At 35.6% G+C, this 134,386-nt stretch overlaps 2 protein-coding genes, 1 long non-coding RNA gene and 1 other non-coding gene across 22 annotated transcripts; 2 read left to right on the forward strand and 2 right to left on the reverse strand.

Annotated features, from left to right (window-relative positions):
* Positions 1 to 7,149: 7,149 nt before the first annotated feature.
* Positions 7,150 to 73,969, forward strand: LOC138329525 (vinculin-like). 18 transcript variants are annotated; one of them, XM_069276568.1, is made up of 27 exons: positions 7,151 to 7,516; positions 32,477 to 32,584; positions 33,468 to 33,639; positions 33,903 to 34,048; positions 34,434 to 34,596; positions 35,029 to 35,268; positions 35,684 to 35,832; positions 36,190 to 36,382; positions 36,878 to 37,023; positions 37,567 to 37,659; positions 37,882 to 37,951; positions 38,074 to 38,225; positions 38,971 to 39,148; positions 39,875 to 40,072; positions 43,680 to 43,771; positions 44,128 to 44,230; positions 45,808 to 45,972; positions 47,889 to 47,936; positions 48,471 to 48,491; positions 49,595 to 49,699; positions 55,290 to 55,414; positions 56,103 to 56,218; positions 56,620 to 56,743; positions 57,322 to 57,412; positions 58,203 to 58,241; positions 64,879 to 65,002; positions 70,243 to 73,969. In XM_069276568.1, exons 1-27 carry the CDS (start codon positions 7,460 to 7,462, stop codon positions 70,286 to 70,288), a joined length of 3,264 nt encoding a protein of 1,087 aa, XP_069132669.1. In that variant the 5' UTR covers positions 7,151 to 7,459; the 3' UTR covers positions 70,289 to 73,969. The 18 variants fall into 18 exon arrangements, with proteins under 18 accessions (XP_069132687.1, XP_069132669.1, XP_069132670.1 ...); XM_069276569.1 differs by lacking the exon at positions 48,471 to 48,491; XM_069276570.1 differs by lacking the exon at positions 58,203 to 58,241 and having other exon boundaries at positions 7,152 to 7,516.
* A 13,023-nt stretch (positions 73,970 to 86,992) lies between these two features.
* LOC138329526 (forkhead box protein N4-like) lies at positions 86,993 to 100,242 on the forward strand. 2 transcript variants are annotated; one of them, XM_069276588.1, is made up of 7 exons: positions 86,993 to 87,145; positions 88,249 to 89,040; positions 89,548 to 89,590; positions 90,409 to 90,601; positions 94,180 to 94,409; positions 94,910 to 95,039; positions 95,560 to 100,242. In XM_069276588.1, the coding sequence occupies exons 2-7, from the start codon at positions 88,271 to 88,273 to the stop codon at positions 95,685 to 95,687; spliced, it is 1,494 nt and encodes a 497-aa protein (XP_069132689.1). In that variant the 5' UTR covers positions 86,993 to 87,145; positions 88,249 to 88,270; the 3' UTR covers positions 95,688 to 100,242. The 2 variants fall into 2 exon arrangements, with proteins under 2 accessions (XP_069132689.1, XP_069132690.1); XM_069276589.1 differs by having other exon boundaries at positions 94,910 to 95,086; positions 95,560 to 95,697.
* An 11,852-nt stretch (positions 100,243 to 112,094) lies between these two features.
* On the reverse strand, positions 112,095 to 114,490 carry LOC138329527 (uncharacterized). Its single transcript, XR_011209462.1, has 2 exons — positions 114,285 to 114,490; positions 112,095 to 112,402 (listed from the first exon to the last, which is right to left on the reverse strand). It is a non-coding gene; the product is annotated as an uncharacterized lncRNA (long non-coding RNA).
* Positions 114,491 to 116,050: 1,560 nt separating this feature from the next.
* Trnar-ucu (transfer RNA arginine (anticodon UCU)) lies at positions 116,051 to 116,123 on the reverse strand. The gene has a single exon. It is a non-coding gene; the product is annotated as a tRNA-Arg (tRNA).
* Between the last annotated feature and the right edge of the window lie 18,263 nt (positions 116,124 to 134,386).

Consider the following 134,386-nt stretch of genomic DNA (forward strand, 5'->3'; position numbering starts at 1 on the left):
TAATGATGATGATGTGGATTAATTAGGACCTCTTTATGATGATGTGGATTAATAAGGACCTCTTTATGATGATGTGGATTAATTAGGACCTCTTTATGATGATGTGGATTAATAAGGACCTCTTTATGATGATGTGGATTAATAAGGACCTCTTTATGATGATGTGGATTAATTAGGACCTCTTTATGATGATGTGGATTAATTAGGACCTCTTTATGATGATGTGGATTAATTAGGACCTCTTTATGATGATGTGGATTAATTAGGACCTCTTTATGATGATGTGGATTAATTAGGACCGCTGTTTGTCTCGCAAACTGTCTTGAAAAGAGTACAGTGTAACTTGTCAAAACCAGATGTCATTGAAACAGCATGTTAGGAATTTATTGCCAATTTTTCAGATTATACATGTTTTACTTAAAGTGAATAGTCGGGCAAAGAAAACCAGTCTAAATGCGTTCATTGGCCTTCCAAAAGTTCTCACATATTAATACGACTGTCAAGTTCTGCTTAGTTTCCCAGTTCTGACCATTAAAGTAAAGAAAAGTTGAAAGCATTGAAAGCGAGGCTGTGTGGAAATGTAACCACGGACATAGTGTGCCGGGAGGACGTTTTAGAATTCCCATACTTTAAATTAATTTCTTCGTACGCAGACAGCTTTTGATGAGAGATTTTTATTTTTCCATTTCATAAGAAATTATACTGGATACATTCACACCATTTTTACCGACTTTAGCCATCCTTGCCCGACTGTTCACTTTAATATCAATTAATTATGAAAAGGAAAAATCCATACAATTATACTGGAATAGATAGGAATCAGGATAATAGACAGGAGCCAATACTGTATATCAAAAAAAGATTTTTGTTAATGCTGTCATTTAGAGGACAGTTGGGATCCAAATGATTAGATAATATATTATTTCCTATTAATTTCATTACCATCTTTTTGTTTCTCCACACATTTAAGGAATTACTCAGGAAAGACATAGAACCTGTAATTAATGTATTTCAGAATATAACATTCTTCAAAATTATTGACAATACAGTAGATATATGGTAGCCTACATGTATTTCCTCAAAATTATGTGTATGCAAATTTAACTTTAAAAAAAAACTTTTACAATGCTGTGATAAGAATTCTATTTCTTAATGAGTTTCTTTTTATATTACGTGGTACATGTGATTTTATATTGTATGTGTTATATGTTAGCATAGTTATGAGTTATTATGTATTAAATTTGAGTTATTAAAGGTAAATTAATCACAAAAGAGAAGAAGCCAAATTACAGTTAGGCCATTAATCTCTTGATCTACCAAACAAGAAATACTTTAAGTATGCACGACTAAAGTAACCAGAATTTACATGTTACATACAGAGTTATCTGCCCTTGTTATCGATTGTGACATCTTGGTTTTTTTAATGTAAAGTCAACAAGAAAACAACATTATTTCCTCACATAAACTTATGATGTAATAATTGACGCCATCCCGAAAGAGTAGATAACTCTGTAATACAGAAAGACACCATATCTTTTATCAGATATCTCAATATAAAAAAAGCAATTAGTTTGAGTAAGTATAGATGCCCGTCATATATAGAAATTAATTGGAGCCTTTAGTTCTATGACAAGCATTTATTTGATAAGCAATATATTAATTGTACTTGTAGCAGTACATAACAACAAATGTGTAATTTCAAACATTGTTTTATTGTATGTAAGGTTGTATAAAAGTGATTTCATACAAGGCATCATAAATTATTATAAGCAGAATATAAACAAATTTTACAATGACAATTTCGGAAGTTCCTGAAGTAGAAAGATTTTTTTCAACCTTGTTTTAAAATAAAAGGGTATACATGAAAACAACACATGGCATATTTATTCCAATTATATTCATTTATATATTAACAACTTTTATATTATGTTACATTTTAATATATTGATATTAAAGTTGTTTTGTCTGTTACCTTTTGTATTTTTGGCATATTTTTTTTACATATTTTTCTCTGCCTCTCTAAGTTTTAAACTTTCGATATTTACGGACTTTTGTAAAGTTCGTATTCACAAAGTTAATAAACAATTAAATTAAAAGATTGATTTTTAACGTGTACACATTTAAAATAGCTCGGAAGTGTCCAAACTGTTCCGTTCTATTCCTATCTGTACGGATATTGCTGATATTGACCATGTGATATGGCTCAGAGGTTCTGATCTTAATACGGGTATCGCCGATGTCGTCTTGATGCAACTTGGTTTTCCGGTGTGGTATAAGTACTGCTATGTCAAAAGTATATTGGTGCTTTCATGGATCTGAACCATCATATATAAGCATCCATATTCACAAAATGTATGTTTCATGAGAGTTTGTGATGTTGAAAATTACAAGAAATACAACTTTTATGTTCAGTTCTACATTATGAATTCTTCACCAATACATTTAAGTTTAATATTTCGTTTTATTTATTTTGTGATATACATGTATCATATTCTGTTACATAACATGTTCATTTTGCAATAAATAATGATTGATAGAATATGACATTTGCGTTATTTTGTGGGAATGGACCAGCACAATACAGTACATGACTGGCTAAAAATACTAATAAATACCATCTTATTTCTTAAAGATTGGGAGCAATGATATTATAACACATTAAATTTATACTAAAAATGTGTCAATGCTCTGCTTCCCACCTCGTATGCCCATCATTTAATGTCTTAAATTCTATTTGGACTAAACAGGGAAGTTATAGGTCAAGGTTACCAAAAGCATGTGTAATCAACACTACCCTAGATGATGCACTGTAAAGCTAGTGAACTGGCGGTAAAATTAAATTTGTTTAGAAAAATAATCAGTTTTAAAACAGTTGATGCAAAAATCGCTATAATGTCTTTACTGTTAAGATATCTACTTTTACAGTATACCGAAAAGATGAAAATAATGTCGTCCATAAATGCTCTGGTCGGTCATTGCCTGCTGACATGTAAAGACCTTTGCTCATATCAGTTTTTAGCTCGCCTATTTGAAGAAGAATAGGGGGAGCTAATGTTGTCACCACGGCGTCGGCGTCGGCGGCGTTGGCGTCCCATTTCACTTTAAAGTTTTTGAGCAAGTTTCTGTTTCGTCAATTGTTTAAGCTTAAGTCATCATAAATGTTTATGATATTTTATTTTCCTAATGTGTATGGATGCTGAACGTGATAATACAACCAATTTGGGGCCCTTTGGGTTTTTTTTAAGTCTGTTAATTTGTCATATTTCCATGTTAAAGTTTTTGAGCAAGTTTCTATTTCGTCAATTTTTTAAGCATAAGTCATCATAAATGTTTATGAATTTTTTTTCCTAATGTGTATGGATGCTGAACGTGATAATACAACCAATTTGGTGCCCTTTAGGGGTTTTTTAAGTCTGTTAATTTGTCATATTTCCATGTTTAAATAGTAAATACTTGAACATCAACTTCTTCTGAATAGGCGAGCTTTGCTGTTCTCCAACAGCTCTTGTTAATGATCTAGTGCATTGCGGCTGCAAAAAGTATGACAGACATCGTACACCCGGTGACAATCCCGACCTCCAATCCGAGTATTTGCCAATTGCAAGTTGTTGCATAGTTCACCATTATGAAGCAAATCTGGAAACTGTCGATATAGTCTTTCAAAAGAATTCTTAACTTTAACGGCACATAACTTACGTGGTATGGGTTCATACGCGTAGGTCTAGCCAGGACATTTCAACATCACCTTTGTTCTCACTTGCTTCCTCGATGATCTAGTTAAGTACGCTGGTGTGCTCTAGACATCCAGATACTCCATGAATGCCTCCTTTCTGGGCAAAAATGCCTGTGTATTTTTTGTCAGGCATTGCGTGGTCAGTTGCCTTGCCAAGATGACCAGCATGACCTTTCATGAGGTTTTCTTGTTTTGGTATGAAGCATCCCTCTGCTCTATCCCAGCTATCTACCAAACGCCCTCCCATTCAAACCTTTCGAAGCAGTCACAACCATCTCAGCAGTCTGGGACAGTTCTTGTACACCCGATAAGTTACTCCATTGGGTACTGGGGCATACCCTGCTCTCGTCTTTCTGATAACTTCCCGGAACTCCGAAAGCTTTGGCCTGCTCTTATCAAATGCCTTTGATGGCTCTTCTACCTCTTTTTATCTTCGTATTCTGTGCCAGGTCTTCTCCCCTCCTCGGATCACAGTGAGTCTACCTAAGGTATTCTTCATACTGCTTCCTTTGACCAGTACAATGGCCCAGATACCATGTTTAGCTTTTTAACAAATTGAAGGAAAAAATGCTACAAAGTTTGCCCTTCTCAGGACTACGTCTTTTTTACGATTATACCTGTTGTTTTCTGCTCCATGAAACATTGCATCAGCTCGAGTATAGGCTGTTTCTTGATGTCTGCTGCATCTCTGAATTGTTTCTTCAGCGTACTTAACTCCCTTCTGATATTACCATTCTCCTTCTGTCTTCCATTTTTATTGCTCCAACTCTTTGAGAAAAATATCGACACTCTCGTTGAGCTGCTGTCATGCTGCTTTGTTTAAACCCCTAGGCTATTTCATTCTCTTCCTCCGTACCTCTCCCTGTCCTGTCTGATCCATCGCCAGCTCCCTTTGAAATTTACCTCGCCGCTTTGAACATCTTCTGATGCTTGGAGGCTGTGGGTACGTGGTTGCCTCCCAGAACCCGCTCCTCCGTCTCACCATATTCATCTATATGTGTTGAAACTGGTTGATAATTGGAGTGCACCCCACCTCTGTGTGATGAATCTTCATTCCTTTCTCGTTCTTGCAAGTTTTCCTCATATACATTTGTTCCCCTTCTTTCGTTGTTCTGTCTGATGTCAATATTCTGTTCCGATGTCGTTTCCAAATCTGACCGATCGGTCACTCGTTCTACCCTACTATCATGCGACCCCAGGTGTCTCAATTATATTTTTTTACGTTAGAAACAATGAAAGTGAGCTGAATAATTAAAAAAGTTATCATCTAGTTGCAGATCCACCCTGTTCATATGGCTATGCCATCGAAACAAACGCAATCATTCTATCCAAAGTCACACAATATTTTTTCTGAAACAAAACTTCTAGTGTGATACGAATATTTTCTCTATATTGAATTATTTTTAACTATTTGTACAATCTATTTCCTTTTGTCATTACTTTTTTCGGAAATAATGCGTGGCATTGTAAAGAAAATAAATTTGATACTTAGTATACATATAATATAGAATTTATATTCACAATCTTTAAGATCTCAATAGTCTAAGGGAGAGAAAGGAGAATGAATTAAATGTGTGAACAGTTGAATGAAATAAAAATCATATATCTAATTGATATCATAATAATACCACCACGGAGAAGATCTATGTTGGCCTAGCCTGTTATTTCAACCGTTTAAATACATGTATTTGTATACACGTAAAATACAATTTGTTGAAATGAAAAATGGAAAGAAAATATCGGATATACGTCTTGTAGAACACGGAAATAGATATTGAAGACACATAGAGAATTATCAATCAATCAATAAAAAACAATCACACATTTTTTTTTTACACTTGTTGCAACATATGCCCAACCGAACCGGCTTATGATACACTAAAATCCATACTATGACTATCAACCCTATACATGTACTTTGCAAATACGTATTTAATTCTTCAAAATAAAACAGTTTTAAATTGGACTGTTAAAAGTTCAGATGTTTGCACTAGTACATCACATCAACCTTAATATTATAAAATCTGCGTTCCTTTCTTCTATTAAACATTTTATACACAGTTGGTGATAATAAACCTTATTTGATCGGTAATTATAATTTTTCTTCTGTATTCAATCAATATAAAAACCTTCGAAAAGATTGACCATACTTGTATGTATCTTAAATGTCGGAAGAAAACTCGCAGTCAATTAAAAATGTTTTCATCTTCTTAATCATTTATCAGATACCGGAAGTATGCGAGGCATCCTGTGATATCTCCGTTTCCCACACATCTACCGTGATTTACGTTTACATTTAAGATTTCTTAGAATTCTGTTACTAGCCCTTCCTGGTTTTAATCGTCTTAACTCGCATAGGAGTTTAAATCTATCTAAATCTCTGCTGGATTGTATCTGTATACACATGAGGACCTAGCTGATATATTTTTTTGCCGAAATAATAAATAAAATATAATTAATTCCATTTAGACTTCAATAGATCAATTAGAAAATATATAGTATTCATTATAATTTAAGTACCTGTACAACTTATCTGTTACAAAGTAAGTTTACCTATATGACTTATACATTACACAGTAAGTAGTATATGCGTCCATGAATCCAAGGATTTAATTAAAGTCTCAGTTAAAAGTCCCTGATGAATCAAATTTTAAACATTATTTCCGAAGTTTTTGGCAGGGCAACGATGTCCTTAATTTGACCAAGGGCGTAGATGAGACTTATATACCTTTGGAAGCTAGGATGGAATATGTCAAAGTTTTTAAAAATTATTATAATTTTACAAAAATAGGCCTAAATGTATATTATTTGTTTGGTCTTGCATGATCCCAAATATATGGGAGTTATTGCCCTTAGTTCAGTTTTGAAATCATGTACACGTATAAGTCTAAAAGAAAATCTCTTTGTCTAAATGTTTGTTAAAAAACCAAAGAACTGTTTACAAAGATTATCGAGGTAATTTAATATTGCGTCATTACAAAGCCTTGATCGTTACTTATCAAAACGACTGCTTCAAAATATGACTTCAGATAAAAGTTGCAATATAAGATTATGGAGTTATGATATGCTTTTATAAACTATCTATGAGCAGAAACTTATAACCAACGATAAAATCAACATTAAACGTGTTTTAAAATTTAGAAAAATTGTATGTAAATTCTTGTCTCTCCAAAATCACTTTTTAATTGTAAATCAATATTTTATCTCTTTCTGTTTTTAAAATGGGCGTACTTTGATGTAAATTGGTGATGTAACGGTTGTATGGGGTACAACATCGGGGGCGGAGATAAAGTTGATTCAATGATTCATCTCAGAGCGGGGCACCAACCACGATGCTTTTCGCGGCAATGACCTCGCGCAGCTAGAGGGCAAGGTCGTATCGTTTTCCATATATGGCAAACTTGTTAGCTGCCGGTCTCGGATTACTGCGATCTATATTATTCGAAAATGCCACTGTTTTAATGAAAGCTTAATAGCTCTTGAAGAATATAAAACAACTTGAAGTTTTTCACTTAAGAAATCACAGAAATTATCTTTACACGACCTTTTATACTTTCGTGAAATTATACTGAATACGAAAGTGCGGCTTGAAAATGTTGACTCCAGCTTCGAATCTTTGACAGGACGGGCTGCTGTCGACTTGGATAGGAAGTTTGTGAAAACTTGATTAATCTAAACAACTGATTGTTATATTTGTGTTATGATATCCAATTAGATACACACAAGATGCCAGTGTTTCATACAAAAATCATCGAAAGTATTCTGGAACCTGTAGCACAGCAGGTAAGTGTCTCGGTTTTGCCGGTCGTCGTATTCAACATGGAGTTGTCGAACTTGTTTATGTTATTGCAGACAGTCTGAGAGTCTGGTTTTCATGTCTACACATCATGATGCTGATTAAAAGACGTATCGTTAATTGGCACAAACTTTTATGTTGTTAAAGACCAATAAATTTGGTGTGTGGTTTGAATCCTTCATCGCTGTAGAAATCGATCGGCAAGAGTAAAAATAACTTTGACACAGTAACAACGATTCCATGTTCAAGTGGCATCTGATCATGATGAAACCAAAGGTTTGGTTTTTACCTTCGCATTGCCTAAGATTAAGATAGGTTTAAGCCATTTGAAGATTGAATTAGATAATACCAATTAAAAATAATATGGAATAATGGCCTACGGAGACTGAGATTGGTAGAAAAAGGAAATGTGAAAAACAACTTAAACAAAAATCAAAAATCTAGTTTGAAAAGCTTATTGAATAATATGGAAAAAATACTTGAATGTTTCTAAGACCAAACATGTAAACTTGCATTATATGTTATCTTTTTGACTGATTATCATGATGGTTTTATCACATTTAATTTTATCATATACAACATTTACAATTATGTCTTAATTCTCAGTCCATCACTCAAGTTATAAGTTTTGAAAGCTTAGTGGGTCAGTTCAACCCTGTGGTTTGTATCTTGCCATATAGTAGGGACGAATCAATGACAAATATTGGTAACTTGATCAGTGTATACTGGATTGAAATATAATGCCAAAAGATTGAGATCACACAATAAGCTCACTATTTATTATGATTTAGATGAACTTTCAAACTTCGGAAGACATCAAATGCTGATGACATCACATTGTCTTTCTTTTGTGTTTTATAAGTGTAAGCAATACTTCATTTAGTTGATCAGGTAATGTGTTGGTTATGGTTACCAGAAAGCTCGGTGGTATAGCCTTTTAGTTTTTGAGGCCCCCCTCCGATCCAGCATTTTAGTCCTGGCCTGCATGGCTGCAACATTTCTTTAATTCTCTTATTATACAAAATTTGCAAACTTGCTGAATAACCATTGTTTCAAGATTGTAAATGGGAGCTAGCTATATTGATTTACAGTAGGGAGATACCTAATCTTAAAAGGCAATTATATTATATCATATGGATTTATATCTAAAGATGATCTGATCTATTGCCAATCATGATGATCTTTTGAGAATCCATTATAGGTTAGAAGGTCCTGGGTTCAAATCCTGGTTTGACCTCTCAGGCGGGGCATTCAATAGACCATTGAGTGTATGTTTTGACTTCCAAAAGTCATATTTGACTCTTAAGTTTGAAGCATGTGTCTATTTGTCATAAAATAGTGATTTGACTCCTAATCTGCTAAAAGTCCAGGGTCAACTAGATATATATAGATGTCCTGCTCATGAAGGCACTGCATTTTTCACTTTAGTGTTTAACTCTGCAGTCATTATTTCTTTTATATAAACATTAAAAAAATGAAATTCTCTTTTAAAATAGCTTTCTCAATTCTATTTTAGATACTTTTATTTTAGATTATATGAAGCATATATCATATTTAAAATTAAATTAACCAGTCACTTAAAAGCTGATTGTATATCAAATAGCACTTTCTTCAAACTTAATATAATGTCAACATGAATGTTTCACTAATTCTAACTGTGTATAAATCTATGTTTATTGACCAAAGATTAGTTTTATTGTTTGGTTGTATATACCAAGTACATTATGTTAATCATATAATCATATATACACAAATATACCTATAACCAGAATTAAAGTCACTGCTGAGCCGTAGGAAGGGCACAAAGACGATTAGGGCTTAATATCTTAAGACTTTACTTTTCATAATTATCCCTGCGTATACTAGGTAAATACTTCTCATAATGGTTACTGACTTAAGTCAAATGTTTAATTGAGTGTTCAATGTTATGTTTTGGAGATTTCATAGCAGAAACATATATTACATTTTAAAAAACCCCTGTCAAGTTTAGATTTAAAGCTTTGATATTGTTTTTCAAACTGAAAAATATCATAAACTTTTCAATAATGAATTATTTATTTTAGCTATTTATTTCCTAGGCTCATACATAGATTTTTGAACACTAAACATCTAATACTTCAGTGGCAAGTTTTAATCTAATTATTTCTGATGGCTTGCTTTTTTTGAGTCCTTAAATATGCACAAATGGAAGATGTTTGATTAACCTCATAAAAAGATACCAGGGTAGATATTTATATTGACTATTGAGTTTATTTTGAAATTATTTCATTTTTGTTAACTAATTAGATGTAAATAATCAGTGTCAAAAGAGGAAGCTGTCATCAAAGAAGCTGGTATGTCACTGCCTGACAAGTTCCATACTTAGCTTTCTTATCTTTTGCTTCAGGAAACCTTGAAGGAACACATTTAGTAATCATGTTGTCTAATTTGCTGTTTGTTATCAGGATTCTTGAATCAGTGCTGAGTTATATATAAAGAGAATGTACTTAATATAGCACAAGGTACAGTTGTGTAAAATTAATCTCAATTTGCTACATGAGGGGGTGTTGAGGAGGGGGTGGTGTGGACGGATCCATCAGGGCACCAAGGAGATGCCTATCTAAATAGCTTTATAGAGTACACTAGTGTTTTAGGCCAGTAACCCAATCATTCATGTAATGACCAAGGGGATATACATATCTGGGCTTAGGTGATAAAACAATTTAAAAAAAAACCCACCTAATCAGACGTATTTTATGACGGGAATTTATCCTATTAATGTTTTGGCACAGTAGTACTAAAATCTATTTTTAGCTTAATCCTTAAATTGAAGGTGCACTACTCTAAAACTTTTTGTAACAACTTATCATAATTAATGTATATTTGAGACAGTGTATTTACATTTTGTTACTAATTGGTGCAGAATAAGTACAATAAAAGTTATGTTAGAGTGTGTGTAGTCTAGATAGTTAAAGGCTTTGTTTGTATTGTACAGTCAAACCTCGATGTATCGAAGTTCAAGGGACCGTCAGAAAAACTTCGAAACATCGAGACTTCGAATTATTCGTGGTTGAAATTAGACCGATGGTTTTTTTTACCATGACCAACTGTGGTAGTTGTGTACATGTCGTCTCCGTTCCTTAAACTTTATACACATTGCATTTACCATAAGCAAAAGAAAATAAAAAACGAAGTATGCAATAAATCATATGTATTGCTATCGTTAGCAATACATACGTATATTATAAACAAGACTTACGTGTACTAGGCCTAACCCTAGAACGAATAATCATACCCTGCCTCCACTCCGTTCCCGACGACGACCATCTGTCAGAAATCTTCCGTCCGTCGTTCAGAGCTACGTCATCGCAGCTAGGCCTAACCCATGTACAAGTGTTCGTTTGGTACCTATTTAAGCGATGGTTAATATTACGGAATGAATATAAAAACGAAAACACGTTGTAAAAACGAAACTAAAAAGGAGGAACCGAAAGCGTTACAACACCTACAAAATACTTCGATTTAGAATGATCGATATGCTCCAGTATTTATGCCAAAGTTGTGCAATGTAACAGTTTTGAGTATGAGTTTATTGATAATGTGGCTCGCTATTTACCGTTCCGTAAATTCTACAAACCGCTACCAATGGCGGCGGCGAACATCAAAAACGACTAACTGGATCTTAGCCGTACTAATGATTTAATAACGCAGCTTGTAAAAACAAAGCACCGGGTATCGGCCTGATTAGTGATATTAATTATCTTGATGATATCAAGCAAGCAACACAAGCTGTCATAATCCCTATTGTCCGGCGATGGGCCGTCGCGAGACAGCTAACGTACATGTAGCTGTGACAGCATGCCGCGGGGTATCGGCGAACACCTGATCTGTACAGGTAAAATTTTATTCGAATCATCGAGTGTCAGTTACCTATGATTCTATAACAAATGGTCCATGAAAAAAGTTTGATACATCGAGAACTTCGATTCATAAAACTTCGATTCATACATGGGTTAGTTAGTAATGTTATATAGTGAAGAAATTCGGGACCAGACAAAAAGTTCGATACAGCGAGAAATTCGATTCATCGAAGTTCGAATCATCGAGGTTTGACTGTAGTTTAAATCTTAATATGACAGACTTTAAATAAATAAATTGAAGATGTTACTTACGTTACAGCTATTGCACAAAATGAATTGCTTTATTTATTCACATGTTAGAGAAATTATACATTGAGATCAGTAAACAGCAATTCATAATTACCAAGAAGCTCAGGCTGGGAATCAGATATACCAGTTCCAATTTTTGCTGCTTTCTCAAGACATTCTTTAGCAAGGCTGTGTATAATGTTCTATTTTCTCAAATAAACTTGGTTGAGTGATACCAACAAGTGTAAAATGTTCACGGTTCATGACAAACTCCCCATCCTCTTTGATCTAAGAAGACATGCTTGCTTAGCTGGGTGATGTGGCTGGAACAAATGCCAGATATTGTCCTATATAGCTACTTCTTTATAGATGTAGAGAGTTTATTTGAAGGGTATTATACACAGTGTATTATTTTGAAATATTTAGAGAAATGGTATTACCTCTGAATATTTTGATAATTGTGAGACATGTTAATTATTTTAAAATTGAAGTATATATATACCCAAAAAGAATAATTGCTGCATGATTGTGTTCAGAGATTAGATACATGTATGTGTTCACATAGCCTAGAATTACTTCCCAAAGTTTGTCTTTGACAGTTTATTGCTTCAGATAAGGCAAGAGTTTAACTTTCAGTCATGATTTTGAAAGGAAACATATCTGCTGCAGAGTTACAGGTGTGAAGGCTTATAATTAGTGGTGGTAAAGTAGTCAAGGTGTCTGAAATTTGTCCTCTGGACCTTTATCTCAGGGTGAAAGGTTTGAGGATGTATATATAAGGGTAGATGCCCAGTACAGGTCATATTAGTGTTTTCTCTGGGAACTCAGGTTTTACTACATCACCTGGTATATCCTGAAATTGACCATTACATTTTATATAATTAATACTTGTTGGATTTGAAACTGAAGTTTAAAAAATATTTTTTTTACATTTTGTACCTAGTAAACAAAGGTATGATATTCTAATATTGTATTTGACCTGAACACAATAGCATGTGCAATATTGATTTGGAAATATACATTTCCACTTTACTCAACTGTATAACAACACTTACTACACTGTTAATCTTGCTTTGTGTCTCAAGAACAATGTATTCATATATTAAGTAGGAATTTCAGTGTCGGTAACAGGTCTGTTATGCCCCCACCCATCCACCCCTCGCCCCCCCCCCACTCCCCAATAAGGGGAGATAATCTTATAATAAAATTTTATCAGGGGCTGTTGTTCTGTCAGTATCACACCTTTGATGGGGACTGCAGTTTCTCAGCTCTGGATTTTATCATCCCTGATGCACTAAAGCACAATAGGATGATAAATTGTATAGAGCTGTGCAGGTCAACTCTTTTCTCACCATTGGGATGGATGATACGGTGTGATATTGGCAGCAAGAAAGACTAAGATACCAGTTCTAGAGTCTTACTTTTCTCACACATTTTCAGTCCATGCTGTGCTATATGGGCCAGATCAGATCGTATTGCAGGTTAATTCCCCATAAAATAGCACCTTTGTAGTTGTAAGATATCAAGTCTTTATGTAGGAGCCAGCCTGGTAGGGATGTGCTGTTGTACATAGTACCCAGGATTAGCCTGAAGGAAGGGCTAGTACTTCTCTACTGTCACCTGTGTATGGTCATTACCTACAGTGAAAAACTCATTAAAGGTGCGTTAAACACAGGATAGGTATACATCTACAGTTACTATTTATCAGAAATGGGTACTAGATATTGTAGGGTACTTGACTTAGTTATTATGTGGATTGGTAAACATATTCCAAATGTCAAACATTCATCAAGAAAATATTTTTTTATTTGTATTTAATTGTGTTTATGCAAATATGTTCATGTCAAGAAGACACACAAAAAATTGGACAGTTACAGACCGCCTTGGAAAACAAAATAGATATTAGAAAGTGACAGAATGTGCAAACTCATCACCAGGTGCAAGATAGTTCAGTGAGGAGGCCTTCATTTTATTTTATCCTGAAGCTTTTCATTCTATAGCTAGTACACACGCACCATAACCATGTACACAGGGCATTCATCACACTGCAGCATTTGTATACTCTCCACCAGTAAGCAAAATATGTGACATATTTTACATTCAAAAGAATGTGCAATATGTTAACTTTCAACACAGGTGTATTTTAACCAGAGAAAGCACTTGTGGCCTGATACTCTATACCTTGTCATGGGGGCCAATTCTCACCTGGTCTAAACGAGAAAAGGTTTCCAGGTGAATGTCTCACCTGAAAATTGATATCTGTGAATATAAATCATTCAGGCTGCATTCTTTACAGTAAGTTGAGAAAGTGAATGAAATGGTGAAGGTATAGCTTTCAGATACATGTAAGAAGTTAATCTGTCAATGGTTCTAAATTATTTTTTCAACACACATCTCGCACCATAAAATTTCTATTAATTTGACAGATGGGAGTGTATCTGTATCTATTAACAGGATTAATTACTTAGATGTTAATTTAGAAAACCTGGTCACCGCGATCCTTTGATTGATGTCAATTAGGAAAAATGAGATGGGTTATGATTTAATTAGACAATGGAATGAGTGATTAATATCACTTAGTATATGGATGTTATTTGTTGGCATACAACACATACTAAAGAGTACAAATCACTACTGTTGATTGTTATATTTATTCATTATCTACAAAAATAAGGTGTAATTAATGCATATACCAGTCCCTAATTACTGTGAGAAATATTCAAATGAAGCAAACAATTTTTGCCATTCCTGTGTTATCAAGAAGAAAGGACCTTGAATCGGATCATGCGTAATAATATGTAGAAAATGGAGCATTTTGGGAGCTCATGTATGAACCTACATAGCTATGATGTGCTGCATAAACTTTATGACCCTCCATGGCATTCTATAATACAGAATATTATTTGTAGAATGTTTTTGTAGTCATAGACCTGTCTGGGTTAATGGTTGCCTATAAGTATATGTACAATGCTCAATGAATTTAACCATTTTCATCATACTACACATCTTTGACTGACTTTGCTGAACATCAGTAAAGTTTTAAAAAAGGATTCCTTTTTACTTATTTTGGACTTTAATTTACTTGTTTGTTGACATATTGTTAATAGGGCATAAGGGTACAATGTTGTAATTTGACATTCTGTTGTTTTGTGGGTTCAGGCTTATAAACTGTAACTTTTAATTAAGATAATTATTCATTGGTATATATAATATTTTTTATGTATTCATGCATTCTAAGAATAGGTTTATTAAAAATCAGTACCAAATGTCTTGATTAAGTAATATTTTATTTGTTCAGGGGACAGTATGACATTAGTTCCCTCAGTATATAGGTATAATATATTATGTATTCAGTGTTCAGGTCTGACGTTAAATTAGTACCTTCATCAGTGTACAGGTATAATATTTTATGTATTCAGTGTACTGTTTAAGTATGACATTTATTACCTTCAGTGTACAGGTATGATGTTAGTACCTTCAGTGTACAGGTATAATATTTTATGTATTCAGTGTTCAGGTATGACGTTATTACCTTCAGTGTACAGGTATGATATTAGTATTTTCAGTGTACAGGTATAATATTTTATGTATTCAGTGTTCAGGTATGACATTATTACCTTCAGTGTACAGTATGACGTTAGTACCTTCAGTGTACAGTATGACGTTAGTACCTTCAGTGTACAGGTATAATATTTGGTGTATTCGGTATACAGAAATGACGTTATTACCTGCAGTGTACAGGTATGACGTTATTACCTGCAGTGTACAGGTATGACGTTATTACCTGCAGTGTACAGGTATGACGTAATTACCTGCAGTGTACAGGTATGACGTTATTACCCTAGGTAATGATGATGAGCCACCTGTAATGGGGAGATTTCTTTCTCTTGAGTTATTGTTACAGACAGTTGAGCCTTAGATAAGACAAATTAGCCTGTCAGAGATAGAGTAACCCTGATATAAACCACAGCCAGCCTCCTACAGACCGGGAGCCAGATAGAGGCTTAAAAATACAAGGTGTAAAGTAGGTATAGAAATCCTGTCTGAATAGTGTGATTTAAAGTACTAAAGAATATCTGACTGTTACACTGTGATCTATTTGAGTTATGATGTTACTGTAACTATATGACAGCCTTTAGTTTTTGTAATGACTTTGTGCACTGATTTTGAGATACCAAAACGATGTGGGTAAAATACAATTTACCATAGGTTAGTCTCACCTGTCGGTGATTGTGGTGATATCATATATAATTTCTGCAGTGATTTTTGTGATGTCACAATCACCGAAAGGTGGAACTTATACATGTATATGGTAAATGGTACTTTACCCACATTATTTTGGTATCTTGAAATCCCTGTACCTGTATTTGAAACATTTTGTGAGGTTTTATCTTGTTTGAATGATTTGTGTTCTAAGGTTGCTTGAATTTCATCTCTTTATCTCACCTGAGTCTCGTTAATTAACAGGTATTTGTAATTCTAATCAATTCATAAGGTGCATATTTTGTACAAATTATCTTCTTTTTTGGATCATATTAAGTTTCTGTCTAGCTATAATTTCAACTTAAAGTTTGATCCAAGATAAATAACAAGAATTGTATAATTTTAGTTCAAGGAAATATTTCATGACAATTTCCAAAAAACATTTGCAAACAAACTGACTGCACGTGGCACACACCCTTCCTTGATATCAGACAGTGATTCACTGATAATGTTTAATCTAAGTTATTTATTACCTCATCCAAATGTAGTTTTGTCCTGCATGAGTATATACACCCACAACTATTACCTCCTTCCCTTAACTCTTCTTACTGACCTCCTCATGGCCAGTGGGTGTAGGGGGGTCCCTGTTCAGATCCCTCATCCACAACTATTAACCCCCTCCCTCACATCTTTTTTCTGACCTCCTCATGGCTGGTGTTTGTTTTTTTTTTTGGGGGGGGGAGGGGTTGGTTTATTTACACATCCCCCACCCACTACAATAAACACCCCCTCCCCCACATATGCATCCTGCTCATGCATATGGCTGGTGTTTGTTGGGAGGGGAGGATCCCCCTACACAGTACACACTTGTTGGCCTTACTATATATCTATCGATGGCATGGTATATGTGGAGAATAAAAACTTATTAGATCATGAATGAGGAAAAAGGTTTCCTTCAGCTTATGTAGTACACAGAATGGATTGTTAACTGAAGTTCTTGTGTACAGCTGTGTGCAGCAGATAGCAATTTATCCTTACTACAGCATCTTGTGATACCGTAAATAACTAAATAAGTTCTAGTAGATAGCAATTTATCCTTAGCATCTTGTACCAATACCATACACATTCTCTATACAATACTGTATATTAATGCAATAAGTCCCTTAAATCAGATACTGCTTTAACTATAGATCGTTTTTATTGTAAACTTGTCTTAAAAGAGTTTGTCCCCGTCTTCTTGATGTGTATGGGTAATATATATACATATAAAAAACTGTGGAAACAATGTTAAGTAGTTTAGTAATTTAAGTGTATGTTGATTTATCACTTGTGCTGGTGGCTACTGTTTTGTTGTGTTCAGGAAATCAACAATTTTACAGCACATTATTATCTGCTTCCTGTCACAAAAACAAAACATCTGATGGCAACAAAACTGACCATATAGTTGTGTACACAGATACACTTTAACATGGACTCAAGGACAAGGGGGGGGTTAGTTTATTTATATAACATGGATGAGTTGTGTACATGTGCTGTATGGTGTTGTTGCCAAACCCTTTTTGCATTACAGCCTACAATTCCTTGTTGCTGAGTCAGGGCCGTGATTAAACCCTGAACCATTATTGGTATATATAATGGTGTTGATTCTACCTAACACTTGTCAGAATGTGTAGGTATGTTATTGGTACAAATGTATAGGTATCAGGGTATTATCATAAAACCATATCAATACTATCATTATATCATTATAAACTGGCCGTTCTAAATAATAGATTATCTCCTCCTAGTTTGAACTTTGGATATCAAGAAGCAGACATATTGCCAAAACAAAAATTATCAAGCTAAATTTAGTGATTATTCTGTAGACTGATGACCAGTCTAGGCTAATAGTACCATCAATATATCGTTTTGAACTTAAAGTGAAGGATATACATGTACTGTACTTATGTTGTAGTTAAGGTAATCATGTGATCGTGAGAAAATGAGATGTTCTATCAATGAATATACAAATCATTAGTAATTTGTGGGGAGTGACTCTGCTATCTAATACTTTACATTCCTTAGATTTAATTAGTTACATATAGGTGATAGGCAGTTGTACAGTCTGAGATTGTAGAACTCCAGTCTTAGAGATAATCATTGTATATATGGGGAGTGCATGGTTTATCAGGGCCCAGTAGGGAAGTATTAGGGTCCATTAGGATAGTACTGAGGGGGGTGGGGAGGGGAGGGTTTATTGTTAGGGCCTGGTAGGTTAGTGCTGGGGGAGGGATTAGGGCATGGTTTAGAAGGGCCTTGTAGGTTAGTGCTGGGGGAGGGATTAGGGCATGGTTTAGAAGGGCCTAGTAGGAGTAGGGTAGTGCTGAAGGATGGGGGTATGGTTTATTATGGCCCAGTAGGGAAGTGTGGACCTTTTCTATTTATTGCTATATAGGTCCCTGTGAGGGAAGGTACCTAGAGTCTGAGAGGGGAGCACCTGTTCTGGTGTTCACTATTAGGTATATTATCTGTGTTATGTTGATAATGGACATTCCTTGTAATACACTGGGGGTACTTCAGGTTAGACTGTAATGTACTGTATAACTACAGATTAAATGTGATCAAAGTAACAGAGAAGTGGTTGTTGTTGGTATATTGACTGTATGTACCACTAGTCCATGTTAAATTTATTTTAGCAAAAACAAAAAAACACCTTATTGGTGGCAATATATGTAAAAAAAAATTGTAAGACATACTTTTGCCAAATAGATGTACATGTGTGGGATACTATCTGATGATAACATTTCTGTAGCAGGATATCACAGTTTATGTATCCGTGAAGTCAACTTCCTATAAAACATAGAAGTAAAAACAAAATGAGAAAGTTTTCCTGTTACAAAGTTTGGAATTTCTTAGAATACGATCAAAATTGTGTGGGCATCAGTGTTAGTCAGGTGGACTTTATCATAGGAGGAAGCTTTGATATTGATCAGGATGTCACTAACTCTGAAGTAATAGTAATTGAAATACAATTTGTCTCCTTACATCTGTATAATAAGGAAGTTATTATTAAATAAAATATAGTCCAGCCAGTTTAGGAAATTATTGAATGTTTAGCATTACTTATGATTGATAAAAGTAAAACAACATTGGAATTGTGACACACAGCACACAGGATCAGAAACAAATGTTTAAACATAGAATGGTTTGGAATTTAAATTGATTTTCAGTTGCTTTTTAAGGGTCAAAGATAATATTTTTTATAAAATAATGGATATATACTTATATAGTTTTACTCTGTTAGGGGCCTAAGATAATATTTTCCCATAGAATTAGGGGGTATTGTTGTAAGGTATAGTTTTACTCTGTCTGGCCGGTAACATTACATGTATACTTGTTGGTTTGGTTTGTTTTACCGTCCTGTTAACAGTCAGGATCATTTAAGGGCAGGCCAGGTCTGTAAGGGGAGAAAAAAAGGAGCACTTGGGGGGGGGGGGGGGGGGAACCCCACTTACTAGCGGCCAGTACCTGTCAACTGCTCCTGGTGGGATTCAAACTCACGACCTAGAGGTGGAGGGCTTGTGGTATTATGTGGGGACATCTTAACCACTTGGCCACTGCGACCCCCATATGTATGTATGCAGGGCATTTATGTCTTACAGACATTTCTAGTTCTGTTGTAACATCTTATTCCTGACCTCCAAATCTACCTTGATATTTACAGGAAGTCCATTCAATGTCAATTCACAATACAAAAGTTCCCCTCTCACTCACCCCCACCTCATTTTATTTACAAAGATGATTCATAGAAACTGTTAAAAAGTTAATATCAGGAAGTTGATTCAATTCCAAATACAAAAGTCTCTTTAACCTCCCGTTTCCTATATCCCCTGCCTAACTCTGTTTATAATGGTGACAGAAATGGAGTTTGCTTTTGTATAGATTTTCATCCTAGTGATAGTTAATTCAGTTATTCATGTAGAAATCACTGCCTTTTCTTCATCTTATTCTAAACTAATTTTAAATGGCCAACATATCACATTTATATAAGTTTTTACAGAGATTTCTGAGGTGACATATGTTGTAGTTTCTGATATACTGTAGAGATCATACCAGAAGCTGATCTACTTTACAGCATTGTTTACATTGACCTGCAGCTGGGGGTCATATACTGACTGAACCAGTCAGATCAGGCCAGCTATTATCATTAGTAAATAGTAGAAGGAGGCTACTTTGTCTGGGCTGATTTGCTCTCCTCCCCCCCCCCTCACTTCTCTCTCCCCAATCTTAGACCCCTCACTCCACCTTTCTCACCAGGATCTATATAGACTAAACCACATAGGGGGTAGACCTAATGCTGACCAGTTGCTTCAATCCTGTGGGTAAACCTAACATAAATAATGCATAAACTCATCCCTGGGTTCTGTGAAATTATAAAGAATTGTACATGTTATGTGATCGGAAATACGATTGAAAAGATATCCATTAGACAGAGCCATAGACTGGACACCAAACCTGAAGTTTCTAGTCGGAATTATGTCTCAACTGAAGTTATTCTCCCCTTGTTTGAAATTCAAAAATATTCTTCATATTGGTGTTCAGTTTACCCTTGAATTCAATAAAGAAAAAGATGTGAGATACATTTCTGGCAAATTCTGTTCATACCCTATTTTCCCTATGAAGAGCGCCCCCTCTAATAAGGGCGCCCCCACGTTTTTTGCTGGAAAAAAATCAACTAATTTCAAACAATTTTTGTGCCAGATTGTGATGGTTTGTCTTTGCAGATGCTAGTGAAATACAGTTTCACATCAATCTGATGCTTAACAGATTTCCAATCAGCTTGTATAAACACTAGATTTACTGCATGGGACAACTTAGCATAAACAGCGAGAATGCCATGTTCAAAATAAAATGTGTCACTTGAATGCCCCACACACGTGTATGGATGAAGACTAACTGGCAACAATATTTTAGCGATGTCTATACAGGTTTTATGAATACTTACTGTAAATCTTTGATAAAGGTTCCTAAATAACAGGAATATTATCATTTATAAGCATTTTATAGTGTGTTCTTGTCAGAAATTCCCATCTGTCACAAAATGAAAGTAGCGATCGAAAGCACCGTCCGCCATTTTGTGTACGAATGGTAAACAAACAGGCTAGCATGAAATGCAAAAATTCCGTGAAACAGACATCTGTAATAACCAATGTTTAATACTTCTGGTGCATACATTTCTTAATTATTATGTAATTTCAATACTTACTTGACTTCAAAACGTAAGTTGGTTATGGTAAGTTTCAGAAAAATACGAAAGTAAACGCAAGATGACTATAGTCTGTTTCAGGAAAAAACATCTAAAAATGGTCTCAAATAACAGCGCTCCCCTCAGCCATTTACCCGCACCCGGCGCCCTCATTAGGGAAAATACAGTATATACCTAAACAGAGAAACCAGCACTCTGAAATATGAGGAAAAGATCTCATGAGTGAGCTAGGAGTATATTTGTTCCTTTAATTTGTCAAATATGTCAATCAGTACACTTGTGTATTGTTATACCACCAATGTTGTCTGTCTATTTATGAGATTTTCATTATCATCAAGGTGTTATAGTAATGAGGTGCCTTGGGTCGTATTTTCCACATATAGATCTGAAGGCACCACATTTAGATGCTTCCGTGTATTTCATGTACCAGGACCCTATCCGTAAGTTATTTTCATCACCTATATTGGCAGGTTAATTTCACAAAGCTGATTCCACTCACACCTGGACACTAAAAGGCTTAAGTGTTGTGGAAACACACAGACCACCTATCAATGTACTATTGAGAAAGCCTCAATGAACCAAATGAACCAATGTGTATATACTGCTACTTTCTATATTGCCTAGCTGAAATAGATTTTCCATCCTGAAAACACATTTAGGCTCTCCTGAATCAAAGACAAGACCAGTTCATTATGAAATTTGAGGGGTGAATGATTAAAACATCTTTGTTTGGTGGTGCAACTTGTCTTTAACAGCAAAACCATTGTCCATACATTTGTGAATTGAAATACTGTACAAACCAACTGATTTCTGTGATGACTTTTACGTTTTTTAGCTCACCTGGCCCGAAGGGCCGGTGAGCTTATGTCATGGCGCGGCGTCCGTCGTCCGTCGTCCGTCGTCCGTCGTCCGTTCCGTCCGTCTGTCCGTCAACATTTCCTTTAATTCGCTACTAGTCATAGAGTTCTGCATGGATTGTAACCAAATTTTGCCACAAACAACCTTGGGGGAAGGGGAACAGAACTTGTATAAATTTTGGCTCTGACACCCCGGGGGCATGAGGGGCGGGGCCCAATAGGGGAAATATAGGTAAATCCTTTAAATCGCTACTTGTCATAGAGTTCTGAATGGAATGTAACAAAATTTGGCCACAAACATCCTTGGGGGAAGGGGAACAGAACTTTGGCTCTGACCCCTGGGGGTAGGAGGGGCGGGGCCCAATAGGGGAAATAGAGGTAAATCCTTTAAATCGCTACTAGTCATAGAGTTCTACATGGATTGTAACTAAATTTTGCCACAAACATCCTTGGGGGAAGGGGAACAGAACTTGTATAAAGTTTGGCTCTGACCCCCCGGGGGCAGGAGGGGCGGGGCCCAATAGGGGAAATAGAGGTAAATCCTTTAAATCGCTACTAGTCATAGAGTTCTACATGGATTGTAACTAAATTTTGCCACAAACATCCTTGGGGGAAGGGGAACAGAACTTGTATAAATTTTGGCTCTGACCCCCCCGGGGGCAGGAGGGGCGGGGCCCAATAGGGGAAATAGAGGTAAATCCTTTAAATCGCTACTTGTCATAGAGTTCTACATGGATTGTAACCAAATTTGGCCACAAACATCCTTGGGGGAAGGGGAACAGAACTTGTATAAATTTTGGCTCTGATCCCCTGGGGGTAGGAGAGGTGGGGCCCAATAGGGGAAATAGAGGTAAATCCTATAAATTGCTACTAGTCGTAGAGTTCTGCATGGATTGTAACCAAATTTGGCCAGAAATATCCTTGGGAGAATAAGAACTGAGTTAGTATAAATTTTGGCTCTGGTCCCCGGGGCAGGTGGGGCGGGGCCCAATAGGGGAATTATAGGTAAATTCTATAAATTGCTACTTAATTGTCCTAGAGTTTTGTATGGATTGTAACTAAATTTGGCCACAAACATCCTTCGGGGTAGGAGAACAGAACTTGTATAAATTTTGGCTCTGACCCTCAGGGGGCAGGAGGGCCGGAGCCCAATAGGGGAAATAGAGGTAAATTCTATCAATCGCTACTTCGCATAGAGTTCTGCATGGATTGTAACCAAATTTGGCCAGAAACATCCTTTGTGGAAGGGGAACAGAACTTGTATAAATTTTGGCTCTGACCCCCAGGGGGCAGGAGGGGTGGGGCCCAATAGGGGATTTAGAGGTTAATATTAAAATTCCTTCAGAAAAGAAACAATGAACCTGTATTCAGAAAATTATTTGGCATTACAAACCAGGTGAGCGATACAGGCCCTCTGGGCCTCTTGTTTGCTGCCTTTGATTTGCTCATGGCAATTTGATAATAAATAATTTTGTGATCAAGACTACCATTTACCGGTATATATCTTCAGTCTACATTTAGGGTTTACATTTGGGTTGAAAGAATATGTGGCCATGGTAAGAAGGGGAGCAAAATGCTTATTGAGAGGGGTGCTTATTGAGTTGAATAAGGTATGTCTTTGAGCTAGTTTCAGGCATTAGCTGATCACTTGTTTCTGATGTCAGTTGGACCCTGATTAATTCTCTACAATACTACAGTCTCTTAGAAGGATATTTACTACAGTACACACAGAGGGAATGTGGGGGCAGTACCTAAACACATGTCATGTCCAGTGTATTATAGACCTCATCCATCCACACATCTTCTGTTTCTATCATCTCCATGTCTCAGCAAGTGGCAATACCAGTTAGCCTGGCTGTCAAACTTGACCTGCTGCTTGTGTGGTGCTAGCTGTGTCAGATCTGGCTGATTCAGCATATCTTCAGTATCATTGTGAGAGGAAAGGTAGTCATTGTGATGTATCATTACTGAAAAAGATAGTATCCCTATGACAATATAATCTCAAATCTGTAACAGCTTCATCAGGATTGACATTTTCTAACAAGACTAAAAGTTGAGGAATTGCATTAGGCAGTTTTCCAGGAGAAAATGTGCAAATAATTATTCATATAGGTGGAGATGGAATTTTGCTCCTCCACATGACCCCTACATGAATTTGCAAATTAAGACATTATTCAATGGATTCAGAATACCTTGATGATTTACTCTTGAAATAAACAAAAAACAATAATTTTTGAAATCAGCAATTAAGTTGGTAATTAAGTTGTGGACTAACAAACATTCTTCACTGTGAGCTAAGTTCTTGTTTACATTGACAAGTGAATCTGTTTGAGAAAAGCTGCAGACACCTTGCCTAATGTAAACACGATTGTATCATTTACTACAAATGTTTACATATCAATTTTGAACCAAAATAATGAAAAAACTTACGTACATTTGTCATCTTGTGTCTACACAGTTTTGTTAAAATGTTTATATATATTGACTTCATGTCATACCTAGCGATAACTGATGTATGAACATTTCAGATAGACTTTGCCTATTAAATATACACCTGTAGTATCACTGTTTTGGTGTGAAGTTATAACCTCCTGATTTTGGAGTGATTGGTGACCTTAACTAACCATGGAAATACAAATAAATATAGTCATGTTTTCCATGTAGATATACTGATGCATATACATATACGAGTATATTTTGTACAGTACGTTCATTGTATTAGCTATATATATATCTAAAACATTTTTTTGAAACTGCATACCAGAAGTCCTTTCATAGAGTATAAAGACTATTCATTGAATAATAGATCTTGAGAGGTGTTTTATTCAGACTGAACAATTTTGAGATTATGTCGATGCCCTGTGTGGTTACTAGCTGGTCCACAATATGACACATACATTTACACACACACAGGCTTTGTAAGTGTGAATTATGATGGATTATATGTGTTGGCTACCTCATAAAACATAATGCTCTTCCTGTACTATATTATACATAAAAACAACACACAGCATTTCCTGTACCGTATTCTACCTCATAGATACATCCTCTACCTGTACCATATTCTACCTCATAAATACATCCTCTTCCTGTACCATATTCTACCTCATAAATACATCCTCTACCTGTACCGTATTCTACCTCATAAATACATCCTCTTCCTGTACCATATTCTACCTCATAAATACATCCTCTACCTGTACCATATTCTACCTCATAAATACATCCTCTACCTGTACCATATTCTACCTCATAAATACATCCTCTTCCTGTACCGTATTCTACCTCATAAATACATCCTCTTCCTGTACCATATTCTACCTCATAAATACATCCTCTACCTGTACTGTATTCTACCTCATAAATACAGCCTCTTCTACCTGTACCATATTCTACCTCATAAATACATCCTCTCTACCTGTACCATATTCTACCTCATAGATACATCCTCTACCTGTACCATATTCTACCTCATAAATACATCCTCTACCTATTCCATATTCTACCTCATAAATACATCCTCTTCCTGTACCATATTCTACCTCATAAATACATCCTCTACCTGTACGTATTCTACCTCATAAATACATCCTCTACCTGTACCGTATTCTACCTCATAATACATCCTCTACCTGTACCATATTCTACCTCATAAATACATCCTCTTCCTGTACCATATTCTACCTCATAAATACATCCTCTACCTGTACCATATTCTACCTCATAAACACATCCTCTACCTGTACTGTATTCCACCTCATAAATACATCCTCTACCTGTACCGTATTCTACCTCATAGATACATCCTCTTCCTGTACCGTATTCTACCTCATAAATACATCCTCTTCCTGTACCGTATTCTACCTCATAAATACATCCTCTACCTGTACCATATTCTACCTCATAAATACATCCTCTACCTGTACTGTATTCTACCTCATAAATACATCCTCTACCTGTACCATATTCTACCTCATAAATACATCCTCTACCTGTACTGTATTCTACCTCATAAATACATCCTCTACCTGTACTGTATTCTACCTCATAAATACATCCTCTACCTGTACCGTATTCTACCTCATAAATACATCCTCTACCTGTACTGTATTCTACCTCATAAATACATCCTCTACCTGTACCGTATTCTACCTCATAAATACATCCTCTACCTGTACTGTATTCTACCTCATATACACATCCTCTACCTGTACTGTATTCTACCTCATAAATACATCCTCTACCTGTACGATTCTACCTCATAAATACATCCTCTACCTGTACCGTATTCTACCTCATAAATACATCCTCTACCTGTACCAATTCTACCTCATAAATACATCCTCTACCTGTACGTATTCTACCTCATATACATCTCTTCTGTACGATCTCCTCTCATAAATACATCCTCCTGTACCGTATTCTATCATAAATACATCCTCTACCTGTACCTATTCTACCTCAAATACATCCTCTACCTGTACCGTATTCTACCTCATAAATACATCCTTCTGTACCGTATCTACCTCATAAACACATCCTCTACCTGTACTGTATCTACCTCATAAATACATCCTCTACCTGTACCGTATTCTACCTCATAAATACATCCTCTACCTGTACTGTATTCTCTCCTATAAATACATCCTCTACCTGTACTGTATTCTACCTCATAAATACATCCTCTACCTGTACCGTATTCTACCTCATAAATACATCCTCTACCTGTACCGTATTCTACCTCATAAATACAACTTTTACATCCTGTACTGTACACATATTCTACATCTGTAGTAGCTATTCTACCCTCTTCTGTACCATCCTCTACGTAAAAATGAAACCTTCATCAATGCTGAACCTATGTGGTATGGTAGCCGTACATTACTTTGCTTCACGTCTAGATATTCAGAACCTGTTCCTTCAAGACGTCCTCTACTTATACCATATCCTACAAAAAACTTTTGATATAGGTACATGTACTTTATATATCTTGTACAATGTTTTCCCTCATGAACTCAATGACATAGCACCCACCACTGTATTCTATAGCTAGTTGTGCTTGTACACTCTCATCCTCATTGTTTAGATAACATAGAATTGCCATGTTGCCACATCTTATCAGAGAACTTTGCCATTAACCCTGCCGTGTGTTTACAAGACCGACTATGGTACATACTTTTTAACCTCTAAAAGAATACTCCGACTGTGCAGAAACATTTGAGCACAGTAAAACTGTCTGATGTGGGGTAGATTGTAGTTTAGCTGTATGAACAAATCTAGATGACGTATCTCCGATAAAACACACATCCTGCATCCACACAAGCCACATGCTGTTCATCCAACTTCTATTCTGTCTTGAAAAATTGATAATCGATTGATAAGATTGATTTCATCGTTGATATTATGTATATTTAAACTTTAGAGAGTTCACCTACGGTATATGGTATACATGCTACATTTCTTAGATTATTTGGTTAAAACAGTTTGTAAAACAATTGTGTCAAGATTGACGAAACCTTCAGATTTACTTGTTGTGTTGCTGTTAAATGCAGTATTGCACTATTGGTCCTATGAGAATAACTGATATTAGTAATAGGACCAAAAAAAAATAAGAAAAGAAAAATAATGAAAAGAAATATGCATGTAAAGCTGTTTGTCTCTCACATTTCTGGTTTGGTAGTTTCAAACTAAGGGGTGATAATCTTATATACAATAGAAATTCTAACAAAAACTTTACTTTCTAACTAACAAAAACTTAGATTTTAGTCACAGTAGTACCTAATAATAATGCCATAATATAGAACATGATTATCAGAAAATATGATCTATTTACACAAGTTAATTCAATTATATAAAGCTCTATCAAATATTGCAACAATTCAACTACATATTAAGTATCATCAGTCATTTGCATATTTTATGTTTGTGTAGAAATATGTACATTGACTGACTAGTGTACTTCATAGTGAACCTCATTTATACACCTGTTTATGTTATGATGCGTTACTGCAGCAAATATTATTTAGAAAATATGTAGGAAATAAGATTAAGCACAACCACTCAACCATATTTTAGTGAAATTTTGTTGGCAACAAGAGCAATGAAATATGTGTTTACTGCATATTTAGTTACAATATAATGCTTATTATATGTTACTGAGATTTGTTCTGAGGATGAAGGCCATTTGTGGGGATCTGATGAAGTACATGCTATGTATATACTGCATTTGCCATAATTAGCACCCCTTTCCCTATAATTGCCCTCTCCTTATGTGGATAGGGAATTGAAGTTGTTTAAATGCCTCCATCTCATGGATTTAATAATGTTTTTTAACATATATATGATGCCTCTGACATCAACGCTACAGTATCCCATATTACATGAACTTGCGAGTCTTTTACATGTGAATCACGACATGATAAAGGTTAAAGTTTAAAACGCATATGTATGTTTACTGTAACAGATAATGTGTCGTGAGTACAGAAAGAGTTATGATATGGCTGATGTTTTCCGTCCACAACTTACATTTGGTACACTAATAAATGCATTCCCCTACCCCCCCCCCCATTCCCCTTTTGTTACAATTTCTGTTTCTAAGTGCCATGGGTGCTAATTACAGCGATTACGGTATATATAATAATAATCTGTCCAGACATCTCTAGTTATATCACAAATAAAAAATGGGATTGATCAAAGCCACTGGAATACTGGATGGTGCCTTTCATATAAAAATAACTTCAAAGAAATGTTCTGGTTTATGAAATTTGGTGTAATTTCCTAACACATAACATCATGTTTTATGTTCAGACATGATTGGCACATTTTGAAAGAGACAAAGTCTTTATTGTAAGTTACATACTAAGATTTGACAGATAGTTGTGTCTATAACAAATTCATATGTATGGTAAATTGATTAATGCTGTCATTTATAAACATGTTTCTCTGAAATAGGAGAACATGATTCTTCAGTAATACTTGAAACAAATGACGTACTGGTAACATTGATCTTGGCATATCACATTCCCCATAACTGTAACTTACTGGTTAATATGGTGTATTGAGTGTCCTGTATTTGATTCCACCCTGTGTGCTAGCTGTGTTTAGTTTTATCTATCGAGTGGCAATTCAAACTTTAAATTAAGACTTTATAAGGTTACATGAACGTCTATGTTTTCAATGTAAGTATTTCTCAAGTGCTATCTTAAAATCCACTTAACCAATATGCAGTAATCAGAATTGTATAGTATTCAAGTGACCAGGCTATACAGAACTCTTATAAATATAGAAAGTTACGGAATAAATGGAGAGTTTCAAAATTAACAAAGCACTGAACTATAGGGCATGTATTGTAATCAAGTAAACTGTCAATGATTATAACAATTTCGCTGTTTGAAATGATTTGTTTCCGTACACAGGGCTTTTGCTATGTCATACCATATATATTATTATGATAAACTTCCTCTATAGAAAGATGCTGTGTAATAAAAAAAAAATACCAAGCTTGGATATAAACAGACAATTCATACATGTGTATATACATATATATATAAGATCCAGGCATCTGTAGTAAAATGAGCAATAGTCATTCACACACATTGAAAATATAGAAATTACAGGATATAAGCTACGTATCATGTGTATTTACCAACACAAGGAAAGGGGCTGATTTCACGGCCAAAAGTGCTACCTTGAGCTGCCAGGTAATTGTGTACACCTGTTGTTAATTAAACTATTGGCCTTTCAGAAACCCCCAATTAATGTTGCCTAGTGTATTATCTGTGGGGAGGGCTACATGGTACTGTAGGGATGTTGGTTTGTTATTATTGGTCTTTTACAGGGAAAGGTAGGTCATGTGTTGGCTGTAAATTAGTAAAGACAGGTAATAGGGAAATGGTCAGAGTTTTCTGAGTGAGAGATGGGTATGGTGCTAGGACTTGAAGTAAAACGGTTGTCTTAGAAAGGGTGAAGATGAGAAAAGAGAGAGAATTGTAAGACAGTTGGAGGAGAAGTTATGAGACAAAGAAGGGCATACTGAAACAACAGCAGAAGGGATGAAGAGATATTGTGAAATAAGCTGAGATGCTGAAGAAATAGAAATATATAACAGTATGGAGACACATTGGGGTAGGGAGATGAAATATACAGAGAGGGGTTATAATGTTGGTAAGACTTGGAGAGGTCATGATTAGAGTGAGACCAGAAGGGTTGGGATTAAAAAATAAGATAGTTATGGAATGAGAGACATTGGAGTGAGATGATAAGACATATTGATATGGATCATAAGACCATACAAACAGCAGGGGGCAGTTCATTTGAGTATAGGGGAAAGGGTTTGTGAGACAGAGTGAGAGTAATAAACACAGGACTGGTAAGTGGGGAAGGAAGAAAAACAAGAGTATGGGGTGCAATAGAGGGAAAGGGGTGGAAATGTGAGAGAAGAGGATCTCCCTAGGGTGGTGGAGGGAGACGATTGAGTAAAAGGATGGGAAGCCAAACAAGAGGGATCGGGGTCTGACAGAAGGGGGTAAAGGGATAAGGAAATGTTTCCCAGACAACACAAAGGCTGATTTAGCACATAATTATCTCTTGTTTAAAACTACACAGGGAACACTTAAAGCCTTGAAAACTAAAAACAGTAGCAGAAGATAATGATATAATGACTGTTCTGTATGTCAGTATGTATTGTGTGGTTAGGAGGCTCCACATGGTAATACTTCATGTTGTAGAAAAGGGGGGGTGGGTGGTAGAACCAACCTCAGGAAATATCAAGGGTGATTGTACAATCACAACATGCAAAGGAGACATACATACACATCACGTACTTGGTTCATCTGTTAATTATTGTCAACTAAACCGGTTCACCTTTACTGAGGCTTCATCAGGACACAAAACTTAAAATTTGCTCTTATCATACATAAAATGAATTTACTGTTTTGATTGTTAATTGTGCTGTGTAGAATAATGTCACAAGTTTCGCCCTTACTGTGGGCTTCTTAGGGACAAATTACAGTGTGTGTTTAAAGTACTAAAAAAGAGGATCCCAATGTATTACGACGTCATCAACAAGAGATAGTATAGCCTGGTGTAATGGTACCTACCTACTTTACCTCATATTGTGATACAGGAGAGGCTCTCAATGCATGACACGTTAACGTTACATAATCATGTACACACTGTATGTTAAAACGAGATCTTAACCCGTTTGTTTGGTATCTACATCCGAGTTCAGCCAAAAACAAGAGATGTTAGTCCTAGTAAGGACTTGCCAAGTACACAGTAACATTATATAAATGGTTGTTATTTCTAATGGCATCCAAAAACATTCATAAATGATCACCTATTAAGTTGTTTGAAATATTCCAGTCAACTAGTGTGATTTAAATAATCATATTTAATCTGAAAGAGTCCTAGCATCTTCCGATTTCTGGAGATATGTCATGAACAATACATAATATGGCGTCTCTTCTTTTAGGGAGGAACGATCATATAATGGTAGGGGTTGAATATGACCATAGAGAGATATTCAGATTGCTCATATGTAACTGATTGGATTCAGCCATGCATACAATGAAAATATGAGACTTGATGCTTTGGTTGTTGATGGTGGCGGCCCCACTGTGAGTTGGATGCTTTGGTTGTTGATGGTGGCGGCCCCACTGTGAGTTATACCAGGCCGCTATTGATTGTTCAGTGTTATATATCAAATAGGTCCACACATCCTATCACAAACAAACCCATAGAGATTCTCAGTTTCATCAGATCTTTGTCATTGATTAACAATGTGTCTGCAAAAATGCTAACTCAGCAAAAATTTTCAATGTCAATCTCAGAATTTCACAATTTATTGGTCACAGACGCTCACCACTATCAGATGCATATTTACATGAGAGAATGTTTCAATGATTTACATTACAGTATAAATAACATTCAGTTGATTTAATCCTCAATAACATGAAACTAAAAATTCATAAATTGCTCACGTGATAAACAACATGTAACAATGTCCTAACTTTTTAATTTGTGTCTCAAAGAGAACAAAAGGGTAGGAGGAGGGCTTATGTTAGCCTTGATGTTGGCATTGGTGCCTTCGTTTGCAGTTAAGCTTTATATAAAAATGTCAATTTGTTGTGTTCCAAAAAAACAGACATTTATATTTGCATCAATAAATGATTATAAATGTCTTGGAATGGGGAAATTTTCATAATTTCGAGAGGCCTAAGTGTACTTGGGTTAAAGTTCTTGAGTAAGTGTTCAAATACTGTTGTTCTTTTTTTGAGTATTTGCAATCACTAACAGGGAGGAAACGCAGGATTTTCAAGAGGCCCCTTTGGACAAGTAATGACTGTTGGAGGCGAGCTTAGCTATTCTCAAAACAAAAAATATAAACTGGTTTTACTTGTAATGTGATCAATCCTCTGTTTGTATTAGTGTAACACACTTACCATTACAAATTGACCATCACATAAATATATATGTTATCAACATTAACAATTACGTATGTATTGTGTATTACAGGTATCCAAGCTGGTCATTCTCCATGAAGAAGCAGAAGATGGTAACGCTATGCCAGACCTGGCCATGCCAGTCCAGACAGTCAAACTGGCCGTCGATAATCTGGTCAAGGTATGGACTTTGTTGTCAATCTTTTCCTCACTCCTAACTCCTTATTAAATCTTATAACTGCACATATAAACGTTTATATATTGGTATGAAAAGCATAACTAGCATACATATTATTCATGGTTGAATCCAAAACAGTCATCAGATTTTCTAATTTTCGCATTGTTTTTTTATGATATTTGCCCTCTTAAAGTTAAATGCCACCGTATTGCACCGGCCGCTAGCTTTAGGTTAATCTTTATGATATAGTTGACTTATCCTAGAACTGGGAAGGCCATTCGTGCACTGTTGATTCTTGATCTGTAAATGTAGTATATATATATAGCCACTATACTTATAAATACCTGTTTAGGACTAAACAAGCAGACAAATTGATGATGAGCTGACTTTTAGGTCCTTTATGATGAACACTAATGTTAAGGTTCAGATCGGTTATGGTTGTAAAGGTTTAAAGATGCTCCACCGTTGACAAATGGTATTTTTTCACTATCAAAAACGGCAGCAGACGATTTAGTATTTTTCTTCAGTTACAAAAGTTACTTACTTTACACCATTACCGCCGAAAAGTTTGAGCTTCTAATTTCACTTCAAGTTAAAATAAAAAAAAAAAAATTAATTGCATCCCGAAAAAATTCCATAGCACTATATCCTATATGGAATGAAGTACTGATTGCGCTTGACCCAAAGGCAAAATAAATTATTTTATATTATTTTTTGTGTTAATTAGACTTATGCATACACAATTAAACACTAATTATTGTTCAAATGATGAATATCATTTATACTGTCGGCGATGGAGCATCTTTAATGTATATGGGACAAAATTAAACATTAGGTAAATTTTCTTATCCATTATTTGATATGAAGATATAATGTTGTTTTCTAGGTCGGGTACGACACCATCAACAGTAGTGAGGACCAGATTCTAAAACAGGACATGCCACCCGCCCTCAATAGAGTAGAGGAAGCATCCTTACTTCTCCTACAGGCCTCACAGCTCCTCCGGACAGATCCTTACTCTGCTCCCGCCCGCAAAAAACTTATAGAGGGATCTAGAGGTAATTAAGGGCTAAAAAAACTTATGGAGGGATCTAGAGATAAGAGCTATGTAAATTGATGATGATATGATTATGTGTTATTAAAAAATAATAAAACATTCTTATCCAAGATTTCCTTAATATCAATAATATCGTCAGGTCAGACAAGTGTTTATTATTAATGAGTTAAACATGTGAGTGATACCGGCCCTCGTGGGCTCTTGTTTTTAAAATGAATTCACAAAGCTTCAATATTTTACAAATATTCATGTTTTATGCACTAGGTATTTTACAAGGGACATCTGCCTTGCTGTTAGCATTTGATGAATCAGAAGTGAGAAAAATCATCCGTGTATGTAAAAATGTGTTAGAGTACTTGGCTATAGTGGAGGTTGTGGACAGAATGGAGGATCTCGTCACATATGTCAAAGTAAGTACAAAGTCAATCGTCACGTATGTCAAGGTAAATGTCAAACTCCAGAAAAAAGACACAAGATGACATTGAGTTTATTTTGTCTTGACCATGCTTTTCCATCTAATTGACAATGTTACATCTTGTAATTGTCAAAACAATCTGTTGAAAAAGAAGAAAAAAATATATCAGTACCAAAATCATAATGAAAAATTGAATTGTTAAATTGGTACTTTTGTTTACGTGTTAATAGGACTTTAACCAAACCAACTGAACTAAATCTTACTTGAAAAGATTAAACAACCAATCTGTCTGTATCCTGATCAATGAAGCATCATAACTGTATCAGATCTGTGTTTAACAACCATATTTGTGAGATAAAACATAATCTTGATGTTTTCAGAATTTAAGTCCAGTCCTCACCACGATGGCCAAACAAGTGGATGGCCGTGAGAAGGAACTGACTCACCAGGTCCACAGAGAGATGCTGTGTCATTCTCTAGATCAGGTCAAAAATCTCACCCCTGTCGTCATTAGTGGAATTAAAATTTACATCACAGCCAAAGGTAAGATAATCAATGTCATAGCACCCTTTTATCCATTCAGTTTGGACTTACTGATGTTATGAAAACCCTAAATGAACTGGTGGTCTGTACTGATGTGATTCTGTTAAATAATTGTAATTCCTCACAATACACTTGACATTGTAATACTTACATTATGCTTTATGTTGTTATTTCTTACAATACTCTTCACATTGTAATTTCTTACATTACACTTCACATTGTAACTCCTTACAACACATTTACATTGTAATTCATAACTATATACTTAACATTTTAAATCCTTACAAATACACTTCGCATTGTATTTCCTAGCAATATACTTAACTTTTTAAATCCTTACAATACACTTCACATTGTATTTCCTAGCAATATACTTAACATTTTAAATCCTTACAATACTATAAACACTATATCTTATAATTCCTTATACAGAAAACTACACAATGCCCCAGCAAGTTGCTGATGCTCAGACCAACAGAGACTACATGGTGAAGAAGATGAGGGATGAAATCCATGAAATTATCCGGGTCCTGCAGCTGACCACATACGATGAAGAAGAATGGGATGCCGATGATTTAGCTGTTATGAGGAAACTCCAGAGCGCCATTGACCAGAAAATCAAACCAGCGAATGATTGGTTGGCAGACCCGACTGCTCTCGTTGGTAGTGCCGGTAGGTGGAGATAACTCCAGTTTGTATTCCATCCTTATGAACGTGACTTGTATAATTGATTGAAAATATATATTGGTATATTCCAGATTAAAAATCATTAACTAGTCATTAAAAATAGGGTTAAAAGGAAAAACAAAACAAAGTAGTTCTGGTAGGTGGAGATGACTCCAGTATACAATCTTGTTGAATATTTAACAATTGATTCTGTTATTTTCCTGAAACAAATTCTTTGTTATTTTGTGTACATCAATATTTGTGATTAAGATATGAAATTATCATGATTGACCAGAAAGCATTTCATTATGTCACATGACCAGAAAGCATTTCATTATGTCACAAATGTTCAAAGTTTACATTAAGCAACAGTTGTTATTATGAAGAGATAGCTAAAATTTATCATCAAATTGCATACTAGGAGACAAATCACTGCATCAGATTCTGGAGGACTCCCGGCGTGTAGCAGACAGATGTACTGATCCAGAGGACAGAGATAGGATATTGAAGAACGTTGGGGACATGGAATCCATGGCTAATGCTCTCTCAGAGCTCAGGCAGCAGGGCAAGGTAAGTAGGGTTGTATACATAGACCCAGGGCTTGAACATCTTTATTAAAAGCATGTGGAAAAAGAAAGAATAATTGGAATAATGTTAGTCACATACTACTACCAAAAGCTTATACATTTAAGGTATTTCGTGTGTCTTGAGTTCAGTACCTAACTCGATTTGCCCTCTTCTACTTCTAGAAGATTGCATCTGTTCACTTAAATTGTTGCTCTTCTGCTTCTGAAAGCTCTCCATCTATATGCTGGAAGATCTTCTGAGAAGACTTCTCTTCTTAGAAGCGTGCAAATCGAGTTGATCTGTGATGTTGGATTGTTCTTTAGTGGAAGAGACTTTAGATATAAGATGTGGTGTTTACAGGGTAGCAGTCCACAAGCTATGTCTTTAGCCCGTCAGATCCAAAGTAAACTACACGAACTACAGCAGCAGACCCAGAATGCCATCGTGAAGAGTGAGAGATCTGGTATACGTCGTCCCGCACCGACTGTTGAGGGAAAGGTAGAACAGGCTAGTAGGTGGCTTGCCCATCCTGGCATGGACGACCGTGGACTCGGTAAGTGGCATGAACGACTGCAGACTTGGTAAGGATAGCAATATCTGCCAAATCTGTCAATCATTTAATACAGCACTACTCACAAGGATTTATTCCATGGCTCCCAAGGAAATCCCCAGAATTATTTTCTGAAATTTCAGAATGAAATATTCCTTTGTAAGACATTAAGAGATACTTCCCTTCTTAAAACTTAAGTATTATTGGTTATCCTGTATAGGTTAAAATACAATTTTAGAGCAATTTTCATCTCATGCTATAGCCTAGATAGTTTAAGGGTGTGTACTGGTATACTGGAGAATAATTGTAGGAGAAGAACTTTTCTTGTGGAATATTTTCAAATGAAATTTTTTTGTTGATTTAAACATTTGTTATCCAATGTTTTTGTAAGTATTAAAAACATAAGAAACAAATAAGTGATATTGATATGTCTGGATTTTGATGTATTTATGTAACATTATATATCAATTCATTTATAACATAATTTGATTGATACAGGAGAGCAAGCTACGCGTATGATAGTAGCAGAGGGGCGTCGGGTAGCAGATTCGTGCCCAGGACCTCAGCGCTCAGATTTGATGAGGCTATGTGACGAGACAGAGATACTTACTAATCAGCTATCAGATCTGATACGGAAAGGACAGGTATATCAGAATAATAAAATAGAAGTATAGAGGGGTAAGTACAATTTACCGTCGGTAAGTCCCACCTTCCAGTGTTTATGACATCATAAAAATCATGCCAAATGACGACGTCATAGTCACTGGATGGTGGGACGAATCAACGGTAAATTGTACTTAACTCATGTCGTTTAGAGATCTCGAAACCCCCATATTTTCAGGGTTCATGTACCAATGAACCCTGGTTGAGTTCTTTGGACTTTTTTGCTTCAATGATCATCAGATCTTACAAATAAAGTAATAAATCTGACATCAAGAACAGCAATCTGTCAGTAGCTTTTAATTTATTTGACAGTAATAATTGGATTGAGTCATACTTTATATTCTGTATGTAACATTGTTGAAAAGTTAAAGGGAGGCAACATTATTAAATGTTAGTTGTTTTTGATTGGGAAAAGTATTCAGATATCAATTTTAGAATGAAATGATGAATTAAAACCTCCCTTGAATCTACTAGTATGATGTGGAAATGTTGAACTTAAATCACCACTACATGTTGAATTCCAGGGAGATAGTCCTCAGGCAAAGGCACTGGCTAAAGCTCTGACTGAAAAACTCCATGCTCTCAAGTATAAAATACAGGAGGCATTGGTTAGTCAGGTAAGTCAATGACAATGTCAAACAAGGTCACTCTCCAGTAAACTAAAAAGAAATGCAGGTAAAAATTAACTATTTAACAATAACCTGGATGTTATTGCAAAAATATATTGCTACAAACTGTAAACATTTATTGAAAAATTCTATATATTTAAAAAATGAAAAAATTAAAATAGTGATAAATAAATAAAAGATGTGAAATGATTTGTTTTCTTCCTTCTGTAGGTTGCTGATGATTTTATCGACATCTCCATGCCTCTGAAGAACCTGACTGATGCTGCTCTGGCTCCCTTAGGTAGGTTGTGGTAGCTTAAATAACTAATCACTGCATTTGAACAGAAATGACTAGAATAAAATTGAGGAGAGAAAAACGGGAGAGGGTTGATTGTATAATGTCAGAACGATCTTTGTTAACAGGAACTCCAGGTCGTGATGCTAACTTTGCTGACAAGGCAAGACAGTTTGAGGACCACTCTTCCAAACTAGCTGACACTGCCAACATGGTGGCTACCAAAGGAGGATGTAGGAACAAGAAAACTGTAGAGGCCATCTTTAAATCATCAGCACAGGTAAGATATCAAAGTCATCAGCACAGGTAAGATCTTCAAATCATCAATACAGGTAAGATCTTCAAATCATCAATACAGGTAAGATCTCAATATCATCAGCACAGGTAAGATCTCAAAATCATCAGCACAGGTAAGATCTTCAAATCATCAATACAGGTAAGATCTCAATATCATCAGCACAGGTAAGATCTCAAAATAATCAGCACAGGTAAGATCTACAAATCATCAGCACAGGTAAGATCTTCAAATCATCAGCACAGGTAAGATCTTCAAATCACCAGCACAGTAAGATCTTCAAATCATCAGTACAGGTAAGATCTCAAAATCAACAGCACAGGTAAGATCTTTAAATCGTCACACACAGGTAAGATCTTCAAAATCGTCACACACAGGTAAGACCTTCAAATCATTAGCACAGGTAAGAACTTCAAATTGTCACACACAGGTGAGATAAATGATCAGTGCATGTAAGATAAACCATCAACACAGGTATAAATATAGTAGTCCATACATAATTTGTAGATACTGAATAAACTATTAATACAATGGTAATCATTAGCAATGGCTGTCAGAGAAATCTTAAAACAGCTTTTATAACTTTTTTGATAAAAAATTTCCCTTGGAATTTTTTTTAGATGAATAGGGAACATATGATGCATTCAAAAATGTTCATAATGATTTACTATCAAATATTGAATTTAGCTTATAGAGATTGAGTTTAAGACATTTTTGTTATCGATTACAGGTGAATGATCTGACTCCCCAAGTAGTTACAGCGGCGAGGATTGTACTTGCTGACCCTAACAACGCTGCTGCCCGCGATCACTTTGATCTGATGAAGAAACAATGGACAGACAACATGGAACAACTGAGAGGTCTGGTGGACGAGGCAGTAGATACACCAGCTCATCTCAAGGCTGTCGGTATGTAGTGTAATTAGGATAATACCTGATATAATGATTTGGTGTAGAATTTGACAAGTAGAACAGGATATTCATGTTATTGCTGACTGAACACTGATAAACTTCCAAATACTAGTTCTCCAAAGAGAGAATATATATAAACATTAAATAGTAAAGATATCCCTTCCACAAATTTTCAGCCTCTTGGCCATCTTCAGGTACATAGAACACTGATAGTTGATGAGATAAAACCAAGTAAGAGAGCTGTGTGGTTTGTAAACAGACACATTTATCAGATTCCAGAATTTACATGGATTTTGTAGTGTCCTGTAAAATGTAGACAGCGTTAATGCATCACTATGTTTGGGTTGACTGGAGTGATGTTTCCACAGGGGTTTCCATGCTGTTATTTGAGTTCCACTGGGCTGATCACACTCAAACTTCATATAGACCTTCCTTACGTCCATGTTCTAGCTTAGGATTGACTTTCAGGTCAAAAGTTAAGGTCACTGTTACCATAAATAGGGGGAAACTATGATGTTGTATTTGTATTTTTGTTGATCCCAGATTGATTACATATTGTACATATTTATTCATTCATTCAGATTGATATTTTTCTCATTTCACAACAAGTTGGATCATTTTGTTGAAAGATCAGCGAGTCTTCAATAGACACAATATAGATAAAACAATTGTCAAAGTTCATGTATTGATACGTTTTCTAACTTTATTAATGAACAATTTCAGAGGAGGCAATTTTACGAGACACCGACCGTGTAGAGGATGGCATTAGAACAAATGATCCAGCTAAAATGGTAATGAATGGCTCCAACATCGCCCGACGGGCCAACCGTGTTCTTCAGGTGGCTCACACCGAGGCTGAGAACAGTGAGGACCCACAATTTGTAGATCAAGTCAATCGGGCTGCAGAAAACTTAAAGTCAAGTGAGTTTAACAGGAATTAAACACATATTAAATTGATCTTGTAAATTAGTAGTTTTATACAAATTATATATTTCTATAGCATAACATCTGTAAGTTAGTTATTGAGTTAAACATTTAAATTTTCTTTCTAAAAATGTTAAATTCAAAAATATTTTCAAGAAATGAAAATAAAAATAAAAGCAAGTCTGAAATTGAATTATTGATCATCTGTTAAAAAAAAAAAGAATAAAAAATTGCTTTCAAAGAAGTAACAATAACACAGAGTAATTTGGCACATTTTATATTGTATTTCCATCGCATTTTATATTGTATTTCCTTCACATTTTATATTGTATTTCCTTCACATTTCCTTCACATTTTATATTGTATTTCCTTCACATTTTATATTGTATTTCCTTCACATTTTACATTGTTTTTCCTTCACATTTTATATTGTATTTCCCTCATATGTTATATTGTATTTCCTTCACATTTTATATTGTATTTCCTTCACATTTTATATTGTATTTCCTTCACATTTTATATTGTATTTCCTTCACATTTTATATTGTATTTCCTTCACATTTTATATTGTATTTCCTTCACATTTTATATTGTATTTCCTTCACATTTTATATTGTATTTCCTTCACATTTTATATTGTATTTCCTTCACATTTTATATTGTATTTCCTTCACATTTTATATTGTATTTCCTTCACATTTTATATTGTATTTCCTTCACATTTTATATTGTATTTCCTTCACATTTCCTTCACATTTTATATTGTATTTCCTTCACATTTCCTTCACATTTTATATTGTATTTCCTTCACATTTTTTTATTCTCACATTTTATATTTGTATTTCCTTCACATTTTATATGTATTTCCTTTTTTATTTCCTTCACATTTTATATTGTATTTCCTTCACATTTTATATTGTATTTCCTCACATTTTATATTGTATTTCCTTCACATTTTATATTGTATTTCCTTCACATTTTATATTGTATTTCCTTCACATTTTATATTGTATTTCCTTCACATTTTATATTGTATTTCCTTCACATTTTATATTGTATTTCCTTCACATTTTATATTGTATTTCCTTCACATTTTATATTGTATTTCCTTCACATTTTATATTGTATTTCCTTCACATTTTATATTGTATTTCCTTCACATTTTATATTGTATTTCCTTCACATTTTATATTGTATTTCCTTCACATTTTATATTGTATTTCCTTCACATTTTATATTGTATTTCCTTCACATTTTATATTGTATTTCCTTCACATTTTATATTGTATTTCCTTCACATTTTATATTGTATTTCCTTCACATTTTATATTGTATTTCCTTCACATTTTATATTGTATTTCCTTCACATTTTATATTGTATTTCCTTCACATTTTATATTGTATTTCCTTCACATTTTATATTGTATTTCCTTCACATTTTATATTGTATTTCCTTCACATTTTATATTGTATTTCCTTCACATTTTATATTGTATTTCCTTCACATTTTATATTGTATTTCCTTCACATTTTATATTGTATTTCCTTCACATTTTATATTGTATTTCCTTCACATTTTATATTGTATTTCCTTCACATTTTATTGTATTTCCTTCACATTTTATATTGTATTTCCTTCACATTTTATATTGTATTTCCTTCACATTTTATATTGTATTTCCTTCACATTTTATATTGTATTTCCTTCACATTTTATATTGTATTTCTTCATATTTTTATTTTATATTGTATTTCCTTCACATTTTATATTGTATTTCCTTCACATTTTATATTGTATTTCCTTCACATTTTATATTGTATTTCCTTCATATTTTATGTTGTATTTCCTTCACATTTTATATTGTATTTCCTTCACATTTTATATTGTATTTCCTTCACATTTTATATTGTATTTCCTTCACATTTTATATTGTATTTCCTTCACATTTTATATTGTATTTCCTTCACATTTTATATTGTATTTCCTTCACATTTTATATTGTATTTCCTTCACATTTTATATTGTATTTCCTTCACATTTTATATTGTATTTCCCTCATATTTTATATTGTATTTCCCTCATATTTTATGTTGTATTTCCTTCACATTTTATATTGTATTTCCTTCACATTTTATATTGTATTTCCTTCACATTTTATATTGTATTTCCTTCACATTTTATATTGTATTTCCTTCACATTTTATATTGTATTTCCCTCATATTTTATATTGTATTTCCTTCACATTTTATATTGTATTTCCTTCACATTTTATATTGTATTTCCTTCACATTTTATATTGTATTTCCTTCACATTTTATATTGTATTTCCTTCACATTTTTTCCTTCACATTTTATATTGTATTTCCTTCACATTTTATATTGTATTTCCTTCACATTTTATATTGTATTTCCTTCACATTTTATATTGTATTTCCTTCACATTTTTATACCTTCACATTTTATATGTTTATATTGTATTTCCTTTCATTCACATTTTATATTGTATTTCCTCCATTTTATTTGTATTTCCTCATATTTTATATTGTATTTCCCTCACATTTTATATTGACCTTCACATTTTATATTGTATTTCCTTCACATTTTATGTTGTATTTCCTTCACATTTTATATTGTATTTCCCTCATATTTTATATTGTATTTCCCTCATATTTTATGTTGTATTTCCTTCACATTTTATATTGTATTTCCTTCACATTTTTATACCTTCACATTTTATATTGTATTTCCCTCATATTTTATATTGTATTTCCTTCACATTTTTATTTCCTTCACATTTTATATTGTATTTCCTTCATATTTTATATTGTATTTCCTTCACATTTTATATTGTATTTCCTTCACATTTTATATTGTATTTCCCTCACATTTTATATTGTATTTCCTTCACATTTTATATTGTATTTCCTTCAATTTTATTTGTATTTCCTTCACATTTTATATTGTATTTCCTTCACATTTTATATTGTATTTCCTTCACATTTTATATTGTATTTCCTTCACATTTTATATTGTATTTCCTTCACATTTTATATTGTATTTCCTTCACATTTTATATTGTATTTCCTTCACATTTTATATTGTATTTCCTTCACATTTTATATTGTATTTCCCTCATATTTTATATTGTATTTCCTTCACATTTTTATACCTTCACATTTTATATTGTATTTCCTTCACATTTTATATTGTATTTCCTTCACATTTTATTTGTATTTCCTTCATTTGTACCTTCACATTTATTGTATTTCCTTCACATTTTATATTGTATTTTCCATTTTATTTTCATATTTTATATTGTATTTCCCTCATATTTTATATTGTATTTCCTTCACATTTTTACCTTCACATTTTATATGTATTTCCTTCACATTTTATGTTGTATTTCCTTCACATTTTATATTGTATTTCCCTCATATTTTATATTGTATTTCCTCATATTTATGTTGTATTTCCTTCACATTTTATATTGTATTTCCTTCACATTTTATATTGTATTTCCTTCAAAGGAATTTTTATCCAAACTTATATATACCTGTAGTTTATCACTGTGAAGTAACCAGTCAGTGTTTTCCATTCCACAGCGATTTCCCCAATGGTACAGAGTGCAAAAACTATGTCTATGAACCCACACGATGGTAAAGCTGTCAATGATTGGAGGAAGGACAACCAGAAAGTAAGACTAGACATCTACTAGTCACATCATAACCCTAGCTTGTAAAAACAAAACAAACAAATCAGTTTCGCATATACTTTTTGAAGAGTAATATTGACAGGTACAAGGAATAACATACTTTCTTTTATGTAAATCATATGAAATTAGGCATATACATGTAATACTCTTTGATTTTAATGATTTCACCAATAAATCCCAATATATTTGTGTAATAAAAAACTCTCTAATCCCAGTCTGTCTGGTTTATTTTTGGATTGCAGGAATTTTGAGACTATTTTTGTTTGATGACTATTTTGTTCTAAGACTTATTTATTCAATGATCAGTTTTAAATTGTAATTTTTGTCTTCACTGACAGCTCATATCAGCAGTTGGAGATGTACGAGATATATTCCGAGAGGAGCCAGGGTTTGATCAGTTCCCCCCTCCCCCACCAGATCTGTCACAGCTTCACATCACAGGTAAGCTTCCAGACTCCATATTTAACAAGTGCCTTCAAGGGTGAATAGGTTTTGATGTAGTGGAATATTTTTGTTGTCGAGAATTGTGTCGTTTTTATATGTTTACTACACTACACACATCTGTTAATGTATTTCAAATTTCAGCTGAAACGAGGAAGCTTCTGTTACTGAGAAAGCTGTTCATATCAATATTAATCTCTATATTTGACCTTATAAATTATCAGCTTGTGTTTTGAGAATATTTTTTTATAATAAATCTTGGTATAACTTTCGCTTTCACAGTAACAAAGAAGTTTAATATAATAATGTGGATATTTCATCCATTTTAATGTTTTCATAAATACACTTTTTATGAGGTCAAATATAGTACTGTTGAATCGCACATGATCATTCTAATCACATTAATTCTAAAAACTTCATATTTTTTGTTATAACACTACCAAATATCTAATTTAAACAAGTTGTATGGCATTAGTTATATATAATTACATAATTTTTGAAGTGTAGGGTTATATCACAATATTCACACTAAAAAACTAGCAGTATTCTTCAATGGATGTTCTAATTATTTTGATGTATTTAATGATTTAATTTTCATTGACTGTGTCTTACATAGTTATATTCTGTAAACTTGTATCTGCATCTTTTCTTATATTTTATACATATATATACATATATATATGTTTGTATTTGATGTTATGTGATGTGTCATTTGGTAGCGGTGAGAAACTTGGTGTGGTTGAACGGCTTTGATGTTTAGATGTTTTAGTGCTCAGAAATTTCTAGTTTTAATGCTTTTCCTATAGGAATTCTCAAAAGTTTGAGAGTTTAGTTTTTGAGTATTTGGAACTGGTAAGATTTTAAGAATTCTTGTTCTGGACTTAACTTTTAATCTTTCAGAATCATCAAGGGCCGTAATAGTTAAACACAAATGTTCAAAAGTCTTTAAAACTATAAACATGGATCATTCTCTTGAGGGATTTGATACATTTTATAGCAGATGTGGTGGACATCTCAAAAACGAAAAGGGAAAGTTACTCACTGTTTTCTCATTTAGTTCAAATAATATGGTCATAAGATGGTTCATGTGAAGATAATTGTACATTAGGAAGACAAATTCAAGTGTTTAATATGTTTCTTTATAAATCTCTAGTATATAAATGTTCACAATATGCCTTTGTGCTCTATATGTTGTTCAATAATAATTTTAAAGTATGGTATGTGTGTATGTAGACTATGTGTTATATAACATCAGTCATTAATCAATATATCCCATAATAATAATTATACCTGATTCTGCCATCAAATTGCCATGAAAATCATTTTAAATCTGTAGATACGTACTGTAGTTGCTTTTTCTGTGTTCAATTACAATTTTGTGAGTTTGTTTATATAAAATTGTTGTACCTGTCGCTGTGCACACCTGTAACGAGAGTTTGTTTTTGGTATACACATGTTGTAGGTTACACTTACTGTAATCATGTTGTAATATATGTACTCATAATAGATGTTTTCACCTGTATTTAGTATACCTACTATTGTGCGTATCTGTAACGTGAATTTATTTACACCTGTAGACCAATCCATGCCACCGCTGCCACCACCGCCAATCTGGCCTTCCCAGGAATTTAGCGAGATTTTCAATCTGGGCAGGCCACCAGCCTCCGCTTACAGTCCGACTAGCGCCACCTATAGCCCCGTAGTCGTAGATAGCCCACCAAATAGAAATATCTCGGCTAGAGGTAGCGAGTGTAATGATGCCTCGCATGGTTTTTACCCGCGTGAACCCTAAGATGTGAACACCTTTGTATGTTTCCCTTCGTTGTTACATCCAAGTTGTGTAGAAAGTTGTAACTCCAGACAATTAACATGTGGAAGTCTTAACAGTGATCTAACAGTTCACTAGAATTAAATGTGTGTGAAATGTTTAAACAATGTGGCTTGTAGAAATCAAAAGCTGTTTGATAATAATATTGAATTAAAACATTCCATCTATACATACAAATAACACCAGTAAGAAAACGTACAAATAACACCAGTAAGAAAGTTTGATAAAGATTTAGTATTTATAAGTATAATTGTATTAAATGGCAGTATAATAATGTAATTTCTAGGGTATGATATGATAGTGGGGAAAAAACATATCTATGCTAAGGGGATAGGAAGTTTGCATGTGTATTTGGTACAAATATGATGCATATATATGAAGAATTGAAGATTTAAAACTAAATGCATTAATATCAGTTAGCAAACAAGTTTTCCATTATATATTTCTTTTTGTTATTCGTGGATTTTCATGAGATGTACTTGAAAGAAAAGTTCTACCAATTAATATTGCAAAACCAATATTTATCTGAGAGTTAGGGTGAAAAATGAGTTAATTATTAGCATGCCAGATATTTTCTAGCCCATACATCTGATCTCAGCATTCAGAGTTTCAAAGTACTGTATTGGACCTGCTTCCTTATCTATTTGTTCGATACTTTTGTTCAAAGCATGTATTAGTCCATTCACAGAATTTCATCTGTTTAGAATGTTGGCGTAGATTATGTATCAAGTGTGTAACAAATAGCTTTTCATAATCCATTGTCATGATCAACAGTTTTAATTGGTGTTGTAAGTTTGAATGTAATGTCACAGTGAAGTGGTTTGCTTATTCATTTATTTTTGTTGGTAGCATGATAGCTGTGTTTTTTTGGAAATGGTATAGACTAATTCATTAGCAATTTCATTAAAGCTACCTTTCCGATTTTTTAAAATTTGATATTTTGTAGAGTTGAGTTATTAACTTCACATAACGCGGGTCTATGTCCTAATTGCCGCGCGGTAGTGACTTTGACTGCGTCAGACGGCAAAACAGCGAAATGAATCTCCACTGTTATCGTACATTAGACAGGAAATCATGCATATGTTTGATGTTGTAACCTCATCTTAAGCCATCGATTATTTCTTTTGTTATTAATATTTTAAGATTTGCCAGGAAAGGTACTTTAATGAGTTTGATAACGTTGTATGGGACTAGTATCTCCAATGGTGATGGAATGATCGTAACTCATTGAAATTTTCACGATGAAATGACGTTAGCTTAGTGCAGGATATCATCTTTTGACGTCATTCCATCACCAATAGAAACAATAGTCCTGCACAAACGGGTATCGGTATCACGTCGTATATGAATGAGTCCCATTTTGTGTGTTTTTGAACTTTAATATAAAATTATTTTTCGTAAGCGTTTTGTTTCTTTTCAATTTGTGACACACTATGTTGTAACAGTCAAGATATTAATCATACGTTTAATGAACAGGTAACTAAATACATAAATTGTAGTGTGATTTGGTATTATCCTTATATATGTCACACATGCTATAGTGATGTTTGATGTGTTTGTGAACCTTTCCGTATAATTATATTGTTTAATTCATAACAACCATATAACCATATTTAATTTGTATCATAATAACTGAAGATATATATCACATTTACCTCAATAAGACAACTCATCTTTTTCATCCATTTTGAATGTTGTTTTGTACGAGTCGATCACCATGATATTTGTGTGTGAAATTATACTGTATAAATATATATCATCCATTTTATTTCTCCATTATGAATGTTGTATTATGGGAACTGTACGTCTGCTTGTCCTGTTTTCCCACAGTTCCAGATCAGTTTGCAGATGGATCCCACATGATGCCACAACCAGAAGGTACAACAAGAACAACCTATCCCACAATCCTTTTCACCTTCCCTCGACATTTCATCACATTTTATTTCATCACGTTTTGTTTTTTGTATGGAGGTCATCATGTAATACGTTGAGCTTATTAGTTATTTTGATTTTTCTTTCAATTTTCCATCAGTACCATGTTTTCTTTCTTAGTATTGCGCACCCTATTTTAAAATAAGTCCACATAACAATTATAATTTTAATATCTGATGCGTGATGCATCAGACTTTCCTAATAACACCCAAATTTCATTAATACTATCAGTAGAACCTATCTCTGTAGATTTATGTTTTAATATAATTTATATATGTGTTTTGCTCTAATACTTTGGACATAGTATTTATGACATCAGTAAATGCTGGAAGATATTTTGCTAGATACAGATTGTAAGTTTGTTGACATATAAGTGTTAGATATTATTATCAATGAGAAAAGTTTTTCCAATTATCAAATTATAAATAGAATATCTGTGACTGGGTGATAAAAGACGTTTCATTTTGTTGCTTTTTATAGACCGATGCTATCCTCATCAGTGTGAGTTGATATATCATACATCAATATCGTGTGTACAGTTCTGTAAATGGTCGTGTTGCATTCTGTGAAAATATAAATATCACACATCATATATATATATATATACTGGTAAAAGTGGTGTCTATATTACTACAATTAATATTAAATGCTGATGTTTGAGAAATCTTTGCATCTTTATTTAATTACTTGGTAGTTAGAAGTGCTTATGTCTTGACTTGTAGTGAAATGTTTGTTATTTTTTTGTTTGCTTTATTATGGTTACAGCGGTAACATCTAGGAAATTCAGTAAAAGTTTTCAAATAATTTTTGATTTTGTTGTACACTATAATGAGTTTAGTTGTTAGATAGGTGCTGGAACATTTTTAATGGCAACTGGCTAATGGGCTTCATTATTTGGGAATATATATCAAGAATCAATAGTTAAATTTTCAATTAATCAAAAAGCACATATAAAATATAGTTTTTTCAGCATTTGGTATTGTATTTGAAAGCTAAACAAAAGTCTTTTTTTTGTGAAAATTGCCTTAATTCATTTTCATTTGCTTCTATTTTCTTTGAATAAATAAGAATATAGTGCTTATGTTATATAAAAGAACATCAATTTAAAGGATACATGTACATGTATGTACATATAGGTAAGGGGAGATAACTATGTATATTGCTACATTACACTATAGAAATCCACTCTTGGTATTGAGCTTTCATGTATCAAAGACTATTTTGTCAAATTAGATGATGATATTCAGGATTCACTGACGAACTGGTGACTAGTTTAGACATTTAGTGAAATGTCTTTGATTATCCAAAAAAATTGATATATCATATTCAAAATAAGCAAAATATCTAGTGAATGAAAATTTAAGTGTGAAGGTTAGCTTAAGATATTTTAAAAGTGTGAATATGAGATTATTGTAAAGATTTGAAAAAAAATGGTTAAAAATGATTTGTTACCATTATGGTTTATTATAAATAACCTACTAATTCTTTATGTAATATATAAAGTCATATATGACATGAAAGTAGCCATGTACTCCATAACATAATTAGTACTCATGTTATACATGTATTTATAGTAACAGACATGAATGACCTTGACCTTTCAGCCACAATGAGACAACAGGAGGCCTACCCTGGCCAGTTTGCGCCCCAGGCACCCCCACCCCCGGTGCCTCCTCCCCCTCAGGATCCTTTCAGCTACTATGGCCGAGGTTGTCATGGAGAATTTTCTCTTTGTATTGGATTGATATTGGTTTTGGATTTGTTTCAGGAAATCTTGTGCATTGTCCACCTGTACTAATAAATCAGTCTTTCTGCCCTGTTTGCCTGCGGTTACAGAAAAATGTCAGATTTCTCCAAACAACCTTAAACTTTTTCTTATTTTGATAGATATATTTTCTGTTGTAAATTTGTCTAGGTTTGACAAAAGATTCTTATTTCACCGGTTCTTATTTCATATGCATGGGGAACTTGTGAAGAAGCCAAAAAAAAACCCAACCAAAAAAACACTTTTTTCTTTTTTTTTTAAATCTGTAATGCTTCTAGATGAAGTTTTCTTCATAATTGTTGAAATTTTATGGTCCCATACAAAATATATACAAAAATATAAATAAAAATCTTTCTAGAAGCCACAATTTTATTTCAGAATTCTGTGATCAATTGGTCACCCAATGATATTGTTTTGGCAATTTCTATGTGTATCTATTTAGCAAAATTTGAATTGTTTGGAGGAGTCTGGATTGAGGTTATAAAGTTTGATTTAGATGTGTAATAAGATGTATGTTTATAAACATATAGATGCCTGGTGTTGGATGTCATATGTTGATAACAATGCCTTTGTCAGGATTTTAATATTCTCTCTCATCTTTAACTCTTCTGTCTTCCCTTCAGTTCTATTGTCATCTCTTTTTCTTTTGCCTTCTTTGTATTTTCATCTGTTTCTTTTCTTCTTTTCTCAATTCTTATTTTATCTAATTTCCTCCTTTCTTCTATCTATTGTTATTTTGTTACATTGTGATTGTACTGGTTTATTGGTTATTGTTGATGTTCTTTCTTCATTTTTTGCTCTACCTTCCCTCTTCTAAATCAACATGCATATTTTGCGGACTGAACTTACTTTTCAAGACACTAGTAGTATATAAACTTCTGGCATTCTGATTTGTTTGCATCCTGATCAGGCTATTTACACTTGTAATACTCCTCTTGTAAATTAAGATTGCATTTAAGATGTTACTCTCTAACTCAATTTCTCAAATTATTCCTCTATATTGAAGAATTTATAAGCAACCAATTCTAGGTGATTAATAAAAACAAAATGAAATCAGAGGATAGTTTATAAGGTTGACATGGACTTGTTATGAAATTGTTATGATAATTTCAATAAGACATTTTACCCAGATATAGGAGAGAACCTGATCAGATTCCTCTATTAGAATAATAGTAGTATTATAAATGCAGTCTTTCCTTACATTCCCATGATAGCGAGTCTGATGAAGTCTCCTCACTAGAGATACAGCATGATTACCGACCTAGAGAGACGCCTAGCTGGACTACATTGGTGTAGAGATCAGGCTCATGTAGAATTTCTGGCTTTAATAATGGTCTTCTTATTTCTTTCTATTCCCTTACAAATTATTGGAACTCCAAAGATTTAAAAAAAAAAAAAAAAAAAATTACTTAGAGTAAAAACTTAAAAATAATTCGCATATTATTAAACATGCACCAGTTTAATCCTGAAAGGCGCCATACCTTCAATTACAGGAATGGATTGCAGAATGGTATTTTTTTGTATGAATGCCTCAATTTATTACATCCTAAAGTTTCAGGTATCTTGGTTGCTGATGTACAACATTGTAGTTCGTAGTTTCAATGTTTGAACTAATTAGCGAATGATTATAGTGTAGTATATGCATGTTTCAGAACTTCGTAACGCGTTGGCCAACAGATCGGCCGTATCTCCTAACAACAGAGCAGGTGACCTTGATGCACCTAATGTTTGTATCTCACTGTTGATTGGTGAAATGCACTGTCCAATCATTACCCTTCCCTACAATACACAACAATCCACTTCAATACGTTAATTGTTTCAACCTTAAAATTTAATATGTCAGAAATAGTATGTAATCATGTATGCTTAATTAAATTTTATCAGGTATATTGAAATTGAATATATTTGTATTTTCCAAGTCTTCTATATTCCTGAGTTAATTTTATGTAATATGGACTTAAAGGCGAATATATGCAACTTATGTTTCCCAAACAATATATAATAACATGAATATAAAGTACATTGTAAAATGTAAACTATAAGTACTAAAAAAAAAATTTTGGAGGGGTTGGGAGAGAAAGACACAAGAAAAAAAAAGATGTATCATGCTCAGTGTATGTTGGTAAATAAAATATTTTCTGCTTAACTTTTGGCAAAATCAAGAGGAAAGAGATAAAACAAAAAATAAATTTACCAAAATTTTGCGGTTATACCTACAATGTTTATAAGTGTGTATTTAAATTTACAGGTGCTTTGCCCCTAGATAGGAGTAACACAGCTCCTTACATGCAAAGTGGTTACCTGTGTTTCCCAGGTGATACCAGATAGTCTATATATATAACACGGATATAATTATATACCAAACATTTTATTTTACACCAATTATTCCGTCTTTGCATATTCCAGAGTTACCTCCCTTGCATTTAGGTATCTTTTGTGATGTCATTAGTTGTGAGTCACCTCGTTTTCTCTGAAAATTATGATGTTATGTTCACATACAAATGACGCCACAATCAATACCTATCAGCAAAGACAGATATCTCTGTCATATGTAAATACAGAATATGTATTTATCAGTTTCAGTCTGATCATTTTAATCTGGAGCTTTTGATTGAAAAAATTTTTTATTATATTTTTTCCGATTATTAGCCTCATATTATCAGACCATTTTTTTTTATTTTAAAATAATTATTATTTTATTGAACATTTTAATATGCTTATTAGCTCACCTGGTCCGAAGGACCAAGGTGAGCTTATGCCATACCGTGGCGTCCGGCATCCGTCGTCCGTCGTCCGTCGTCCGTCGTCCGTCGTCCGTCGTCCGTCCGTCCGTCCGTCCGTCAACAATCGACTTCTTCTCCATAACCGCTGGTCGGATTTCAACAAAATTTGACTGGTAGCATCCTTATGGGCTACTAACTGAAAATTGTACAAATGATGGGGCTGACCCCCCAGGGGCCTGAGAGGCGGGGCCAAAAGGGGTCAATTTGGCTATTTCCATATAAACGACTTCTTCTCTGAAACCAAGCATGGGATAGCACCCATAATGCAATGGTAGCATCCTTATAGGGTGGGGATTCAAAATTGTACAAATGATGGGGCTGACCCCCCGGGGGCCTGAGAGGCGGGGTCAAATGGGGTCAATTTGGCTATTTCCATATAAACGACTTCTTCTCTGAAACCAAGCATGGGATAGCACCCATAATGCAATGGTAGCATCCTTATAGGGTGGGGATTCAAAATTGTACAAATGATGGGGCTGACCCCCCGGGGGCCTGAGGGGCGGGGTCAAATGGGTCAATTTGGCTATTTCCATATAAACGACTTCTTCTCTGAAACTAAGCATGAGATAGCACTCATAATGCAATGGTAGTATCGTTATAGGGTAGGGATTAAAAATTGTACAAATGATGTGGCTGACCCCCCGGGGGCCTGAGGGGCGGGGTCAAATGGGGTCAATTTGGCTATTTCCATATAAACGACTTCTTCTCTGAAACCAAGCATTGGATAGCACCCATAATGCAATGGTAGCATCCTTATAGGGTGGGGATTCAAAATTGTACAAATGATGGGGCTGACCCCCCGGGGGCCTGAGGGGCGGTGTCAAATGGGGTCAATTTGGCTATTTCCATATAAACGACTTCTTCTCTGAAACTAAGCATGAGATAGCACTCATAATGCAATGGTAGTATCTTTATAGGTTGGGGATTCAAAATTGTACAAATGATGTGGCTGACCCCCCGGGGGCCTGAGGGGCGGGGTCAAAAGGGTTCAATTTGGCTCTTTCCATATAAACGACTTCTTCTCTGAAACCAAGCATGGGATAGCACCCATAATGCAATGATAGCATCCTTATAGGATGGGGATTCAAAATTGTACAAATGATGGGGCTGACCCCCAGGGGGCCTGAGGGGTGGGGTCAAAAGGGGCCAATTTGGCTATTTCCATATAAACGACTTCTTCTCTGAAACTAGGCATGGTATAGCACCCATAATGCAATGGTAGCATCTTTATAGGGTGGGGATTCAAAATTGTGCAAATGATGGGGCTGACCCCCAGGGGGCCTGAGGGGCGGGGTCAAAAGGGTTCAATTTGGCTCTTTCCATATAAACGACTTCTTCTCTGAAACTAAGCACGGTATAGCACCCATAATACAATGGTAGTATCCTTATAGTGTGGGGATTCAAAATTGTGCAAATGATAGGGCTAACCCCCCGGGGGCCTGAGGGGCGGGGTCAAAAGTGGTCAATTTCCATATAAATGACTTTTTCTCTGCAACTTAACATGGGATTACGCTCATAATGCAATGGTTACATCCTTATAGGGTTTGGATTCAAAATTTTGCAAATGATGGGGCTGACCCCCCGGGGGCCTGAAGGGTGGGGTCAAAAGGGGTCAATTTAGCTATTTCCATATAAACGACTTCTTCTCTGCAACTAAGAATGGAAGAGCACTTATAATGCAATGGTAGCATCCTTATAGGGTTGGGATTTGAAATTGTACAAATGATAGGGCTGACCCCCAGGGCCTTAGACGGCAATAGATGCGAGGTCAAAAGGTCAATTAGGCTACTATTTTCATATAAATTGCTTTGTCTCTGAACCTATGTATTGGATAGCATATTTGTATGGTATCAATAGCATCATTGTATGGTTGTGATTCAAAATTAAACTTTGGGAGTCAATTTGCTTATTTTTCTAATTGTCAGAGTCTTGTGATAATTACTAACAAAAAACCAGGTGAGCGATACAGGCCCTCTGGGCCTGCTTATCTTTTTTAAGCTATTATACTTAAAGCGCTTTTCATTAACCACTTTTTTTAGCTTTGCCTTTAACATTGTATCCATTACAATTATGGCAATTGCTATTGTGTATTCAACCTTCTATACAGAGGAACAACTAAAATCAACATATTACCCAAGATAGATTGACATACATAGATCATAATATCTGTTTGATAGTTCATCATCAGAATTGAATAAAAAGTCTTTGAAGTTAATTAAATGTTGAATCAATAATATTTATAGAGAAAGATTTTTCTTAAAGGCATTCATGAAAAAATGAGCCAGAATGGTTTTGAATTTTCCCCGTAGTTGGTGATTTTGAGATGATTTTGGATCCCTGCATGTGTACAAATAAACTTGTGGCACACATCCTATGTCAACACTCTCCGTACAATTCTTATATTTAATGTTCACTATTGCATGATGCATTTGAAGTCTGTTGTTTCTACATTTACAAGAATCGTTGATTATGTTTCTATCTTTTCACTGGTAATCATAGTTAATCTTTTGTCATATTTTACTTTCATGTAATATATAGTTCACTATTTCTAGTATGATTAAGCTCTATTTTTAATTTCACTCTGAATTAAAAACTCTTTCAATCATTTCTGTTCTTTTCCAAATACATTTCTGTACTTTAATCGTGGACATTTTATGCATTGTTTTATTTTATAGGACTGAGACTGTTAAATTGATTAGATATAAAATAATAAACATTGAAACTGATTTATTGATATATGTTTGTTTACAGATGGAGCCCCGCCCCGCCCTCCCCTGCCTACAGATCAGACCCCACCCAGACCCCCACCCCCAGACACGGACGACGAGGAAGACATGATCTTCCCCTCCGTACCTCAGGCAAACCAGCCTATCATGGTAAACTGCATGCTTATCTTAAACTTACATTTATTTAATAGAAGAAAAGCTTTTCAAGTGTTATGATAAATATGATATATGATATATATGTTCTTCCAATATCTTGCTCTTATTACAAGAACAGTGATACATATGTTCTGTATTTTGTATCTGCCCTTGCAGGTAGGTATTGATTGTGACGTCATGTGTTTGCGAGCATAACGTCATACTTTTCAAAGAATACAACACCAAATGTGCTTACAAAATAATGACGTAACAATCAATACCTACTAACAAGGGAGCTAACTCTGTAATATGCAAAGATGGAATATCTGCATAGTTAATTGACACAATTTTTACACTAACATATCAGGCACATTGCTTCAGTCCCATACAGTGTTAATATAATGAAAATCACCCAGTGATCAAACCCTGAACTGTTGACTTTACTACTATTCTATAATAAACCAATGACATCTCAACATTGTTATATTGCTGTTACATAATAAACCAATGATATTACCCAAATCTGTCTGAATATATCCCCATACAAAGCATTGATGAATAGAATAGGTTTTAGGTTCAAACTCTCAATTAATCTGTTTTCAAATTTCAGTCTGACCCCAGGTTTTGTAGATACACAGTATACATTATGAAATGTTACATATTTGTTCAAGACTTGACATTATGTATTAATTTCTGATTTAAGATGGCTGCCCATGCCTTACACATGGAGACAAAACAGTGGTCTAGTAAAGATAACGAAATCATCGGTGCCGCCAAACGCATGGCTATCTTGATGGCCAAACTCAGTCAGCTAGTCAGGTAACTTTAGTACTCTAACTTACACTACACAGCAAGCCACTTCTACACGTTAATTGTTTCAATCTAAAGATTAAATAATTACAAATGTTATATAATCATGTATGTTTAACAAAATCGGCAATTAATTGTACCAGATATATTGAAATTGAATATTTTCTAAATCTTTTATATTCCTGAATTCATTGTATGCAATATGGACTTGTATATATATGTCTGCACGTTGTTCGATATTATTCTGATATATTTTACCGCACACTGTGAATTTATTATCAACTCTTGACAAAAAAGGAAAGAAAAACAGTAAATAAATTCACTAGAATGGTGACGGTGTGAGGTGAAAGGGAGATCACTTTGGTATAGAACTTGTATATCTGTAAACTCGAACATCCTGTTGATTTCAGAGGTGAGGGAGGAACAAAGAAAGATCTCATATCTACTGCCAAGAAAATCGCTGAAGCATCAGAGGAAGTGACAAAGCTCGCTAAGAAACTGGCTGCAGAATGTACAGACAAAAAAATGAGAACTGTAAGCAGGACATTCTCCTTTATTAGGGTTTATTAGAGGGCAGACACAATATATGCTGTGTGTATAGTGCTTTTATGTATTTATGACATCTTCTCAAATTAGGAAAACCGACACTGAATCTTTACATATTCCACAAACGTTTTATTTATTTTTTTGCAATAAACTGTTGAAGGGGGCTTATTATTGGGATAAAATGAAGGTAAGATCTTGATATTACCAAATCTCCCAGAGAAACACAAGAGAGTTTATACCATGGTTCAGCATCAGTCAGTTCTATATCCTTGTCATGAGAAGATACTGAAACTTCATGCTTGGTGTAATGGCACTAACTGGGTAGTATCATATATTAATCAGGTCACTGTGACCTTCATTTTACCCTTGACCTAAATTTCAGAAAAAGCTCTGTTCGGGCTCTATCCAGTGAGGAACTGGGACATCAAACTTTGTATATGGGTCCATCTCAAACAAGGTGGAATACAACCTTGGTACAAACAATGTGTGGAAGTTGAATTTATCGTATTGTCTTGTTATTTGATGTTTTTGAGATAGTATTTTATATATTATCTTTTTTTTTTCAGAATCTGTTACAAGTGTGTGAACGTATCCCAACCATAGGTACACAGCTGAAGATCTTGTCTACAGTCAAGGCAACCATGTTAGGAGCTCAAGGTCAGTTTATAGGTCAATGTGTATACGATAATATCATATAAGAAACATTTCAGTTGGATTTCGAAGATAGGTATAAATCTGTTAAAAAAGGTATTAGCCTAGATTTAGTTATAGCCATGGAATACTGTCCATTAATGAAAAAATAGTGGAGAGATTTTAGTTCCAAATATGTTTTCAGTGTTTTGATAATGTTTGATATTATCATCATAAGACATTTATGAAGTGATTTACTAAAATTTTATCATTACTGAAAAAGAAAAGCTGAACATTTTTGGCTTCATTATGTATCAATCATTTAAAAAAGTCCAAATACACTCAGTAATGCTCGTTTGAATAAGATATTAATATAGAAGGATATGAAATTACCTATTTGTAAACATTTCAATGTAGCACAGACTAACGTAAGATTGTAGGAGCTACCTATGTATATTACCCTATAAATAAGAGATTACGAACCTGTGTAAATGATCGTGTAAAGTCTGGATCATTGAGACCAGTTAACTAGCTCAAATATACTACCTGTAGTTCTGAACTGTAGTAATAGATTGATATTATTGAGAGAAAAATACTGATTTGTAAATGTTCTAACATCAAAAAATCCATTTATTAGCGTGTGTGTATTACCCATGGTTTTGGCTTGTAATAAGAGATTGATGTTATTTAGAAAAGATACTTACCATTTCATTAAGGATCAGACCAATTTTCTTGCTTATTTGTATTTCCCATGATTGTTGTAAGTTATTGATATAAGTGAGATAAAACCTACTGATTTATAAACATTTCAACATAGAGCCTATACCAGCACCTGACGGCAGTGAGATAGCCTGTGGTAAAGCTCAATTCTCTTTAGCATGATCCACGACCTGTACAGAGGTCACTAACTAAACCACACATAAAACTTCCCCTCCCACAGTACCAAACTAAAACTGACCAACAAATGTGTGGTTGTGTGCAGAGTTCACGATATCATCTGACGGCTCAGTCTGGGTGTAAAGTTAAGTGGTCAAGTCATGTCTCCAGATTTCATTTCTTTTATATAATTTAAAATACAATGTAATTCAAATACCCTTATTGTAGTTTGGAAATTTTCTGATTTGAAAATATGATAATTTACTGAAATTTAACTTAAATTGTAAAAATGAATTTTCATTACCTCGGCCCAATTGTTCAAAAGATGAATAGGCAAATCACAGTTTAACGACAATTTTCAAATCAAGATAAAATAATTTCTTGACAAACAAACTGAAGAATTCCATTCTATATCTATTTGTTCATTTTAGAAAAGATATGATCACAGATTTTGCAGCAAATAATAATTGAAAAGTTTACCAATCATATGATTAAACTAATCACCTTTTGAACAACTGGACCCAGGTATCTAAGCAGAATGACTCCACAAGGACTAGACCGCCATCATTTGATATATATGGATGATATGGATGATAACATTTGATATCTGATGATAACATTTGATATCTATGGATGATAACATTTGATATCTGGATGTGGATGATAACATTTGATATCTGGATGATAACATTTGATATCTGTGGATGATAACATTTGAATCTGGTTGTAATATTGTGCCTCAGTATTTTGGCTGAGATCAGTTGTTGTTAGTGTAGATCTTGAGATTTGAACTAGAATTGATCTGTTGTTGATTATCTTGCTGATTGCTTAAAATTTTATTTTGAGATAGAATATGATGATCCAGCAGGGATGTATGCGAGACGTATACATCCCAGGATTTCCTGTGATAGTGGGAGAAAACATGACTTTGTTTGTTGTTGTTTTTAACCTAATATGAAATAGTTTTTCAGGTTTTGCATATGAATGATCTTTTTTGCTATTTTAATTGTCAAATAATTATTCATGTCATAAGTGCATCATGCTTGTTATGAAATTGTAGATTAGTGCATCATGCTTTAATTTTCTCCGCTGCATCATTATCATGTTTCTGAATGATTTTGTACTCCATGCTTTCAAAATGCATCCAATCTTAAGTTAAATATAATGTAATCTTATCTCAGTTTCAAAAGGAACAGCTTTTATAAATTAAGGCATATTTATATCAAATAGTAGAGTGTCCATTAAGAGCATGTTAAGTTCAAACCTTGACCAGATGTCTGTGACATTTTCTTAGCCCACCATCATTAGATGGTGGGCTATTCAAATCGCCTTTCGTCCGTGGTCCGTCGTCCGTCCGTCCGTCCGTCCGTTAACAATACTTGTTACCACTATTTCTCAGAAAGTACTGAAGGGATCTTTCTCAAATTTCATATGTAGGTTCCCCTAGGGCCCTAGTTGTACATATTGCATTTTGGGACCGATCGTTCAACAAGATGGCCGACAGGCGGCCATCTTGGATTTTGATAGTTAAAGTTTGTTACCGCTATTTCTCAAAAGTGCTGAAAGGATGTTTCTCAAATTTCATATACAGGTTCCCCTAGGACCCTTGTTGTGCATATTGCATTTTGGCTCCGATCGGTCAACAAGATGGCCGACAGGCGGCCATCTTGGATTTTGATAGTTAAAGTTTGTTACCTGCTATTTCTCAAAAAGTACTGAAGGGATCTTTTTCAAATTTCATATGTAGGTTCCCCTAGGGCCCTAGTTGTGCATATTGCATTTTGAGACCGATCGTTCAACAAGATGGCCGACAGGCGGCCATCTTGATTTTGATAGTTAAAGTTTGTTACCGCTATTTCTCAAAAAGTGCTGAAAGGATGTTTCTCAAATTTCATATACAGGTTCCCCTAGGACCCCTAGTTGTGCATATTGCATTTTGGCTCCGATCGGTCAACAAGATGGCCGACAGGCGGCCATCTTGGATTTTGATAGTTAAAGTTTGTTACCGCTATTTCTCAAAAAGTACTGAAGGGATCTTTCTCAAATTTCATATGTAGGTTCCCCTAGGGCCCTAGTTGTGCATATTGCATTTTGGGACCGATCGGTTCAACAAGATGGCCGACAGGCGGCCATCTTGGATTTTGATAGTTAAAGTTTGTTACTGCTATTTCTCAAAAAGTACTGAAGAGATCTTTCTCAAATTTCATATATAGATTCCCCTAGAGCCCTAGTTGTGCATATTGCATTTTGGGACTGATCGGTCAACAAGATGGCCGACAGGCAGCCATCTTGGATTTTGATAGTTAAAGTTTGTTACCGCAATTTCTCAAAAAGTGCTGAAGGGATCTTTCTCAAATTTCATATGTAGGTTCCCCTAGGACCCTAGTTGTGCATATTGCATTTTAGGACCGATCGGTGAACAAGATGGCCGACAGGTGGCCATCTTGGATTTTGATAGTTAAAGTTTGTTACAGCTATTACTCAAAAAGTACTGAAGGGGTCTTTCTCAAATTTCGTATATAGGTTCTTCTAGGGCCCTAGTTGTGCATATTGCATTTTGGGACCGATCGTTCAACAAGATGGCCAACAGGACGGCCATCTTGGATTTTGATAGTTAAAGATTGTTACCGCTATTTCTCAAAAAGTACTAAAGGTATCGTTCACAAATTTCATATGAAGGTTCCCCAAGGACCCTAGTTGTGCAATATTGTTATTTGTGACCGATCGGTAAAACAAGATGGCCGACCGACGGCCATCTTGGATTTTGATTGTTTAAGTTTGTTACCGCTATTTCTCAGAAAGTACTGAAGGGATCTCTCTCAAATTTTATGTGTAGGTTCCCCTTGTACCATAGTTGTGCATAGTACCTTTTAGGACTGATGCATAATGCCTTTCGGGACTGATCGGTAAACAAGATAGCCAACCGGCCGCCATCTTAGATTTCATTGTTGAAGTTTGTTACCACTATTTCTTAGAAAGTACTATAGCGATCTGTCTCAAATTTTATATGTCGTGTGTTTGAAAAAGTTTGAAAAGCAGGGAAAAGATCCCTCTTTCCATTGTCAGACATAGATCATTCTTTGGTGGGCGCTAAGATCCCTCTGGGATCTCTTGTCTTATAGAAATGTTACATCATCAATATTAAAATGGGATCCATGGACAAAAAATAATACAAATATTGGTTTCTTTTTTAGGGTTAACTCCTTTTTTGTCGTGTCTCATTTCATCCTAATTTCAAATTAAGGATGGGCCTTAATGTCTTAAATGATCGACCTTCTTGTTTTATATTGAGTTATTATGAAGCGTAGAATAAGAGTTACATTAAGACAATGGTGTGGTCACCTAGTACTGAAAGGTTATAAAGTCACCAGGCAGGTTTATAGAAACCTAGGTCATTTTTTTGGCCCACTGACCAGTTGTCAGTAGGGTCAGTAGGGGAGATCTGCATCAGCCATGTAAAGACTGTCAAGTCATTGTCTGGTGTGTATTTGTTATTGTCATATACACAACACCTTCCGTACTGGGCGACTTACTGGTCAATTTCTGGTGTACCTATAAATGTCAAAGGTGGTCAGTGAATCATCTGACCGTCAGTGGTCAGTTTCTCTGTAGTTGTGTGTACATTATGTTGCTTGTATGTGTTAAAACTTGAGTACCATATATACTTTACTAATGAGTTTTAATCAAAATCTTCCAATGGGTGTCTTCTCATATTCAAAATAAAACTTAACTTGTACCAAAAAAAGGAAAAGGAGAAAATTTTAACTGCTTTTACCAGGTAATTCATTTGATAACCACTATACAGCTGCTGTGTGTGTGTCATTGTATCCAATACCAAAATCTTAATTAACATGGAAGAATATATAATTAGATAAAAGAATTGTACAGACTAATTTTCAATAATATTCACTCTACAGATCATTACCAATATCTTAATTAATATGGAAAATATGTATTTAGATAAAAGAATTGTACAGACTAATTTTCAATAATATTCACTCTACAGATCATTACCAATATCTTAATTAATATGGAAGATTATGTATTTAGATAAAAGAATTGTACAGACTAATTTTCAATACTATCCACTCTACAGATCATTACCAATATCTTAATTAATATGGAAGATTATGTATTTAGATAAAAGAATTGTACAGACTAATTTTCAATACTATCCACTCTACAGATCATTACCAATATCTTAATTAATATGGAAGATTATGTATTTAGATAAAAGAATTGTACAGACTAATTTTCAATACTATCCACTCTACAGATCATTACCAATATCTTAATTAATATGGAAGATTATGTATTTAGATAAAAGAATTGTACAGACTAATTTTCAATACTATTCACTCTACAGATCATTACCAATATCTTAATTAATATGGAAGATTATGTATTTAGATAAAAGAATTGTACAGACTAATTTTCAATACTATCCACTCTACAGATCAATAGCCCAGATATAACAGACTTCTCATCCTGTCAATGTATCATTCTGTCTTATTCTGTTGCTTTCTATTTGGTATACACTATACATTTACATGCTATACACACAGTAAACCAGATATATGTACCAACAATGATCATTGTATTCTACATATTCTTGTACATAACTTTTCTGGCTTTGGTAATTGGGATCACATATATATGCACATACATATCTGGTGTTCTGGTGTTTCAAGCTTAAGACATGATTCTTGAAGTTTTTGAAAAATTCAAATTATGAATATTACACATAAAGTAACAATATCAATAGCCCTACATTCAGATAGATATTTCCATTGCTGTTTTTCAAAGGTTGTACATTATCATTTAACTTTTTAATCATTTCATGCTCTTATTAAATTTGGTAATTGAAAAAGATTCAATTTCAATTTGATTTGAAATATTGATATTTATATATAATATTGAACATCATCAACTTAACCTTGTATGGCGAAAATGTTTTATTGTGCTTCAATTTGAGTATTTTACTGGTCCTGGCTAATACTGGTACTTTTCACTCTTTAAGTACACTTTTGAGTTAAGTACCTGGATTATTTGGCCAAAAAAATTCTGAACTTGTAGAGATGTACAAATATACTCATTTGCTTCTCCATAGAGCACATTCTCGAAGCATCGAATATGTACCTGAGAAGTGTCTGCTAAAACTTTTTTATCTGAAGTCTTTTCCAGTTTTACTTTTAACCAAAACTTGTATGTTTTTGTGATATTATGTATGATACACACATTTACTGAGATACAGCTGTTTGTTGTGCCTTTAGATTTTAGAACAATAATGTATTGTTGTCCATGTGTGTTATTTATGCTATATATAACCATTCATGATCATTTCTAACCCACTTGCATCTTGGTTTTTTTCCTGCTTTTTCTGCGTGCCTGTTGCCATGGAACAGAGTCTAGTAAGTGCTTTAACGCTTTCTGATGAATCGTACTGAGAACTTTTGTATTTTGAAACAATTTTTGAACCAACCTTTGACTAGTTGGTACAGGTTTGTCATATTCTGTATGAAATTCCAGTTAACTTGCCATACACTTTGCTTGGTTTACTCGTATAAAAACCCCTGATGACAAGAGATTTCCTCCATCTATATATTTCTCATAGGCAATGAATTGCTTTGGATTTTCCTCATTATGCTCTACTCTACCCAACAATTGATCAACTACTACTCCTAAACTACTGGAGTGATTGCAACAATACTTCGTAGCAATAATCCTCATAAAGTGTATATGTGCGTAATCTATATCAGAACAAGATATCTCAACCTCCTGTCGAGTTCTTTGTAATAAAACAATTAAACATTTACTTGGGGTTAAGGGGGGGGGGGATAAGGTTTCCTCATGGACCACATGCAATTCTAGTCTTTGAGATGTTTTTACAATGCAGACCTTGACCTTTTACCACTATACCCCTTAATTGCCCTCTTGTTTGAGAGTCTGCTACCATAGTTTTCAACGAAAACGTGCAAAGCTAATATTAGGTCTTTAAAGAGCATCTCACCCTCTGTGTAATAGAGAAATTGTGAGACGTATGTATATATATATATATAGTGAACAGCTAGATCTTTAATGATATTACTTATGTTGAAACCCATTTTAGGCACCATAGTTGCTAATTATAGTGAACATATGGCATGTAATTTTAGTCTGATTTCTTAGGGAACACCTGTAACCATCATTTCAGTTATAATCACAAACCAAATAGGTCAATTGAAGTGATAATCCACCTTGATAGTTTCTGAGGAAGAATTTTAATGTATAAAATGTGGCAAATATGGCAAGTCAATTGGGCCTTTCATTATATAAGAAATTATATTAGCACTTAAAGCTGTGTGTATCATTAATAAGCTTGACTAACACTTCATGATGACATTGTCATAACAAAGGCTTTTAGTTATTAATTAATAGGATTCAGAAAATTCTTATCAGCAGTATGATGATGCGTTTTATATTTCTATACTTTGTATCTGTAGTTTTCATACATTATATGATAATAAGTCAAATTGATTGGTATTTTGATGATAATTCCACATTCAGATATATAAATTTACAAGTAAATATTTAGACCTTCCATGGTTATCATTTCCTGACTTTCTGACATATCACAGGTTCAGAGGAAGACCAGGAAGCTACTGAGATGCTTGTCGGGAACGCCCAGAATCTCATGCAGGCTGTCAAAGAAACAGTGAGGGCTGCAGAAGCTGCTTCAATTAAAATCAGGGTAGATTCCGGGTAAGTGTCTCAAAATCAGGCTAGATATTGAGTTACGTGTCTCACACAAAATCTGGATAGATCCTGGGTAAATGTTTCACAGTAATTAGGGTAGATTCCTGGTAACTGTCTCACACAAAATCAGGGTAGACTCCAGGTTAATGTTTCACATTAATCAGGGTAGATTCCTGGTAACTGTCTCACACAAAATCAGGGTAGACTCCAGGTAAATGTTTCACATTAATCAGGGTAGATTCGTGGTAACTGTCTCACACAAAATCAGGGTAGACTCCAGGTAAATGTTTCACAGTAATCAGTGTAGATTCCGGGTAACTGTCTCACACTAAATCAGGGTAGACTCCAGGTAAATGTTTCACAGAAATCAGGGTAGATTCCGGGAAACTGTCTCACACTAAATCAGGGTAGACTCCAGGAAAATGTTTCACAGTAATCAGGGTAGATTCCTGGTAACTGTCTCACACTCAATCAGGGTAGACTCCAGGTAAATGTTTCACAGAAATCAGGGTAGATTCTGGGTAACTGTCTCACACTAAATCAGGGTAGACTTCAGGTAAATGTTTCACATTAATTAGGGTAGATTCCTGGTAACTGTCTCACACAAAATCAGGGTAGACTCCAGGTTAATGTTTCACATTAATCAGGGTAGATTCGTGGTAACTGTCTCACACACAAAATCAGGGTAGACTCCAGGTGAATGTTTCACAGTAATCAGGGTAGATTCCTGGTAAGTGTCTCACACTAAATCAGGGTAGACTCCAGGTTAGCCCAAGATACTCTGGCCCTGACACCAGACTTAGACATTTAGATGACAGATAGATGTCTGGTTTAGGGCTAGAGCGCAGTAGTACTCGAAAATCTGGAATAAGCCGACACCCGTTTGGTATCGGGCCAGGCACTCTCCGATTCAGGCTACTTACAAAATATTACTACCGAGAATCGCCACTTACCTTGGTCTTTTAACAAATGAATAATTTATCTACTCATAGCCATCCATTTCATCACGCATGCACATTCTATTGTGTCAACACAGTAGTTTCTTTTCCGCAACTTTAAATTTCCCTCGTCGTCGTCGCCATTTTCTCGTGGTATGCAAGTCATCTTTAATCTTGGCAGATTGCTATATTTTGGTAGAAATGATATTCTTTTGTTGTATAGACTAAGGTTAGTGGTGCTTCTCTGTGGTCAGTCTGAATGGGAGAGTACTTGGCCCGATACCAAACGGTGTCGGCTTATTCCAGGTTTTCTAGTACTACTGCGCTCTGGCCCTAAACCAGACATCTATCTGTCATGATGTCTAAGTCTGGTGTCAGGGCCAGAGTATCTCGGGCTAACTCCAGGTAAATGTTTCACAGTAATCAGGGTAGATTCCGGGTAACTGTCTCACACTAAATCAGGGTAGACTCCAGGTAAATGTTTCACATTAATCAGGGTAGATTCCTGGTAAGTGTCTCACACAAAATCAGGGTAGACTCCAGGTAAATGTTTCACATTAATCAGGGTAGATTCCTGGTAAGTGTCTCACACAAAATCAGGGTAGACTCCAGGTAAATGTTTCACATTAATCAGGGTGGATTCCTGGTAAGTGTCTCACACAAAATCAGGGTAGACTCCAGGTAAATGTTTCACATTAATCAGGTAGATTCCTTGTAACTGTCGCACACAAAATCAGGGTAGACTCCAGGTAAATGTTTCACAGTAATCAGGGTAGATTCCTGGTAACTGTCTCACACAAAATCAGGGTAGACTCCAGGTAAATGTTTCACATTAATCAGGGTAGATTCCTGGTAACTGTCTCACACAAAATCAGGGTAGACTCCATTTAAATGTTTCACATTAATCAGGGTAGATTCCTTGTAACTGTTTCACACAAAATCAGGGTAGACTCCAGGTAAATGTTTCACATTAATCAGAGTAGATTCCTGGTAACTGTCTCACACTAAATCAGGGTAGACTCCAGGTAAATGTTTCACATTAATCAGGGTAGATTCCTGGTAAGTGTCTCACATTCAAAATCAGGGTAGACTGGTAAATGTTTCACATTAATCAGGGGTAGATTACACTGTCTCACACAAAATCAGGGTAGACTCCAGGTAAATGTTTCACATTAATCAGAGTAGATTCCTGGTTAATCAGGGTAGAGATTACCCTGATTGTGTGAAACAAAACTGTGTCTCACAAAAATCAGGGTAGACCCAGGTAAATGTTTCAATTAATCAGAGTACATTCCTGGTAACTGTCTCCATTTTGTGTGAGACAGTTACAAGGTTTCACAGTAATTAACCCTGATTAATGTCAGGGATTTTGTGTGAGGACAGATTACCCTGATTAATGTGAAACATTTCTGGAGTCTACCCTGATTTAGTGTGAGACAATCAGGGTAGACTCCAGGTAAATGAAACATTTCACTGGTAAGTCAGATTTAGTGTGAGACATTCCTGGTAAGTGTCTCACACTAAATCAGGGTAGACTCCAGGTAAATGTTTCACATTAATCAGGGTAGATTCCTGGTAAGTGTCTCACACAAAATCAGGGTAGACTCCAGGTACACTAAATGTTAGACTCCAGGTAAATGTTTCACATTAATCAGGGTAGATTCCTGGTAAGTGTCTCACACTAAATCAGGGTAGACTCCAGGTAAATGTTTCACATTAATCAGGGTAGATTCCTGGTAACTGTCTCACACAAAATCAGGGTAGACTCCAGGTAAATGTTTCACATTAATCAGGGTAGATTCCTGGTAAGTGTCTCACACTAAATCAGGGTAGACTCCAGGTAAATGTTTCACATTAATCAGGGTAGATTCCTGGTAAGTGTCTCACACTAAAATCAGGGTAGACTCCAGGTAAATGTTTCACATTAATCAGGGTAGATTTAGTGTTCACACAAATCAGGGTAGATTCCTGGTATAAATGTTTCACATTAATCAGGGTAGATTCCTGGTAAGTGTCTCACACAAAATCAGGGTAGACACCAGGTAAATGTTTCACAGTAATCAGGGTAGATTCCTGGTAACTGTCTCACACTAAATCAGGGTAGACTCCAGGTAAATGTTTCACATTAATCAGGGTAGATTCCTGGTAACTGTCTCACACTAAATCAGGGTAGACTCCAGGTAAATGTTTCACATTAATCAGGGTAGATTCCTGGTAACTGTCTCACACAAAATCAGGGTAGACTCCAGGTAAATGTTTCACATTAATCAGGGTAGATTCCTGGTAACTGTCTCACACAAAATCAGGGTAGACTCCAGGTAAATGTTTCACATTAATCAGGGTAGATTCCTGGTAACTGTCTCACACAAAATCAGGGTAGACTCCAGGTAAATGTTTCACATTAATCAGGGTAGATTCCTGGTAACTGTCTCACACAAAATCAGGGTTGACTCCAGGTAAATGTTTCACATTAATCAGGGTAGATTCCTTGTAACTGTCTCACACAAAATCAGGCTACTTACAGGGTTGACTCCAGGTAAATGTTTCACATTAATCAGGGTAGATTCCTTGTAACTGTCTCACACAAAATCAGGGTAGACTCCAGGTGAATGTTTCACAGTAATCAGGGTAGATTCCTGGTAACTGTCTCACACAAAATCAGGGTAGACTCCAGTTAAATGTTTCACATTAATCAGGGTAGATTCCTGGTAAGTGTCTCACACAAAATCAGGGTAGACTCCAGGTAAATGTTTCACATTAATCAGGGTAGATTCCTGGTAACTGTCTCACACAAAATCAGGGTAGACTCCAGTTAAATGTTTCACATTAATCAGGGTAGATTCCTGGTAAGTGTCTCACACAAAATCAGGGTAGACTCCAGGTAAATGTTTCACATTAATCAGGGTAGATTCCTGGTAAGTGTCTCACACAAAATCAGGGTAGACTCCAGGTAAATGTTTCACATTAATCAGGGTAGATTCCTGGTAACTGTCTCACACAAAATCAGGGTAGACTCCAGGTAAATGTTTCACAGTAATCAGGGTAGATTCTGGTAAGTGTCTCACACTAAATCAGGGTAGACTCCAGGTAAATGTTTCACATTAATCAGGGTAGATTCCTGGTAAGTGTCTCACACAAAATCAGGGTAGACTCCAGGTAAATGTTTCACATTAATCAGGGTAGATTCCTGGTAACTGTCTCACACAAAATCAGGTAGACTCCATTTAAATGTTTCACAGTAATTAGGGTAGATTCCTGGTAAGCGTCTCACACTAAATCAGGGTAGACTCCAGGTAAATGTTTCACAGAAATCAGGGTAGATTCTGGGAAACTGTCTCACACTAAATCAGGGTAGACTCCAGGTAAATGTTTCACATTAATCAGGGTAGATTCCTGGTAACTGTTCTCACATAAATCAGGGTAGATTCCTGGTAAGTGTCTCACACAAAATCAGGGTAGACACCAGGTAAATGTTTCACAGAAATCAGGGTAGATTCCTGGTAAGTGTCTCACACTAAATCAGGGTAGACTCCAGGTAAATGTTTCACATTAATCAGGGTAGATTCCTGGTAACTGTCTCACACAAAATCAGGGTAGACTCCAGGTAAATGTTTCACATTAATCAGGGTAGATTCCTGGTAACTGTCTCACACTAAATCAGGGTAGACTCCAGGTAAATGTTTCACAGTAATCAGGGTAGATTCCGGGTAACTGTCTCACACTAAATCAGGGTAGACTCCAGGTAAATGTTTCACATTAATCAGGGTAGATTCCTGGTAACTGTCTCACACTAAATCAGGGTAGACTCCAGGTTAAATGTTTCACAGTAATCAGGGTAGATTCTAGATTGGTTTTTCACCAATCTACTTAAAATATAGATATTTATTTTCACCTTGTTACATAAACAAAGTGAGAGTATAAAGATCTGTATTGTGATCATATTGGTGTTTTACTGGGATGTTATCTCACTCCAAGTCAGGCTAGATTCTTAGTTGGTGTGTCACACATCCAAGTTTGGAGAAAACTGTGCCATTCAAAATTTTGGAGGATTCTTAGTTTCCCAGAAAACATCAGGGAAGATTCGGAGAAACTGTATTTTAAGTGTATAAGCTATATCTGCAATTATCTTACACTTTTTTTTTCAAATTATCGTCTGATTTTAGTTTTGTCCACATATAAGCCACTTTGGTTTATAAGTTGCATTCCTGATTTCCATGGGGAAAGTTTTGGCTTATGATCTGTAAAATACAGTATATCAGTTCCAGTTTGATATTGAAGATAATTTGATGAAATTACTATGTGTTCCAGATATACAATCCGCTGGTTGAGGAAGAGACCGTGGTACACCTCATGAGACTGAATGGTCCAATGGTAGAGGATACAAATTCTAGTAGAAGGAACAGGCTGGAGATTCCATGGAACAGAATAGAATGGTCTGGTGCAGGACTGGACAGGGAAAAGTCATGTGATTGGGGCGGGATAGTGTGTTTGTACAGGCTGTTGTCAGTAAATGTGTACATGTGGGTTAATATAGCTTCTTATACGAATGTCTGTGTGTATTGAAGAAAAATCATTTTAAAAAAATGTGTATGTATAGGCTCATTATAACAAACGACTTAGTAGTTCTTTTGAATTGCTTGCTCTTAAAAAATTTGAAACAAGAAAGATATGCCATATTGGCATAGTGGATAAAAAGTCACAGTATTTTACAACCAGCCTCTATGCTGTGAGTCTGAATCCAAAAAGATACTTTTTTCAATTCCAGGATATGAAAGTTAATATTTTCACATTATATTATTTATGTAGTGAAAATATAAAAGAATTAACAGCTTTATTTTATGATCATTGATTGGATTCAGTGGAAATTATACAGAACTTCAAATTGATTTGGTATAGTCAACATATTAGTGGAGTATGTGTGATTTTCAGTATACTGGGAAACATATTTATGGGGCTTACAACATGTTGACATCAATTACTGATACTTATGATCAGTATAAATCTGATACTCATGATCAGTAATAATTTCAGAATCCACAAATGTATCAAACACTATTTTGTGTGATAAAAGAGTACTATTGTTTTACTCTGATTTTCTCCTTTTTCCGTCAATTATCATCAATTCTTAAAAAAACTAAAAAAACTTTTACCGTAGTCTTTATCACAACAGTTATAGAGAAACATTGAAAATTTACAGTTATTTGTCCTGAAAAAGTTGTAATTTACCATGCTAGCCCCATGTTATCTGTCAAATATTGTTGTCTCCCTTTAATGTAGCTATACATGTACATTTATGCGTAATTCCTATTTCAATCATTTCATTTAGAATATTTTTTTGTTTTTGTATGTATTTGTTTTTTTACTAGAGCTTAGCTAGAAAGAGCTCTGTGTTGATGTTTGTTTGCTGTGTGCTGTTGTATATAAATGGATGTAAAGATATTTGTCCTAGGGACGCCCTATTTATGACGACATGGTGCTATATTAATTATCAATTACGTATGTTAACTCATTAGGTTCCTGGTACGGTCCGTGTATATCGCTATTAAGTAATCATGCGGTATAAAACCATAATCTCTAAATACTTTTAATACAAGAAATTCATTTTGTTAGTTTCTAGAACGAAAACGATATTGATAAAGTACAATTGACTGTCACTTGTCGTGATTGTGACGTCATATTTTGACATAATTTTGTGACATCACAATCGACGGAAAGACGGAAAGTAGGACTAATCCTACTTCCCCCATGTCATTTAAGGATCTAGAAACCCCCGTATTTCTATAATACTTATAAATTATTTTCAATATACATCATCTATATAACATTAATGTTTATCAATTTGTGTTGAGGGAGTATGACGACTTTACACCTACTATATATTACCAAAGAGATACCTCATTCATCTGTCGGCCAATAGAAATCAAGCAGTTACGATAAGGCTTTAATTCCTTGTCTTTACTATGTAGGAGCATCATGTTCATAGGATTCAATGTTTTCCATGTTCTAATTAAGGTTTCATTATCAATTTATTTCATAAGGAAAATGGCATTTGATGGAAAATAGGATAATTTGTTACCAACATACTGTCAAAACCGCTTTAATAAGAAGTATGTAACAGATTTTGTTTAGAATGACAAATTACTGAAATTCAAGATTTTCTCCATAATTAAAGAATGAAATTGTATGTTGCTACTAGGCAAAAATGAAAGAAGAATGTCTTTAGAAAATTGCAGATTATGTATACAACTCTGTATTGTATTTAATACGATAATTTTTATTTTATACAAACCTTCAAACCAGACTCTTACCAGCTAAGTATGTATCACACTATCTTTATATACTGTGTCTGTAAGTATTATCCTGGATATTATGCCAGAACATGTAAATAGATTCTACTGTAAAACCTTGCTGAATAATCTTCTGCGGGACATTATATTGCTTGTGCCATAGCTAGTCATCCTGTAGCCCATATTTTACTCTGTTACTTATCCTTTACTGTATTGTACTTATGAGACATTTTACATTAGTATATATTTTTTTGACTATTTGATTGAAGAGTTTCCGATCAAACATTCTTTACTGTTATTTGGTAGCTTCTGAATAGCAATCCTTTGCTTAATGTTTCTTGAAAGAGTAACTGTTTTAAAGGGAGATAATTTTACATTCATTATTGTTATAAAAAGTAGTGTATGAGTTGAGTTTTGGATTTCTTTAATGGAATTATTTAGAAATATTACATGTTATCATTTGCTAAATTATTAGAGCAATCATGAATACAGTTTGATTATTTTCTGTCATTTTAACCATGACCTGAAAAAACCGAATGAAATTTAAAAAGATGTATAGTTTATAAGGTTGAGCATTAGGATTCTATGTTTTATTTTCTGAAACTCCTATTACATTTTCTCAACCTTAGATGTTAAGAATCGAGATTTGACATACGAGCAATGATTATTAATATGTGAAACAACATTACCAAATAATTGTATACAATTGATCTATTTCTGTTTAGAAGTGTCACATATCCTTCGAATAAATGTTGTTATATGATGGATATAATAGATTGTCAGCATTGGATAGGATAATAAGTTCTAAATGATACATTAATATTATCTGTTTGGTTTGTTTCTGGAACACATTGTGTAAAATTCATTGTCTCCATGACCACATGGTTTTACTCAGGTGTTAGGCCAGTCTGGTATTCCAGAGTTAATGCCCTCTGTTTCATTCCATCAGTACCTCTGGAAAACAAAGGGAAGTAATTCAGATAGATCAGAATGGAGTTAGACTCTCCGAAGTTCTAGATTGTTAACAATACTCAACACATCTTAATAAAGTTCTCACCAGGCCTCATCATGTACAGTCACATTGATTCCTAGACTATAGTCTGTTAAAGTACAAAACTGCTGAACTATCAAGGATTTTTTGAAGAAAAGCAGGTGAAATGTTATTACCCTAAAATGAAATTTATTAGAACAAAAAATTGAAGAGTCCATAATATCTGTGTAGGAATGATTGAATCTTCACAGTTTTCAAATTTTTAGTGGTACTTAACAATCAATCATTTATGAAGCATGAAGTTGTATACATCGATCATTAGCCTTTTAATGTTACTATTGTACAAATATAATTGGACTTTAATGGAAAGATTACTCTTCTGTAATCTATACCTCTGACCCCTCCTGTCAAAAGTGAACTGTCCTATTCCATTGATATGGTCAAGCCTACTTATGACACATAGGGAGGAATGGAGTTAATATATTTATAAAGCTATATTATAGATATCACTTGTTGTAAGAGAATATGTTTTCCAATTATGAAGCTAATTTTTATCTTCTCCAAATATTTTATATTTTGCTATATTTAAGTGCAATTAGCTGCCTGTGTATAATGTTGATTTTTATGGGCACAGAAGTATAAAATTGTGTTTGGTAAAACCCAACCCACTTTTGTTTACACTCTATACTGTTTAATAGTGCCTTTAGCAAATTTATGATATATTTGTATACAATAAATCTCACACTTTATAAACACACGTTGGAGTTGACTTCTTATTGATTTCCACAAACTATATACACTACACAATGTTCTCTTGTCGACATGAGAAAGCCATAAATTTGAACTTAAGAAAATATTCTTTGAGCTTTGGATTAAATATTTGAGCTCTTAGTCAACACGTGAGGTCTCAGCTTGGTGGGGTTATACTCCCCAAATACATTTGTACCATTTGTTTAGAAGAGACTAGAAACACTACTGCTACCCATTATTAGCCCACCATCATCAGATGGTGGGCTATTCAAATCGCCTTTCGTCCGTGGTCCGTCCGTCCGTCCGTCCGTCCGTCCGTTAACAATTCTTGTTACCGCTAATTCTCAGAAAGTGCTGAAGGGATCTTTCTCAAATTTCATATGTAGGTTCCCCTAGGACTCTAGTTGTGCATATTGCATTTTGGGACCGATCGGTCAACAAGATGGCCGACAGGAAGCCATCTTTGATTTTGATAGTTAAAGTTTGTTACCGCTATTTCTCAAAAAGTACTGCAGGGATCTTTCTCTATTTTCATATATAGGTTCCCCTAGGGCCCTAGTTGTGCATATTGCATTTTGGGACTGATCGGTCAACAAGATGGCCGACAGGCAGCCATCTTGGATTTTGATAATTAAAGTTTGTTACCGCTATTTCTCAAAAAGTACTGCAGGGATCTTTCTCAAATTTCATATATAGGTTCCCCTAGGGCCCTAGTTGTGCATATTGCATTTTGGGACCGATCGGTCAACAAGATGGCCGACAGGCGGCCATCTTGGATTTTGATAGTTAAAGTTTGTTACCGCTATTTCTCAGAAAGTACTGAAGGGATCTTTCTCAAATTTCATATGTAGGTTCCCCAAGGACCCTAGTTGTGCATATTGCATTTTGGGACCGATCGGTCAACAAGATGGCCGACAGGTGGCCATCTAGGATTTTGATAGTTAAAGTTTGTTACCGCTATTTCTCAAAAAGTACTGAAGGGATCTTTCTCAAATTTCATATACAGGTTCCCCTAGGACCCTAGTTGTGCATATTACATTTTGGGACCGATCGGTGAACAAGATGGCCGACAGGTGGCCATCTTGGATTTTGACAGTTAAAGTTTGTTACCGCTATTACTCAAAAAGTACTGAAGGGATCTTTCTCAAATTTCATATATAGGTTTCCCTAGGGCCCTAGTTGTGCATATTGCATTTTGGAAACCGATCAGTCAACAAGATGGCTTGGATTTTGATAGTTAAAGTTTGTTACCGCTATTTCTCAAAAAGTACTGAAGGTATCGTTTACAAATTTCATATGAAGGTTCCCCAAGGACCCTAGTTGTGCATATTGTTAATTGGGACCGATCGGTAAACAAGATGGCCGACCGACGCCATATTGGATTTTGATTGTTAAAGTTTGTTATCGCTATTTCTCAGAAAGTACTGAAGGGATCTTTCTCAAATTTTATATGTAGGTTCCCCTTGTACCCTAGTTGTGCATAGTACCTTTTAGGACTGATGCATAATGCCTTTCGGGACTGATCGGTAAACAAGATGGCCAACCGGCCGCCATCTTAGATTTCATTGTTGAAGTTTGTTACCACTATTTCTTAGAAAGTACTATAGCGATCTGTCTCAAATTTTATATGTCATGTGTTTGAAAAAGTTTGAAAAGCAGGGAAAAGATCCCTCTTTCCATTGTCAGACATAGATCTTTCTTTGGTGGGCGCCAAGATCCCTCTGGGATCTCTTGTCGACTTTCCAGTAGAAAAATTAAACTTCGCTCCTAAAGTTGGTTAATGTATTTGTATCACCTTCCAATTGTGGCAAATATGGTTACCATTACACACCCTCTACTTCTGTGGTTGACCGTCATAATCACAATGACATGTGCCCTGTTTGTGTGGACGACTGTTACATTTTATACTGAGTAAGTAGCAATCACATGTGCTCTACATGTAGGTGTGGCCATCACATGTGCCCTACTTGTAGATGTGGCCATCACATGTGCCCTACTTGTAGATGTGGCCATCACATGTGCCCTACTTGTAGATGTGGCCATCATGTGCCCTACTTGTAGATGTGGCCATCACATGTGCCCTACTTGTAGATGTGGCCATCACATGTGCCCTACTTGTAGATGTGGCCATCACATGTGCCCTACTTGTAGATGTGGCCATCACATGTGCCCTACTTGTAGATGTGGCCATCACATGTGCCCTACTTGTAGATGTGGCCATCACATGTGCTCTACTTGTAGATGTGGCCATCACATGTGCTCTACTTGTAGATGTGGCCATCACATGTGCTCAAGGTGCATGTTTGATTTGTGCAATGTATAGATCATGTGCTGTGGTAGTGGTGGCAATAATCACATGTGCTTTACTGGTCATGGTGTCCTCTATACTACAGGAGTTACTATATACTCCAGGAGTAAATATTACTGGAGGTTCTGTGTGCAACTACAGATGTGTCGGGTAGTTTGGTCCTTTGATATATATCAAAAGAATAAAAAATGTACACTAGGTGACTATATATGGCTTTGAAGATGGGTTTCGCTCTTTATATAATCTTCAAAGTTACTGTAATATAGTACAGAGGTGGATATAACAACAGCAATAGTAACTTCTGGAGTAAGGAGAGTATACTTGTGGTGACAACAAGCTCTAATTGTGATTGCAACAACGTGCTCATCTTGTTAGGAGGATGACAAGTGTTCCTTTTGTGTTGAGGACAATCATGTGCTCATCTTATGTGGGTGCATGACAATCATGTGCTCATCTTGTGTGGGTGACAATCATGTGCTCATCTTGGTGGGTGACTATCATGTGCTCATCTGGTGTGGGTGACAATCATGTGCTCATCTGGTGTGGGTGACAATCATGTGTTCATCTTGTGGTGGTGACAATCATGTGCTCATCTTGTGTGGGTGACAATCATGTGCTCATCTTGTGTGGGTGACTATCATGTGCTCATCTTGTGTGGGTGACAATCATGTGCTCATCTTGTGTGGGTGACAATCATGTGCTCATCTTGTGTGGGTGACTATCATGTGCTCATCTTGTGTGGGTGACTATCATGTGCTCATCTTGTGTGGGTGACTATCATGTGCTCATCTTGTGTGGGTGACAATCATGTGCTCATCTTGTGTGGGTGATCATGTGCTTCTTGTGTGGGTGACTATCATGTGCTCATCTTGTGTGGGTGACAATCATGTGCTCATCTTGTGTGGGTGACTATCATGTGCTCATCTTGTGTGGGTGACTATCATGTGCTCATCTTGTGTGGGTGACTATCATGTGCTCATCTTGTGTGGGTGACTATCATGTGCTCATCTTGTGTGGGTGACTATCATGTGCTCATCTTGTGTGGGTGACAATCATGTGCTCATCTTGTGTGGGTGACAATCATGTGCTCATCTTGTGTGGGTGACTATCATGTGCTCATCTTGTGTGGGTGACTATCATGTGCTCATCTTGTGTGGGTGACAATCATGTGCTCATCTGGTGTGGGTGACTATCATGTGCTCATCTTGTGTGGGTGACTATCATGTGCTCATCTGGTGTGGGTGACAATCATGTGTGTGGGTGGGTGACAATCATGTGCTCATCTTGTGTGGGTGACTATCATGTGCTCATCTTGTGTGGGTGACTATCATGTGCTCATCTTGGTGGGTGACTATCATGTGCTCATCTTATGTGGGTGACTATCATGTGCTCATCTTGTGTGCAGGTGACAATCTTGTGCTGGTGATATCATGTGCTCATCTTGTGTGGGTGACAATCATGTGCTCATCTTGTGTGGGTGACAATCATGTGCTCATCTGGTGTGGGTGACAATCATGTGTGTTCATCTTGTGTTGGTGACTATCATGTGCTCATCTTGTGAAGGTGACAATCATGTGCTCATCTGGTGTGTGGGTGACAATCATGTGTTCATCTTGTGTGGGTGACTATCATGTGCTCATCTTGTGTGGGTGACTATCATGTGCTCATCTTATGTTGTGACTATCATGTGCTCATTTTGTGTGGGTGACTATCATGTGCTCATCTTGTGTGGGTGACAATCATGTGCTCATCTTGTGTGGGTGACAATCATGTGCTCATCTTGTGTGGGTGACTATCATGTGCTCATCTGGTGTGGGTGACAATCATGTGCTCATCTTTGTGTGGGTGACAATCATGTGCTCATCTTGTGGTGGTGACAATCATGTGCTCATCTTGTGTGGGTGACTATCATGTGCTCATCTTGTGTGGGTGACTATCATGTGCTCATCTTATGTGGTGACTATCATGTGCTCATTTGTGTGGGTGACTATCATGTGCTCATCTTGTGTGTGGGTGACAATCATGTGCTCATCTTGTGTGTGGTGACAATCATGTGCTCATCTTGTGTGGGTGACAATCATGTGCTCATCTTGTGTGGGTGACTATCATGTGCTCATCTTGTGTGGGTGACTATCATGTGCTCATCTTGTGTGGGTGACTATCATGTGCTCATCTTGTGTGGGGTGACTATCATGTGCTCATCTTGTGTGTGGGTGACAATCATGTGCTCATCTTGTGTGGGTGACTATCATGTGCTCATCTTGTGTGGGTGACAATCATGTGCTCATCTTGTGTGGGTGACAATCATGTGCTCATCTTGTGTGGGTGACTATCATGTGCTCATCTTGTGTGGGTGACATCATGTGCTACTGTGGGTGACTATCATGTGCTCATCTGGTGTGGGTGACAATCATGTGCTCATCTTGTGTGGGTGACAATCATGTGCTCATCTTGTGTGGGTGACTATCATGTGCTCATCTTGTGTGGGTGACTATCATGTGCTCATCTTGTGTGGGTGACTATCATGTGCTCATCTTGTGTGGGTGACAATCATGTGCTCATCTTGTGTGGGTGACTATCATGTGCTCATCTTGTGTGGGTGACAATCATGTGCTCATCTTGTGTGGGTGACAATCATGTGCTCATCTTGTGTGGGTGACAATCATGTGCTCATCTTATGTGGGTGACTATCATGTGCTCATCTTGTGTAGGTGACAATCATGTGCTCATCTTGTGTGGGTGACAATCATGTGCTCATCTGGTGGGTGACTATCATGTGCTCATCTTGTGTGGGTGACAATCATGTGCTCATCTTGTGTGGGTGACAATCATGTGCTCATCTTGTGTGGGTGACTATCATGTGCTCATCTTGTGTGGGTGACATCATGTGCTCATCTTTGTGGGTGACATCATGTGCTCATCTTGTGTGGGTGACTATCATGTGCTCATCTTTGTGGGTGACTATCATGTGCTCATCTTGTGTGGGTGACTATCATGTGCTCATCTTGTGTGGAGTGGTGGTGACTATCATGTGCTCATCTTGTGTGGGTGACTATCATGTGCTCATCTGGTGTGGGTGACAATCATGTGCTCATCTTGTGTGGGTGACTATCATGTGCTCATCTTGTGTGGGTGACAATCATGTGCTCATCTTGTGTGGGTGACTATCATGTGCTCATCTGCAGGTGACAATCTTGTGCTGGTGGATATCATGTGCTCATCTTGTGTGGGTGACAATCATGTGCTCATCTTGTGTGGGTGACTATCATGTGCTCATCTTGTGTGGGTGACAATCATGTGCTCATCTGTGTGGTGTGTGCTCATCTTGTGTGGGTGACTATCATGTGCTCATCTTGTGTGGGTGACTATCATGTGCTCATCTTGTGTGGGTGACTATCATGTGCTCATCTTGTGTGGGTGACTAATCATGTGTATGTGGTGACTATCATGTGCTCATCTTGTGTGGGTGACATCATGTGCTCATCTTGTGTGGGTGACAATCATGTGCTCATCTTGTGTGGGTGACAATCATGTGCTCATCTTGTGTGGGTGACAATCATGTGCTCATCTTGTGTGGGTGACAATCATGTGCTCATCTTGTGTGGGTGACAATCATGTGCTCATCTTGTGTGGGTGACAATCATGTGCTCATCTGTGTGGGTGACATCATGTGCTCATCTGTGTGGGTGACAATCATGTGCTCATCTTGTGTGGGTGACTATCATGTGCTCATCTTATGTGGGTGACTATCATGTGCTCATCTTATGTTGGTGACTATCATGTGCTCATCTTGTGTGTGGGTGACAATCATGTGCTCATCTTATGTGGGTGACTATCATGTGCTCATTGTGTGGGTGACAATCATGTGTCATCTGTGTGGGTGACAATCATGTGCTCATCTTGTGTGGGTGACAATCATGTGCTCATCTTGTGTGGGTGACAATCATGTGCTCATCTTGTGTGGGTGACTATCATGTGCTCATCTTGTGTGGGTGACAATCATGTGCTCATCTTGTGTGGGTGACAATCATGTGCTCATCTTGTGTGGGTGACAATCATGTGCTCATCTTGTGTGGGTGACAATCATGTGCTCATCTTGTGTGGGTGACAATCATGTGCTCATCTTGTGTGGGTGACTATCATGTGCTCATCTTGTGTGGGTGACTATCATGTGCTCATCTTGTGTGGGTGACAATCATGTGCTCATCTGTGTGGGTGACAATCATGTGTCATCTTGTGTGGGTGACAATCATGTGCTCATCTTGTGTGGGTGACTATCATGTGCTCATCTTGTGTGGGTGACTATCATGTGCTCATCTTGTGTGGGTGACTATCATGTGCTCATCTTGTGTGGGTGACTATCATGTGCTCATCTTGTGTGGGTGACAATCATGTGCTCATCTTGTGTGGGTGACAATCATGTGCTCATCTTGTGTGGGTGACAATCATGTGCTCATCTTGTGTGGGTGACTATCATGTGCTCATCTTGTGTGGGTGACTATCATGTGCTCATCTGGTGTGGGTGACTATCATGTGCTCATCTTGTGTGGGTGACTATCATGTGCTCATCTTGTGTGGGTGACTATCATGTGCTCATCTTGTGTGGGTGACTATCATGTGCTCATCTTGTGTGGGTGACTATCATGTGCTCATCTTGTGTGGGTGACAATCATGTGCTCATCTTATGTTGGTGACTATCATGTGCTCATCTTGTGTGGGTGACTATCATGTGCTCATCTTGTGTGGGTGACTATCATGTGCTCATCTTGTGTGGGTGACTATCATGTGCTCATCTTGTGTGGGTGACTATCATGTGCTCATCTTGTGTGGGTGACAATCATGTGCTCATCTTGTGTGGGTGACTATCATGTGCTCATCTTGTGTGGGTGACAATCATGTGCTCATCTTGTGTGGGTGACTATCATGTGCTCATCTTGTGTGGGTGACAATCATGTGCTCATCTTGTGTGGGTGACAATCATGTGCTCATCTTGTGTGGGTGACAATCATGTGCTCATCTTGTGTGGGTGACAATCATGTGCTCATCTTGTGTGGGTGACAATCATGTGCTCATCTTGTGTGGGTGACTATCATGTGCTCATCTGGTGTGGGTGACTATCATGTGCTCAATCATTGGTGTGGGGGTGACTATCATGTGCTCATCTGTATGTGGGTGACTATCATGTGCTCATCTTGTGTGGGTGACAATCATGTGCTCATCTTGTGTGGGTGACAATCATGTGCTCATCTTGTGTGGGTGACAATCATGTGCTCATCTTGTGTGGGTGACAATCATGTGCTCATCTTGTGTGGGTGACTATCATGTGCTCATCTTGTGTGGGTATCATGTGCTCATCATGGTGCTATCATGTGCTTCATCTTGTGTGGGTGACTATCATGTGCTCATCTTGTGTGGGTGACTATCATGTGCTCATCTGGTGCAGGTGACAATCTTGTGCTGGTCTGATATCATGTGCTCATCTTGTGTGGGTGACAATCATGTGCTCATCTTGTGTGGGTGACAATCATGTGCTCATCTTGTGTGGGTGACAATCATGTGCTCATCTTGTGTGGGTGACAATCATGTGCTCATCTTGTGTGGGTGACAATCATGTGTCATCTTTGTGGGTGACATCATGTGCTCATCTTGTGTGGGTGACAATCATGTGCTCATCTTATGTGGGTGACTATCATGTGCTCATCTGGTGTGGTGACTATCATGTGCTCATGTGATATCATGTGTGGGTGACTATCATGTGCTCATCTTGTGTGGGTGACTATCATGTGCTCATCTGGTGTGGGTGACAATCATGTGTCATCTTGTGTGGGTGACTATCATGTGCTCATCTTATGTGGGTGACAATCATGTGCTCATCTTGTGTGGGTGACAATCATGTGCTCATCTTGTGGGTGACTATCATGTGCTCATCTTGTGTGGGTGACAATCATGTGCTCATCTTATGTTGGTGACTATCATGTGCTCATCTTGTGTGGGTGACAATCATGTGCTCATCCTTGTGTGGGTGACTATCATGTGCTCATCTTATGTGGGTGACTATCATGTGCTCATCTTGTGTGGGTGACTATCATGTGCTTCTATCTTGTGTGGGTGACTATCATGTGCTCATCTTATGTGGGTGACTATCATGTGCTCATCTTATGTGGGTGACTATCATGTGCTCATCTGTGTGGGTGACTATCATGTGCTCATCTTATGTGGGTGACTATCATGTGCTCATCATGTGGGTGACTATCATCATCTTATGTGGGTGACTATCATGTGCTCATCTTATGTGGGTGACTATCATGTGCTCATCTTGTGTGGGTGACTATCATGTGCTCATCTTATGTGGGTGACTATCATGTGCTCATCTTATGTGGGTGACTATCATGTGCTCATCTTATGTGGGTGACTATCATGTGCTCATCTTATGTGGGTGACTATCATGTGCTCATCTTCATGTGGGTGACTATCATGTGCTCATCTTATGTGGGTGACTATCATGTGCTCATCTTGTGTGGGTGACTATCATGTGCTCATCTTATGTGGGTGACTATCATGTGCTCATCTTGTGTGGGTGACTATCATGTGCTCATCTTGTGTGTGGTGACTATCATGTGCTCATCTTATGTGGGTGACTATCATGTGCTCATCTTATGTGGTGACACATGACTCATCATGGGTGACTATCATGTTCATCTTTGTGGGTGACTATCATGTGCTCATCTTGTGTGGGTGACTATCATGTGCTCATCTTATGTGGGTGACTATCATGTGCTCATCTTGTGTGGGTGACTATCATGTGCTCATCTTGTGTGGGTGACAATCATGTGCTCATCTTGTGTGGGTGACTATCATGTGCTCATCTTGTGTGGGTGACTATCATGTGCTCATCTTATGTGGGTGACTATCATGTGCTCATCTTATGTGGGTGACTATCATGTGCTCATCTTATGTGGGTGACTATCATGTGCTCATCTTATGTGGGTGACTATCATGTGCTCATCTTGTGTGGGTGACAATCATGTGCTCATCTTGTGTGGGTGACTATCATGTGCTCATCTGGTGTGGGTGACAATCATGTGCTCATCTGGTGTGGGTGACTATCATGTGCTCATCTTGTGTGGGTGACTATCATGTGCTCATCTTGTGTGGGTGACTATCATGTGCTCATCTTGTGTGGGTGACTATCATGTGCTCATCTTGTGTGGGTGACTATCATGTGCTCATCTTGTGTGTGGTGACTATCATGTGCTCATCTTGTGTGGGTGACTATCATGTGCTCATCTTGTGTGGGTGACTATCATGTGCTCATCTTGTGTGGGTGACTATCATGTGCTCATCTTGTGTGGGTGACAATCATGTGCTCATCTTGTGTGGGTGACAATCATGTGCTCATCTTGTGTGGGTGACTATCATGTGCTCATCTTGTGTGGGTGACAATCATGTGCTCATCTTGTGTGGGTGACAATCATGTGCTCATCTTGTGTGGGTGACTATCATGTGCTCATCTGGTGTGGGTGACAATCATGTGCTCATCTTGTGTGGGTGACAATCATGTGCTCATCTTGTGTGGGTGACTATCATGTGCTCATCTTGTGTGGGTGACTATCATGTGCTCATCTTGTGTGGGTGACTATCATGTGCTCATCTTGTGTGGGTGACATCATGTGCTCATCTTGTGTGGTCATGTGGTGACATCATGTGCTCATCTTGTGTGGGTGACTATCATGTGCTCATCTTGTGTGGGTGTGACTATCATGTGCTCATCTTGTGTGGGTGACTATCATGTGCTCATCTTGTGTGGGTGACTATCATGTGCTCATCTGTGTGGGTGACAATCATGTGCTCATCTTGTGTGGGTGACAATCATGTGCTCATCTTGTGTGGGTGACAATCATGTGCTCATCTTGTGTGGGTGACAATCATGTGCTCATCTTGTGTGGGTGACTATCATGTGCTCATCTTGTGTGGGTGACTATCATGTGCTCATCTTGTGTGGGTGACAATCATGTGCTCATCTTGTGTGGGTGACTATCATGTGCTCATCTTGTGTGGGTGACAATCATGTGCTCATCTTGTGTGGGTGACAATCATGTGCTCATCTTGTGTGGGTGACTATCATGTGCTCATCTGGTGTGGGTGACAATCATGTGCTCATCTTGTGTGGGTGACAATCATGTGCTCATCTGGTGTGGGTGACATCATGTGCTCATCTTGTGTGGGTGACTATCATGTGCTCATCTTGTGTGGGTGACTATCATGTGCTCATCTTGTGTGGGTGACAATCATGTGCTCATCTTGTGTGGGTGACTATCATGTGCTCATCTTGTGTGGGTGACTATCATGTGCTCATCTTGTGTGGGTGACTATCATGTGCTCATCTGGTGTGGGTGACAATCATGTGCTCATCTGGTGTGGGTGACAATCATGTGCTCATCTTGTGTGGGTGACTATCATGTGCTCATCTGGTGTGGGTGACTATCATGTGCTCATCTGGTGTGGTGACATCATGTGTGTGGGTGACAATCATGTGCTCATCTGGTGTGGGTGACTATCATGTGCTCATCTGTGTGGGTGACAATCATGTGCTCATCTGGTGTGGGTGACTATCATGTGCTCATCTTGTGTGGGTGACTATCATGTGCTCATTTTGTGGGTGACATCATGTGCTCATCTTGTGTGGGTGACTATCATGTGCTCATCTTGTGTGGGTGACTATTATGTGCTCATCTTGTGTGGGTGACAATCGTGTGCTCATCTTGTGTGGGTGACCATCATGTGCTAATCTTGTGTGGATGACAATCATGTGCTCATCTGGTGTGGGTGATGATCATGTTATCATCTTGTGTTGGGGAGGATCATGTGCTCATCTTGTTTGGGTAAAGATCATGGGTTTATTTTGTGTGAGTAACCATTGTATGCTCATTTTGTGTGAGTAACCATCATGTGCTCATCTTGTGTGAGTAACCATCATGTGCTCATCTTGTGTGAGTAACCATCATGTGCTCATCTTGTGTGAGTAACCATCATGTGCTCATCTTGTGTGAGTAACCATCATGTGCTCATCTTGTGTGAGTAACCATCATGTGCTCATTTTGTGTGAGTGACCACTGACCATCATGTGTACATCTTGTGTGAGTAACCATCATGTGCTCATGTGGGTAAAGATCATTGATGTAACCTATAATAGATCAAATTAGGTGAATTTATTACTACCTGGAGGAATTCAACAATTGTATATTAACCTCCCAAGAGGCGAAGGGTGTGGACATCAATAAGGAAGAGTTGTACCTATGATCAGTCAGCTCCTCACATCACCAAAATACAACCCATGATGTAATGGAGACCTGTCTTGACCAACCAATCCAATAGAAAATATACAAAGACATGGTCTTTATATGTTAGTCTGCATCATTCGGGTACAATGGTGGAAATATTAATCAAAATCACTACTATAATTCCCAGAATCATATTGAACAGTTGATCATTGATGGATATTGAAGACAAAACAAGCGCTGTGAAATGAAGAGTGTAACGTAAGAAAGTGAAAGGGGCATGATTAGGCTCAATAAAGAAATAAAGTAAAAAATATCTTTAAAATTCCATAACTTCTAAACAGATATTCAAACCCAGCAGCAAATAAATCAAAGGGTATGCATGGATGCAGGCGTCAAATAAAAAAAAACCTTTTATGTTGCTATAAACTTTTTTAAACATAATTTTTAATAATGTAAAATTTATCTTAAAAATGTGGTTAGAATCGACAGTTATTTGCATGCATATTTGGCTTTCAGTGAATTTTTTTAGCTTTTAACTGCACTAGTTATCAATAATTTGCATCATTAGATGTAATCATGAATTCATTTAATTCGTATTATTATTTGTACAAAAGTGAACAGATTTGTGTCATATTGATGATGCTATGTGATTAGAAATTAGTAATTTTGACATCATATGATTTTCATACTGACGTGAAAATGTTTATGAATTCACAATATCCATTTCTAAATATCTACAATATAAAATGAGTTTTGTTTTATTAGAAAATACCAATGTCTTAATATATTGCAGTTCAAAATTTGTTGTTCAAAAAACTTTACTACTGATTGATATACATATTACACATACATGAACATTGTAAATCAACCCAAACAGGTTCGTGGGCTATTCAAACTCGTATTTATAACAAGGACATATATTTCATACGTCGTGTAATATAATTGGCATGTTGATATCAATGGCCTGCAGGTCAAGTGTCACTAGGTATCAATTAATTGAGATGTCCCATCGTAATGAATGGCGAGTAGAGTTTACTATAATCGACAGTCCGTGGGAAATCATTTAATTACCCCACCGTGGGCCCCGGCCTCATTCCCTTCGAGGCCTCCATTTGCATTTGTGTTTTTCACTTCTCTGGACTATTTTGCAGCATTGATAGCACAAATTCCCGAAAATACATCGCTATCCATACAAAGACACTTTCAGGGTAATACACATTTAATATAACGGTTTCACAATACACAGAAAATGATGAAATAGCCTTGCATGTATCGACACATAATCACTTGTACGGGCACCTGCCAGGAGCTAGATAATTGACCTTCCATATATGGCACATTGTATTTAGTGTTGTCATAGAAGAACCAATCAGCGTCGACCGATTCAAAATTCAGGGGTCGCCGCGATCAAATCAGATTCGACTATTTTGAATGTATTACATTTCTTTGTTATTTGGGTTGAGCAACCGAAATTTTACTACGGTATAGTACTACAGGTAAAGGGGCTCGTGTATTCTTGACTTCCTGGATAATTTTGACGTTGCAATATATTTCGAAAATTGGCATTTGGAAAATTGACAGCACTGGAATCTCGGTAAGTTGTATTTCTTTTTGGATATGTCGACTAACAATTTGCAATCCATGGATGTACTGAAGGGGAAATCATGATGAACTCGTCCTCCATTGATAGCTCGTGTTAGACTTATCTGTGCACGACGTCCATGCAATGATTTTTGAAATGGATCGGGCGAAGTTCGTTCTTTTTTTATGTTAAACGCATGAACTGTCAGTGTTTATATTGCATCTGAAACATTTATAATGATCGGTATAAGGTATTGCTAATATTTGATATGTATTTTGATCAAATAAATACGTTGATTTTAGGGTTAAACTATTTTGTAGGATTCGTAGAATTTCATTCGTACACAGGAAATAATTCAAAATTTATCAACGTGTAGATCTATTGAAATGTGCGGTCGACCAGCTTTCGATGATATGGAGATATTTGAATACACAACTGACATACTTATCTAATTTAAGGATATATATATATATATTTGACAATATAATATATGTGATTTTCAGCGTTTTATACTTGCATTTCGTAAGGCTTGTGCTCTATCTTGGAAAGATTGCATTGCCGTTTCAGGAATTAGGAAATACCGTAATTTTATTTTTCAACATTGTTCAACTTTGTTTACATTGTTCCAACATTGTTGACATTTGTAACAAAATTCATTTTAGTTAGATATGTTACACTAAACAGTCTCTTTTATATTTATTAGTTTAAAATAATTATGTGTGAAGATTTTAGATAAAAAAAACTATCCTCTTAAATGATTTAATGTTGTTTTTTGTTTAATTTTATAATAGACATTATTACATTAAACACCTTTCTAGTAAAACCACAATATTAACACCAGGACACCTTTTAAACACCATATTTATATAAAAATGAAGAATTACACTAACTTGCTTGAAAACTGAAATAAGCAAATATAGTGAAGATAATTTGATAACTCACCTTTTGACGGTCAGATTTATTTAATAGATTTAACTTTATTTTTATTCCATTTATCATTAAGATATAAATTTAAGTTACATATATACTATGTTCACATTTCCATGACTTCTACTGATTTATGTATCGTATTTCCTGACAATTTGAAATGAACAATTTGAAATTTTTACTTGCAGCTCCAATGAGGAAATATCCGTAATGTTAAGCATGGCATATTGTAACACATCCGACATGGATTTCTTGGATTCAATACCCATGTCCATGGATTCCTCATCGTACGACCTTCAAAATGAAGTAGATAAAATACTTCAAGGCTCTGACAAATTCCAGGATTACAGTATACTTAACAATGACAGCAATCATGGAAATATAGATTTCGAAACCAACAACCAAACTGTGGATGATTGGATCCAGAACATTCAGTGTCAGTGGAATGACGTTGATGTTGTTAAACTACAAAACAGTTTATTAGACTCATCATTTGAGGTGGAAAATAACAACCCGAACTTGTTGGTAAATCCACAAACAGGACTACCGGTGAATCATTTCTCTCCAAGAAAACAAATGTCAAGTTCAACAATTGTGAAATCAGAAAATGGACTAGCAGACCACAGCCAGTTTACATTACAAACTGATCACAATTTGAATTGTGCAACACGCGAGTCCAAGTCTGCATCAAGTCAGTCGAGTTTAAACAACAATCCTCAGGTGCATACTGTAAAAACTGTGCTCACATCTCCGTCCCAAAACTCCCCCGTCCTGGTGAATCATCTACAACAGGGATTAAATGGTCGACAAGTCACTGTTACCCAAAACTCAGTGAAAAAGGCAGTGACTGTTTTAAAAACAGACAACTCTGATAGAGTCTTTCCCAAACCGGTATATTCCTACAGTTGCCTTATCGCTATGGCCCTCAAGAACAGTAAGAATGGAAGTCTACCCGTCAGTGAAATCTACACATTCATGACGTAAGTTTCCTTTTTGAACAAATTTTACATTTATGCAGTTATTCATATTTGTATATGAATCAAAGGACGAGGAGGAATGTACCCTATTTAGAAATAAGATTCATCATTTTCACAGACTTCCTACATTCTTGGATATATATGGTTTCAAAGAAAGTTTATCCTGGCTGCTGACCATATTATAAAAACCGTTTTATGATTAGAGTTTCAATCAGCATTCTCTAATAGATCTTGATTAGGTCGATTTTTTGTCAACATATAATTTAGTAATTGTACTAATTATTTCACCTAGAAAACTGTTCTGGTTGAACTGTTATTACTATTTATTTCTGATTGATTTTCCATGAAATGGTTATACATTGGTAAATCATCATTACCAGAGCATAATTACCTCCCTTTACATGCTATGTCGCTGTCGAAGCCAGCCTTTGTGGGTAAAAATAATTACTTCCATAGAATAATTCATTTTATCTTCCCCTAAGATTGATTCTATTTCATTATGATTTACAGGGAACACTTCCCCTACTTCAAGACAGCCCCAGACGGATGGAAGGTAAAATTTACATTTATTTGACAGTTTCATCAAAATGTAAAAATCTTTGCTTGATTTATAATTGAGTTAAGATATGATATATCTACCTGTATAAGAGGCTGGCCAGGTAGATTAGAGTGACAGGTGGCAAAGGCCTGTCATTTAGGTCTACTACTATAATCTGATTGGCTAAACATGTGTCACATGATGATAGTCGTACACCAATTTGATTACAGGTGTTCACCGGATATCTATATAGTCTATTTCAGAAAAGTCCTCTCTGATCTTTTGTTAGGTTAATTTCTATATATTCTGTTTCCATGTGATTGTTGTTATGCACTGAAGCAGTGAGTGAACATATTGCCTAAATAAAATGGGTTTAAAGGTTATTCAATATCAGGTACCCATAGACAGTCCACTTCAATGAGTAAGAGATCAGGCCTTGGATTAGGTTACCCTGGTAATATACTGATCAGGTTGTTACGAATCGTTGCCCAGCAAAAGGCTAAAATTAGAACCTAGAAATTTCACATGTACACAGTCTTGTTTTCTTTGAAAATTTAAAATACAATTTACATAACAATGATTTCTTATTATAGCTCTAAAGTATACGAATGTATATATACTCTTTGCCTGTTGATGCATACAAGCTCATACCTGATAATATTAAATCAATGTATTTAGATACTAGATAGACAGTGTTTTATTAAAATCCTAGTAAAGCAGTTTGAGGTATATACATTGCTCACTAAATCACATATCCTCTTTTTTATTTGCATGTATAATTATAAATTGTATGTTGAATTTTTGACTGACCTTCCTTTCTGTTTTGGTTCCAGAATTCTGTGAGACATAATTTGTCCCTAAATAAGTGCTTTGCCAAAGTAGAGACCCCTAAAGTGACTGGGAATAACAGTAAAAAGGGGTGTCTGTGGGCCCTTAATCCTGATAAAGTGGAAAAAATGGAAGATGAAATTGCAAAACACAGGAAGAAAGATTTGGATGCCATAAGAAACAGTATGGCGATGCCAGGTGAGTTAGAAAATTACTTTTGCATTAACTTGTAGTTATTTTCAAATGTGGTGTCACCGTGCATAAATCTGTCAAAAATTTTACTAAATCTTTTAATTCCTATTCTGTTGAATTTATCAAATCATGTCCATCTGGATTTGATAGTAGAATACACCCATTTTCTTGGCTAGATCATCGCATTGCATTGGCATGCATAAAAAGGTGATGTAAGAATCTATAATTAGAACATTACATGTGTTGAATAGTTACATTATTAGTATTATTTTTCGATTTTAATATATAATGCAGTATTAATTTTGTGGGGAATCAGCTCTGATGTTCTAGAAACTGTTGTTTCTATTTAAATTTTGTCACTGATAACCCAGCAGGCTCTATTATATAGGTGTTACAGTTCAGCTTATTGAATAAATATTTACATGAAGCATGCTCCTGAATATTAATTGTTTCCTATAAGAAGCACATTTGTGAATTTGTGAAACTTGGAAGCATTTGCAGCTTGACGTCTTTAATTATGGCACAGCAACATATTTTTAAAAAACACATCAAGGATTTGTGTTATGCAAATTCAGTTGATGATTAAAACATTGCTTTTCCCATCTAAAAAAACAAAACTGTAAATATATTATTAATAATTGAATATCTTGTAATCATTCACTAAAACAAAAGAAAATTTCCAATTACATAGTCATTTAACTCAACTTATTCAATTAAAAGTTGAAAAATTCCAAAATGAAAGGGATTATTTGCCTAATTCAATAATTCCTATCCATACTACTTTTCCTACTGAATTTATTTTGAATTTGATATTTGTAAATATATGAAATATATATTTGGAAGGCCAAAGAACGCATTTAGACTGGTTTCCTTTGCCCGACTATTCACTTTAAATGTAATTCTGATAAAAAATAAAAAATTCTGTGATCAATGACCTGAAATGCACATGGTAAAAATATAAAATTCCTGAATACGTTTTATCAGGTTGCCTTTTGGACAAAGGTTGGAATTTATCCCTGAGGTCATATAATGACCACCTGGCTTTATCAGTGTAATCTACACATGTCCGGTAGGTACCTATTACGTAACGGTCATTAGTGGTCAGATAAAGACATCAAAGGGAAAAGGCCTCTCTGGGTATTAACACCTCCAGAATTATCCCCCTTTGAAGAGTTCTTTGGTTCATGATATGTGGTGTTGAGTAAACTAACTTGTCCAGAACAAAGAGTAAAATAACAAAGGAAAAACCAATAATACCAGAGTCGGACACAGGTATACGGCTATAATGTTGTGTTAGCTCAGGTAAGGGGAACAAAGAAACTGGGCAATTCTATAAATTATTGATGGGAGATGAGTCGACTGATGTATTCTTAAACCTGCCCTTCAAACAAATGTTTTCAACAAACTTCAAAAGTAGAAGCTTAAAGTCTGGTTCATCGCAGGGAACTGGATTCTATGATTTGTATATTTAAAATTCATCTCAAAGATTATGGTCAATATTTCTTTGCAATTATTGATTAAATAAATTAATTCAATATATATATGAGTTAAATAATTATAGTTAAAATAATGCAATGAAAAGTTACCTTTCAAATCTTCAAAATTTTGTTATGTAAATTAATATGAAGACAAGTTAACTCTCAGTCATTTATATTTTTCTTAAAATTAAATAAAACAAGGATTAAATCATTTGTTATAAAAATAAAAGATAAAATTTATGCGTTATGTGTAAGCTTTAAAGTGCCTAATGGAATACATGGCTTTAATATATACATATCATGTAGTAATGAAGTTAGGACCTGTCTTTGTTTTCAAGGATCTAATTAGGCCGGGGTTAGAGTAAGGTGGAATGTTCTTTGTTTACTTTCAGTCAGTCAGTTCCTTTGTTTACAGGGGGAGGGAGGTCTTAATAAGGACACAGGGGGGGGGGGGGGCTCTTTGTTCTGAAGAGATGGGGAGGAGGAGCTATTTATGTATATCAGGTCATACTACACTAAATGGGATCTAGGTGCCTTTGTGTATAATAAGTATGCTGGGAAACCCAGGCCCTTTGTTTACAAACAAAGACTTAGAGAGTCTATAAATAGATCCTACTAATTGGGTTAGAGTGTCTAGCTTGGGTCTGAGTAAACAACCTTTGATTAGCTTAAAGTGTTTATATAACTGGCCAAGCCAGGATTGAGCTAAAGCCTATAGCTATAAGCTGTTGGTTTTACTATGTCTACTATTTTACAACTCATTCATGGGCTTTGGTTGGCTGCTAGTGATAGATTATAGGAGAGTTCATGAATTAATATAGTAGTTATATTCAAATTCGTTTACATAGAAATAGGAGAGTTCATGAATTAATATAGTAGTTATATTCAAATTCGTTTACATAGAAATACAATTGATCAAAGACATTTGTATGGCATTTACATTTTATTAAACATTACCTTCTTTTTTTGGTAAATTTGAATATAAAATTGAAAAAAATCTGTGTATCTCAATGATCAAAGTATTGTTTGACTATTTTCCCCTGCTTTTTGTACCCTATTCTTTATATTTGACCCCCAATTAGAAAAATCATGAATATTCATAAATTGATTTATATGTATTGCCACCCATCATGGCCTGAGTAATAAATTCTGTTAGTCATTGTGCTTATTCATAAACATGTCAGAATCAATGTCATTCTAGTCAGCATGTAAATATCTTAGGCATATAATGTATTCGGCTTATGTTGATTTATACGTACCGTGACGCTAAATATAACGTTTCGGGGCACGAGCATAATGTATTTTATTTTATTTATATAGACATAAATATTTAAGTCCAAACATGTATAACCCCCTACTGAGCCCCTTTCATGCCTTTCCTAGAATCACACCACTGATTATGATTACTGGGTGTTTGTGTTGGCCACACCCCCTGGCCTCCCTCAGCTGTGACAGGTGTGTCACTAGTTGACTTACCTGTAATTACACCTGACAGGTGAATACTGTCACTCACCTGCAATCGATGTGTCCAGTTAGCAATGCCTAACTGGGTAAATGTAACTATTCAGATGTCATCTTTGTTTATTTCCTTAGCTGTGAAATAGTCAAAACATTGACACAAATAGGCATGAATTATAACAGGTTTTCTGTTACATGTGTGTGTAATTAAAAAGTCTGCATTTTTGGTCATTGCTCAGATAAATATTACATAATTGAAAGATTTTTCTACAAGCAAAACTTTAAAAAAAACAAAAAACACATACATATAAGCTCACAGAAAGGAAAAACAATCGTATTTGGGTTTTATTTCAATTCTGAAATGATAAAAAAAAATTCCTAGAGAGAAAAAAACTTAATTTAAAGTAGCTGTGTAAATAGGTTTCTGATACTGATCTAAAATGCTGCCAAATGTTTTTCTGATTAAAATGCTCACTAAACCTTTTTTTAATAATTAATAATAAGAATAATAGAAATAATTTTGATACATTTGTCAAACAAACAGGAATCAGTGACTAAAAATACGGTTTTAAGAAAATAACATGATACTTTAAAGAATGAAATTCCTAAAATAGAATTTAATGACAATGTTTTCCTCCATGTTTGTAGAAAAATTAGAGCTGATTGAGGCAGGAAAAGCAGGCCCTGCTGGAAGTCGAAATGATGGAGAAAAGGTTATGTCACTTCCTGTGACGTCAACGCCCACAGCGACCACAGCCCGAGTGGTGAAGATAACGACCCCAGGAGACTCAACAATTAAACAGGAGGACTTCCTCCATGGCATAGTGCTGGATGGGAGTCTGACACTGGACAACCCCCTCCCCGACCTCACACTACAGGTATATAACATACTTCATTGATAAATAGAGGGATTCAAATATAAACTTCATCAACATCAGTGATTTTCTTACTAAATAATTTCAGGTGCCTGTACCTTTTGAATTCTGAAAACGCTACATTTTATCTTTCTTGAAACATGTATATTTCAGATAGTTCCCTTTATTTGGGAAAATATTTATATAGAATTGGGGAAATACCATAAAATTTCTTCAGGGCCTTTATTCGGCCCCAAATGTACCTTAAATATATTCCTGACATGCATATAACAGAATTATCTGCCCTTGCGGATAGGTGTTAATTGTGACATCATGTCGATGTGTTTTCAAGCATAACATCATACTGTTCAGAGAAAACATTACAATTTTCGCTCACAAAGTTATGATGTGGCAATATATGCCTTTCTGCAAGGGAAGTAATTCTGTAACATACAAGATGGAATATTTTAGCAGTACTTAGTGCAGTGTACAAGGATAATTAATATTTGAATGTTCCTTTGTAGAATGGTATTTGGGATGACCTATCGACAGACATGGAGTTACCGCTGACGACGTCGTCAACACTTTCGCTCAATGCCTCACCCCTCACTATACAGGCATCGCCTCTAACCATCCAGTCGGTGGTGTCTTTAGGTAAGACTGGCACCAGTCACGACCATTATCGCCTGTGGTTTTCTTAGGTAAGCCCAGGCACTGGTCAGTCCCACTACTGCCCAGCCACCCAAGTTTGACCTAAATTGACCCAAGATTTGTTTACATTTAGTTTTAACTCCAATGCTTGTCAAGACCGACTTAAAGTGTTACTTTCCTGAGGTGGATAATTAAGTCATTATCAACAGATTTGTCCCTTATGACAAAGCTAATCACATCAATCAGAATGCATGGAAAAAGACTGCAAAAACAAACAAAACGTGTTTTACCAGATTCTAGTTTTTTAAGGGACTTTTAAGAAATCAAATTTACCTAATTCATTTTACTGATAATTGGTAAAGTTCTTACTGAACAATATTTGGGAGAAATATCTTGTCTTTTGTCAAATTGCCATCAACATTAGCAAGGCAGGAAAAACAGGACTAATGATTGTGGGAGTTGTTTTGTTTTATCACAGTATTTTACCTAGTAAAAAAACTAATTGATATTGTTTGACCTTCAGCTGGAGTTTCTGGAGCCTTCCAAGGTCAATTCACATGTTCATCCAGTCCCATGTTAACGCTTACCCAGAATGCAACAGTATCGCCAGCATGTCACACGCCGTCCAAGATCCTTGAAGCTCAGATCTAGTCAGAAGAGAGAGAAACTGCTATTGGCCAATATCGACTGAAAAGGGTGGAGTCAACACTGCCAAGGTCACCTGTGGTTGGCCAAGGTCATTGGGGAGGGGAAACTGTTGAGATAACATTCCACTGTATACCATGATTTTTTGTGTGCTAAAGTCAAGAAAATATGACGCATGTATCACAAGTCTTTTTAAAATTCCTTTTTGATACTTACACCTAGTATAGCCAAATGAAAAAAATTAAGCTGATCTACTATTAATTAGTAAATGAAAACTAGAAGAAAAAAAATCATTCAAGGTTTACTTTGATGTTAATACCTTCTTTTTTATGGAATCATTCTATGAAATTGGAAATCATCAGTTTTCATACCTGGTACCTACAGGATTACTGTCCAAGCCATTGAAAATATTTACTTTTAAGTATGCAATGATAAAGATATAACAAAGATCAGGTTACCAGGTATATGTTGGTCTTATTTTGGGAAGAAAGTGATAGTTATTTCATGTCTGGGAAATTTACGTTAAATTTAATTGTAATCTTTAATATATCTTCAGAAAGGATCTCTTTAAAGATTTATCAAATATAAATGGCATTTTATATAAACACACAATATTAATTTGCTCATTCCAAATAGTGAACTACATTATTTTTCACTTGTTTGCTTTGATGTATAGAACTTTGTAAATTTATGAATAAATGGAAAAAGCTAATTTCATTATTCACTGTAATGATTGCTTTTTAACCACCTCTAAGTGAACAATGTTGATCTCAGAGTACTTTTGAATGCGTTATTAGCCTGTGTACAAATCGATTTTTCTGCCGATGTCGTTAATTCCCTGTTAACATATATAAAATTTATTTATGATCCTAGAAATGTAAATAGATAGGCTATTGATCTCGTAGACACTGGCTATTAGAGCTAGAAGACAAAAAAAAGAGTTATTGATAAATTTTATATCCAAGACACTGCTTTCCTTTTTATCTATTTTTTGTAATGACATTTTAAGTAATTTTTGTCGTTTAAGATAGCAAAGAAAAACGTCTTAATAGTATAGGATATAAATGTAATATGATTCGGATGATTGTTTAATCTTCAAAAAAATTTTACGATTTATGTAAATTGAAATATTAGAAAATGCTATGTCCTTGTGTTCTAACTTCCAGCTGCTTTGGTGCAATTAATATGAATTGGAATTTTTCATGGTTATTGTTGTTTTTTGTTATTGTACTGTATTGTACTTTTTCTTCCCAAAAAGAAAAAAATTGGCTTTTAGAAACATGTTATACATGTAACAATTCACATCCACTTTGACAGCAGTTGAAGTTTTGTTCTCTGAATTGGAAGTTTTATTAGTCAATTATTTCAAAAGGTAAGGTAATTAGATATTGGGATGTTCTATTTCTGTTTATCGTTGTATCAACAAGGGTCATTTTAGCACTTGTTTTGAAACTTGATGAAAGGAAGAGTACTCTGAGAAAAATCAGCAGAGCTATAGTCAGTTGCTCTTCAATGGTTTCAAACTCAGCTGAAATGACTATATATATTTCAATGGAAACAGTATCATTCAAGCTAATTCCTGACCCTTTACAAGGATGAAAGGAAGTCTAAAGTTTAATGAGTCATGGTGTTAAAACGAAATATAGAAAGCACCCTGTCTTTGTACCCTTCTGGAAAAAATGGGGTTGGGGATTTTGACTGAGGGAAAAATTCATAAAAATCTTTTAAGTTGAGTTTTAAGAAAATATTAATTTATGTTCATATGATACATGTGCAAATTGATTTTAGCACCATATTGTGTTCGGATTTAGAGATTTGTTTTAAAAGATGTACATGTTATATAGATTGTAATCATTTTGTGCTGGACATAATTTTTTTATTATTGCTTATAGTTACTACCAAAAAAAAAAGTTAATCTTCAGCTCTTGCTATTAAATCTCATATTAATTAAATTCAACTAATAAGCATTATCAAAGTACATGCTGATATTTGACCTGTTGTTATCCTAAATTGTGATTTCTTTTTCATAAATTCCACATTTTATCATCAATTCAAATTTTGATATCTTTTGATGTTAATATGTATATACATCTAGATGTGTTGATTTTTACGTTGATATATATATATGTATATATGTACAGTTGATTTGAGGCAGCAATATTATGTAATTTATTAAATTTGTGAAAAAATGTGCTATATAAAGAAAGTTACATTGTACATGATTAACAATTTTTGCATACTCAGAATTCATAAAGTTTAAATAGAGTTAACTCCCTTGGTTACTGTGAAAAATTCCATTAACTAAATGAGAAATATTTTTTATATTGACAACAAGTTTGTAAAAATGCTGTGATTTGAATCCTTATAAGGAAGTTCCTTATTTGTTCTGAGTGTGAGATTTGATATATAAATACCATCAGAAGACAAAAATGTCAGATTATTTATTTTTAGTTCAGCACTAGAATATCATGCATTAGGTTAATCTGATAGGAAAAGAATCTGTTACAAAGAGGATCGGAGAAGATCTAATATTGGGTCCTGCTCCGATTACCGTTACTCCTCAGCTTTAAGATCAATGTTTTACCGTTCATGGCTATGTGTATTAAGTTATCATGTCGGAAGACACTGATAAGTATTCATAGGCTAATTGATTTATTTTGGAGAAATATTGCTCAGAATATCCTGCAAAGTCTGATAAAAATTTCTCATCCTTGAAATTTGCTCCAGAGATTCAAAAAATGATACCTAAAGGTTATTTTATCAGTCAATTCAAAAGGTCACGAGAACGTGACCCCTTAATGGGATCTGCTCAGATTCTAACTGTATTGAATGAGAATATAGGATCTAGGTTTGAGTCCAATTGAGGGTAGACTTATAAATATAGCTATGCAACTTGATGATAAAACTCAGGAACTGTTGCTATTTATTTACAAAGTGCCTGTCAGAGTAAGAAAGTTGATTTCTCACTGGTGTATACGTACCTGTGATAAGATTGGTTGTTAAAATCCCAAAATCATTTCACCTCTAGATATTGAAAATATTGTTTATCAGATTTGGACATAAAATTACTATTTCGAACCTATGCAGGCAATTAAATGTGAAACGCATAAGTACTGGTACACAAATCCTTATTTACTAGAACAAAATTTTATGATTGAAAGGGGAATTTTTCAAAATGCATTGAATATTAAAATCATAGTTTTTTTCGTTTATAAGATATGATGTTGAGTGCCAAATTGATATGCTCAATTTTTGCATAATGATTGATTGACATCAAAGGCGTGCAGAAAATTGAGAAATTTTATTTTGTATATATAAAAGAAAAAGTGTGTGTATATGAACAGAAAATGTATATAGATCTATAAAGTGAGTGATGTTTTCTACATATTTTTATTCTGTGTGTGGAAGGAATCGTGAAGAAGTGTACCACCAAGTGGTTTATGTTATATATGCGATAAACAGATATTTTTGTTTGATTTGCCAACCCATATCTCACTGCAGTGACTAGTTACTAGCTTTACATGTCCCACAGGTTCTTTAGTTATCGAACGTCATTTTAACACCATAAGATAATGATAAATCACATTGTATTCATAATCAAAGTGATTTTAGTTCTGATGAGCTGTTATGATTTACCCCATGCTTTATATCAGATCTGTTGAATATTGTAACTGTATATGATACCTTGCAGGATTTTCATTATCTTTCAGGATAAGAAGTTCGTTGACATTAAATGGGAGTATTTTCTGTGTAATTAATATCTTTAATTCTAATCTAATTAACCAAATTTAGGTGATACCACAACTAAACTATAAACAAGAGTCCCGGTATTGCCTCTCATATCACTCACTGAATCTTCAATAGCAGAACTTAACACTGGTCCAAAGGGGAGATGATCCACCCTTGTTGGAAGGCTAGGCAGCTGTAGTGTTGTTGGGGTTGTCGGGTTGTGCTATGTTTGTATATTATTGTGCTTGTAGAAATATTTTAATTACAGATCAGAAAATCAGATTTCATTTAGTGAAAATGACTTTTATTTGTACTAGACAAATTCATACACAAATGGCAGATTTACAGATTTACCCGTTTTCATTTTTTCTTGAAAATAGATTACCTGGTCTTTTCTAAACTGATTTTTTTTCTACTAATTGGACAAAAATTTAGATTAAGAATTTTGTGTACTGTGTACATGGTTTATGGTAACCAGACAGCATCACTTTCTGTAACCCATTTTAATTTGACAAATTCTTGAATTCACAACTTTTTATAGAATAGTCCCTATAAATGAACGCAAACATTATTTCTTCACAAAACATTTATTTAACTATACCATTTTTCGTTCATTTTATTGATATATATTATTCCTGTTTACCATCACACTGCCTGATAGAAATCGAGCGACCATGCGCTCACAGCCACTTAATGTGTTCAGTCTTCTTTTTTTTAATGTTGAACTCCCTGGTTTGTGAATTTGATCGATAGAATTTATATCCGACAGGCAAAGAGAATTTTGCCTTTAACAAAATTGAAAAACAAAAAATAAAAAAAAAATATTTTGATACACTTGTATTCTGTGTGTTTCTTTCTGCTTGGGTAGTAGGGCATCCTCAAGACTCCAGGGGTTCTGGTCACTTACGATGTCTACACCCCTATAGAAAAAATGAAGGCAACAAAACAGAACAGGTACTTTGGTCCTATCAAAGGAATTATATAATAGTACATTGGATTGAATGTTATGCTTTGAAGTTGGGCATCATTCTCTTTGTAATCTTCAAAGGAAGTCTCTGCAGGCTAGTGAATGGTCAGTTATTTTCTCCAGATTAACTTTGAGATTTACTATGTCCAGGGGTGGATATAACAAGTAACAGTTTATAGGGTTGTCCCAACACCTCGAGAATGAGTTTTGACTGTTGACTGAAAAGGCATGAAACAACTGTATAATAAATTCTGAATGTCTATGTCAAGTCTCTGTAGCTTTAGGCAGCAAGCGGAACTGACCGATGGTCATTATGTATGATTATTCGTTCTTGTCTACAACCATTACCCTAATTGGCATATGGTGCCAAATCTTACTAAAAAGTAAGCCCCTATCTCCACCTTTAGGTACCCAGTCTACCACATATGTCTAGAAGTCTTTTGAGCTACATCTGCCCACCAAAATATCATTTCAGTTCACCACAATCAAGAGTCTGAATTCTCGATGAGTAATGGGAAATTGTGTCGTGTGCGTCAGCCATATTTAAAGTTTTATTTGCAATAGTTTGAAGAAGAAACAAACTAAAACTGGTGACATATGCACTTTGAAAAAAGCAAGAAACAACGATATGGTGTTGGAAAAGCAAGTAGTAAACTGTATTTTTACATTTTCGTTTCTTTAGATTTTTCCGACCGTGATGGGACGATGGAAATCTTTTGACCAAAATTTCCATTTTTATAATCAGCTCATTTTCCGCTGTGTATTTTTGAGAAAATCGTGACCGTCTGCCAATAAACAAGCTTTATACAGACTGCACGCACTACATTGTACATGCTGTCCCTACTGCATACCGTTTTTAAAGGGAGAATGGCGACAGTGAATATCTTACTTTCTTGTCACAAACGTCTACCTTGGCATCACCTCACCTTCTTTTAGCCTTGCGTTGAGAGCCCGTACATGTGAAGCAGACTAAGCTACTGTCTTGACATACTATTTCTGCTCCACATTGAGAGGGAATACGAACTGTTATTTACAGTTGTTTTCAAGATATTCATCAGTGTGTATACTTTTGTTTCTCGTCGTGAACTGTTATGAACGGATTATTTTGTTTTTATGGAGGCGGTGTGTTGTAATACACGCCTGCCAATTATGGGATCACTTTGTGTTTTTTCAATCAATCCACCGGAACAATTATACCGTGGTATTCCCTCTCGTCAGTTTATGGAACATAAGGTGGAGATAAACTTTTATACTGTGTTAATTGAAATCTGCGTGCTGTGTATTGTTAAAGCAAGTCTTTATATAAATCCATGTCAGAGGTTCTTTCGTTTATCACATACTTTCACAGTCACATTTCATTGTTTCAGTCACTTTTTAATTTCCACCACTTAATTACTTCAGACTTTTTTTCAAATGTATACCAATAAGGTGGAGATAATTACTTCTCATACCGAAAGTGTGTCTCAATATCGGTACTTTTATACGTCAGGAACTAGTAAGTTCGCGTGCAAATGTTAGCCATATACTAACCTAAGGCAGACATTAACTTACAATCATACGGGAATCTATAAAGTCATATAATCTTGTTTTGTAATTATAAATAAATTAAAACTGACAATCAAAATGCTTTTTTCACCCAATTACGGGTATTTAATCGAATATTGCTAGGATGTCATTTAAAATATTCTATAAAAAACGAAACTAGGAATTAGCCCCCAAAACTGACGAAGATGTCGGTACAGCCGGTACAAAGGTAGACTTTTCGGCAGGCTGGGTACGAATTGGTACCTATGTTGTCGTAGTGGAGCGCTGCTCCGGAAATATCATACTCGGGCAAGGTTTTCTATACTTTTGTGTAGGTTTCCAAATTATTTTATGGCTATAAATGATTTTACAATATTTTTTTTGTCACAAAGCAAACATAACTACCTCATTCTTAATATCTACCGTACACGGGTCTTCAAACAGAGTCATATTCACAATTTTCCGGAATTGCCGTTAAAAATAAACTTCAGTAAGTTCTTTATATGTATTACGTTTAAAAAAAATAATGCCATTCGGTGGCAATTTGATAATCTTTGGTGGTTCAGTTTTATTGGCCTAGTAAGGTAAGGACGATAAGTCGAACAAAGTTAAGGATGAAATGCTAAATTAACGTTTTATATTGGTTTGCATAATCATTACTTTGCTCCATAAGCAGTTAATAGGCACCAATTGTAGCTCTAAAGACGACAGATCATTTACTTAAAGTCTTTTGAGCTACAATATTGCAGCTAGAATTACCCCAAACTGACGAACATGTCAAACAGCCCGTACACAAAGGGAGACAACTGTTACAAACCCCTACTGACGCACTACAAATGCACAGTGTTCTGAATAAATTAACCGAGAAAATCACACATGTGTTCACTGCTTCACTCATGTTGATGTTACCGGGGACGTTTACCGGGGATGCCATCATGGCTTCTGTTGTTGATATTACGGCATATATTTGTAATTATAAGTGCGATGACATGATATTTAAATATCACAGACCTAAAAGCATATAATCTGACAATTATTTAGACGATAATCTGACTTTCATCAAGAACGGCGAGGTCCCGTACTATTGCCATTACCTGACGCCGTGTTGGTCGTGGAATGGCTGGCGAGTTTACAGCCGTGAGTGTTGATAATTTTGTCAAAAACTTGTTGTCAAAACTTCAATATTGATAGATTATTTTCGTGCATTTTTCAACGGCAAATAATGTACTAACATCCTACAAAAAACACACACTACTCGGAACGATAGAAAGTGAAAGAAGCGGTGAACGGGCGATGAACCGGCACGGACAAAGCAGAAATAACATTTACAGAGCAAATATATTGATGGAGTCATGAATCCCATGATACAGATATTAATTAGTTTGTTTACGATATTTCAAGTAATTTGTGCATATTTTTTTAAGTTATAAAAAATCGGCAATATTTTGAGTATTTCCGACAGAGAAAATCGCTCATTTTCTGACATATAAACCTTTTTTTATTAATTTTGGAAGTCCTCATGTCGAATAATATTTGGAAATGATAGCATCACTGTGTATTTTTATTCATTCTGAAGTAACATTATTAACAAAATATTTCTCATCACTGTGTATTTTTATTCATTCTGAAGTAACATTATTAACAAAATATTTCTCAAAAATTTAGAAAAAAAAGTATTATCAATCCAGACTGAAAACTTCACAAAGTGCCATTGAGATGGTGCATACAGTTGACAGATGTTGCAACAATGTTCGTGTTGAACATTGTATACTTTCCTCATGGAAGCACGATGATGCAGTCTACTACTTTGCAGAGTGGCATTAAACAGCTGAGCTGTCCCTCACTGGGACCGGGACTGACTGGGACCGGCGCTGGTGGGGCCCTTAAAGATAGATAGCTCGTCTATACTTAGAGCTTTATGTCTATATGTCTACTGTATACGAGTGCTGTATACAGATATTATACACATGTGTTAAAATATATCGAGGTTAACCTGATTTTTAAAATAAATGACTTAGTGTATATTGATATTATGTATTTTATATGTTATAGCTTTATCTGAATGTTACTGATAGTTGTTTCTATTTTCTTGCATTTTCATCAACGTTCCCGCTGACTGATATACCAATGTATGTTTTCAAACGAATTAACAATTGACTCCGTCCTTTTGTGTTCTTGTTGTTTTTTAACGCTAAAGAGAAAAAAAGAAAAAAATATTTTTTTAAACTGTGGCAAAATTGTTTTAAAATAAAGAAATCATTTTAAACTTATGAAAATATTTTAAACACTTTAAATACATGCTGAAAAAGTCTCAGCTCTAACATTTCAATAAGTATTTTTTTTTTTATTTGTAATGTTAAAGTACTCTAAAATTATATTTCTTTATAAGACACAACATGAATATACCGCAGTTTCCCAAAACATGCACCTCGCACAACATACACGCAACACACCCCATACATGGGAGGCCGTCATTCCATGACCATAGCTGTTAATAGGACGTTAATTAATCAAACAAAACAAACAAACAAAATTCAAAGCTTGTGCCAATTATCTGTAAGGTTCTAGTAATAACGTATCACTTAAATTTGATTTTAAGTGGTTCATTGTTAATTTGACCTATTGCTACGTTTACAAGTATATATCCACTTCACTTTTTGTAAATGTAAAAAAATGTAAAATTGTTTATACATGTGTGTATATATATATAAAGAAAGTTAAAAAAAAATGTTCTTTGTACATATCTCATATATTTCTTCAAGATTGATTTTCCACTTTTATTTGTTTTCTTCTTTGTCTTGTTAAATTTTGTAACAAGTTAAACATGTAACAAGCGTACACATGTAGATGTATGTCTGAGATATATATATGAACGATTAAAGGGAGGCAAATGCTGTCAAAAAATCAAGAATAAAAGAAAATTAAAATTGTAATAAAAATATATCAAAATTCTCAGTTATTTTGGTTTATAATTAGGTAAACCACCTATCACGGCATATATCTCGGGCAAATATTGCTACAAGGTTAAGACATAATGTTGAGGAAAATTGTTTTAAGCGAAAATACAATCAATCAATCAATCAAACAATAATATTGTATTTAAGTGTCACATGTTAATATGTACATAAAACGATCAAGCATATAATACACAAATGCATAATAAAACTAATATCAACATCCAGCCTTATAAGACTTACGAGACACTATTAAGCATAAAACTGATTCTATCAAAAATATAAATATTTACATATTATCACGATAAAAATTACTTAACATAAAATAGTCGTAATAGATTGGCGGGAAAAGTATAAATGTGGTTCACCCTTGGGACGATCCCTATACCGACAATTCACACCATCCCTAGTCTTGGAACAAAAAATTCGAAAGTTGGTTATTACATTAAAATAATAATTGAAGCACTATAAAAATATTGGTAATATTACGGTTGTAGCCAGCAGCGGACCCAGTCAGCTCCGGTTGAGTTTGAATGTGGTAAAGGGTTATCTGCTATGTGTTCACTTGAGAGTTGATGTAGATACATGGTATGCTTGAATGTTATATGATTAGTTAAAAGCTTATCCGACTTGAGTCACTTGACCTGTAAATCTGTGAAGACAATCACTTGTTTATCTGCAGATGTGTTCACTAGATAGTTGATGTAGATACATGGTATGCTTGAATATTATATGATAAGTTAAAAGTTTCGTCTGTCTAAAAGAGTCACTTGATCTGTAAAACTGTGAAGATAATCTCTTCTTTATTTGCAGATGTTGTATATTCTATATATACAAAGGGATATTCCGTTAAAATATTAACTAGTACTTTTATTGCAACAAAATGTAATATTCCAATCCAGTTTTAACTTCTGTAAATTGAAATCAGGGGTATCAATGTTAATACCTAATATCCTGAGTTGGGGTTAATGTTTTAATGGAATATCCCTTGAGAGAAAATTGTTAGACATTGATTTCAACTTCACCTTACACTGTTGTTAACATTGACAGATTGACACTGGATTTGGCAGTAGTTGATTGATTGTTGGGTTCATGAATGGCATTGGACGGCCTCCAATGTATGTTGTGTGTAGCATGCACCGACTGCGCTGTATTTGTTGGGTCTTCTTGTATAATGGAACTCATGCCCTTTCATTGTGCTAAATGTATAATGATATCACTGGAACATGCCGCTGAAGACACCCAAGTATCCCAACACACCTGGTCACATTAAACTGACAAAGTGTCAACCAGTCGTTTTACTGCCAGTATATGCTGAGCTCAGCAGGAGCATAACTACCACTTTCATACACTTTGCCCAGATGGTAGAAAGTTCAAACCATGATTGAAATTTAAAACATGTAAAAACCAACACAAACTTTTAAAAGGAATATACATTAGTCGTGCATCATTTTTAGCTCACCTGGTCCGAAGGGCCGGTGAGCTTATGTCATGGCGCGGCGTCCGTCATCCGTCGTCCGTCGTCCGTCCGTCGTCCGTCCGTCAACATTTCCTTTAAATCGCTACTAGTCATAGAGTTCTGCGTGGATTGTAACCAAATTTGTCCACAAACATCCTTGGGGGAAGGGGAACAGAACTTGTATAAATTTTGGCTCTGACCCCCCGGGGGCAGGAGGGGCGGGGCCCAATAGGGAAAATAAAGGTAAATCCTATAAAACGCTACTTGTCCTAGAGTTCTGCATAGATTGTAACCAAATTTGGCCAAAAACATCCTTAGGAGAAGGGGAACAGAACTTGTATAAATTTTGGCTCCGACCCCCGGGGTCAGGAGGGGCGGGGCCCAATAGGGCAAATAGAGGTAAATCCTTTAAATCGCTACTTGTCCTAGAATTCTGCATGGATTGTAACCAAATTTGGCCGCAAACATCCTTGGGGGAAGGGGAACAGAACGTGTATAAATTTTTGCTCTGACCCCCCGGGGGCAGGAGGGGCGGGGCCCAATAGGGAAAATAAAGGTAAATCCTATAAAACGCTACTTGTCCTAGAGTTCTGCATAGATTGTAACCAAATTTGGCCACAAACATCCTTTGGGGAAGGGGAACAGAACTTGTATAAATTTTGGCTCTGACCCCCCGGGGGTAGGAGGGGCAGGGCCCAAAAGGGGAAATAGAGGTAAATCCTATAAATCGCTACTTGTCCTAGAGTTCTGCATGGATTGTAACCAAATTTGGCCGCAAACATCCTTGGGGGAAGGGGAACAGAACTTGTATAAATTTTGGCTCTGATCCCACGAGGGCAAGAGGGGTGGGGCCCAATAGGGGAAATAGAGGTAAATCCTATAAATCGCTACTTGTCCTAGAGTTCTGCATGGATTGTAACCAAATTTGGCCACAAACATCCTTTGGGGAAGGGGAACAGAACTTGTATAAATTTTGGCTCTGACCCCCCGGGGGTAGGAGGGCAGGGCCCAAAAGGGGAAATAGAGGTAAATCCTATAAATCGCTACTTGTCCTAGAGTTCTGCATGGATTGTAACCAAATTTGGCCGCAAACATCCTTGGGGGAAGGGGAACAGAACTTGTATAAATTTTGGCTCTGATCCCCCGGGGGCAAGAGGGGTGGGGCCCAATAGGGGAAATAGAGGTAAATCCTATAAATCGCTAGAGTTCTGCATGGATTGTAACCAAATTTGACCACAAACATCCTTGGGGGAAGGGGAACAGAACTTGTATAAATTTTGGCTCTGATCCCCCGGGGGTAAGAGGGGTGGGGCCCAATAGGGAAAATAGAGGTAAATCATATAAATCGCTACTTGTCTTAGAGTTCTGCATGGATTGTAACCAAATTTGGCCAGAAACATCCTTGGGGGAAGGAGAACAGAAAATTGTATAAATTTTGGCTCTGACCCCCTGGGGGCAGGAGGGGCGGGGCCCAATAGGGGAAATAGAGGTAAATCCTGTAAATCGCTAATAGTCATATAGTTCTGCTTGGATTTTAACCAAATTTGGCCCAGAAACATCCTTGGGGTTAACAGAATTTGTATAAATTTTGGCTCTGATCCCACGAGGGCAAGAGGGGTGGGGCCCAATAGGGGAAATAGAGGTAAATCCTATAAATCGCTACTTGTCCTAGAGTTCTGCATGGATTGTAACCAAATTTGGCCACAAACATCCTTTGGGGAAGGGGAACAGAACTTGTATAAATTTTGGCTCTGACCCCCCGGGGGTAGGAGGGCAGGGCCCCAAAGGGGAAATAGAGGTAAATCCTATAAATCACTACTTGTCCTAGAGTTCTGCATGGATTGTAACCAAATTTGGCCGCAAACATCCTTGGGGGAAGGGGAACAGAACTTGTATAAATTTTGGCTCTGATCCCACGAGGGCAAGAGGGGTGGGGCCCAATAGGGGAAATAGAAGGTAAATCCTATAAATCGCTACTTGTCCTAGAGTTCTGCATGGATTGTAACCAAATTTGGCCACAAACATCCTTTGGGGAAGGGGAACAGAACTTGTATAAATTTTGGCTCTGACCCCCCGGGGGTAGGAGGGCAGGGCCCAAAAGGGGAAATAGAGGTAAATCCTATAAATCGCTACTTGTCCTAGAGTTCTGCATGGATTGTAACCAAATTTGGCCGCAAACATCCTTGGGGGAAGGGGAACAGAACTTGTATACATTTTGGCTCTGATCCCCCGGGGGCAAAGTTGGGTGGGGGCCCAATAGGGGAAATAGAGGTAAATCATATAAATCGCTACTTGTCTTAGAGTTCTGCATGGATTGTAACCAAATTTGGCCAGAAACATCCTTGGGGGAAGGAGAACAGAAAATTGTATAAATTTTGGCTCTGACCCCCGGGGGCAGGAGGGGCGGGGCCCAATAGGGAAATAGAGGTAAATCCTGTAAATCGCTAATTGTCATATAGTTCTGCTTGGATTTAACCAAATTTGGCCCAGAAACATCCTTGGGGGGGAACAGAATTTGTATAAATTTTGGCTCTGATCCCCCGGGGCAGGAGGGGCGGGCCCAATAGGGGAAATAGAGGTAAATCCTATAAATCGCTACTTGTCCTAGAGTTCTGCATGGATTGTAACCAAATTTGGCCACAAACATCCTTGGGGGGGAACAGAACTTGTATAAATTTTGGCTCTGATCCCCCGGGGCAAGAGGGGGGGCCCAATAGGGGAAATAGAGGTAAATCCTATAAATCGCTACTTGTCCTAGAGTTCTGCATGGATTGTAACCAAATTTGGCCGCAAACATCCTTGGGGGAAGGGGAACAGAACTTGTATACATTTTGGCTCTGACCCCCCGGGGGTAAGAGGGGCGGGGCCCAATAGGGCAAATAGAGGTAAATCCTTTAAATCGCTACTTGTCCTAGAATTCTGCATGGATTGTAACCAAATTTGGCCGCAAACATCCTTGGGGGAAGGGGAATAGAACTTGTTTAAATTTTGGCTCTGATCCCCCGGGGGCAAGAGGGGTGGGGCCCAATAGGGGAAATAGAGGTAAATCCTATAAATCGCTAGAGTTCTGCATGGATTGTAACCAAATTTGACCACAAACATCCTTGGGGGAAGGGGAACAGAACTTGTATAAATTTTGGCTCTGATCCCCCGGGGGTAAGAGGGTGGTGGGGGCCCAATAGGGAAAATAGAGGTAAATCATATAAATCGCTACTTGTCTTAGAGTTCTGCATGGATTGTAACCAAATTTGGCCAGAAACATCCTTGGGGGAAGGAGAACAGAAAATTGTATAAATTTTGGCTCTGACCCCCTGGGGGCAGGAGGGGCGGGGCCCAATAGGGGAAATAGAGGTAAATCCTGTAAATCGCTAATAGTCATATAGTTCTGCTTGGATTTTAACCAAATTTGGCCCAGAAACATCCTTGGGGTTAACAGAATTTGTATAAATTTTGGCTTTGACCCCCTGGAGCAGAAAGAGTGGGGCCCAATGGGGGAATTAGAGGTAAATATTCAAATTCCTTCAGAAAAGAAACAATGAACTTGTATTCAGAACATTCCTAGGCATTACAAACCAGGTGAGCGATACAGGCCCTCTGGGCCTCTTGTTATTCTATATATCATTATTCATTGTTCATATATATTTCTCATACAATATTTTCAAGATCTTTGGAGCATTTATTTTTAACAATCTTATGAGATTAAAGATGCTCCACCGCTGACAAATGGTATTTTTTCACTATCAAAAACAGGAGCAGACGATTTAGTATTTTTTATCAGTTACAAAAGTAACTTACTTTACACCATTACAACCATTGAAAAGTTTGAGCTTCTAATTTTTCTTCAAGTTTAAAATATGAAAAATAATTAATTGCATCCCGAAAAAATTCCGTGTCACTATATCCTATATGGAAGGAAGTACTGATTGCGCATGCACTAAAGGCGAAATAAATTATTTTATATTAATTTTTGTGTAAATTAGATATATATATACACGATCAAACACCAATTATTAATCAACTGAGGGATATCATTTATGCTTTGTCGGCGGTGGAGCATCTTTAAACATTTCCATGATTTAACTAATTTGCAAATATTTTATCCACATTATCATATTATAAACAACAGTCATTCTTCGAAAGCACAAATTTTCAATCTGTTATTTCAATCAATATTGATTGCAAATAACCTGAACATGTACTATTACCTCTATTATGATCTATCTTTAATATTTCAATATATCATTACCCTGTCTAGAATTTTAAGCATTCACATGTTCAGATTAACTATTCCGGATTTGCATATTACAGAGTTATCTGCACTTGCGGGTAGGTATTGATTGTGACTTCATGTCGGAAAAAATGACGTGAATTGCGCTCACAAAATAATGACGTAATAATCGATACCTACCCGCAAGGGAGCTAACTCTGTACTATGCAAAGACGGAATATGTTCATATTTGGGAATGAGTTAATTTGCGAAATCGAGGAAAAATAGGACAAAAGATGTGCATATTTGCCGAATCCATGCCTCGATCTCAATCCGTGCAACTGCATTGCAAGAGTTAGCAATTTTTATGGTAGTAATGAATAAAGCGTGTTGTGTATTTTTTTGCCCTTGCGGGTAAAATGACATAACATATGCAAACCGAAATATTGCATCGTAAAAGGCGACTGCAAGTTTGATCTATCTTTTTCTTGACTTTCTCCTATTTAATTTCCTAATGTCTCCCTTGACATCTCATTTCCGTGCGATAGGCACGCCTCGTGGGAGGACTGGTTTGTCCTCAATGTGACCAATGAGATAACATGCGGTCTAATTCAGGAGAACCCATGAGCCCCACTACTTCAAATAAGAAAGCTGATATCTTACACTGCAGACTAAGAAATAAATAAAGTATCCGAAAACATGACCTGTTCAGAGAATCTTTCTGACGACCTAAGCTGTGAAGACGCATATCACTATTTCTAATTGTAACTGATATGCTCGGCAACGTGTAGAGCTTTACAGAAATTTAAACGATTATATACCACTCAGCCTACAAACCTTGTTGTGATTCTAACTTAACATATAACGAAAATGAATTTATTATTTATGAAACTCAAAAATACATTCTTGATACAAAAAGGTTTTAATCTCTCTCTCTATCTGTCATGGAGTATGTAAAAAAAATGGAATTGTACTTTTAAGTCTGCCATATTCAAATGTTGATTATGTATATATGTAATATTGTTGGAGAGGGCTTGATATAAGTTGAAATAACTGGTGCCCAATCCTTTTGTTTCAATAAAATATGTTTAAAATAAGTCACTAACACGGGACCAATGCACCGTCTGTACTATAATCAGAGTTTTAGTTCATTTTTGCCAGATGAGTTATGATTAAGGATGGTTCTGGAGCGAAAAGACAAATGACAAAATATCACAATTTGAAACCGCGACATATTTGGCGGTGGCCTCCGCCTGTACGGCTTATTTTCACAGTCAGTTTCCGTTCGATGTTTTTCGTGTATCGGAACTTTTCCAACTCCCGACATCGAAAGAGGACTATGTCGGAGAGGAAAGGAAACCGATACAATAGCTGAATGTACAATAGTCTCTCTTTCCCTTTACCAAAACCTTCCATTACGTTTTAACACCAATAATTCCATATAATCTCGTGAGTTCAATATAACGACGTGACATAAATTATAATTTTAGTCGGGTAATCAGAAATCCTACCAAAGGACTGACAAATTACCAATGTTGCGTGTACATTTTGTAAAAATCAATCAACACAGCAGTTTTACAAAAACATTTTAACAACAATGTAAATACAATGTCATTTCATGTAGAGTGTTCGTATTTTTGTGACGAACCCAGAGATTTCCTCCGGGTTCCTGTCAATATAAATAAAGAACTGTATCACACAGTTCGGAGATCACTTGATTTGCGATCTAGTTACCTCAAAGGCAACTCAGTCAATTTCATTGGCCAATTGTATTCATCACGTGGCATTTAATCATATGATGATTGGACCCTCGACAATCCGACATCCTTGTCCATAATCACGCGTCCTCGGTTTGGTAAGCAAGTCATTTAGTTGATAAACCTGAAAGTATAAAAGGTACGTTTGGGTAATGTTGCTGATTCGTGCAATACCCCCGACACGGCACATAAACAAAATGTAGAAAATGGCTATTCATTATTTGCATATTACATAGTTATCTGCCCTTGAGGGTGGGTATTGATTAAGACTTTAGGCCCATGTGCTAACGAACACGTCATATTTAGTTTATCAAAGAAAACGACATGACGTCACCAAGGATACCTACACACAAGGGCAGATAACTCGGAAATATGCAAGAGGGTATCAACCAACACAGGTGATAAGAAAGTATGCTTCACTATAAAATCAGCCAGCCTTTAAGACATTGTAAGTAGTTGAAGGGGAAGTAGTGGGCGACATAAGGATAAGATGATGAAGTAAGTTTTCTCTTAGGGTATGGGAGAATGACTAAAGGTTCCCATTGTTTTTCACTTCAGTTGCCATTTGAGATTTAATTTTGCCCAGACAAGGATACAATACCCTGTCTTCATGTCGGTCCCGACAGGAACGACAACCATTCATCTATAAGAAAGCTTGAATCCGTCCGTCGTACAGAGCTAAGTTATCGCAACTAGACAAAGTAGAGAGCACTCTCTATATGCAATACTTGGATCTGTTTTAATAAGTCTCCGTAAAATTCTATATATTTACTCTGTTGGTTAATGTTTCGGATCTGTTCATGGATTCTTAGTTTGAATAATGATTGTGTTCTATTATCACATAATCTGTCCGATATCCAGTGACATCGCCCATGTAATACAATTATGGACTTTGGTGCTGGTGAATGCAATGGATTAAAGCGGAAAGGGGCATATTAATCGAGGCGGTTCTCCAAGGCTCGTATTTGTTTTTAAACTTATGACACTCATTTAAGATCCTATATGTATCAGTAACTTTAATTATGTTTGGCAATGATAGACGTTGTATCGTCGTAGGCTGTGGGTGAATGGGAGGCAACTCGTCCCCGGTTAGTCTCTGGCATACGTTTCAGCATAAAACCTAGCTGCAATATTGTAGCTCAAAAGACTTTAAGACAGTAAATGATGTCGTCTTTAGAGCTACAATTGGTGCCTATTACTGCTAATGGAGCAAAGTAATGATTATGCAAACCATTATAAAACGTTTATTTGCATTTCATCTTACTTGTTCGATATCGCTTACTTACTAGGCAATAAAACTGAACCACATAGATTATCAAATTGCCACCAAGGCATTATTTTTTACGTAATACATATAAAGATCTTTCTGAAGGGGATTTTTACGGCAAGTCCGGAAATTGTGAATATGACGTCGTTTGAGCGGTACGGTAGATATTAAGAATGGTAGTTATGTTTGCTTTGGACAAAAATAATATGTAAATGCATGTATACGCATAAAATAATTGGAAACCTACAAAAAAGTATAGAAAACTGTGCCCGAGTGATTTTCGGAGGCAGCGCTCCACTACGACACATAGGGACCAATTCGTACCCGGTCGAAAAGTATAGTAGGCCGGGTACGTATATTCGTTCTACATAAAACCTATTGAATTCATACATGTAAATACCATCTACATCTGGTCATATATATAAATATCATGGTCTACATTAGATGTCTATGTCTAGCAGAAGCATACAGTTTCAAATATATGTAATGTAATCAGGCATTTGTAGTATTTACTTCACTAGGAATACAATCTATACATACATGTATGCATGCTTCTAGTCTTGTCATTAGATATTGAAACTGCAATATGAACTTTATATAACGATTCTTTACACATTTGATATAGCATATGTATAGGAAACAAGATCGTTTCCATACACATCATATATATATTTAAAAACAACATCACGAATTTCCATTAATTGATAATGAACTGTTATTGTTTACTGTTATTGTTTACCGTAAATGTTATTGTTTAGGCGGGTCCCGTTGATTGTGTGCATTGTTGACGAGTTTCTGGACGTTTTTCCTGGTGTGTCCACTAGGGTCCGGATGGTGGTGTTGGTCAACTTCTTTCTTTGACCGTCCTTTCCCACTGTGACTCGAGTGGACTACCTTGTCCTGCTCAACGTCATATTTATCATACTCGTCCTTAAAGTATTTCTCGTCCTCTTCGCTCATCTTTAGCTCTGTAATGTGTTGACAATTTTACTAGTACAATACGTGGCAATGCTTACACTCCGTAATCAGTCAGTAACGCTGTCTTTCATTGGTTATATATGTACCTGCTGTGAGAGTTTAAACTGAGGTCACAAAACACGTGCTACCTCAGACTTGTAAACAGGCTGAGTCGACGATAAAAGGTCACCGGAGGACGCCGCATGCTTACAGATATACATGTGAGCCACGGAGATAATATGCTTCTGAAGACGAAATTGTTTATAGTGGATATGGATAACAATGTGTGCAAAAGAGCAAAAAAAAAAAAAATAATAATAATTAGCACAATATATCGCTTTTTAAATTCATAATTCCATGTACAATGTAACCTTGGTCAATATATACTAGCCGCAATATACCGCTCGGCTAGAGAAAACAGCTCTTATTCAGTACCCACAGTATGTTATTGATAACTATATCGTTTGATTTCCAGAAAGTCTTTCAAATCTGATCTTAAGCGATATTGCGCAGCAAAATATGCATGGGTTACTATCACTTACGGTATATCCACCCCTGGAAAATCCTCGATACCCCAGGGGTTTCGATCACTTACGATCCCTACACCCCTTGACTATCTCATAGTAAAACTGGCGACAAAAGAACAGGTGATTTACTTTGTACATCAAAAGAGTCGTATGTTGTCTGTGTAGATTTGAAGTTGAGCGTCGCTCTCTTTAAAGTCTTCAAAGGAAATATTTTGCTGACCTGTGATTGGTTCAGATTTTTTCTTCTGAGCTGCCGTCATTTTTACTTTGAGATAGTCCCGGGGTGTAGAGATCGTATATGATTCGGAACCCCTTGATTATCGGGGATGCCCTGGATTATCTCATAGTAAAACTGGGTGCACCTTCGGAGAAAAAAAAACCCAACTGATCAATGACTGGCCATTCAGAGACTTCTTTGAAAGATTTCAGAGAGAGGAGCACATCAAAGGGGTCCAAATTCAGCTGAAATAACATGATGTATACCTGTCTTTTGTTGCCTTCAGCTTTACAACGACATAGTCCAGGGGTGGATATAACAACTGAAGTATCGAGAATGAATAGACTGGTAAATAAGGAGGGCATATTTTAACAAAAGTTCGATTAATTAATTCATCAATATCTGCATGGGACCAGAAAACATCCATAAAGGCGTCTCCAAAAGGTCCTATACATAACATGCTCGAATAACTTCATCTTCTCATTGACAATAATAACTTAGAATAATGCAAAATTGCCAACTTTTTCATGAAACCAACCTTGTAAAATCTTCCTTATTACATAATGTTTATTGTATTGTTTACGTTTCTGCTGTTTTAGACTATCCATGAAAAAGTTGTAGCTCTACTAATTTTCAGTAAAATGGGTTTAAATTTTTGGAAACTGCCAAAAAACATGGTTTTAATCTTGAAAATACACATAAAAAATACATTCAGTATATGTTTGTTAACGCAGTAGACTCAATTACTTTCAAATATTTACTAGTACATCCAATTACTGAGGAAATACCAACAAAATAAAAATACATCCCCGGTGGGATTCGAACCCACGACCTCCGGATTAGAAGTCCGGCGCGCTATCCACTGCGCTACGGGGACCACTAGGCAACATTCTCAGGTCGTACAAGTTGCCAAATTTGGTATTTCGAAATCGGGCCGTAGGTTCTATTAGACAAATTTTATTCTGCATCATTTAGTATTTTGAAATCATCAAGCTAAAATACAATTAATCAAATTAAGTGGTAATACGACATTACATATGTTATATCAAGATTATATACAGTTACTTACATGTACATGTTCTAGTACAAAGTCTACTAGTGTATCTAGACTGACTGCGTTATCTAGAGTACTCAAATACATTGTGTATCAAAGATATGACAATAGGTACTAAGACCTATAAGAATATATATATTAATATATTGAGACCAACGATAACTTATACAGTTTACTCCTAATTGGACAAATCCTTTTTCAGTGTTCATAGATGTGCAGACGTTTCAATGATGTTCATACCAATGGATCCATGTTGAAAGTTAACGATACCGAGTTTAACCTCCCATCACCCACCGAGCTTCACCGGAGCTCTTCATTCTTTTTTCTCACATCCTCGATTCTATATGGGGTTACGATAGTGATAGTAACCCCTGGAGTATCGAGGATGTTTCTCTCTGAACTGCTCTATATGTACAGCTCATTACATTTTCAAGACTACATTAAACAAGAGTAGATATATATATATACATTAAAATTTGCACACAGATTCTATATTGGAAACAAAGCAGTTGTAATGAAAGTGAGATTAGTTGGTTTTACAGTGATATGCCAGAAAAGCTCACTGTGTTGAAATGTTTTGTGAAGTGTTCAAACTTGCTCACTGTCCCCTATGCCGAACTCTGACTTTTGCTAGTGGATGATAATAAAGCAATTTTTGCCTAGGACTACTAAAAATTGCTTTTACAGTAGTCTGTTTACCTTATTGTTTGCATGCTCCTGTCTACAAAATAATTTCATCAACTCCTCAGTGGTTATGTATTGCATTTGTTTAACTTACGTGACATTGGCTCGGGAATGGGTACAGCGTACATATTGTACCTGCTGGTTCAACGGTTTCAATTAAAATACTTCACAATGTCGTGGATTTATTTCAATATTCTATGTTTTCATAAGAAATGTAGAAACAATGCATTTATGCCATATTTTGCTTCATGGTTATGTAACAGAATAAACCTCGCTTAATTGTCCCGTTAATAAAGCCAATACTATCGGGCTGTTTCGATGCTGCATCAGCAACCATTTCATTTTCTTGTCTCAATATAATGTGCATAAAACCACAAAGACATGCAAGTTTGCCGAGTTCTGCTCTCCCTTCTGACTTCGTGTTTAGTGTTTCTGTGTTAAGAGCTGCCGTACTCTTTCCACCATGTCTAAAAAAGCAAACCATCAAGCGTGTGGTCAACGTTATCTTCCCTACTGGACTTACTCTACCTGTCCCACAGTGAACAGGATATGCGGAATCTGATCGATCGACGGTATTTGGTTGGGATGACAACTTAAACACAGGAATTTTAAAAGAGGAGATTCTTATGACTGCCATCCTGCTTGGGCCAATCTTGCTATGCCTACTCTAGTTTGTGCCGTTTTTGTTCCTGCTCTGATCGAACAACTGTTGCAACAGACTCCTCTTATCCTGTTCTCTGGTGAGATCCATTGTTAAAAAAATGGTTGCCTTCAAATTCACGTCTATTTTACAGCTATTCCGCTTCTCCAATGTGTTTTCTGGTTTTGCTAACTACAACACTAGGTGAGTTACCACTCCATCTCTTGTCATCGAAATACCCTTGGTCCTTTTGAACCCCCCTCTAGATTTTTATGAGAAAAAAAAATGGTGAGAAAACAAATGAATCGTCCTCTTCATTCATTCTCAAATGTACTCAATAAACAAAACCCCTCCATAGCTATCGTTGTATTAATTAATCAGGATTAATTTTAAAGCCATAGTTTTGTAATGATTTTTTTTCTTTGATTCGCCAAGTTATTCAGTGGTGTGTAGTGGTAAAGACGATATAGACTTCAGAGTCATGATAAGTGTCAAGTATGGGGGTTCAATTCTCGTCGAGAGTAAAGAAACAAAAAAAAAAGTATTTATAATCGTGATAGCTTGTATATCACCTAAGTAAGCAAAATGCGTGAATGTTGTATGAATGCGACAAAGGAAAAGTAGGTATATACGTTTTATATGATCATCGACTGAGTACAATTTCAACAGGAAATTCAAATGAAACTTTGGGATCAACAACACATAGTGCATAGGATACATTGTGTTTAGAAATTACGACATATCAAAGAAACTCAATTTAGCAAAGGATGACAATAATCCATTGATAAATTGCGTTTTCTTTTATATATAAGTTATATAATATTTTCTGGATTTAATATTTTTCATTTTTCCCCGTTTTTTAACCCTTATTTAGTACAGTCAGTATATATTTTGACATAACTTGAATTAGTGTTCATAGGTACATTTAACGGCCAGTTTAGACAAAAGGTTTCGATTTTATCCACTTTAAGTCTAGAAGCTTCAAACGTCTGAAAATACTAATGTAAAATCAATGTACAATAGGATACCAATTATGTATAACTATATCTAAACTAAGTCTCAAGTGTCTGAAATAAAGAGGATATTTAAGGAAACAATATGAACTTATGATGTGAATCGTTTTGGTCGATCCGTTATAAAATTGATTTTAATGTGCATGCATAATTAAATAGAATATAAGGAAATGCATGTAAGTTATCGTTACACATTTTAATGTGTTTGTCGTACTTGTCAAGAAGACGATTTCTACAGCATTGTCCTTCTTTACCAGTGCCACAAATCACCATAGTTCGATTGGTCTACATTCCTGGTTTTGTTTATTCGAAGCTTTGTTTTAAAGGCCCAATATACGCATCTTTTCAGTTTTTGTTGGTAATCACAAACATATACAATGATCAAACATTGCACCAATGACTTAGAATTAAAGGGAACAATTCAGTCTAAGATGAGTACATTAAAAATTGTGTACATATATCCGGAAAAAATCCAGTTCCAATGGAAATTAGATCAGTCGGTTTCTACAGTGATTATGCCAGAACAGGCCCCATGGGTGGTGAAATGCGTGTGAAATGTTCTTACTCGCTCGCTGCTGTTCCGCCATTACACATTGTGGTCGAACATCTTGTATGAGCCGAACCCTGTCCCTTGCTCGTAGAGTAATGCAACTTTCGTCAAAGAACTGCTCAAATCGCTCTGACAGTAGTGAGTGTTTACCTTATTAGACGAATTATCTTGCCTCAAAATCATTTTTATCACCTCCTCAGTGGTTATGTAGTTCATTTTGTTTAACGTGCGTGACTTTGGCTCGGGTATGAGTACATCGTACATTTGTACCTGCTAAATCGTATTGATCAATGATTTGTATTTACGACGGTATCAATTAAAATACTAAACATTGACGTGGAATTTGTCAATATTTTATGTTATATGTTTCATAAGAAATGTAGAACAATACATTTATGCCATAGTTTGCTTCTTGATTATGTAAAAGAAATTAACTTGAGCGAATTTGGGACACATTATTTATTTATTTGTGTTGCTACATTTATTGTGTTTACTTTTTTTTTTTCGAAACTTCACAGTTGGTCTCATTAACAACTTACTCGGCTTTTGTCAACATTTAAGGCAGAGAGAATGTGGTAATTTTCTGGTAAATGTTTGTGATTAAGTTACGTATATTAATTGGGCCTTAATTAATGCATTTTTATGATTTTGATAGTTATACTATATGTACAGTATCATATAATGAAATGCGGCCAATCAACGGCCTTGATTTCAGAAAACAACACTAGTAATAGTTTGATACCAAAAGACCTTGTTTTAACTGACCCTATGGAGAAAATAAATTAAAATAATTCGGACATCGATCTTTTTGAAGATGTTGGCAGATCTATAATAACTGAGGTGTGGGAATTAGTCACAGATTCGACGATGACAATCGTTATGTTTGAGTTATTCTTTGCTGACTCAAGTAAAAATCGTTTTTGAATACTGGTTTCGCCTTAAGAAACCCAATGTAGGCTATGACTTCATACCTAACATTTCATCACTCCCTATTTTGTATGTAATTCTTGATAAACATACGTGATCTAGGTCATCCAGCCGATTGCATCAGCCTGTCCACAAGACTAGAGAGGTCATACAGGCTCGCCATATGGTACGACAACGTTATCATATTAAAGAAATAAATGATTCATTTTCAGAACTTTCGCAACAAACAGCAAATTGAATAATAAAATTAAAAAATAGTCTCGAAAAATACAACTTATTAAAATTTAATTGCTTTGTTTTCGTTTCTGCTAAACGGCGTTTCCCCTTTAATGACGTCATATTAAAGAGGCGGAGCTAGAGAAAGTTTACTTGACGGTATTTAAAAGATTTGTTAGCTTGAATATATAAATAGTTACCGTGCGTGAAGATTTTCAAACATTTCGAATGGAAACATAGATGATATCATATATACGCATGAAACATTGTTCTTACATTATTGTAATTGTATTGTTATCTGTGAATTACAACTAACATCATGTCAAGTCCGAGTTTGAAATTGTTGTGAAGTTTGGTTTTGAAGGAAAGCTGACAAGGTGACGTGCCACATGTTCGTTACCACGCTAGCGTGGCGATCTATTTTTAGAGTTTACATCACCGGACTACTGTTTACAAATATATCGTGGCAGGTCACATGATTCACCGGAGAGTTACAGCTCTATATAAACAGGGGGTCGTAGAATCAGTATTACACCCAGGTAACGCATTGGGACGACACAACTCATTCCACATTGCCATTTTTCCGAAAAGCTAATTCATAAACATCGAGATGTCCGACTTTTTCATCACTAATTATATGGACGATATTGACATGTACAGTGTTGAACAACACAAGCACATCCACAATGGGCATAGTGGAAAGGGTCGGAGTAAACGAGAGGCCAGTCTCCACACCAACATGCACGACCCTACTGGACATACCAGAAAAGCGGTACAGAAACTGGTCAACAACAAGCAGAAACAGAGGTCACAGACATGATTCGCTCTAGTCCAACCGTGAGTATTGTGATTTTGTAAAAGATTCACTGATTCCTTCAAATTTATCTTCATGATATGAAAATAACATTTTTAACAATGTTTTTGTATACACTGTATACAGCTAATCTTGCTGTAAAGGATACCTCTATATGAAGAACACGTGTATATAAAGGGCGGACGTATCAACCTCATTTGGTACAATTGTCTATACATGTATTTTACTTCTTTACATGGCACTTGTGTTCTGTCTTTTTAGTTCATTTAATGTATCATTAAAGAAATATTGTCTTGAAACAATACACAATTATAAGTACGGCATTTGTAAACCGAGTCATATTTAATATTCTGATCTACAAGAAGATGCCAAATCACCATTTAATGCAATCTCAATTAGTTCAAACAAATCGAATGTAACAACTCTAGTTGCAATTAGTTTTCAATCTTGTATGGAACCTGATTTGTTTTTCAAATTTGTTTCCATGGTACCGCGACTGATTTTATATATCTGTCCATTATGTACCCATGTTTCATAAATGTCAAGACCTAAAGAACATTTCACAGTTATCTGTTTAACACGATAATGCTAAATTAAGCCTATTGTCCTTCCAAAACACTTCAAAAAAGAAAAATGTCAGATTGGTACTTATATTGTTATAAGTCGTGATAAACAGTCCTCACAAGTTCGTTGTGTTCTGGTATCATGACCTTTTTGACCTTGAGCATGTCACGTGGTTGAGTTTAACTCCAAACACCAGAGCAATGAACTGTAGTTGTAATCAACCGAAAAGAAAAACATGCGAGTACTTCCTGTGACCTTGGGAGAACAGCCGCTCCATTATCTATTGGCATACTTACATATCTAGTAAACAACATACCTATATAGCTATTAAAATCAAGTAAACAACATATAGCGAATACAGTATTCATTGTCATTGTTTCTTAACAAATAACTAAAACACAAAGAAACTTATTCAGGTATCCCCTCATTAAATCTACCCATCAATCATTTCAGAACTTTGTGAACTGCTAACTTCACTTTCAAACACAGAACGTGACTGAACTGATAAAGATGCCCAGCTGCCGGCTTCTAATGAATTAATATAATCAGTACATGGTGATTAATGCTTTGATATGCGCATATCATTTCTTATTTTATATATATATATTATAATTTTGATAGACAGTATCATTTCGAAGCAAGCAAACTGCACTCTTAATTTAATTCCCAGTTTTTATTCCGATCGATATTTAATCACCCGCGAATGTTGATATAGATACCATATATAAATGCTAATTTTAAACGATTATCTTAATACAATCATTTTATATTTACAGACGGATTTCCTCATGGCACACTGACCGAAGAATTGCTTGAAGGATCCCCTGAGTAACCTGACCAATGGCGAATATGATTGACGGCTGAAAATGACCAAATCACTGACGGCGAAAGAATAGCCAATCGACGGTAGAGTCATTTGTGTGTGCATATATACAGTATATGAAACCATTTGATGCAGGAGAGTGAAAAATTGAATGAGATGAACTGTAAGTTAGGCAGTCGGAGAAAGCTACTGGTTGAGCGTGATTGGTCCGAATGGCCAATAGACCATGTAAATATCAAAGGTGTTTGTATTTTGTACTTTTTACAAAAGAGTTGATAATAAAACGACTGTCTGCAGTAGAACCATGTCTTGGTTTGTAATTTGCCATAGAGAACGAGTCTGTAAGCCACTTTATTTTCCAGGAATAATCATACATTATCCTACACATACATCTATACTATATATATACACATTGTTTCACGTCGTCTTCTTTATGTAAAAGGAGCAGATCTCTGTTACTCGGCTGACGGAGCATGCTTCTTTGACTCAGTCGGTAGAGTCGTAGTTTTTCACACCGGAGACCCGGGTTCGAGGCACTCGACAGGAATCCTGTGTTTTCCCTGATCTTTTACAGTTAAATAGATTGTCGATTAATAAAGGTCCTTACCGAAAGTGGTTAAGAGATACAGAATTCTAACTTTTATGAGAGGAAATACTGGTGTCGCGTCTTTTAGATGCTTCTAGTTTTGGAAAAAAAAAACCATAATAGCCTACCCCTAATATATAGAAGCAGACACATGTGGTTGATGTTAGACATGTTATTCCGGATGCATGTACAGGGATCTGAGAATCAGTTTGCTTTTATAATTATGGACCCACCAGAGTGCCATAAGACAATTTTAGACGTTTTAGGGGTCTACATAAAAAAAGATCATAATCTACATATACGTAGTACTATATAAAGTATGATATTTACCTATCCATAATTCAAACTGTAACTAATTCTCAGATGCCTGTGGTATAACCTTGTGTACATTAAGGGTAATATAAACCCTTAAGGTCGTATGTGCTGTGTAACAATGTAGAACTGACAAGAGGAAACGTGGTGTCTTTTGGACCTTTGTAGATCATTGATGGTCACATCTTCTTTGGAATTAAGTCCCACTGGGTTTTGGGGGTTAGTACAAGGCAGGAGCTTTTGTGTTTGTGCACTGACCGTGAGACGTTGGGCGACGACTGATTTTCCTTTGATATCCGTCGGCGCAGCCTTTGATGTAGCTTGCGGGTGCGAGGGTTACCGTCTTACTTTCTGAAGCGGGGCCGTCACAGCTTCCATGACCTTCGTAATTTTTTAATACGAAAATTTTAGATATATCCTCTAAATATTCCGTCCTTAAAGCAAGTAATAAACGTTGTGAAATTTAATTAAAACTTTACATGGGTGTTTCGTTTGACTCGATAATACAAGTATTTGTTGAGAAAAAATGGTTTTTGTTCCCCGGTTCATAGGCGTCTCGCGCGTGGTGTATAGTAATGGAAAGAGACAGTCACGAATCCTTCTCACTTATAAATCCTTGGAATATGTAATGCACACAAGGAAACCTATCAAAAAATTTGTTTGATTTTGCTCAATATTTGCAGGAGATACGGGACTTTTAAAATCGTCAAAAAAACAGAATAAATCCATGATTTTCCGCTCGATGACTTTAGTGTTTATTGTCCAATTTCAACCAAACAACATGGCTGATACAAAGGTATCTTGAATATGTAGGAGAGCCTAGCATATCCGAGAAATAGCGGTAACATACTTCAGTTATCAAAAATCCCATCCTCGATATTCCTGGGGTTCCGATCACTTACGATCTCTACACCCCTGGACTGTCTCATAGTAAAACTGGAGGCAACAGAACAGAACAGGTAATTTAGTCATTAGAAAGTACATTCAAAAGGAGCCGTATAACGGTACTACTGTGGTTGGACTGCATGGCTCATTGAGAATGTATTAGGCGTCGCTCTCTCTGTAGTCATCAAAGGAACTTCTTTGCTATGCCTGTGATTGGTCAAAGGTTTTTCCTGCTGAGCTGCCTTCAATTCACTTATGATATAGTCCAGGGGTGTATACAACTTCGCAAAGCCAAGGGTATTTGTTAATCGTATGGTGGCTGATTAACGGCCAATCTCGTGTAGTTGTGTTGTTGTCGCCTTGTAGTGATGTCGCCTATGTCGAAGATTGTCTGCGGTCTCAAAAACTTTGCGACCGACAACCCGAGATTTTAAAAACAGTTAAAATGTCGACTTGTCGCGTCGGGCGTTTTTGAACCGCGACAAGTCGACAACACGACAACACGACAAGTCGACAACACGACAAGTCGACATTTCAAACACGCTAATTAGCGCGTACAGAATCTCGTGTTGTCGCGGTAAAATGTCGACTTGTCGTGTTGTCGAGTTGTCGACTTGTCGTGTTGTCGCCTTGTCGTGTTGTCGACTTGTCGTGTTGTCGAGTTGTCGACTTGTCGCCTTCCTGTTACACATGCGCAAATCATATGAAATAGCCACTATCTTTGAATATAGAAAACTGAAGTCAATGCTTGTGTATGGTGGCATATGTCTGCCATCGATTTGCCGACTTACGACTTAATAATGTCGACATCGTTAAGGCATTAAGTCGACATCATATCGGAAGATGTCGACATAAACAGAAGAATATGTCGACTTACCACATGTACATGCCCACATAATGATTCCAAGATATTTATGTAGACAGTCGGTAACTCGGCGATTTATGTGTTTATGCTCGGGTGTGACACCGACTTGTCAGTTATTGATGTCGACATCTAAACTAAAAGATGTCGACATCTGGTCTTGAAAGTGGAAATCAAAGGCCACCCTTTCATAGAGCACTGTGTATATGCAGCAAAAGCCATACAACAGAGATCGACGTTGATTTTGTTAATTAAAGTTTTTATTTATTTGATTTCAAAATAAAAAAAAATGTGATCCTGCACATCCCGGCCATGAAACTGTAGCCTGCGTGTACGTAGCTGTTAGCCCGAGCTAAGGAAGTGTACAACGAATTATTAATATATATAACCTTGGGTTGAAAATTCGTTTCAAAGCTGTGTGTGTGTGTTTTGTTGATTGGAATTCGTACCAAGTCCATGTAGTACATACCGTACTATACTATATTAAAAGAATGAATGAAAAAAAAAAATAAAAAATAAAAAGATTTTTTTTATGTTGTATTTTCTTGTGAATCCCGAAAAAATACCAGTTACCTAATTTAAAAGCCATAAAGGTCACAGTATAGGTACACAATACACATTGGGAAACCAGCTTTACTTGTTAGCTTGGCCTGTCCATATATATATATACATAAATATTTACATCCCTCGATACACTTATATAAAGGAATTTTTGTTACGGTCTTAATGGTCAGATTCAACCTTTGGGCTAAAAATCCTCCAGGAAGGCGGTTTTAAACTCCCAACTCGCGATACATCTGCATCTATTTTTCGTAGTAAAAAACATGCGTTCTTTGTAGTCAAACGTAGTAAAAAAAAAGTCACGTGCTTATACCTCATTCATGCCATTGGCCGGAATATACAATTGTGTTATAGGTAACTAGTGATCACGTGATTTTGTGTTTACTTCCTAATATGGTGATAGTTTGCTTGCCATTTCCTCGGAGAAATTGATTTATTTGAAAATATTTAGACTCCAAAATGTTATTAATATTGCATGCATATCATTTTGACTTGCACATATGCACTGTTTTACTATAAATAATGAACTGAATGAGTTGTAAAACTGCCATTTTCACGTTTTGTAAATAAATGATATAATACGAATTGACCAATTCAATAGGTCTAAACCGTCTAATCTAAAATCAGCGAAGATCGGCTACTCCCGGCTAAATTCGTAGAATTCTAAATTTATATTTATATATATTATTACCTGCTTTAGGGTTCAGAACATATACATATATATCACAGAGAAAATAAGGCCAAATTATGTGTAAATACCAGGTCAGAGAAATCACTCTATTTGGAAGTAAACACACACTCATGTGATCACTAGTTACCCACTAATACAATTCCATATTTATTTCGGCCAATGGCATGAATGAGGTATAATCACGTGACTTGTTTTACTACGTTTTTACTACAAAGAACGCGTGCTTTGTAACCATTATAGGGGAAATCCTCCGCGGATCGTGGTTTTCATTTCCACCATTTTGAAATTGTTAGCAATACTATCATATCATAGTTTATTTTCCATATTATTTCCAAACAAATAGTTATAAGTTTCCGCATAGCCCACTTAGCTTTTTGGGAATCTAATACATACATGTACATGTATGTACACATATACTAAGAAACACGGGCTTAATGTGCTTACATGGCTGCTTCCCGCCTGGTAAATTGGGACCTAGGACCTAACACTCATTATGCTTCGGTAGGTTCCGTACGAAAATGTATCATTTTGTTTCTCCATAGATTGAAAGGTCTCAAGGCCCTCTACCAATATTGTGAATTTCATGGCCCTGGGGTCTCGGGAATTTTCCCCAGGAGATAGGGTCTTTACCATAGTTTAAATAGGGAAACACATTTATGAGCATTATTTGCTCAATTTTCAAAGGAAACATATGTAATGGAATCAAATACTCTTCATATATTAAAAGGTTAAATGGATATCGTCACTGGCTGATTTCATGGGCCTGATAGGCCAATATATGGTGCTTATAATACAGTGTATGTATTTGTTTTCATTCTGTATCCGAACTCGGGTGACCAATCAGAAAAAAACCATGCATGGTTGACAGGTGGTGTGCTATGTGTTTTGTAATTCCTGCTATATAGACTTCATTTTTTTTAGTTTTTCCCATGTTATAAAACATTTCCAAGAGGAAAGAAAAAGGTAAACAAAAATACAGAAATAGAGAAAAGATCCATCTTTTATTGGCATGATTTACATCAGTCAGTAGTGGGTACCAAGTTCATCAAACTTTTTAAATGTGCAACTGCAGGGGCGTAGGAAGAAAAGGGTCCTCCTGCACATTTTTCGTACTTCATTTTAGAAAATTTTGCCGCTTTGCGGCGCATTTCCTAAAAGTTCAAGCACGTAATGTCAAAACCTTTAATAATAAAAATTCAATACACACATGAACTAAACTAAAAAATGTCCATCAAGGGATTCTACTATTTCAAAAAATGCTATCCTTAAAATATTAAATTGGTTATTTATGTCTAAGTCTAACTCAACACAATTAGAAATCAATTCATTATTTTTCTTTAGAAAAACAACAAAGTGCTGCAGATGGTGTGAAGACGTAATGTTCAGATCGAGCAGGGTTGCATAATGGTGTATGACGACATTCACAATTATAAGTTCAAAATGCAGGTAGAAAGTAAATCGTAAAAAATAACCAACCCAGTTAAGAACGCATAGAAAAATCCTCAAAATACACCGTAAAACTCATCTTGGCCATTCCAATCCGTAATAATTATTTCGCGGAGGGGACGGACCCGGACACCCCAGAAACATAACAGAAAGTCTCAGCTGTCATATACGAGCTCTTCGCAAACATCATCAAACATCATATTGTTTTTTCCCGGGGAGATCCCCGGACGCCCCACAACACCAAAAATCACGGTCCCCTTCACGCTCGCACGCCATTTGCATATTCATTAATTTTCAGTTAGCGTCGCCATTGATGTGGATGTGTACAAGGATTATATGTAATGATTTATGAGAAAAAGTATATAAAGTATATATGATTGTGTGTTGAATTAATCTCCTCCTGTGTGACCTATTGCAATTGTCTTTTGGCTGGCATCATCCAGTGTCTGTTGTAAACAATTTACAATCTTCTTAATAACCAAGAACCTCATACATGGACATGTTATTTGGCCATAGCATGCTGGGATGAAGGGATACAGAGTTTGTTCAAATCAATGATCTTGACCTATGTGCCAAGTCACAGGGCTGAGACATATTTATTTGTTTGTTTAAAAGCAAAACATTATTTATAACTGTGCATATCGGAATTCAGGTGACTGTTAGACATAAATGTATATATCCTTATTGCCTTCTGCTCATTCTCAAATCTCATCCATTTGTAAACAATTCAAATTTTAACAAACTTCTTCTCCACAACACGGTTTTTCTCATTTACAAAAACAACAACAATAAAATAACGATCATGAATATTTTGTATTGATATTATTTTTTTTGCAAATTTCCAGCAAAGAAACATGTTTCAAATTAAATTAATACACATATTTGATTAATATTTAAAAAGGATTTTTTTTATATCATAGCAAAGGTACATGGGTTGTCATTTTAATCAAGGGAGATAAATCCGTTTTGAAGGATTTTCCACAAAGTGGAAAAGTTAAGATTAATTCACCTCCCATGCATTATTCAACCAAATTTAGGCCTGGTGCATTTCCTGGTCAACATCAATTATAATTTCAACACAAATTAATTAGATGATGTTTCAAGTAATTGTCGAGTATGTATACATGAACTTTGACATCTGCCATGGCACAACATGTAATCTTCAATTTATCAATGTTTCACAATCAACGTCTACTCTAAGCCTTCTGTTTCAAATGGTGGAAATGAAATCACGATCCGTGGGGGATTTTCCCAATAATGGTACAAAACACGCGTTCTTTGTAGTCAAACGTAGTAAAACAAGTCACGTGATTTTACCTCATTCATGCCATTGGCCGAAATAAATATGGAATTGTATTATGGGTAACTAGTGATCACATGAGTGTGTGTGTTTACTTCCAAATAGAGTGATTTTCTCTGACCTGGTATTTATACAAAATTAGGCCTTTTGAAGAAGATCTTACTTTCTCTGTGTTATATGTATATGTTCTGAACCCTAAAGCAGGTAATGATATATATAAATATAAATTTCGAATTCTCGGATTTAGCCGGGAGTAGCCGATCTTCGCTGATCTTAGATTAGACGGTTAGACCTATTGAAATGGTCAATTCGTATTATATCATTTATTTACAAAACGTGGAAATGACAGTTTTACAACTCAGTTCAGTTCATTATTTATAGTAAAATATTACATATGTGCAAGTCAAAATGATATGCATGCAATATTAATAACATTTTGGAGTCTAAATATTTTCAAATAAATCAATTTCTCCGAAGAAATGGCAAGCAAACTATCACCATATTTGGAAGTAAACACACAATCACGTGATCACTAGTTACCCATAATACAATTGTATATTCCGGCCAATGGCATGAATGAGGTATAAGCACGTGACTTTTTTTTTACTACGTTTTTACTACAAAAAATAGATGCAGATATATCCCGAGTTTGGAGCTAAAACCGCGTCCCGCGGGAGGATTTTTAGCCCAAGGGTTGAATCTGGCCATTACGACCGTAACAAAAAAATCGTTGTGCCTTTATTTAAGTGTATCGAGGGATGTAAATATTTATGTATATATATATGGACAGGGCAAGCTAACAAGTAAAGCTGGTTTCCAAATGGGTAATTTTGTATCTGTACTGTGACGTTTATGGCTTTTAAATTACGTAACTGGTATTTTTCGTGATTCGCAAAAAAATGAAATCTTGAAAAAATCATTGTAATATAGTATAGTACGGTATGTACCACATGGACTTGGTACGAATGCTAATCCACAAAGCACACACACAGCTTTTAAACGAATTTTCAACCCACGGTTATATATATTAATAAATGATTATGGCCAAGAGGATGGAAATTCGTTGTACAAAGCAGAGTCCTTAAATTGCACTCTAACTTCCTCTGCTCGGACTAACAGTTACAATGTGTACATACACGCAGGCTACAGCTGCATGGCCGGGATATGCAGGATCACAATTTTTTAATTTTGAAATCAAATAAATAAAAACTTTTTCTGAATAAACAAAATCAACGTCGAACTCTGCTGTATGGTGCCGTGCTGCATATACACAGTGCCCTATGAAAGGGTGGCCTTTGAATTCCACTTTCAAGACCATGGCCAGATGTCGACATCTTTTAGTTTAGATGTCGACATCGATAACTGACAAGTCGGTGTCACACCCGAGCATAAACACGATTAATCGCCGAGTTACCGACTTTCTACATAATTATCTTGGAATCATTATGTGGGCAGGGTCATGTGGTAAGTCGACATATTCTTCTGTTTATGTCGACATCTTCCGATATGATGTCGGCAACTCGATGGCAGAAATATGCCACCATACTTGTGAATATTTGGTGTGTTTGTAATATATTCGATGTACAAAATTGTTTAAAAATCATATTTTCCCCATTGTTAACTCTTTTGAAAAGTATTATACTTAACGGAAATTATAATATTAAATTAAATAAATATTAACAAAACAAAGGATGTTGTCAGAACACAGAACAAAAATGTTTGTATAATGAACAGTGACAGAGACGACAAATGTATATCAACTTAATATTGCAAAATATCCTTTTAAAATATTGTGTTATTAATCGGTTAAGACTTATTATTCAATTTGAAGAATTGAAGAGAACACGGCTGATAAGACGAAATATTATCTATTATTACTAATTACTGTACTAGGTTATGTGTGTAGTACATCAAACAATAACCTTGATTTAAAGGGTTTGTGACACAAAAAGTGATAAGTTGTCTATAGATTGGCTAATAAAGAATTTGATGTAAAACGATTAGAAAAAAAATCATAAAAACTTTCATTTAGTCCAAAGCGTTATAGAACAGATAAGGTGTTGTGCCCCATCTTTCTGGTAATTAGTTCATGTATTTTGATCATCAGCATGCATTACAATGTACATAATGTAAGTATTTTTTTATAGAATTTATATATTGTACAGTTAAACAGTAAGATTTACCCTGGAAAGTTTGAATGTGTAACTCGACTGCAGTAATTCATACAATAGTATACAATTGCTGGAGCATAGATACTTCCAGGGGATATCAATTTAATGGAACTCTGCATGCAAAAGAAAAGTACACAATTAGTATTTCTGGGTCTAGAAATTCCTAATACACAAAACATGTGTTCATTTTACGAAGTGAATATCATAATTATATAATAATCTTTCTCAAAGCGATCAATTTGTGGTTAAGAGAGGCTTGGCTAATTATGATACATTCAAGTGTAATTGACCTGTGTTAATATGGTCCGAATATGCTAAGTCAATAACAGCAACTCAAGTTACATTACGCAAACATTGCGTTCTTCAGGGCGGTGTCCTATGGTCATAGGGATAACATGGCTGCATGAATGGATGAGATATATCACCCATTCTAACCTCCATACATGTATGAAATATTTATTTAGCGACTTATTTTTGTGTTTCCTTCTTCTTCCTTTTACTTGTTTATTCTCCCTTTTTCAATGATGAAAATGGTTCGCATAATGGTAATTTCTGGGAAACTAATAGCCAGGATTGCAGTGTACATATACACTCTTTCATATCGGATACGTTTACATACATGTATTGCAAGATTATGTTTTTTTTCACAATTGTTAAAATTAGTCACATTTCGCTTTTTGTCGATGACCCTACGCTACATTTGTGATAAATGTAGCGTAGAGTAGTGCCATCATCCGTGGGTCACTGATCGTACTATCAAGACGTAATAAATTTCCTGAAGAATCATAGTATATATAACAGCAATTGTCAGGGTCATTACACAATCATTTACCCTTTAATCATGCATCTTATCGTGGTACATGAATTTGTTCAGGAAGCAACAAATTTTGATACAAGTGTGTAAAATTTGTGATGATCTCATAAGGGTAGCTATAAAAGTACCCAGTACGCTTTCAATTTTGTAGATTTTAAAAATCATGGACCTACTTGCCATCAACAGTTCATATATAATACAAATAAATCAATATCAATATTTGCACATAGAAGGAAAAACTACCTGACAATAATTATTGTGATAAATAATTGTTATATGTATAAAATTGCCTATGGTTCAATACCATGGTGTACTTAAATTATTATAAGTTTCAAATTAATAACCTCGGGCTAATGACAATTTATCAATGAATCATTACTTTATAAACTAGGGTCATATATACATGTTTAGTATATGCGACACACTTGTATCATTTTATATAGTATTTAATGTCAGTTTTAGGGATGAATTACTAATTTGTTCAAAGGTTAATCAAAACTTCTTTTGTCTCTCAATATTTATTTATCCTAAAAGTCTTTTGACATAATTAAACCCTGTTGGTAAAATGATTTTAGGAATTGTTGAAATACCACATGTAACACCAATTTGGACTAAAATAATAGATTGGGGGAATAACAGGTCCTACAATTTATAAAAACGTTTTCCTCGTCAAGAATGAAATAAGATATATAATAATCTTCTTTTGTCAAGAATCCGGCTACGATTATCCATAGAAATAACTATTTAGTGAATAATATTATGTATAAATGGTAATATTTGTCTGTCAGGATGTATAAATTACACAATATATTGATATTGTTTCTTAAATAACTGGAATCGTGTAAGAAATCACTTACTATAATGTGATGTATAACTATCATGATATTTTTACAAGTACAGACTATTTATTTTCCATCAGATTAAAATTAAACTCACGTAAATATATGGATCAAATGTAGCAAGAAATTTAGTGACGATTTTTACAAAATATTTATACCTAGATAACCAAGTCTATATCTGTACAATAATGGGGCATGACACAATAGGCATATATTAGTGTCACATTGAATTTTCATGTAATTTGTTAAGACTATAAACTAAAACAGAAAAAGGATATTTCTGTATTCAAGTAATGACTTAATATGGGTGTATTCTATAATTATTATGTTCGTAAAATTTACAAAGCTTAATTTCACGCGAAGTTAGTTCCATATTGACCCAATTATCGACGTTATTATATGACAAATCATACAATCTAATATTGTGCGACAAAAACCATTTAAAGTACTGAGGATATAACAGTCAGCTTATCCATAAAATTGTTTTTCTGAAAAAATTTTAGTATGGAATTCACTAATTGTAACAATGAAAGCCGAAAGAACATAATGATATAATTCAGAAACATTATGACCATAATGGTGGGCCTTAAACAAGTTCGACGCATATATTTTTAACTTTTGTTGAAACACCAGTGATTATATTATTTTAACATTTCAGAATACACGAAGCTATACGCATTTTGAAGAATAATGGTAAACTCCTCATGTTGTTATGGCAAAGCATACATGCGTCCAAAAATTACATAGTTAAATGTTGCAAATTCCTTTTCACATAGTGGAAACTATACTCATGCCCTTTTATTATGCAATATTCATGAAGCATGGTACTAAACACCACAGGTGTAAAAAGAACCGTACCGGTCAGATATTACGACATTCATGAAAGGAATTTTGGGTCCATATTTAATTATTGAGTATTATGTCGTAAAAAAAAAGTTCTAATGTTGAATTAAAATTGGTTGGAATTATCAACTACTGTATAATTTAAATCAATGTAAGTCATATAATTGTTTTGATAAACTATAAGTGGACCTGTATTGTACGCCAACTTATTTACTAAATTTACTTGATAAATTAGATCGTGCATCATTTAATGTAATATCTCATCACTATTTAATAGATATTCACAGTGTAAATATTAAATCGTCAACAATTAAACATAATTAATATCAAACACCTAAAGTTTACACAAAAAATTTAAAAAGAATGATGACATTCAGATCATTTGTTTATTGGATTGTATAATACAGATCTTTGTTTGTAAGGTCATTTTCAAATGCCCGTGGTAATCCATATTTATAAAACTATAGAAAAACCAGGAATTAAAATATCTGCATAGACATTGTTAATCTACGTTAGTTCCAAGGCAATTTGAATTCTGAAGACCG

This window comes from Argopecten irradians, chromosome 8 (assembly GCF_041381155.1).
Source record: "Argopecten irradians isolate NY chromosome 8, Ai_NY, whole genome shotgun sequence".
NCBI lineage: Eukaryota > Metazoa > Mollusca > Bivalvia > Pectinida > Pectinidae > Argopecten > Argopecten irradians.

Excerpts from the sequence above, each read along its gene's own strand:
- LOC138329525 (XM_069276568.1), top strand. The coding sequence starts at position 7,460 with ATGCCAGTGTTTCATACAAAAATCATCGAAAGTATTCTGGAACCTGTA. Across the intron at positions 44,231-45,807 it reads GTCACAGCTTCACATCACAG|ACCAATCCATGCCACCGCTG; the intron begins GTAAGCTTCCAG and ends TTACACCTGTAG. Across the intron at positions 45,973-47,888 it reads TAGAAATATCTCGGCTAGAG|TTCCAGATCAGTTTGCAGAT; the intron begins GTAGCGAGTGTA and ends GTTTTCCCACAG.
- LOC138329526 (XM_069276588.1), top strand. The coding sequence starts at position 88,271 with ATGTTAAGCATGGCATATTGTAACACATCCGACATGGATTTCTTGGAT. Across the intron at positions 89,041-89,547 it reads GAAATCTACACATTCATGAC|GGAACACTTCCCCTACTTCA; the intron begins GTAAGTTTCCTT and ends TATGATTTACAG. Across the intron at positions 90,602-94,179 it reads AAACAGTATGGCGATGCCAG|AAAAATTAGAGCTGATTGAG; the intron begins GTGAGTTAGAAA and ends CCATGTTTGTAG.